Source organism: Scophthalmus maximus, chromosome 7 (assembly GCF_022379125.1).
Source record: "Scophthalmus maximus strain ysfricsl-2021 chromosome 7, ASM2237912v1, whole genome shotgun sequence".
NCBI lineage: Eukaryota > Metazoa > Chordata > Actinopteri > Pleuronectiformes > Scophthalmidae > Scophthalmus > Scophthalmus maximus.
In genome coordinates, this window is record NC_061521.1 from 8,686,040 (window position 1) to 8,825,000 (window position 138,961).

At 44.1% G+C, this 138,961-nt stretch overlaps 10 protein-coding genes and 2 non-coding genes across 24 annotated transcripts in view; 9 read left to right on the top strand and 3 right to left on the bottom strand.

Annotated features, from left to right (window-relative positions):
• ptpn9a (protein tyrosine phosphatase non-receptor type 9a) overlaps positions 1 to 7,849 on the top strand; it is a 23,431-nt gene extending 15,582 nt beyond the window's left edge. For both annotated transcript variants that reach the window (XM_035642527.2, XM_035642528.2), the window contains 9 exons: positions 305 to 410; positions 1,141 to 1,251; positions 1,710 to 2,026; positions 2,425 to 2,512; positions 2,809 to 2,878; positions 3,030 to 3,108; positions 3,240 to 3,390; positions 4,236 to 4,443; positions 5,341 to 7,849. In XM_035642527.2, the coding sequence (XP_035498420.1) occupies positions 305 to 410; positions 1,141 to 1,251; positions 1,710 to 2,026; positions 2,425 to 2,512; positions 2,809 to 2,878; positions 3,030 to 3,108; positions 3,240 to 3,390; positions 4,236 to 4,443; positions 5,341 to 5,531 (1,321 nt within the window). In that variant the 3' untranslated portion in view covers positions 5,532 to 7,849. The remainder of the gene's footprint in view (positions 1 to 304; positions 411 to 1,140; positions 1,252 to 1,709; positions 2,027 to 2,424; positions 2,513 to 2,808; positions 2,879 to 3,029; positions 3,109 to 3,239; positions 3,391 to 4,235; positions 4,444 to 5,340) is intronic.
• Positions 7,850 to 10,286: 2,437 nt separating this feature from the next.
• On the top strand, positions 10,287 to 28,218 carry sin3aa (SIN3 transcription regulator family member Aa). 5 transcript variants are annotated; one of them, XM_035642544.2, is made up of 21 exons: positions 10,287 to 10,376; positions 15,700 to 15,916; positions 16,241 to 16,426; positions 17,178 to 17,284; positions 17,664 to 17,958; positions 18,120 to 18,368; positions 18,542 to 18,694; positions 18,795 to 18,950; positions 19,080 to 19,169; positions 19,526 to 19,644; positions 19,735 to 19,945; positions 20,329 to 20,445; positions 20,720 to 20,958; positions 21,236 to 21,419; positions 21,619 to 22,198; positions 22,521 to 22,690; positions 22,792 to 22,965; positions 24,040 to 24,132; positions 24,747 to 24,841; positions 25,084 to 25,276; positions 26,264 to 28,218. In XM_035642544.2, the coding sequence occupies exons 2-21, from the start codon at positions 15,731 to 15,733 to the stop codon at positions 26,492 to 26,494; spliced, it is 3,828 nt and encodes a 1,275-aa protein (XP_035498437.2). In that variant the 5' UTR covers positions 10,287 to 10,376; positions 15,700 to 15,730; the 3' UTR covers positions 26,495 to 28,218. The 5 variants fall into 5 exon arrangements, 4 of the variants coding, with proteins under 4 accessions (XP_035498437.2, XP_035498438.2, XP_035498439.2 ...); XM_035642545.2 differs by lacking the exon at positions 10,287 to 10,376 and adding an exon at positions 10,418 to 10,436; XR_004794833.2 differs by lacking the exon at positions 10,287 to 10,376 and adding an exon at positions 13,546 to 13,726 and having other exon boundaries at positions 25,047 to 25,276; positions 26,264 to 26,400.
• An 8,601-nt stretch (positions 28,219 to 36,819) lies between these two features.
• Positions 36,820 to 49,647, bottom strand: crabp1a (cellular retinoic acid binding protein 1a). Its single transcript, XM_035642548.2, has 4 exons — positions 49,280 to 49,647; positions 45,950 to 46,128; positions 40,016 to 40,129; positions 36,820 to 37,178 (listed from the first exon to the last, which is right to left on the bottom strand). Exons 1-4 carry the CDS (start codon positions 49,347 to 49,349, stop codon positions 37,128 to 37,130), a joined length of 414 nt encoding a protein of 137 aa, XP_035498441.1. The 5' UTR covers positions 49,350 to 49,647; the 3' UTR covers positions 36,820 to 37,127.
• Positions 49,648 to 52,789: 3,142 nt separating this feature from the next.
• On the top strand, positions 52,790 to 59,066 carry wdr61 (WD repeat domain 61). Its single transcript, XM_035642850.2, has 11 exons — positions 52,790 to 52,902; positions 53,258 to 53,308; positions 53,426 to 53,453; positions 53,861 to 53,966; positions 54,652 to 54,824; positions 55,930 to 56,078; positions 56,317 to 56,410; positions 56,972 to 57,065; positions 57,289 to 57,381; positions 57,868 to 57,946; positions 58,850 to 59,066. Exons 2-11 carry the CDS (start codon positions 53,297 to 53,299, stop codon positions 58,937 to 58,939), a joined length of 918 nt encoding a protein of 305 aa, XP_035498743.2. The 5' UTR covers positions 52,790 to 52,902; positions 53,258 to 53,296; the 3' UTR covers positions 58,940 to 59,066.
• A 533-nt stretch (positions 59,067 to 59,599) lies between these two features.
• slc25a44a (solute carrier family 25 member 44a) lies at positions 59,600 to 65,135 on the bottom strand. Of its 3 annotated transcripts, XM_035642847.2 has the most exons (5): positions 64,998 to 65,135; positions 64,756 to 64,893; positions 62,588 to 63,295; positions 62,351 to 62,478; positions 59,600 to 61,026 (listed from the first exon to the last, which is right to left on the bottom strand). In XM_035642847.2, exons 3-5 carry the CDS (start codon positions 63,219 to 63,221, stop codon positions 60,835 to 60,837), a joined length of 954 nt encoding a protein of 317 aa, XP_035498740.1. In that variant the 5' UTR covers positions 63,222 to 63,295; positions 64,756 to 64,893; positions 64,998 to 65,135; the 3' UTR covers positions 59,600 to 60,834. The 3 variants fall into 3 exon arrangements, with proteins under 3 accessions (XP_035498740.1, XP_035498741.1, XP_035498742.1); XM_035642848.2 differs by having other exon boundaries at positions 64,756 to 65,103; XM_035642849.2 differs by lacking the exons at positions 64,756 to 64,893; positions 64,998 to 65,135 and adding an exon at positions 64,452 to 64,640.
• Positions 65,136 to 66,507: 1,372 nt separating this feature from the next.
• ireb2 (iron-responsive element binding protein 2) lies at positions 66,508 to 80,126 on the top strand. 2 transcript variants are annotated; one of them, XM_035642838.2, is made up of 21 exons: positions 66,508 to 66,628; positions 68,562 to 68,648; positions 68,913 to 69,078; positions 69,323 to 69,460; positions 69,575 to 69,817; positions 70,235 to 70,304; positions 70,449 to 70,632; positions 70,885 to 71,024; positions 71,136 to 71,307; positions 71,474 to 71,574; positions 71,788 to 72,064; positions 72,292 to 72,427; positions 72,649 to 72,733; positions 72,840 to 72,996; positions 73,951 to 74,075; positions 74,156 to 74,260; positions 74,384 to 74,526; positions 75,419 to 75,566; positions 75,832 to 75,954; positions 76,217 to 76,402; positions 76,580 to 80,126. In XM_035642838.2, exons 1-21 carry the CDS (start codon positions 66,604 to 66,606, stop codon positions 76,688 to 76,690), a joined length of 2,922 nt encoding a protein of 973 aa, XP_035498731.2. In that variant the 5' UTR covers positions 66,508 to 66,603; the 3' UTR covers positions 76,691 to 80,126. The 2 variants fall into 2 exon arrangements, with proteins under 2 accessions (XP_035498731.2, XP_035498730.2); XM_035642837.2 differs by lacking the exon at positions 66,508 to 66,628 and adding an exon at positions 67,428 to 67,488.
• Positions 79,444 to 91,645, bottom strand: LOC118315509 (sorting nexin-1). 2 transcript variants are annotated; one of them, XM_035642839.2, is made up of 15 exons: positions 91,516 to 91,645; positions 88,275 to 89,250; positions 87,123 to 87,259; positions 86,947 to 87,022; positions 86,635 to 86,678; positions 86,077 to 86,218; positions 85,899 to 85,977; positions 85,682 to 85,757; positions 85,322 to 85,435; positions 84,530 to 84,623; positions 84,120 to 84,325; positions 83,470 to 83,613; positions 82,624 to 82,704; positions 82,439 to 82,510; positions 79,444 to 81,844 (listed from the first exon to the last, which is right to left on the bottom strand). In XM_035642839.2, the coding sequence occupies exons 1-15, from the start codon at positions 91,642 to 91,644 to the stop codon at positions 81,794 to 81,796; spliced, it is 2,421 nt and encodes an 806-aa protein (XP_035498732.1). In that variant the 5' UTR covers position 91,645; the 3' UTR covers positions 79,444 to 81,793. The 2 variants fall into 2 exon arrangements, with proteins under 2 accessions (XP_035498732.1, XP_035498733.1); XM_035642840.2 differs by lacking the exon at positions 91,516 to 91,645 and adding an exon at positions 91,209 to 91,337.
• Positions 91,534 to 100,277, top strand: sv2 (synaptic vesicle glycoprotein 2). 4 transcript variants are annotated; one of them, XM_035642841.2, is made up of 14 exons: positions 91,537 to 91,675; positions 92,095 to 92,197; positions 93,416 to 93,514; positions 94,019 to 94,180; positions 94,759 to 94,921; positions 95,552 to 95,673; positions 96,030 to 96,193; positions 96,280 to 96,360; positions 96,589 to 96,687; positions 97,202 to 97,290; positions 97,595 to 97,722; positions 98,676 to 98,771; positions 99,020 to 99,179; positions 99,779 to 100,277. In XM_035642841.2, the coding sequence occupies exons 2-14, from the start codon at positions 92,098 to 92,100 to the stop codon at positions 99,960 to 99,962; spliced, it is 1,647 nt and encodes a 548-aa protein (XP_035498734.2). In that variant the 5' UTR covers positions 91,537 to 91,675; positions 92,095 to 92,097; the 3' UTR covers positions 99,963 to 100,277. The 4 variants fall into 4 exon arrangements, with proteins under 4 accessions (XP_035498738.2, XP_035498734.2, XP_035498736.2 ...); XM_035642843.2 differs by lacking the exon at positions 91,537 to 91,675 and adding an exon at positions 91,767 to 91,910; XM_035642845.2 differs by lacking the exon at positions 92,095 to 92,197 and having other exon boundaries at positions 91,534 to 91,675.
• Positions 100,278 to 100,966: 689 nt separating this feature from the next.
• trnam-cau lies at positions 100,967 to 101,038 on the top strand. The gene has a single exon. It is a non-coding gene; the product is annotated as a tRNA-Met (tRNA).
• A 566-nt stretch (positions 101,039 to 101,604) lies between these two features.
• On the top strand, positions 101,605 to 101,676 carry trnam-cau. The gene has a single exon. It is a non-coding gene; the product is annotated as a tRNA-Met (tRNA).
• Positions 101,677 to 103,762: 2,086 nt separating this feature from the next.
• Positions 103,763 to 106,954, top strand: ifitm5 (interferon induced transmembrane protein 5). The gene is made up of 2 exons (XM_035643600.2): positions 103,763 to 104,102; positions 105,632 to 106,954. Exons 1-2 carry the CDS (start codon positions 103,896 to 103,898, stop codon positions 105,851 to 105,853), a joined length of 429 nt encoding a protein of 142 aa, XP_035499493.1. The 5' UTR covers positions 103,763 to 103,895; the 3' UTR covers positions 105,854 to 106,954.
• Positions 106,955 to 111,974: 5,020 nt separating this feature from the next.
• LOC118315535 (uncharacterized oxidoreductase YjmC) lies at positions 111,975 to 120,859 on the top strand. The gene is made up of 11 exons (XM_035642889.2): positions 111,975 to 112,200; positions 115,918 to 116,066; positions 116,178 to 116,366; positions 116,777 to 116,838; positions 117,835 to 117,888; positions 118,020 to 118,118; positions 118,265 to 118,400; positions 118,582 to 118,700; positions 119,275 to 119,370; positions 119,472 to 119,582; positions 120,075 to 120,859. Exons 1-11 carry the CDS (start codon positions 112,193 to 112,195, stop codon positions 120,141 to 120,143), a joined length of 1,092 nt encoding a protein of 363 aa, XP_035498782.1. The 5' UTR covers positions 111,975 to 112,192; the 3' UTR covers positions 120,144 to 120,859.
• The last annotated feature ends 18,102 nt before the right edge of the window (positions 120,860 to 138,961 follow it).

The following is a 138,961-nucleotide window of genomic DNA, read 5'->3' on the forward strand; positions in this document are numbered from 1 at the left end:
AGAAGAAATCAACAAATATCTCTTCCTGTTTTCTTAACATTTAAACTAGAAATTTTTTCAAACCGCCCCAGCAGTTGATTCGCAAGTAGGTTGGTTTCCCTTAGAGGAATCACAAACATGGAATAATAAGTTGAACTATTAAAAGACAGATTGCATTGTCCTCCATGTCAATTATTATGTATTTGAAGCCGTCAGTTTGCACTTGCACCCGCAGGAGTCAGTTGTTACCTGCGACCACTGACCTGTGTGATATACATATCATAAACATAAACATAAACACCTGAGTTTCTGGTTCTTTCCGCAGCTTTGAGACGCAGAGGAATGGCCTGGTGTTCATCTACGACATGGCAGGCTCCAACTACACAAACTTTGAGCTGGACCTGAGCAAGAAGATCCTCAACTTGCTCAAGGTTAGAAAAATGTGTACATGTGAAGTGTTTGTGCACAAGTACAGTCAATAAATAACAATGGAAAAGCACCACCCTGAGTTATGTCCTTGATCCTGGGAAGCAGCGGGTTGTTTGTGTTTTTTTATCTTAGAGAAATGTAATTGTAATCCATAGGGAAGAACAAATGTCTCACCGAATGAAGTGACGAGCGGAAGAATTGTTGAATCCATGCACAGTATGGCTGTTTAATAATCCGAGTGGTGCTTATTTTGGCATTTACCTGCAGCTCAGCGGTTTATGCTTTAAGGATCAGGTGGTATGTCATCTGAGGTCGACCACAGACACTCGAGTGGCCGCAGCAGCGGCAGTGGCATGTGTTCTGTGGCCACATATTGATCTAAAAATTGACTGGGGCAGTTGATACGTCCTCAAGGGGGATTTATTTTATGTGCAGACAGAGTACCACAATATAAAGTGGAGACGTAATGTGACATAATTATGTATGTTTGGATTGTCGCCAAGATATGCCTGTCCTCAACAAATGATTAACTGAGAAGGAGGGGGCGGCTCTGTGACTTATTGTCCAAACACTGTTTTGATAATGGAATAGCTTTTCTATTTTATCTCAGACACACAGAACTGGCAAATGAAGGTCTTTAAAAAAAAATAAGAATACAAATAAATCCTGTTGAATCTCTGATATAAATTGTAGTTGTTTAAAAAACATGTTATGCTGTTGTCTCTCCACCAGGGGGCGTTCCCTGCCAGGCTGAAGAAGGTGTTGATCGTCGGGGCCCCTGTTTGGTTCCGAGTGCCCTACAATCTGCTCAGCCTGCTCCTCAAGGAGAAACTCAGGGAGAGGGTAAACGGACGAGCTCTTTGTTCATCTTCTCACACAGCTGAGCTCACACATCGGCTCTTCGGCTCCGTGTTTATAATGACACTTTAAAAAAAGAAATTCTGTTTGGTGGCAGTGATTGTTGACAGTGATCATTGATCATTGAGCACTAATCAACCCTGCTGCCTCAAACATCCCCGGGGCGTTGAGGCTGGAGTCCCTGGAATCGATCAAACCTATAACATTACTGTCTCTGAAGAATTCAATTTGCCACCTGATGGACCACCATAAATTCACTTTCAGAATTATTTATGAAATCACGAATAACAAATAAACAGTTCACACTTTCATCTGTTTAGAGTGCTGTTTAAAAAACAGGATTCTATGGATCCACTACCTGTAACCATGCAAGCTTATTCCCAATAAATCTGTAGTTTATAAATCTATCTTTGCTGTCAATCCCCGTCTCATCTGACTTCCAGGTCCAGATGGTGAAGATGGCCGAGCTGCGCCAACACCTCCCCAGGGACTGCCTCCCGCAGCACCTCGGGGGCCTGCTGCCTCTGGACGCGTACAGCTGGAACCAGCAGCTGCTGGCGGGCCAGAACGGCCGAGTGGACCCCGTGGACGAGCTGGTGGCCATCCCCCTGGAGGACACGTCCATCCACACCCCCGGACCGGAGTCCATGCGGCCGCAGGAGCTGCTGACGCACCTCGGCAGGCTGCAGCGCACGGGCATCCATCTGGAGTACGAGGAGCTGCGCAAAGAACCGCCGGCCGGGACCTTCCACTGTGCACAGTGAGTTCAGAGTGGCACACGCAGGCTGGGGGTTCACATTTGGAGCTCTGCATTTTCATTCCAGAGGTGGGATTACTCATAAAAATGAAATAAAATGGGCACGTGACTTTTCATGCAAGCAAACGGTTAGATCGTGACCCCATAAATTCCCACATTACTTTTTTCACTTTCCACGAGGGAGGTTGTTTACATTACTAATGTGTCTCATGAACTGCACCCATCACTGTCTCTATTACTTCAAAATGTATTCAAATCTTCAAAGTAGCCTACAGTATTTTCAGTGTAGTTATCTAAACAAAAATAGCTGTGTACTTAGGGAATCAGGGTTTTCAATTTGAAGGGTCGTCACCGTTTTTTCCGTCTAGTAAATCATTTTTTTGTGCGTTGATGGTCCACAGAGCAGCCTACAATCAGGAGAGGAATCGCTACGGAGACGTGCTGTGCCTCGATCAGACAAGAGTGCGTTTGAAACCCAGAAGGAACGAGGTTGGTGCTCTTCTAAAGTCTGCGCATTACCAGTGTCCCAAAGAAACGGACCAGTTGCATTTATGTTCACTTGGCTGCCGACATGCTGCCACACTGGACTAACACCAGCTCTTTGTCGTACAGTACATTGATTGCGTTGCATTTACTCTGAAAAAAAAAGAATTGAACTCTCCTGCAGCCCCATGTATGACAACTGAGCCATACAATCTCGTTTAGATCATAGTTACTTCTTTTTTCTTTCTTTTTTTGGAAGGATTCCCTCCATCCCTGGGTTCATTTTAATGTTGTTCTTACAGAGATCGGACTACATCAATGCAAGCTACATGGACGGCTACAAACAGAAGAATGCATACATTGGTACTCAGGGTATGTCAAGTGTCACATATTTTTACTTCATGATACACATTAGGCTGCTGTTCCACGCCGTCAGAGGGACAATCCCCTTTACACTCAGTCACTGAGTGAATTGTTTTATTAAGCCTTTTCAATTCGCTTGAAATCTCCCGTTGCTGTGCAGGACCACTGGAAAAGACCTACGGCGATTTCTGGAGAGTGGTGTGGGAACAGAACGTGTTCGTCATCGTCATGACAACCAGGTAATATGAGTTGATCTTTGAAGCCCGCCGACGGTTCCCCCGCGCTTGATTGTTGAGTCATAAAAGATTAGCTGAGAACCCGCGAAGCTTCTTTTTTTTTTCATCACACGCGTCCCGTCCCTGTGCGGCAGGACAGACGAGGGCAGTCGGAGGAAGTGTGGACAGTACTGGCCACTGGAGGAAGGGGGGCAAGAGGTGTACGGCCACATGGCCGTGGTGAACCAGAGGGTGGACCACCACACCCACTACAACCACACGACCCTTGAACTGCACAACACTGAGGTAAAAACCAGCATAGTAGCAATAAAAAATATATTTTTCAGTGGAAATTCTGGCCAATAATTTGCAATGGTGAGATTAATTTCCCTCCCTTTATCTGGGACAGATGGAAGAAGGCTGAGCAGTGTAGCACAGACATCCCTCTTCTCCCCAAACTATTTCCGAAGCTGTTTTTCAGACATGGAAGTGTCTGGAAAATTGCGTGTGGACATTTCCCAGAGTTTGCCTTTCGCTTAAGACGAATGCAGCAGGACATTGTCAGAGTCCGACGCATTCACACCAACAGGGAAATCTCCGGAACATTCTGTGGCGTCTGGGTAGAGCAAGCAGGAGGCGCGGCCGCTCACCCGCTCGGGACTCTTCCAGAGATTTTCCTGCTGTGTTCCCACATGGCCTCACTCTGGATATTTTCCATGAATCTCACTAGGGGGCTGGGAGGAAAAGTTGCGTCAAGTGTCCGGAGCAACGTTTGTGGACACTTGCAGCCCCTCAGCAAAATTTCAGGACTAATGTCCAGACTTCATTGAAAGTCTGACAGCAGATTTAGACATGTGCAGTCACTGCTCCGGGCCAAGTCATCAAAAGGCACAAATAGTCATTTTCCATTTTCTGTCTGTGCACAAATTTAACACATTAGATAAAATGTGTATAGAAGTAAAATGTAACGGTGTTGGTTGGCCCCAGCTAAATTCATATTAACCAACATGAGACATCATCTTACTCTTGTGAGAAAGCAAGAAAGCCTATTCCCTAAGATGTCTTATTGTTCTTTTTAATGTTTCAATTGAGCCAAGTTTAAAGCATATAACTGTAAAAATACATTTTTTAAATTTTTTGTATCCATTCAGACATGTGAACAGAGACAAGTCAGTCATTTCCAGTACCTCAGCTGGCCTGACTACGGCGTTCCCACCTCAGCTGTGACGCTCATCGACTTCCTTGCAGCCGTGAAGAGACAACAGAGGAAAATGGTGAAGGCCTTGGGACTTCAGTGGACAGGCCACCCGCTGGGACCCCCGATGGTGGTCCACTGCAGTGCAGGGATTGGGAGAACAGGTGAGACCCGAAAGCTCGATGCCTGGTTCCACACCTGCTATTCACGTGTGTCCCGAGAGATCTGATCACAAGTTGACAGAGCTAAGTACGTGATTTCTCAAACACATGCGTCAATTATGTCATTGCTTTTAGTCTGATGACAAACGTGGGTCCGGTGTATCAATGTGAGAGAGAGGCGGCGAGAGCGGAGCCAGAAGGTGCTGAGTGAATCAAGGTGTAAAAAGGCCTTCGGTTCATTATGAAATCGTAGCTGGTCAGAGGACGTCTTCCATGTGGCCCAGGATGCATTTGCGTTCCCCAAAAAAAATGTGGCCACATGCGTCCCTGGCCACCTCCGAATGTGGTCTGTGTTGTTGTGATTGACTGAGGCAGCTGTTGTCCCGGGAACCTCATGCAAATAAATCAAGCAGCCACTTGGCAAAACCAGGATGAAATCTGTTTTCAAAAGAATTCTTTTGTCTTTTTGTGTGTCTCTAGCTGAAACGAATGTAGTCTGCAGCGATACAAAGGTTATGAAATAACTCCTGCTCTCAAGGAGGTTGTGTCACACTGACCGCTGGTTCTGTTATTTCAGGCTGCAACGGGAACACTTCTGTATAATGCGGTGCAGGTCAACTCCCTCCTCCGAAATGATCATCGAGTTGAATAAACACCTTTCTGAAAGCGGGTTCAGTGTAAACTGAAAATAATAACCTTCATGAAGTTAGGATTGTTGTATTAGAGTGTACCTAATACAGTGGTTAAGTGTATTGGCGGAGAACACCGAGTGGAAGAGATCTTAAAACCTTCGGCCAAATTTGTAACAAAAAACCTCAACTTGCCTCTACGTGTATTTTTTCTTTTAAAAGTGTTCATAATCCATTATCAATAATTCCATTTTGATGCTGTTGTTGGCAGGTACCTTCTGTGCCCTGGACATCTGTCTGTCCCAGCTTCAGGACGTAGGCTCGCTCAATGTGTGCCAGGCGGTGCGGCGCATGCGAACACAGAGAGCCTTCAGCATTCAGACCCCGGACCAGTACTACTTCTGCTACAATGCCATTCTGGAGCACGCCCAGAGACAGGGCCTGCTCCCCGCCAACCAGTGAGCTTCAGCCCCGACCTCCCAGACCAATCCGTGAGCCGCGAGAGATTCCCGCGGTCAGTCTGTCAACCCCCGCGCCGTGTTGTGTGACCAATTAGTGAGTCCGGGAAAGGGGCCGTCGTCCGAAACTAGGCCATTCCTCATTGGCAGACCAAGGCGGGACGGCGACAATAGAAGGCCCGAGTGCTGACATCATGATGTTTCAACGTGATGACATTCTGGCTGCCAACAATGTGACGTTTAGTTTTGTTTTTGCTGAACATATATCGGAAAATGTGCGGCAGGGTGAACACACTGCTCCAGTGTCACGCAGTTATGTGGTCTGTGGTCAGGGACATGCGCATCGGCCTTTTGAGTATTTATTTGCAACTTTAATAATGTAATGGTAGTTTCAGATTAGCACACCCCCCAAAATAAAAACGCCAATCGTTACCCCCTTATCCCAGATCGGGTCAAACTCCTCTGAAGTTTGTTTACGACCGCAAAACAATGAATTGGACTTTAAATTTCAGTCAAATCCGCCTCAAAGGCTGAAGTGAACGTGGCCGTGGTACTTTTCTCTTAACAGCTGCTGGAGAAAAGTCGTTTGTTGTTGTTTTTTTGTGGCGAAACGAATTCCCCATGAGTACTAAGACCGAGGTGAGAAATCATTTTTCAAAACGGCTAAAGCGGAGCTACTCTGGGTCCCACGTTGCTCTTTATGTTCAAATTGTAATTGTGATTGGAATGCAAGTTATTGACCCAATGTTAATTTTGCGGTGAAATGATCCTCTGCACAAGCACGGCGTTTTGATTCCAAACAGAGCGCTGACTCGCCACTGTCCAGCAACAACAATAGGGTATTTTTTTGCGCCTCCTGTGTCCGATTTTGGATGCGTTTTTTTTTTTTTAGCACATGGTTGCGTGGATGGTACGCGCTAGTTCTGCGTCGCCTCAGGGGCGACGCGCCGAACGCGAAAGGAGGTGAAAAGTGCTCGACTTGTTGGCGAAAACACCGTTTAATCAAAAGTTCTTTTGCTGAGAAGTTGTCTCTTCGAGGTTGTATGCTGCCCTCCTCTTTTCCCAGTGAATGGCCGTTAACTCATCCCGCCCGCGATCACTCACTGAACTACTGTCCGTGTGAATCCCTCTGTAGTTTTTCTTTTTCTCCCTCCCCCCTTTGTTACGTATCCACTGAAGGCCTCCGTCTCGGCCTAAAGTGTCGAGATCTCCTGACTCGCAGTACAGACAGTGACCAGCGTCCGTGCTTCGCCTTTTCTCACTAGCAGTGCCACCATGATGTAGTGATTGTGTGGGAATGTATTGCTTCGCCGCACCCACACGTGCACACACGTACACACTGGTTCGGAGCAGTCCATGCTGCAGTGACTAAGCCACTGAAGCGTACATCTGTGTAAGACATCAGTCAAGACCTCATGAGTAGTGCAATACTTCTTCTTCTTTTTTCTTCTTTTCTTTTTTTTTTACAAACAAATCATGTCTTAGCACTTTCAAAATAATGATTCCCAATGTGCTCCGAGATAAGTCCTTACAGGGAGAGGATGGTATGACACAACTCTATGGTAATTCTGTAGGTCTACAGGTGATGCTGGGATAACTTGATCATTATTTGTTCAATTTAGTAGCGCTTCAATATGAACCATTCCGTGGACATATGAGCTTTACTGAGACAAATCAAGAGGCTTTTACAGGGAAACCAGAAATGAATGATAGAATAGCTGAATCAAAACAAAAACAAAAAAAGCACAAATCTGTGCCTACACCATATAAAGTCCTTCTTGGGAACTTGAGAGTCCTAAATGTTGTCTGATGTATGTCTTCAACGTTTGTCGTCACTGTAACCTCGACAGGCTGTGGCTGTAATCCGTGCTTTCATCTGGTCCCTGTGTCTTGCCACTATTATAGAGTACAAGTGCCGAGTGCGTCTGTGTGTGTGTATGTGTGCGTGCTTGTGTGTGTGTGTGTGTGTGCGCGCGCGCGTCATATGTTGCATTATGTTGTTGCCGGGTGAAAAAAAAATTGTTTCTTTGCTACAGAATTCATATTGAATTTGCTTGTAGTGAAGCATTTTTTCAAGTCTGCCATCCTTATGCACTCTGATTTTAGAATATTTTTTTTTTCCTTTCAGCGATGGAGGCAAAATGTGCCCTGTTTTATTTTTCTATTGTATTCAACAGCGGTTTTCATACAATTACCCAGGATTATACAGTTATCTACATTAATTTTATATTTGTTCTGTTATAACCTATTACTTTATCATTTGTATTACTATTGAATCGAGCTATACTGTATTAAATAAAAACCATGTCAATGTGGACATTTTAGGTTGTGCTTGTTGATTTTTTTGGCATAGCCACTTAGCATATTTTGTAGAGCTGCCCTGCAGTCTTACAGGAAATGTAATGTTTCACTGTCTGTGCCTGCTGGTTGTGTGATAATGTGAAGTGATGATGTACTCAAAGCGTGCACACAGTTTTTTAAAGTTTGTCATTTCACTCGAGATAGAGCATACAACCAGTCAATCAAATAAATGAGCGTTGAAACACAACAAACTTTGCTTCCATACACATCAGGCAGGATCACTAATCTGTCTGGAAATGGTGGATCTCATGTTATGGCCTCAGCAGTCAAACAAAACCCAACTGAGTTCAGTTCAATAGAGCCAGCCATCTGTAACCTGTATTCATATTAACACAACAGTACTGGTCGATGTGTCATCAGATTTCCTAAACACTTAAACATTTTTAATGGGGGCCTTGGAAGTCCAGTATCCATGAACAATAGATTTAAACCTACACTGAATCTACTCATCACAATGATTGCCATCAACAACCGAGTGAGCGGCGTAAGCAGCAGCCCCGGAAAGTGTCAACTGTGATCTGAAACCCATGCGACCATAATCTACGCTCGGAGCCGAGTTCTGCAGCATGTGGGCATTTCTATGTCAACAATGCTTATTTGGGGGGGTGTGGTGTGACGTCCTCGGGGGCAAATTGGTGCTCTCGGTGTACTGCAGCAGTGAAGCTCACCGAGATGCAAGACTTCACTGCGACCGATTACACCTTCCTCAGTCCAATTCAAAGTGCGACTGAGTCAATGTTGTGGTCCTTGGGTTCTTCTTGCAAATGCTTTTATTCATTGTTGTCTTTATTACTCGGCGTCTCCCATTTGTCCCCGTGGAACACCCTTAAAGGATCATTGTGGCCAATTTCTAATACATCAGAGGTTGTCGTTGTGTTTTCCCGCCCCACATGCCTGCATTTATGTTTCACTGCATCTCCGGCTCTAAATCCTCCGACCGATGATGCGGTTCACAGCGTGAGCGTAGGACAATTTGAGATCCGAGACCTATGATCATCCGCTTTGCCACTTCTTTTACGAGTTTCTACAATGTGAGGATTGTGCTCAAAATGTGTTAGTAGAACTGCAAAAGAGGTCGACGCCCAAAAACCCACAGGGTGAAAAGGTTCCCTCGCAGAATTTGGCGCTGTGTGAATGCTCAAGAAGGTGGGAAAGTGAGGTGTTCGGGCGTCGAAAAGAGCCGCAGCGGCTCCACAAAGACTCAGAGTCCTGAGGCTCTCGGGGTTCTTGGTGAAATTGTCTCTCTTTTTTAAAACTTTTAATTGAAGCGCTGAACATTCATCAGCTTTTCATTGTCTTATGGCCTAAGGAAACCAAACGATGATCTAAATTGAATCTCATCAAGCTCAGTTTAAATAGACGATTTCTCAAATGAGGCCTTTGGGTGCGAAAGCTTTAATATGAGCACCTGAGATAAACCGTAAATAGCTACATAGGAATTATTGTTCCAGACGATTTTTTCAATTTAAAGTATTACAGGTTATGGAGGTCACGCAAGCGCTTTCAGTGTGTTGATTAATAAAAGAAGCTATAACAAAGCCTATTGTCACAGTCATGAGGGTTAAGATTATATCTCAAGAAATCTAGAATGTCTCCGACATAATGTCTCTTGAAACACGCATTATTTCTGCTGTAGCTGGAATGAAGAGGTTATTATTTACACATAAAGTTAAGACTAAAGTTAGATAGATAGATGAATAGATTGCCTTTATTGATCGCAAACTGGGAAATTCCGGTGTTAAACTGAGAAAAGAAAACATCCTCCTATTTTATTTTTTTTTAGATGACACCATTATTTGTATTGTATGTGGAGCTGAATGGATGAAGAGCAACATTCCCTCAGAGGTCTCAGACTTCACCCTGTGGCCCCGGGGAAAATACAACACAACAGACATTGTTGGAGTAAAAGTTACTTAGGTAAAAGTAAATTATGTAAATACAGAGGTAAGTTGGTTTAATTGCTTGGTCAACAAACAGGGGGGAAAAAATCCTCTCCCTTCAGGTTAAAGAAAAAGTCCACACTGCTCGAATGCAGAGATTTTCCTCTGGTCTTTTAATAAAGCACATTGAATTAAAAAGTATTTTGAAAGACAGCTCGGCCTAACGAATGATCAAAAATGTTAAAAAAAAAAAAAAAAAAAGACTCGGCAATTTCATCAAAACATTGAAATGATCGTTGATGACGAACGGTACCCTCCTAAATGTGATGGGCAGCAGGGGTACACACGGACCAAGTGCTCCACGATCCCTGACCTGCTCTGTGCAGATGTTGAGCACAGATGTCGAGCACAGATGTTGGCCCGCGGCCGCTGGGTTCTGGTCGCCGGAGCCGGGGGGTGTCCCGCTGCTTGCCGCCTCGCTTTTTTTAGCGGGTGATATTCAAAATAAAGTGACGTGGTTTGTACTATGCGCCAATGCCGACGGAGGGGGGCGTCTCCAACTATTTTGTTACAAACACGAATCCGGAGTAAGGAGTCTTTTTCCCTGGGTATGTAACAGCCGCTTAAAAAAACGACATCGTCTTTTCCAGCATCGCCCGCGTTAACAGGTGAACGGTGTTCGTGGCGGGGGGGGGGGGGGGCCGGGGGGGGGGGCGTTCGCGGCTTTTGTGCCCCGAAACGGAGCGACCGAGGCTTCTTCCAATGCTCGTAAACAGAACAGCAGGAGAAAAAAAAAAACACAAGGTGGGAGAGAGATGGTGAAAAAAAGAAAGAAAAAGAGATGACGCGCGGGTCGTCGTGTCGTCCCGGGGGCCGAGGGGACGATCGGGGGGACCCCGCGGGGTGGAAGTCGTGTGCGGGGCCGCGCGAGCGCGTAGCGCCGATCTGCGAATAGATCGTGGGGGGGGGGGGGGGGGGGGGTGAGGGGGTTGTTGTGGTGATGCAGGTTAGACATTTTACTCCCGACTGCTGAAGTAAACAAAGAATGTGATTTGTTGGACGCGCGCTTCGCCCCGTCTCGCGGGGAGAGGGAGGTGGAAGAGGGGGGAAGCGGGGCCGCCGCGGCTGCGTTGGTTCGTGTTTTGGGAACGCGGCGAATGGCGTGGCTCCGATGTTTCCACTCGGCGACGCCGCGGTTCCCGTTTCGTTTGACTTTGGCATTGTTCCGTGAGGGCAACCCGATCGGCTCCTGCCGCCAAGAAAAGACAGAAAGAACAGGCAGCGCCGGCCGCCCAGGGCCCGCGTCCACCTGCGCCAACGCGAAGCGTCAGTTGATGCGTTTTTGTGTGTGCGCGCGTGTGTGTGTGTGTGTGTTTGCGCCCCGCGGACCCTTTTGTTTGGAGAGTGCACCCTGCGAGTGCACGGCGCTGGTTGACCCTCCTCACCGTGAGGCTGGGTGGGTGGGGACATCTCCACAGCCCGCAGTGCGAGGTGTTGCATGCTTTTGCACAAAACTTGAAATAACGACTTGTTACGCAGCTGAGAATCGATCTTGTTTTGCGCGTTCAGGGGATTCAGCAGCAGCAGGCGTGTTTGTGATCAAATGCTGGTGTCGGTGCGGAGCACGTATTTTGTAAATATATACGCAATTACGGGGGGGGGGGGCGGGGAACCAGTCGGGATAGTGGAGCTGTGTGTGTGTGTGTGTGTGTGTGTGTTTGTTTGTGTGTCGCTGCTGCTGAGCTCTGCCCGTGCTGTTAGAAGGAATCCCGGGCTGGTGTTGCAGCTCCGCCTGTCGTGGGCGAGGCTTCATTTCGGAAGGTCCACCTTTAAGGGATTTGTAAGGACGGTTCTGTGCAGCGATTGGCTACTGCGTCCACAGAGAGGGAGGCGGGAGACGAGCGCAAAGGCAGGCATCCCGCCCACAAGGTCACGTGTTGCCCAGCTCCAGGAAGTGGCTGCGCAATGATTGATGGATGGATGGATGGAGCCACAACAACAAACAACACAAGGACACAGATGAGAAATAGAATTAGTGAAATGTACACATCATTTTCAAAAAACACATGAAACTTAAATCGTAACTAGAAACTGAACAAAAATTTACCACAAACACATTCAAACTAAATATGTCCAATGATAGGTCATAGTAGTTTGCAATAGTCTAGCTGATACTGTGTATTATGGATGAAACTAACAATCATTTTCACTATCAATGAATCAACATATCAGAAAACCGTGAAAGATATTAAGGGACAAATTTCACAGTGTCGCCCACCATACTAACATTGAAAAGCAAAGTTTGGGCACCCCTTGGCAAATGTTTGCTTAAACTTAACCCTTGCATACAACAACAAAAAATTGCATACACTTTCCAGACTATTATTATTTTGCTTAATTAAACTAAGTAAAGAGGAACTCTCTCTCCCTGCAGATCACTTCCATCTTCTGAAATAGTTTTAGGTTGTCTTGCACACAGAATGTTTAAGATCTTCCCACAAAAATGTTTTTAGTTTGGACCATATTGTTTGAGTTAAAGAAAACAAGTCAATCAAAAACATCCTTGCCCAAAACACTGAAAGAAAAATGTAAGAAATTATGAGCAATTTTAGATCAGAGCATATTTGAGGTCATTTTGCAGAACATACATCTGTCACAGTTTTTGAGGTCATCATCAGACCTCGGGCATAAGACAAAGGTGGAAACTCATCTTACTCTGGTCGTACACAGAGAAACGAATACTACATTTCTCTATTTTTTTAATTAAAAGACATATAGGCACATATATTTCACTGGAGCAAATGGTAACCTAGAGTTGCAACACACTTTATAAACAAAATAGGATTAGAATGCTATCACTGATTGACTGGTGAGGTCCCTTAATATAGGGAGTAATGTTAAGTTATTAAACTTTTCTAATGCTGCTGAAGGTTAAAGCGCATGTTTATTGACAGTCAGCTGGATGACGGATCCCAAGAGTTTTGGGATGAACTAATTTGATACAAATTTGCTTTCATAGAAATGGCAAGAATCTTGATATAATGAATTTTGACGAGAACACAGGTGATGGGGTATTAATAACATAATAAGAGTATTTCCACTAATAACAAAAGATAGTCTTTTAAAAAAACATCTGAGACATTCCGTTACGGGGACAATGTGTAGGAATTTGGCAACTGTCAAATTCAAACTCCAAACAGGAGTCAGCGGAAAGTTGGGGTTTCCACCTGTACAGTAAGAAGCAAGGACATATCTTTGGTAGAATACTTGCATTACTGCCTTCATAAGAGTCAAAAGGAGACAGATTTTATAGGAATTTAAATTGCTAATGAAAGTCTGTTGGCAATGAGCTTTTGGAATTTTTACTAAAAAAAAAGACATTCAATTTCTTCATCCCATCTTTAGAGTACTGGTTGGGCTCTGGGGTTAATTGGGGGAAATAAGGAAAGTGGCTTGTAGCCTATGACGGGGGTCCGTTGGGGCCCCCCTCGGAGATGAATCCGCCTCTACGCCTCTGATCCTATACACGTACAGTGCATAACAACCGGGACTGTGCTCACCGGTGGTATCGTCGCGCTCCAAGTCAAAATGGGCGTGTTTGGTGACTGTACGGTAAAGCCATGATTGACAGCACAGATGCACAACCTGGACCCTTCGCCCCGCCCCACCGTGGACCCTCTGAACGAACGGACCAATAGCGCCTCTCCGGGGAGGGGCCTAGGCAGGGAAACCACGCCCCCGTTGGTAACCGAGCGGAGATTGTTTTCCTCTCGGGGAGATTTCCACTCTGCAGCCCCCAGATCCAATTGTTTACTTTCTATCACTGATCGAATTTGCTTTTCACTTGTCCGTCCGCGTTGGTGTCTTTTCCATCTCGAGGCGTAGCGGTCGACCCATGCATAACGGACTACCACAGCACCATCGGTGAACTTCGGCTCGCTGTTTTTTAGGAGAGGGGGTGAGTTCAGCTGAATTCATTCAGTAAGCTAGCGCGGCTAGCTGCCTACCTGCCATTAGCAGACGTGTAGAGTGAAGCACACGGGGGATCGACGTTTTCCCTCGCCTGCTCCCTGCGAGAGCCGACGCGAGCGATCGAATAAACCGAGAGCCGATTCTTGCCACAGACGCTCCAGCAGCAGCTAACCACGTCGCTAAAAACTTAGCTGCATGTGCTTCCACGCTAGCCCCCCGGACGGTGCTCGGTGTCGGGCTGCCCATGTTGTTTACATTAGCTAGTAGCTAACTGGCAGCTCGCAACCGCTGTCGATAAAACGATTTCCAGGCGAAGTTGTCACAACACGCCCTTAAAAGGCGTCCGGTCCGGGCAGTCGGCGACGTTTCGCGCGCACCCGCTGGGAACCGAGTGCAAATTGCTGCACTCGCGTGCCACGCTCTAAATGGCGGGCGTGTGGGGGGGGGGGGGGAGGCGTCGCTCTGTAACTCGAGGTCGGTGCTTCTGTCGCTAGGCCGTAAAGGGGATGGTCGGCTAACGGCTGTTAGCATGTAGCACACATACACACACACACACAGTCGCGTTTGCCCGTACGTGCCGCAACGCTACAACACCGAGCGGCGGTGATGCGTCTATAAATACCGCCGTCTCTGGACGCGGCCGCGAAGAGCCAGAAATTGTGTCGGGCGAACGAGCTCCGCTGTGCGAATGCCCGAGCGTCACTTTGCCCCCACGGACACGAGTTCCGCGCACACCGTGTCACTTTTTTTTTCTTCGCTATTGAGGGTTTCTGAAATGTGCGGTATCCTCCCCCCCCCCCCCCGTTTTCTCCCTCGCTCGGTTTTTATAAATGTTTTTATTTTACTCAAAGGCATTGTGTCGGTGTGAGGAGCAGTTGTTGCCGTGTCTCGAGGAAGTTGTGAACGGCGGCGTGACGTCTCCCACGCTCCCGCAGCACCTGTTTGTTGCACCGCTGACGTCCCGCGGCCCGCGTTTCATTGGCCACGCGGGCCCTCGCGACGCGTTCACGTGTCGCGTTCACCCGGGACGGGATTTCAAATGCAACCAGTCGCTCACTGCAAACCTGCAAAATAAAAGTTTGTGGAGTGCAGTAGAAGCACGTTGGGATTATTAGTAAACTATTTCCATTGCTTTTACTTACACCAGAAACTACAACGACTACTACAGCTCCTCAAATGATGTCAACGATGTAATCGTGAAAATATTTCATGATTTGATCAGGGCCCGGTTTTTGTACTAACCAATGAGTCTCGATTTAATAACACTGAACATTTAACAATGAGAACAATTATAGTCATGATTTTAGATGAGAATGAGCATTTCATTGTTGATGTGATTGACACATCTCTCACAAAGATTCGGACTGTTAACAAACCAATGGAATCAAAGAATTAGGCATTTCATTTTACATTAATATTCAAATTTCTAATTTTAACAATAATACATATTATATGATTAATTGCAGAAATTTGCTAAAAAAACCATTTTCATGTTATTACAATCATTTAAAAGTCTCTTCCATGTCTGTTGGGAAGAACCTCGATTAGAGCGGTCGTCGGAATTAAAAAGTTGGAATGACAGGCAACTTGCACTGGAGGACAATTGTCCTTAATCCAACGACCCAAATGTTGTTCTTATTAATGTCTTTAAACTGATATATAAAACAGAGGAAAGTGATTTATTGATATCATCAAATCCATTAATTACCCCTTAGTTATTTGTGCTGATAAAAAGCATTTGGTGTTTCATTTGATCTGAGGTCAGACACTATCTAACAGTTTTCTTCCTCCGCCAAACAGCAGAAGTTGATTGCTGGCACTGTATAAAAAAATATATTGCCTAATGTTCCTCAGCAAATTATTGAATGAATTCAAGACAGAGTTAATGGATTCGTGATTAACATACCAGAGGTCTGCCTGTGTGAAATAGTGTCCATATGCTGCTCTTTCCTTTCCCAGGTCTCTCAGCGCTCGTGACTATGAGTTCATAATGAAGCGGCGACTGGAGGATCAGGAAACGGTTTTTGCATCCCAGCAGCGGCGCCTTGCTGGCAACGCGGAGGCTTTCCAGCATCGTGTCCTGGCCCCGGCTCCGGCCCCGGCTGTGTATGAGGCGGTGTCTGACAACATGCAGCCCACAGCAGGTGTCCAGTACTCCGTCCCCCAGGGATACCAGGTATACTCTGTTTGCCAAGGGTGGATTCATATTTAGTGTATGCTGTTTTCGAGTTAGACCAAGGTCAAATGTGGCAATCGTAATTTACTTGTTACCCATAACATTGAATGTCATTCAAACCCCTGTTAGTCTGCGGTGCATGTCAGTCAGTTGTCTGTTTTTTGTTTTGTTTTTACTGTCAGCTCCTTTTATAAAGATAAATTGCTTTACATTTACTATATGTGGCAATGATTAATCTTCATCATGACAAGTACCAGCCATCAGACGTCATTCAGCCACGGTTTACTATTCACCTTTAAAAAAAAATGACTTCTGCTTTCCCAGGTTCCCACCGTTGCCCAGAACAGTGGTGGGCATGGGCACACCCCGAGCCCAGCCGTCCATGGGGGGTCCCACCACCACAACAACCCGGCAGTCCAATCCCATGGGCCCTCAGTGATGTCAGGACACGGCCACACAGCTGCTCCTCAGGCCTCAGCACAGGGCCAGCAGCAGTTTCAGAGGCTCAAGGTTAGTTTGCCGCTTTCATTTGAGCAGTTAACCCACATCCTGTGGAAAACCTGAAAATTGTGTAAGATGTAACAAGCTTTAATAAGTTGTTGAAAATAACTATATACATTGCTAGAGGTTTTGGGGGAAAAGTATTAAATTAAACATTGAACGTTTAGTGGGTTGGTTGTTGTTTGAGCACATTTTCTGTCAAATTATATGGTCGGGCGACTCCCATCACAAAAAAATAAAAGTATGCTAGCCATCCTAGCATCTAGCCATGCATATGAGTTGTCTTTGCAGGGAAGCATTTAGTATATTGGTATGGTGGATTAGAGAACTTGCAACTAACGGGAACCATTGTCTCCTCCTTCTTGTAGTAAGATCAGTGACACAAACACTGTTGAATACAGACACATTTCCAATAGTACTCGGTTGAGTAACTGTAGTAGCTACACACCCTACTTCAAATATTTTACAAATGCCAACCTGTCTGAGCACTTGAGAGCAGTAATGCAAAAATCTGTCTGCCCTCAGCCACTCCAGTTTTTCTTCGGCGTCGATCGCTTTTTTTCGAGTCTGTAACCCTTCCTCTGAAAGGAGAGGTTTTTTTATCGGGAACATCAGAAACTTTTCTTGGGTGCTAAGGTTTTTCCACTACATTTGGTGTATAATATAAGAATTGGGGCACTGCTTTAAAAATTAACGTGAAAGAAAAAGAGATTGACACAGATGAAGATAACTCTGCCTTCTCTCTCTCTTGCTCTCTCAGGTGGAAGATGCTTTGTCTTACTTGGACCAAGTGAAACTGCAGTTTGGCAATCAGCCTCAGGTCTACAACGACTTCTTGGATATAATGAAAGAGTTCAAGTCCCAAAGGTGAGGACACTGTTTTATTTTACAGGGAGATAGTGTGAGTCACTAGGCTGCACACACAGCGTTTAGACACTCTCTTTATACGTTTGGCCTCAAATCCCATTCATCTGGTAAGATGCAGTGTTCTCTCACCAGAACAATTGTATCTTCCTCTTTTTCCACTCCTAGATCTTCTAGGTGGAAAAAAGTATTTCATTTTTGCCTCCATCAAAATTTTCACAGTCCTCATTTGCTGAGAATGACCAGTTTGTCAAGTCTGCCCCACCTGGACGGTTCAAATAGACATTTGTTCAACAAAAAAAAAAACCTCAATTTAAATGGGTGTAAGCTGAATTCCCTCACACCCCATTTACATTAATTCTGTCTGTTCCTCTGTTTCTAGTATTGACACTCCAGGGGTCATCAGTAGAGTATCACAGCTGTTCAAAGGTCATCCCGACCTCATCATGGGCTTCAACACCTTCCTGCCACCGGGCTACAAGATCGAGGTCCAGACCAATGATTTGGTGAACGTGACGACGCCCGGTCAGATCCACCACATCACGCCACATGGCATTTCAGTCCAGAACATCCCGTTAACAGGGGCAGCTACCCAACACCAACCACAGCTCCCGTCTGCGGCGACCACCACCGCCCCGCCCCTTCTAACGCAGCCTACCCCTGCCAAGATGAGCAAGGTGAGTACCGAAGGCAGAGTGAACACCAGCCAATTTGTAAAGACAGAAAATGCTGTTATTTTTCTCTCAAAAGAGAATTGGTGGAACTGGTTCAAGTAAAAAAAAAAAAAAGACAGAAGGATTTTGTGGTACAGCATCTGATGAAATCTTCCATTTTCTAGCCTGTCCAGCCCCAGGCCTTGACACCGAGCAGCCAGAGCAGTCCGTCCATCCCTGCGTACACCTCTCCCCGCTCCCCGCCCATGCAGCTCCTCCCACCACTCAGTGGGACCCCCACCGGTCCACCCATGCAGAACAACCAGCCCGTGGAGTTCAACCACGCCATCAACTACGTCAACAAGATCAAGAACCGCTTCCAGGGTCAGCCTGACATCTACAAAGCCTTCCTGGAGATCCTCCACACGTACCAGGTCAGTGGCTCCAACTGAAAACCCCCACCACCTGGATACTTTTACGTTCCTTATAAAATAATTTTCCCAAATGAAAATGGTCAGTCAAAACACAATGTAAGTACGGTTTTGAAGTTAGAGTGAGGGCACTGTAACCTCTCGCATTACTGACATCTGGTGCTGATCCATTACAGAAGGAGCAGCGTAATGCAAAGGAGGCCGGAGGCAATTACACACCGGCTCTGACGGAGCAGGAGGTGTACGCTCAGGTGGCCCGACTCTTCAAGAACCAGGAGGACCTTCTCTCAGAGTTTGGGCAATTTCTACCTGACGCCAACAGCTCAGTGGTGAGGACCCTTTATGAATCATGGCAGCAGTCACAGTCCTGTTGTATGTGTCCAGATATCTGTGTGCCCCAGTCTTACCAGTGCTGTGTATTCTCCCCAGCTGTTGAATAAGACCACAGCTGAGAAGGCCGAGTCTGTACGGAACGACCACGGCGGTACCGCCAAAAAGCTGCAGCTCAACAACAAGCAGAGGCCCAATCAGAACGGCTGCCAGATTCGTCGGCATCCAACTCCGGGGGCCACACCACCTGTCAAGGTACACACCAGGACTCTCACATACTGCCTCCTTTTTTCCTTTTTCTTGCCGTTTAATGTCTGCCTTTGTTCAATCATTTCATAAATATTCTACCTATGTCCTTCCATTGCCGTTTTGGTGATGCTACAGAAGAAGCCCAAGTTACTGAATTTGAAGGATTCCTCAGCCGGAGAAGCCAGCAAGCACGGAGTCGGCACAGAATCTCTGTTCTTTGAGAAGGTGAGTTGGTAATGTGCCTTTTTTTAGCTTAAATACAGTTTTGATCAATTGGAAATTCAGCTTAAAAAAATTACTTAGATTTCCTCTCAATAATCCGATAATCCCCATCAACTTCAGACAGTAACGTTGCTTTTAGTATTTGATATTGTCTTCCTTTGAAATACAATTCAGTATATTTCTTTACACTGAAATAAACAAGTCCAAACTTCAAGTAATATTCTGCTGTCTAAATTAAAGTGTGTAACTTTATTTAATGATTTATTTTTTTAAATAAAATGGAAATATGACGGGCAGACTCTGTGCGAGTATGAGTATGTATGATGCTGACATAAACCGTTTTTTGTTCCCCATCACAGGTGCGCAAAGCCTTGCGGAGCGCAGAGGCTTACGACAACTTCCTGCGATGTCTGGTCATCTTCAACCAGGAGGTGATCTCCAGGGCTGAACTGGTGCAGCTAGTGCTGCCCTTTTTAGGGTGAGTTGTGGCACTTAGCCCTTCAGATAAGGGTCTTTCCATAGCATAAGGAGTGTATATCATTTCACACGGGACTTTTCTGTCACACAGAAAATTCCCCGAGCTGTTCAACTGGTTTAAAAACTTCCTGGGTTATCGGGAAATGGCTCACATCGAGACGTACCCCAAGGAACGGGCCACCGAGGGCATCGCCATGGAGATCGATTATGCCTCCTGCAAGAGACTCGGCTCCAGTTACAGAGCTCTGCCCAAAAGCTACCAGCAGCCCAAATGCACCGGCAGAACTCCACTTTGTAAAGAGGTGAGAGGGGGTCATGAATGACATCATTAGAGTTAGTGTTTGATCGTAGTTCTTGCTATAAATCTTATGACAAACTCAATTATCACTTTTGTTAATTAACTTTCAAGAACAACACACTAATACGAAGTACATTCAAGTTTAGAAATTGCAATGCTGAGAGTTTGTTGGCAGCAATGTGAAGGGGAAAAAAATACATGAGTACATCAAACAGAAAAACTAGAAATTCAATACTTTCAAAGCTTGTTACAACATTAAGCAGAGGTGTTATGATATGAAAATAGTCCTTAAATCTAATGTGACAGTCAACATCTTATTCTCTTTGGGATCGTTTTAGTTAAAATGTGAAGCCTTAAGTTTACGGTGTTTGTCTCTGCTGTGTCCAGGTCTTAAATGACACCTGGGTGTCCTTCCCCTCCTGGTCTGAGGACTCCACGTTCGTCAGCTCCAAGAAGACTCAGTACGAGGAGCATATCTACAGATGTGAGGATGAGCGCTTCGAGGTGAGCAGGAACATTAAATATTTGTAGCCCTATGTTGATGTGGTATTGATGTCCCGCAATTTGAAAAAAAAAGAGAGGAATTGAGTCCAATTTCAAATTTAATTTTCCTTTTCTCAGGATTTCTTTATTTCGCATCTTTGTCCTTAAAACATCCCAAAACAGAATTGACTAGAGAGAAATTACTCCGTGGCAAACTATAGAATATATATATTTTCTGGCCATTCATACACAACAAAGAAACATAAAAACCTTTTCTGTTTTTTTCTGCTGACAGTTGGACGTAGTACTGGAGACCAACGTGGCCACCATCAGAGTCCTGGAGACGGTGCAGCGGAAGTTGTCCCGCATGTCCGCCGAGGAGCAGGCGAAGTTCCGTTTGGACAACACACTGGGCGGGTCCTCGGAGGTGGTGCACCGGAAGGCCATCCAGAGGATATACGGAGACAAGGCACCCGACGTCATCGACGGCCTGAAGAAAAACCCTGCGGTTTCTGTCCCCATCGTGTTAAAGAGGTGGGTGTGGAGGGATTTCTCTGTGACTCACAAACTCTCTGTTCAAACAGTGCAGTAAACATGTGCACATCAGCTGAGGCACATCTTAATAAACACTAATGCACACAGGAGAGGAAAAGGCAATATGATGTGTGAGTGGTGGATATAACAATGGCTCCTGAGAGTTAATGTGTGCTTTCATCCACTACAATGTTTGCACCTTGTTGCGATGATGTAAAGTCACTCAGTGGCATAAGTGTTTGTACGTTACTTGACTTTGTCCTCTGCTTTTAATCAGGTTAAAGACAAAGGAGGAAGAGTGGCGGGAAGCCCAGCGAGGCTTCAACAAGATATGGAGGGATCAGAACGAGAAGTATTACCTCAAGTCCCTCGACCACCAAGGCATCAACTTCAAACAAAACGACACCAAAGTGCTTCGATCCAAGTCCTTGCTGAACGAAATCGAAAGCATCTACGATGAGGTAAGAGACAAAAGACAAGCAGCACGACCACAATATACGGATTACCAAGGTTGTGTTTTTCTTCACTTAGCCATTGTTACAATGTCATGTTTTTATGTCACATTAACATCCTTAGGAACCAGTTCTCATTGATATCAGCATCAAAACAAAATATTTTTTTCTGTGCCTCCGAAATGCTGAATAATTTATTTATCTGCAGCGCCAGGAGCAGGCCTCAGAGGAAAACGCCACCCCGCCCACAGGTCCCCAAATGACGCTGGCCTACGAGGACAGTCAGATCCTGGAGGACGCAGCGGCGCTCATCATCCACCACGTCAAGCGGCAGGCGGGTATTCAGAAGGAGGACAAATACAAGATCAAGCAGATCATCTACCACTTCATCCCCGACATGCTGTTCTCTCAGCGGGGCGAGCTCTCCGACGTAGAGGAGGAGGAGGAGGAGGAGGAGGAGATGGACCTGGAGGAGGGGGCGTCCAAAAAGCACAACGGCGTCCCCGGAGTCGCGAGACCCTCCAAGTCCAAGCTGCTGTTCAGCAACACAGCGGCGCAGAAGCTGCGCGGCTGCGACGACGCCTACAACCTCTTCTACGTCAACAACAACTGGTACATCTTCCTGCGACTGCACCAGACGCTGTGCTCGCGCCTGCTGAGGCTGTACGGGCAGGCGGAGCGTCAGATCGTGGAGGAGGTCCGAGAACGGGACTGGGAGAAGGAGGTTCTGGAACTCAAAAAGGAGAAGAACGACAACCCGGCGGTCCAGCTGAGACTGAAGGAGCCCAGTGAGTAACAACACACAGACCACCGTTCATTTGTGTTTCGCTTCAAACTCGACCGTCTCCCTAAACGTTTATGGCCACATTACTCTCTTCATTCATAGAGAAAAACTTTTTTCAAAGTTTTTTTTTTGACTTATTGCCATCAATGAACAGTGAAAGAGAAGAAGATCAATGAGTAAAACAGTCATTAACTGTATTGGATATTGAAAAAGAGAAATCTCTTGGACTAGAATATCAAATTGTTGCCAAAGCTGATTGGTTTGAAAAGTCGCCACTCATTTAGATTTGCTTATTAATCTTGATTTTTGATGATATTGCTCTCCAGTGGACGTCGAGGTGGAGGATTACTACTCGGCCTTCTTAGAAATGGTTAGAAATCTGCTGGACGGAAACATGGAGGCTTCTCAGTATGAGGACTCACTGAGGGAAATGTTCACCATCCACGCCTACATCGCCTTCACCATGGACAAGCTCATCCAAAGCATCGTCCGGCAGGTAAGAGTCTTGTTTGTTCTCGCAGCTGCCGCAGATTCCCGAGAGCCGTCACGTTTATTGCCCTCCAGTCGAAAAGACACCAATGTTTACTCTCCGAACAGCTCCAACACATCGTGAGTGACGAGATCTGCATCCAAGTTACGGACCTCTACCTGGCGGAGAGCGCCGACGGGGCCAGCGGAGGCACCGCGTCCACCCAGTCCTCGAGGAGCTCCGCGGAGGCCATGTACCAGAGGAAAGCCGAGCAGACCATGTCTGACGAGAACTGCTTCAAGGTAAATGCACCAGTCATTGGAAAACTGGGGGGATGTTGCCATATGATTATGGGAGATGACACATTGTGCCGAAGTAAAAGAAAAAAGGAAAGGATTTCATTTAAGAAGTGCTCAAAATGACGAATTTTCAGTCCGATAATAATGACCGATATGAGCCTTTCACAGACATATTGGTATCAGCATTCATGTGTGCAGATATGCTGCAATATGAAAACTTTTATTTTACAGAAGAAATAATATTGCAGAAAAGGTTTGCATTTATGCTTACATTTTATGTGTTTGTGTTTTCTTTTTATTTAAAATTAAGTTCATGTTTAAGTATAAAATATCAATCCTTAATTAAATTTCTCATAACGGTGTGATAGCATCTTTGGCATTTTTTAGATATATATTTATATATCAGCATCAGATATTTTTACTCCCTAATATCAGTTTTGGTCCTCAAAAGATCCATATCGGTCAGGCTCTACTCAAGTAGAACTTTATTATTACTCAGGTGATTTCTCATAGATAAATTCTGTTCTCATATGTGTTCACCAGCAATAAATCTCCTCCACGGTTTCACAAATGAAAAGTTGTGAATTAAATAGTGTTTAAAAGGTTAACAAATTAGTAGGCCTTGTAAAAGGAGATCTACAAATTAACAATTTTTTAAGGTAGTATACCTGGTATATAATGTTATGGAAATATGATATTTTTAAATTAAGTTACATGAATTTTAATGCCACCTTTTGTCATTATCTGACAGATAGAGAGGCAGACAGGAAACATGGGGGGTGACACGCAACAAAGGTTTAAGTGATTAAGTGGCATGTGCTGTGGTACCAAAGTGCTCTTACATGTTTTATTTTTATTATTACCGTTTCCCTTATTAAATTGAAATTAGAGCAGCATGAGTAACAGAAGTAGAATCAAAAGGGGAACTGGCTGATCTACAGCAAGGATCCTGGATTCCAGCCCAAAGTGCTGCAGCTGCCTGGTTTGCGCTCAAGCTCTTTAAAAGACATCCTGGATTTCACACACTGAACTCATTTCACCCTCACACTTGCTGTGTCTCTCGGCCGCTTTCCCCAGGTGATGTTTTTGAGAAACAAGGGGCCGGTGCAGCTCACAGTGGAGCTGCTGGACACGGAGGAGGAGAACTCGGACGAGCCCATGGAGGCTGAGGTAAAAAAAAAAACAACAATAAAAAGAAAACTGAGATCAAGATTTTTTTTAACCAAATACAGTCTTTGTGATGCCAGTAACCTGCCAAAAACATGTACCTCCAAACCCAGCAGTAACAACTTCACCAATTTGGTAGTGATTGCTCTGGTGGCAAGTACAAACCCTGTTCGTCGGAATCTGAAGTGTCATATTTGGTGCAAGTGGGCGTGGCCTATCACATCACCCCAACTGAACTCACTTGCGACATTCACATTGCGCACTCAAGAGTTTTTGTTAACGTCACGGCAAAGGGGGGGAAGATACGGTTGAACTATTTAAATGCTGCAGGCTTTGTGATAATGAAACTAGTATGTGATAGATGTCAAACTTTTTTTAACCAGCCGTAGCGACTTTAGAACCTGCTCGTCGCCACATGCGGCTTCAATCTTTATCTGTATTTCCTTGGCAACGACGTTGACTCGGCCAAATTGAGAGTCACCTCTCTGCTCTCGACGTTTTCACAAATAAACAACAGGACGCGGCAACAGCCCCGAATGATCTGCTCTTTCAAGTTTTGTGGGCGCCGGGGAAGATTTGTCATCTCCTGACCCGTCTTGTTTGTTCCTCATGTGCAGCGTTGGTCTGATTACGTCGGACGTTACTTAAACCCAGATTCCACCACGCCGGAGTTGAGGGAGCACCTCGCTCAGAAGCCAGTTTTTCTTCCCAGGTAAGTTGTCACATCAGGTTATTTGACAGATTTGCAAAAAATTACTCTAATAATGTTAATGATCAGAAATTAATGGTTTTCATAATGCACTATTCAAAGTACTTTGTTGCATGCGCTGTCTGACACATCTCTTTGAAAGTGGAGTCCGCTGATTAAATTAACTCTAATCGATTTGTTCTGACACATTCCTGCTGGATCTCATTAGTCACTCTCATTACGCTCGTCTCGGTGCTCATAACCAGGAATCTGAGACGGATCAGAAAGTACCAGAAGGGCCGAGAGCAGCTGGACAAGGAGGCCTGCGAGGGCGGCAAGAAATCCCTGGAAAAAGAGAAAATGGAGTGCATGTTCAAGCTCAACTCTTATAAAATGGTCTACGTCTTCAAGTCCGAGGATTACATGTACCGACGCACCGCCCTGCTGCGAGCTCACCAGGTAATGATACCATTTACTGACTGCTTCATGTATTTCTCCCTTACTCACTGTTTGGGCTGTTTGTTTCTTACACTGACATTTGTGTTTGTGGCTTGGACTTAAACGCTATGAAGCTTTTAATTAAAATTCTCAGCTAAGAATAGATTTTGGCTATAAAAAAATTTTGAAGAGCGTTTAAAACGAAACTTCAAATGGCAAATCACAGCTCTCGCTGACAACGGACATTGTAATCCCACGCAGTGATTATTTATGAATCGTGCATAAAACTGCCATTTGGTAGATTATAATGTTAAATCCAGTATTGGAATTTAACAGTTCAGCACACATAAATCCCCCTTTTTTAAAAGCAAAGCACAACTTTGCTGATTAAATAGAAATGATTGAGTTCTGACTCAGAGTTACTTCCTTACATTTACAGTTATCGTAGTAGTACATCACAGTTAAATTTCACCACATTAAAACATGCAACAACAATAAGGATTCAATATGTAAATGACTAAACTAAAAAACAGTAATATGCTGCAACTGACTTATCAGCTCACAGAGAGCAAAACGCTTCCCCCCTCTTTGGTTGCGCTAGTGCTCCACAGTCAGAAATAGCGACTGCGAGTGATGAAAAGATTTGTCGCCGTAAACAGAGAATAGCTGATTCATGAGTGAGCGCAGGCCGCCCGTCCGACTGACTTACAGACAGGCCTCGGCCACTCTTGGCAGATGGATATCGGGTACAGTGGTTTAAAAAGAGAGGTTGGGAGACACTGTGCCTATAACCGTATATCAATGCTGAGTTGACAGAACGTCCAGTCACCAGTCGGGGGAGCTGTAAGGCAGAAAGCTCCTGATGCGCTCACTCATGATTCGGTGTTTCTCAGTTCAGCTTGAGGATGCTACGCCTAAATGATTCCTTCCTAAGTGTTTGACAAGTGCACTGTTGTAATAATCCTCCGACCAGCCGGCTTCATAACAAAATGTCTTGTTTCTCCTCAGTCACACGAGAGGGTGAGCACGCGGCTGCACAAACGCTTCCAGGCCTGGGTGGAGGTGTGGGCCAAGGAGCACGTCACCCGCGACATGAACGCCGACACCAACAAGTGGCTGATGGGCGAGGGGCGCGAAGGCTTCCTGCCCTGCACCACCACCCGCCAGCCTGAGATCGTACACTACGTGAACATCAACAAGTACCGCGTCAAATACGGCACGGCCGGCAAGGCGCCGTAGCCTGAGGAGACGCGGGAGAGAGAGACTGATCCCTGGAAGAGTTTTTGGTCTGAGGTCAAACAGGTCAGGAGTAGAGGTGGGGACGAGGGCCTAGTCATGTGTTTTTAAGGCGGACACGGGGGCACAATTAAGCTAGCTGCCGTGTGTGTGTGTTGCACCCGGGGCGGCAGGATTACTGATTTTACCAGCGTTTTTAGCTGGGCCCATTTTTTCCACAGGGCCTTTGGTGCCAAAAGCTTAGGAATTGTCGTGTTCCGGTCACAGACCTGAGCTCCCACCAGCACTCAGAGCCACGTCTCACAGTAAAGTCGCCCGGGCCTTTTTTTTTTTCGGGGCCGGGGCTGAGCGACACAAGCGGCGAGCCTGAGAGAGACAGACTGGTGCTTTTTGTACTTTATCACGCCTGAGCTTAAGAGTTTTAGCTTTTGACCGACCGTTTTGGTCCGAAGCCATCAGAGTGAGAGCGCCCATCGAATCCAATCACACGGGGATTTCTTTACGATAGTGTGATTCTACAGTATCCACGGAAAGAAAACAATATGGTGGACAAGTGCACTTATTTAGGAATAGGGAAATGTTGTTTCAAATAGTTCTGTTCCCCAGATGGAAGGTTTTGGAGGAAGCTCAAGGAAGTGTGAGGAGGGATCTGGTTCAGGCATTCCTGCGTTACGGCCAAATCACAATTATGTACCTATCACCAGACGGAAAGAGGTGCACATCTCCTTTTCCAAAACACACGGCAGCATTATTAGAAACTGTGCCTGAGCCCCAAACAGTATTGTCGGGTCAACATCCAAATGCACTGTTGCAATTAATGTAAAAAGAAAAGAGAAAGGAAAAAAAACCCAGCCTCACAGCACTGTTTGGTCTCAGACTGTAAAATTGTATAGCTTGTGAATGTCAGATACTGACATGTATTCCAGTGTATGTGTTGTGTATATATATTATATATAGTTCTATTAACACAATTGATCCTCGCCGCCCTGGAAGTCAACCTTTTTAAAAATGCCCTCTGCTAACACACCAGCTTGTACACACACACACATACACAAACGCAGACACACACACACACACACACTTCTCATTCTCGGAGGACTGTCCACATGCCGCTCACATTGTAAATACACTGTACATAGTCTCAGACTTTTTATGACAAATCTGTGTTGTTGTGCTAGTAATACTTTCCAAGGTTACTGTGGACTTTGGTGATAAATGGCTAAAGTTAGTATGTATATGAAAAAGACAAATGCAAGACCATTTATTACAGTTTTTACCAAAGGGAGTTGATTATATTATAGCTGTTCCCCCCCTTTGTGTGTTCCTTTATGTCTTTTCTTTTTTAATTTCTGTAGTAAAAAAATGTGGAAAAGTAGAAATGTATCCAGGTCTTTTGGTTTTTATATATGAAAAATGACTCTCTTTTTTTTTTTCTTTCCTCTTCTGAATGTGACATTTGGTTGGTAAAAATCACTGCCCCCCCTTTTTTTTGACAACTGACACCGTCCGTGGTGATGGTGAGACTCATTTCAAAGTTCAGTCTCAACGGACTCGGCAACCGTCTCGCCCTGTGATGCACGCTTCCCTGCCTGGATAGATTTCTGCTGCAAACATCACCCAACACCATATTTTTGATAATGGAAGAAGTCACACGAGCATGTCTTTAGTCCCTTTATTTAGACATTTATTTAAAGTAATAATAAAAACGACATTTGTAGCCTAACGGAGCCCGTTGTGGAGTTGTTGAGTGATTTGTTGTTTTTCTCACACTTTCATGTAGGAAAGCAGAAGGAGAATCTGTTTCTGTTCATCAAATACTCAAGTTTCTTTTGGTCAACACAATATTTCTACACAATTTAGGCTTTGATTCTCATGTGGGAACAAATCAAATATAGAACATTCGACTGATCATAAGAGTGTCAGTGCAGTCTGTGAAATTGTAGCAAACCGTGACTCCCACAGGAAAAGTTTGTAACCAACATCACCAGTACCAGTGTATCACTGACGGCTCCAAAGTGGACTGTGAATATAAACAGTGTGCTGAGTGTTTGATTTTGTGAAATCTTGCTCCTTTCTACGTCGTCTGCAGTTCTTGAACAGCACTGGTACAAGCAGTGAGAACAATGAGGTCAGTTTCTTTAAAAAGTCTAAAATTTAATTTACAGATGCCTTTTTTTAAATCGATGTGCGTATCGTCATTATTTTAATAATTATTATATGCATTATCACAAAAATGCAATGAAATAAGAAAGTAACAACATAAATAATTCTAGGCCATAATGTCACTACTGCTTTCCGTGAAATGGGTATTAAATAGTTTTAACTAGTCTCTTGAGGCACAGGATAAACAAAGAAAATATTAAATATTCATCAGCACGTGGTGTTAAATACAGATGTGGTCTTTAATGAATGTCTCCTACTGTACATGCTCTCTTTTCCAATCCTGCAGGGGGCGCCCTCGCACTGTCCACCAACACAAACACCTCGCATCCTCCACAGGCAGAATCACTGAGTGGAGACACAGATGGACTTTTAACTTCATGGCCTTTGTTCAAGTTTACGTCTGATCCTTCCACTGTCGTCTTGGCTGGATTTGATCTGGTCCCCTCCCTCTGTGATTGTTGGACTCATCACCTTCACCTGTGAAACTCTTGATGCCTATTTGTAATTCCATCATGAAGTTTACATAGTTTTCTTTATTCAAGTGTTCAGCGTGTGAACATCTCCAAAGGTGATTTTCGAATGGCTTATGTTGTCCAACCGACTGTCCAAAACCCACAAGGATCCGGTTCACAGTGACATTAACATGGAAAAGCAGCAAAAACACACATTTAAAAGGCGTGAACCAGCGTTTGTGTGGCGTTTTTTGCTCCATAACCAACAAATCAATTGACTTGAGCAATGGTTTCAACACAAACTGAGTTCTGCATGACTAACTGGTATAAAATGACAGTTTTGTGTGTCATCAGGTCTGCAGATTGGACGGCTGCCCAATGAACTCCCAAATAGCGACCGTGTAAGACTTTGAAATTACTAATGCAAAGTAATGCAAAATTGTGAACACGTGCATATTACCACGGGCTCAAAAACTGGGCTAACGCACACTGGTGGCTTTAATCGTTGTCAGCCAATGTGGTTATTACCGTCTTTTTTTTATTTTTACCATACTTGTTTCTTTTAGAAGTTAATTATTGGTATGTGAGTGGAAAAGGCTGAAAGACGGACGATTCCTGTCAGCTCTGGCGTGAGCTCCGGACGATCGACAGGCGACTGCTCGGTGACGCAGGGGGCGAATTCAACTGCAGACAGACTCCGGCAAAGGCCCCCAGTGGCTGGGTCCACTGCTGCAAGGTGAGGTCAGGAGAAGCGGGACAGAACAGCCCCCCCCCCCCCCCCCCCCCCCCCCAACACACCCTTTTTACTGTACCTGCACCTTTCAGATCCTCAAACAAAACACATCCACTGAAAAGACAGGCACCCTTTACCCACTTGGCTGCATCCGTGTGCCGGGGGGCCCTGACGAGGAGTGAGGCCGACACATGCCAGCAGAGCTCCCCAATGCGTCCCACTGCCAGCGCTCATAATGAGTTCCTCAAAGGCAGCACCGGCTAAGGGCCCCCCCCCCCCCCCCACATAAAAAAAAAAGCTCTTCTGCGTGATTACTTGCTTGGAGTACACACTCCTGAACCCTCATCAGCTTTCGACTCCCCAATTTCAGGCGCTTCCGCAACTTCTGACTCAGAGCGCAGAGCTTTTGTCCCGACCACAGTGCCGGTATTGTCTCCTGGAGCTCGGAGGCCTTTGACACTCACAACGCAGAGCAATTAACCGACTGAGAGTGACCTCACAGATTTTGGTTCTTTATTCATGGACGTAAGCAGGTGGTGTGGTGTGGTGTGGTGCGGGGGGGGGTTTCTCGCAGTGTTTGCTGTATTTCCAAATTCCACCGGCACTTGCACTCTTTTGACGAACCACCGTGCCTTTGGAGGACAAAACACATGAACACTTGTCCTGGGCCTCTCGGTGAAGTAGACCGTTTTGGCAAACCATGACGAGACGTCAACAGTAAATGGGCGATGGGCAGGCTGTCACCCGGGCCTGCACAAGACGTCAGTAGCACTGCTGAATGGGGACAGATAATCCAAAGCCTTTTGGAAAGTACTTTTAAAAAAAAAGGGTTGTCGGTTTGGACAAGAAGCGCGAGTCAGGGCAGCTATGAATAATTCAAAGCCCTCGTTGGCTTTTTCTTAAACAAACCAATCCATCTCCGAGCGTCCTGGGTGATTCCCACCCACTGCATCCAGAGGCAGTGTTTGTTTGAATGGTTTGTTTCGTACGCGGCAACATGTGCACGGCCCGGGTGCACCGTCGGCTTCACAGGCCGATTCGTCTTGCTGATGAGAAAAGTTCCCCTCCGCAGGCTCCCCTCTCGCCCATGAACGGATTAGTGAAGTCTGGCACTCTTACATAACCGCTGCGAGCTCCTGCGCTGAATAGTTGATTTTTCTACACGCAACGTCGACGGGCAAGAGAGAAGAAGAAAAAAAGAATCTCTCCACCAGCCACTTTACAGCAGACATGTTGAACACGTGGAGGTCACTCCTCCTTACCTTGTCATGTCCTCTTGTGTATTTTCATCTTTACGAAGCTACAGGCCGAACGCTGCACAAAAATTCAGAAGCGCACACAACAGCTGATATTGGCCTTTTCCAGAGGTTGTGGCCATGCCAGGTCGCTCGGTCCCCCGCTCACGGACATGTCTCGGCAACTATTGGACGGGTTGTCATGAAATTTTGCTCAGACTCATCGATCCCACGGAGGCGAATCCTGTCTTTGGTGACCTCTCGAAATGTGCCACAAGCAGGTCAAGTTTTCACCTATCCAGTGAAATATTTCAACCTCCACCAGATGTGTTGCCACGAATCTTTTTCGGCAGACTTTCATCATTCCCGGAGAGACGTACAATGTCCTGGTGCCTTTGGTCTTTTCCTCAAGCGCTGCCGGCGAGTTTCGCATTTGCTTCTCTTCAGTGACGTGTTGCAAACCGGTACGGAATCTGGTACACTGTCATGTCTGCTTGACGGAAAAAATGTTCCATCTTTAGGGATCGCTTCTTACTAACACCCTCGTCAGATCGGATGTTCAAATAAGTCCAATACTTGTGCTTAATGACCAAATGAATGACTTCATTTTTCTTTCTATCAACCCAAGATTTGGTTTTCATTAGTAGTTTAAAACTGATCTACAAAGCCTCAGTAGATGATTGATTTGCCGTCAAGCCATTAGTTGCAACTTTTAAACCTTTTACTTATAAATGCTCTGTTTTGTCCCACAAAGTCCACCGCCATCTATGTCCGCGACCAGTGGTCTGTTGTATGATTCAGACATGAAGGTGATGGGGTCATTTTTAAATTAGCGTCAACTTTGTTTTTCTTCTCACACGATGAACTCATTGTCCACCGATGGAACATGTGTTTTGAAACACACTCAAACATCAAATCTGGTGACTCGTGGTGGGATTTATTAACATTTATTGAGGCTCTGGCCCAAAACGTGAGTAAAGTTTGAGGTTCAAGTAAGTCCGAAGCATGTCATGGGGCTGATGGCACCGAGCCCATTCAGAGCAAATTCACGTGTTGAGGTTGACAAAATGTATCAGTAAACAACTGTGTCCCTGCGAAGACGGGACATGAAAAAACGCTGGTATATTCTTGTCTTACACTTACAAGATAAGCATATTATTTAGGTGCCAAAAAGTACATCGTCTTCATGTTTGTTCCTGTTTTTGTCTTCTTCTCCTCTTCTCTGAGCAGATATTCGTGCAGTTGCAACGGCCCGAGTGCTCTCAATATTGTATGTGTGTGTGCGCCCTGCCCAAAAAGCCATTTCTTGAGGCTTAAGCGTGACTAAATATATCACAAGATGAAAGTCATTGGGGACGTCAGAGGCACAAAGCACGCTGGGTAATTTAATGTGACAGCAACTCTCCGCACCCCCACCCCCACCCCCACCCCTCACCTCTCAGACACAAACACACACACACACACACACTTGGCTGCACTTGACCTTTTCCGTCCTCCCTTGGTGTTCATCTCCAGTATACTGTGTGTGTGTGTGTGTGTGTGTGTGTGTGTGTGTGTGTGTGTGTGTGTGTTGGTGTGCTGCAGGTTGGTCAGCACCATCTGCCAGGGTTAAATACAAGAGCAATGATTTGAGTTTTCTGTCATTTTTCAATCCCTGGATTGTAACTGTAGCAGCATCGTGACGGGCCACAGTCAGTACTTTTGGGAACTGCAATGACTGCCGCTAGTAGGAGCCGTGTGGAGTTGGAAGGAAATATAGAACAAATATAGAACAAAAAAATAATAAACATTTTAGTTTAGTAGTTTGTTTTTGGAACAAATGTACTCCCCCATACACCAACCCCTGCTGTTTTTACTCATTTGTGCAAAGCAACTCAACTCAACTCTTATTACCATGCAATGTACTTTTTCAGTAGTTTTTGCCATTTTTGCACTTTCAGTATAAAACTCTTCATCGTACCTTCTTCTCCTCTGTGTCCAGAGTGGTGTTGACAACTTCCTCAGGAGCTCTGAGGGAAAGTACCTGCGTCCTTACCGGGGTCTTTACAACAGTGACCCAAAAAAATGGTACCACCTGGAACCACTAGGGGCCCAAAAGTGGTCTCCCGCCTCTTTAAAAAGTCTTGTCATCTTGTTGTTTCTTACCTTGCCTGACTTCTTTTCCGCAGTACCAGGTCACAGCACTTAATGTAGCAATTATGTTCTTGTCATTAACTATGTGAATGTGACCAAATCAAAAGCAATGGTGCTTAGCCTGCTTCAAAATGGGAATCTCCTTCCAGGAAGCACTCATCAGGGTAAAGTGCCGTTGTACAGAAAACCCACTGGGCCCTTTTCAGCAGCATCCCAAACTCCAAAACCACTCGGACTCAGGGAGGAATTGAACTGGGACACCAAGTGGAAAGAGGAGGCCTTGATTTTTTTCTTCTTTTTCTTTAGGAAGCCAAATGGTCCTCCACTGTACTCACAGAGGCTCCCCTGTTTGGTGCCCAGAAGAGAGCAGCAAGACAGGCGGAGGGGCCCCCTTCTGCACAAAACGGAGCAAAAACACAACAATCCCTTCATTCAGCCGTTTGGACCTGCCATCTGAACAGCAGCTCGTCATTAAATTAACATCACAGCGGGCGTCCGCCCTGGCCCTTGCTTCCCAGAGCATTCTGGTGCACTGAGGAGGAAACTCATCCTTTCAGGAGATACCAGGTCAAAAAGCAGGGGTGGGTATGGACTTGTCCCAGCAGCCTCGGTGTTGAGAAATGGAAACGGCCGCCGAGCCACAGTGGCAAGTCCTCGCGAGGCACGGCGCTGAAAGGACAACCTTTTAATCCTTGGCAGCCGTGAAGGACAGAGACAGATTTGCTTTTTGTTTTTGATGTTGTGCCACTTTCTCGCCATATCCAGCCCATGGGGAGGACTCGGGTCCGTGCCAAGGCCTCTGACCACTGGGGAGACTACAGCACATTCAGTTACACTGAGGCTCAATGGTTCTCCAATAGAAAGATTTGTATGGCAGCCGTGCTCAGGCCTGGTTCATGCAGCTCAAACAGTGAATCAGCTCCTGATCATCGCTAAAATAGATCACAGCCACTTTACCTTTTTCATAGATTCAGTTATCCAATTGAAAGTGTGTGGAAAGTGTATGCGTGTGGGTGTGCGTGTGTGTAAATGGGTTTATTTATTTGGGTTGATCAATTCTTTTTTCCTCATTATTTTGACGTTTAAAAAAAAACAGTTAAATACCTGTAGATGATTTGTTTTGTATGCCTATGTTGTCAGTTATTTGTACTACTATACTACTATATTATAAATATTACTACCCTATGAATTATACTTCGGGTCTCCATTTACATTTCATGGAAAAGATTGGGTCAAAAAACCCAATGTAACATTCCAAATATTAATTTAAATATGATGAATAATTGTGGGACCTTCATAGAAATATTTGCTTTGTCATTTAGAGTGAACATTTCCTCCATCCATCCATCCATCCATCCATCCATCCATCCATCTATCTGCCAGTACAGGTCAGAACTTTGTCTTTCAGCAGATCACAACCTTTTCCCCAGCTCGTCCTGAGGGAATCTCTCACACGTTCAGGTCAGCTGGGTCTACACATCCTTCACGCCCAGAACACCTTCAGAATAAAGCACACGTGGTTCATCTTTTCCGGCTGCTTGAATCACTTCTCGCTGGCTTATACACAGTGCAGACACTCACCATGCAAATGAAAAACAAAACCTGCGCTTGAACACACTCCGACTGTCAGAGACTAAAATAATCTGTGCAAGTTGTTGGCAGCAATCTTTAGGTGAGTTTTTTTTTTGGATTCAAGATAAAGCATCAAGTTCCCAAGATAACTGAATTATTGTTATTAATTACTAAATTCCTTTGCGGTGTGATTGTCACCCAGTCACCCCATGTCACAACTAGCAAACTGATCTAGTGCACATGATAAATCACTGAGTGCCCAGTGATGCAACAGTGCAGTTTCCCCTTGGAGCTGGAAGCTCTTCAGACCTCGAACTGCATTTCGATGTTTTTGTCCAAGAGTATCACAAAAGCTGCACCCACAGCCACTCCGTATTCCTAGTGCACCTCCACCAAGAAAACCTGGGAGAAAGTGGTCCAGGATTTTCGCAGTACTAAAAAGCATGTTGATGATGGACTGTAGTAGTCACATGGCACATTTGACTTGTTACTGTCATCTGTCAAAAATGATTTAAAAAGGCTCTGATAAAGAAAATGAAGAAAAGTGCATCACCAATCAGAACTTTCCGTCAGAATTGATATATTGTGCTATTACTCAAAAATTAGGGAAACAGATTGCTGATGGAGAGACCTGGGTCTAAAATGTGTTTTTTCTCATATAACTTTTGAATTAGTCTTCAGGGCCACCCTACAGTATTAGAATCCCACATTCCTAACAGTGATCCAGGTATAATAACGTCAACACCACATATATCACATGTTTTAACACTGTCTCCAAATTAACGTTCGCACCTGCAGTTCTCTGGATTCTCTCTGTAACGTCGTCCGTCTCGTCCCTATCCGATCACTTTGTTGGTAAAACAAGGAGCGGCGTAGACCGCCGGGCGATCCGGTTAGAAAGGCCAGTGAAGCAAAAGAGGTCAGATAGACGGAGTGACCACAACGCTGCTCTGTCTGTTCGTCGCAGCAACGCTGTCTCCACATGACAGGCCCCCGAGGGCGAGGCACAGAGAGACAACTTCCCAAATTTCCCCATCCCTTCGAATTACCAAATACATTGTACCCCCCCCCAAAAAATGACGAGTGCGTAAAGTGTGTAAATGAGTGTGTTTTTCTGTGAATTTAATACTCATTTGCTGAGAATGAAAGCTCTTATGTGGCAATGGAAACGACGGAGCCCTGCTTGGAAAGCCTTCGACGGCATTTGCTCCAGTCTGTCAATTCCTAAACCGTCGGCCCACTTTGTCTTCGATGCTGTTGCAGACACAAAGACGTGTCTCTCGGGAGTGTCTGGGCAGGATGCAGAGCAAAGTGACGAGCAGCAGCAGGGGGCAGGGAGGCTGGAACATGGCAGGGCGTGGGGTTTTCAACCAGAGGCTCCTCCACAGGGGGAGGTGAAGGGTTTATGCAAAGTGTATCAGTGGTCATCATAAATAGAGAGTTCATCAAAATTTGATAAGGCAAAAGAAGTTGTTTTTTTTAAATAATACAATAAAAATATGAAATATAATCTGCAAACATTCTTATTTTTAACTAGATGCTTGCCAACTATTTCACCTGCTTACAGCCAAATTCATTATTGACTATTTTGTTCTCAAAGCCAGAAACCTGTGAAGACCCCAGCCAGTGTAGCAGGGCCGGCACAGGAAGTTTTTGGGGCTAAAACCAGCTGTGAGGAGCAGCATCACTATCATCTGACATCGGACGTCTCGCCATGGAGAAGGAGCTCCGGCCATCACATTGGAGCGGCTCGCGTTGCATACTGCACGTGTTCACTAATTCAGTTTTGACTCTCGGGGGACGTTACAAAAACAGAAATGGCCCCTGACTTAAAGAATAAATCCATAGTAGACATTCGGAAAATTATGACTGCACCTGTTTCCATAGGTTGAGAGGTTCGCTGAGAGTCTGTTCAACCTCTAGCCACACCGCATCACAGGTGGGCGTGGTCAGGTGTGATCTGTTGTGAGGACCACATGGATCACTGGATGTACACATAGGTATGTCCATAAATGCAAATTATCAAGAAAGAGGCTCTGATACTCTTTATTACATTTTTTTTTATTGTTTCCTGTCATTGAACATGAACACTCTATCAATGCAACTGATGACTATATCCTACGCAAAACAGCTGACACCAGGGCTGCTGATATTGACACTGTGAACACAACACTCACTACAAACAACCAGGTTACTGAGACGTTGCTATTGTACATTGAAGACGGAGGCCTAGAGATTACACGGGAGACGTTGCCAATGTGTTAGCATGAGAGAGCGTGGTTGGGTTTAAACGGGTTGCTGTCCCGCTGGGTTTTTCGGGCCTTTGTCCCGATGAAGGGTGCGGAGCTTCATTCCCGGGCGTAGATCCTTGTGCACACTACGTCATCTGCCCCAAAAGTCTGGAGGAAACAAATAAAGACATTTTTGCACTTTAGACATGGGTGATCAGTCACTTCAATGAGATTCACAGTTTAAAAGCAGTTTCCTGTTCAGCTTTAACGAACTCGACCACCGTGACCACCTCACACTGTGATTGGCCTCCAATTCAGACATGTACAACCAAGTATCAATGCCTTTGATTAGAGACCCTCCCTTTTTATACTACTTATAATTCCTTTTGCATTAGGTATAAACACTTTAAATGTGGAAAATCATGTTATATGAACTAGTTAGTTTCAAGCAAGGTTGTTGGTCATGACAGTATTACCATACTGTTTGCAATATAAGGGAGGCAACTTTTGTGGGCTTGCTTAAATTGTAAAAAAAAAAGAAAAAAGCTGGGTTTGAGTTCACAGTGAAGACTACTCGGTCTTAAAGTGAATCAAGCAATGATGTGTACCACCACATCACGGACAAAATGATGTGCTGTCAGTCTAAGCCACACTGCAAACTGGATGATGAAACCCAAAGAAAGTCATAGTTTCTTTATGCATCACAGACTTGAAAGCGAGTCGTCCGATGTGCTGTCGCTTTGTGATTTTGTTTCGGCCTGATGTGGCTGCAGAAAATCCACATGACACTGCCCGTATGACTAAGCCAATTAATCGGCTCATGCAAATGTATGGAGATGTGGCCCACTTACAGTGTGAACTGCCACAGACACTCAGACCATTACTTTATGATCAATAGACCCTTGAATCTCTGTGTCTGGGTTGATGTTGATTTTTTGCAATTAATAAGTTTCCAGATTCAGATTTCAGTCGCTTGTCCCAAAGCAAAGAGGTTGTCAAAGATGACTCATGTCTCTTTTTTCTCTTTAAATTCTCTAGGATATTAATGATAAAGTATTTATTTATTTAATCAGCGTCAAGTTCTGGAGTTCAATAAGAATGCAAGGTAACAATCATGTGGGTTTTTTTTTTTATCTATGCTATGAAACTGCACTAATAATGTTCTCAAAATTATGCCAATGTATTAGGTTGATTTTTAAGTTTGAACATATGGCAGATTAGTTAATGAGATGATATGCAATAGCTCAAATTACACGTGGATTTTGACCAAAAACGATTGCATGTGTTGCAGTGTAGAAGAGCAGGAATGACATTTTCTGCGGAACAGTCTCAGTCCTGTTCTAAATTTGAGAGAGCACTCATCGCGAGGTGCAGACTATTTTGAGTTGCACAGCTCCTCTCCAGTCAGCCGAGCTTCATTTAAAATTAAAATGTTTGGGGTTTTGTACCGGCTTATATTGGAAGGGTCCAAAGATAGAAGAAAAGCTTTGCTGGCTGTTGGTTTTTGTGTGTGCATTTTGTTAATTTTGATAAACCTGGACAGCCAAGCCTGCTCATACTGTATCTAAGGGTGTGTGTCGTTTTTAAGGTGCAAGTTGTCGACGTTTCGAGCCAAAAGACGGTAATCTCTAAAAAATGACTTCCTCCTTTCTTGCCAAATTATTGCAAGTAGTTAGCGCCTCCCATCTCTTCCAGTGTAGTCACATTGGAGGGGGAAGGACTGCTCCACAGCCAAAATAAAAAAAACTGTTTGAATGCAACTGTGGACATTTAAGTATTGTAATAAGTCAGACATGTGCCTCTAAGTCTACATTTCGCCCACTTGGTTCAACCATATTTCACTCGTGGTGTCCGCCATCACTGACGCTGCCAAAGCTGTCGTGGCCCCGAAACTAGGGCAGCTGTCTCGGGCGGAGGCTGAGCAGATTCACCTGTTAGTGTTGCCATGGCAGCAAATCCCGGCTGCGTGCACCGAGAGTCAATCTAAAGCCAGCAATCGACAGCATCTGTGAAATACGACATGTCGTGGATGGGCGTGACTCTGCGCAGCTTTGTCGTTGATGAATAAATTCAGGGCTGGGAGCTGGCAGGCGAAATGTGGCCCGTCCGAGGGTCAGACGACGGTGCGACGGCAGGGAGGAGCGAGGTGCCCTTGCCCTACTCCGACGATCCATCCATCCATTGGAGCGCGAATGCTTCAGCTCCTCCAGGGCGGCCGGGCCAAAGTGTCACCACCAGACCGTCAGGCACCGTGGCCCGTTCTGCCTCTTTCTCCCCCAAAGCACACCGGGGGGAAAAAAGATTTGCCCCGTGTTCCGCCTTCTTCTCGGCGATGGGGACGTGACTAAAGCCCCTTCTGGTCTGCAATACTCTGCCAACTTCCTGTGATTAATCTTTTCAGAATTCTAAACCTTTTTATATTGTCGTTTAAAGCTTTTGCCGGTCGGATATTCATCCCACAGGCACTCGAGGAAAATCAAGGCAGAGCGTGGGAGCGCTGAACGTTGAGAGAGTCCCTGAGAACTGTTCATCTGCTCCGTTGGTCTTGGACCGCTCCCCCATTGCACGTGGTTCGAGGGGCTTTAGACCCATTGACTCCTGCCTAGATTAATCTGGCTAAATACAGGGGGTATTACTGCGATGTCAGCATAGCAGCTCCCCTTGTTCTCCTTTCACGTCTCTCTGCGGGGCGGATGGAAGTTGGGCTCCTTGGGAAACGGCCTCTCCCGTTTCCTTTACGGACGAATCTCCGGGGTGACTCCGTTCACGAACCATTTCTCCGACACCAGCTGCCCGACGCTGAGCCTCCGCGAGAACAAGCCACACCACAGACAAACCGTGCAGATTACTGGTGACCCATCACGTCGCACTCTCCCTGTCACTCTTCGTCGAGCAGAGTGTTCTTTGAGAGAACTTCAGAGCTCTGGTCTTTGTAAAGACTTTTTTTTCTGTTTTCTGTTCCATGCAGGAGGCTTCCCGTAAGACAAGCACCGCTGTGCGCTCACCAGTGTCAGCTCGTCTCCGTTCAGCTCTCGGGTCCAGAATGTCTTCGGGCCGTGGCCATCCACCAGGGTCTGCTGACAGTGGATCTTGTTTTCCGACTCCCAGGTAGCGAGGCTCTGCGGAGGGGGAGAGGAGACACAACAAGGTGGGAGGGTCAGACGCAGCGGCGCGGGTCAAGGTAAAACACACAATTATCATATATATCACAATTTGATATGTTATATCTTCTTCTGTGCCAAATTGTTGAATGAAAATAGCTAAGTCGGGCTAACCATGACTGCAGGTTTTCTTATCAAAGTCTTAAGTCTCAGCCTAGTCCTTAATTGTTCTAATCCATGTTGCTACTGTGATTCTCCCACACTGAAATGTGTTGGTTTTACCTCTCAAAGCCAATATCATCTCAAAGCTCGAGAGCTTATCCGGCCTGGGGCGGATTAAAGCTGCCATTTCCTCATCCAACTCAAGCACAATACTGACAAAATAAAAACCTCGCAGGGCCCTTTTGTGGGAACAGATGGTTTTTTTTTCTCCCATTAGTTTCTCGGACATGGCAGCGTATTTGCTGTGCGGCTCAAAGACAATTTGTTTGATCATTTGCAACAGTTCGTATTTGAAAGAGCATCGCTGTTGAGTTTTTGAATGAAGCAGCGGCCTTGGGTCCTCGGAGGCTAATGTTCATCACCATATCAAAGGTGAGGCGAGCCATGAGGGAGCCCTGCAGGCTGCCGTCTGCAGACTTTGCCAAGAGGAACAACAGCAGGGCTTTTTCTACGGCTTTTTCTAAAACTCACCAGACTTCTTCTTCTTCCTCTTTCTCTAATAAAGCCAGAACCCCGAGAGTCAATTAGGGGGGGGGGGGGGGCATTTCATTTCCTCCTTGGTTTAAAGTTTTTATGTTGGATTTTAAAACCTTTCTTGATAGAGCCCGAAATAACACTCATTTCATCTCCCTTTTGGAGTCATCTCTTCCCAAATAGCTCTCTCCCTCCCTCTCTCTCTCTCTCTCTTCGCAGTATAGTCCTTCGTAAAGACGGGTGACGAAGTAACAAGCAATACACAGTGTCTTAGTCTCACACATCCGTCCAAAAGGTCTGGTGTTCATCTGGGTTGAGATGCAGTGATGAAGGCCATAGCATATCATACCTGCCATATTCATACTCATCAAACGGTTGCCATCCGGTTTCTCTCATCTTCAGGGCTTTCCTTGAATTCATCATCCGACTGTACATGCATATGCCAGTGTACACCTTAACACTTGCCCATGCGTTCAGGTGAGAAAATATTGCATTACCCCCAAAGACATTTTTTTTATTTTTCAAAAGGATTTTTCACCTTAATTCCACCTCTACCCATCAGAACGGGCACATAATCGCTTCATTATGACTTCCACTCGGCACTGAGGCCCGTCTGGGCTCTGTGTCTCTGTCGCCTCTGCGTCTGACAGGAGATACCTTATCACGTTCCCCTCCCGGCGAAGTGAGAAGAGGCTGTGTGATCCCGCTGCACTCGCGGATTAGCTGGAGCTTTTTATCCGGGTGGCAGCGTTAATCAGCCCTCTGCTTTTCGACCGGGCACAGATCAGCGTGTAATCCCCTTTAACCACGGGGGCAGCTGGCCTCAGCCAGAACCCACTTAGCCTGCCCACTGCTCCACCTTTTTAGAGTCACACCCAACACACCCCCACCCCCAACCCACCGGCATATGTGGGCACTGCCTCCTGCAGATTTTTAGCTCCAGTCTTGCATATGCAATACAGATTAGTCAAAGACTGTTCAGGGGTTTACAGCCCGATGAAACTCGTCCGCCATCTTGCAAACATGCGCAATTTGGAAAATTGCTGAAAGCCAGCAATCTTTTTTTCCATTTCAAACTCAACGTGTTGGAGTGCAAAGTCAAAGCAATGCAAGACATGTCACCATCTTAAATACTCTCTGACCACATTTTATTAAAAAACAAAACCGGGCGAACGCTGCGATGCCGCAGAAGCCCGAACCCAAACAAATGTACGTGGCAAATTTGGGACGTCAACCCGAACTTGTCGGCCTCGTAACAGATTAGCGTCAAGTGGCAGGAAAAGACAGCCACACCGGGAGCCGTCGGTCCCTGCCCAGTGCTCAGCGTGCTCCAGGGCACAAACAGGAGGAGCCACCCTGTCTCCTGGGATCCGAAATGGGTCACGTCTTCTCCCCCTGACTGCACCGTGGAGTTCAAACCAAAAAAACTAAAGGTAGAGACAGAAATCAACATGTCAGATTTTAGCTGTTGGCTGATGTTTCAACAGCTACAATTTTTTATAAGCCTCATGTGAATATGTGCAATGTTTCATGAAAAAAAAGATGTCATATAGACAAAGATTAAATGTCCACATTATGAGGCTGCCGGCTGCGTGCCCGCAATTACAACTTTTTCCCCCCATTCCCTGCAATATTTCTTCTCCACAAGCATGAATATCACGGCTTGCGGTTGCCCAGGAATGTTCCTGGACAGTAAAGTTTCAGTGATACGTATATTTCAGGGTAAAGAGGAAGAGACTCTCCAGCCCTTTTCAGAAGAAAGAAAGACAATTGACAATTGGAGAACACAACGCATGCTGTTTTGTCCAAGATGGTTTTCGGAGAATGTTTTTGTGGTCAAAGCAGAGAAAGATGCAGTGCTTTGCTCAGGGATTCTTCGCCAGGGCAGCTGATTGGTTTTCCTTCAGCAGTGACCTCTGTATTCATTTTTATGTCCTGGAGATCCTCAAGTAGTTTTAGTAGTATAGTTGTCATTTTCAGGCATTAATAAATAGAGGGTTTCATAATAAAGCAAACACTTGTTGTCCCAAACTGGAAACTGTGAAAAAACGTAAAGATTCAGTGAGTTTATGCGCAAAGTTCATTGAGTTTATTGTGTCTGGAAATATCAGACCATACCGGGCGGTAAAAAGACTTTTCTAAAAATGCTTCATCCCTCCAGTGTTAAATGGATGTTGTAGTGCTTCTAGTGACAGGTTTTATGAATTGCAATAAATCCACGAACTAAAAATGGAGAACCGCATTTATGAAAAGCCTTGAGTCTCAAAGAAAAAAAATACTTTTTCATTAAACCTTGCAGATGTAGAAATTCACATGAAAGCTAATTTAAAAAAAACATGAGGATGATCTTATGAACAGTTTTTGTCGGAGCTTTCCTTTGAAAGAAGCAGTGCTTTCAAAACATATGAACAATCTAAATGTATCCTGCAGCAGTTAGTGAAGCCTGACAAGTTCTACTGCGACTGTCAGCACCTCCCCACCCCGCATCTGTTATGGAACACTCTGCAACAGACACTGCAGCCTGGTCTCTATATGAAAAGTGTTCACATACAGAGGGATGTACTGTACACACTGTAGTGCAGCGCCGCGGAGGGAAGGGAGGAAAACGAATCAATAACACATCACATGTTGAAGACTCCTCAATCGCCTAAGACTGACGGTTTCTGACAAACACCCACATTTTCAGCAGCTGTGAAATATTTTGAAGGTATATAATAAGATACAAGATACAATTCTGACAAAGAATCTTCCTGTGAGGATTTGGGTCAACTACTAAGTCTGTAATGTGTTGCAATCCTGCCTCCAACTGAATTTCTGTTTAGATAGTTGAACCCATGCCTAACATGTAATATACTTGTACAAAATATCTATAGTTTCTCTGCATGTTCTGTATTATATAACATCAATTAGGGAGGAGCAACTTATCACTGGTCCCCCCCCCCCCCCCCATGTGTCTGTTTATGTGAGCGGACAACTCTCGGTTGTTTCCCCGCTGTGTCCTCTGAACCATCAGTGCAGATTCTCATTTTCCACAGTGAATCAGTGGCAGTGTGTTTTTCCACCATGACTTCTAAATTCTTCGACGTTGGAGCGATTGACTCCCCTCATTGTTTTGGCGCCACGAAAATTGCTGGGTGAATTGCCCACTGAATCCAATTACCAAAATCAATGGCACATCACATGGAAACGTTTGAGTCGCGAATGATTAACCTTAACGTTTCCCCCCAAAATAAAAGAAGTCCAGAAGTTAATGTATGCATCTGGTTGTTCACGGGGACGTGGGAAATCCCCCTCAGGGCCCGGAGAGGTTCAGAGAAAATCTCTTGTCATCCCAACTCAAGCTGCCCTTGATCCGGCTGCACAGGCGGGAGCGTGATACCAACGATGAGACTACGTGGAGGTGTTCATTTTTTCTTTGAACCACTCAACAAAAGCACGGAGAGAGCTCCCAAAACATGTAATACACACACACACACACACACACACACACACACACAAAGAATACCGGGAGAATCTAAATGCACTTTGATGAACTTCTCTATGTATCGGCGTTCACACCAACAGGAACATCTCCGGAACATTCAGGCGAGGGACTGGCACCTACTGTCGATAGGAGCGCCCACTTGCTCGCCTTGAATCTTCTGGAGAATTTTACTAAGGGGGTCTGACACGAAACTTTCCGGGAAAATTTCGGGAACATTTTGCGCTCTCACACGCAGCCCTTCCGGAAGAGACCCGGAAAATGTCAGGACTTGTCAGTGCGTGCCTGAAAGCAAGTGTGGTCTATATTTCCTTCCATGTCGGCAGCGTCTCTACACAGGACACTTACACGTTACTTATTATAGACCCTTGTTTGTTTTTAGCATAGCTGTGAAGAAGCTTCTGTCTAATTCCCACCGGCAGTGACCATAGCAACCATGGCTCCAGCGGAGGCCCCTCAGAGATGGAACACAGTGTCCGATGGATGAGACCCCCAAGGTCTCAAGAACATTTAGTTACATTAAGTCTTCTCTTAGTAGGACAGAGGTGGGAGGATTTACAACCTGAGTTCATGTTTAGGATAAGGGAATCATTTTCACATGGACAGTGTAAAGTTGATATGGTTCAATGAAGAATAACCTTATTAGGATCTGTAAGAGTCATGTGAGTCTGTTGCTACGTGAGTCTATTTGTGTGTACATACGCCCTGCCTGTAGGACAGGCCTTCAGAACTGAGTGGCGTTACACTTGTTCACTTATGAACCTTCACTGCACAACGACAACATCCCTTTACATCAATGTTAACCCCAACCCTAATCCTGACTTTAATCAAAAGATATCTTATATTATCTTATCATATCATATCTTCATAATAAGTGAAGTTTTAACAGGAGGAGACCATGAAATGCATTATTTACTATGGATAGAATACATTTCATAAAGGGTTAAAGATAAAAAAAAATCTCAATAACATTAAACACACCATATCTGTGGTTTTGGCATGGTTTCGCCAATTTCGACAAATCCAATATGCTTGAAATGACAGGTAACAATTTTGGAAACAGCACTGTTTGTCTTTGTTTTTCCTTTCCATGCTGAGCAGCCGATCGTTTCCATTTATTTTGTGCACAATATCGAAATCAAATTTGCATATTAAGTCCCAGGTTTGATTCTGGCCGGAGACTTTTATTCCATGTCATACAACTGCCACTTTTAAATTAAAACAACAACAATGCAGACAAAGTTGGTGCAACTCTGCTGTTTCTTGTGAACTTAAAAATTAAACCATTCCCGCTGGAACTACAAGAAAAACACACCGATCGATTGGTTTATTTTGTGTCTTAGTCAAGCCGTGAGGCATGGAAAATAATGGAAACTTCAAAATACGTTTGAAATCACATCTTTGTGACAGGCCACAGGTATACACCAACCAGCCACAACGTTAAGACCTGTTACCTGTGTGGTGTTAAAACTGTATAGGATGCATTCAAAATCGTCAGCAAAACTATTAGTACGCATGATTTATTGCTAAAGATCTAAAACTTGCCCCTTCAAGCTGTGGGTTTAACCGCGATGCTGGCCTAGAGTTCATACAATCTGTGGAGTACGAGTGTGCCGTGTTTTGAAATATCAGATTTTGCCAATATTTTCGAATCACTCTACCTTGCACTTTCGCCCGTCCACCGTCTCCTCGTTGAACTCTTCCCCTATGTGGAAGTTGATCTCGGTGGTGCGCACACTGGTGGACGTTTTGATGTAGAACTGCTCGCCGTCCTGACGGATCTCCACCAGAGGGTTGGAGGCTGCCGCCACGGCCACCTTCCTCAGCATGGCGTTCACCCCTGAGCAGGTACAACGCAAGAGGGGGGGAAAAAACAAGGGTCATTCATTTCATTAATCGAGTTATTAAAGGGTCATCATATTATATCATTGGGGATTTTTTATTATGGCTGTCGATCATTACTCATGACTCAGTAATTACAACTTGCTGACTTCTCTGGCACTTCTTAAAAAACTCGGTTTGCAGTAAAAAAATGAGCCAAGCGTGCATAATTCTTATTGTAGTAATTAGAGTAATGTGTATTGTGATATTTAATCTCTTTATGAAAGAATTGTTTCATGGTTGCTCTAGCTTATAAGCTAATGCACCATAATTACAGGAGTGCCGGAGGCCATTGTTTTTGCTTCTCGTTGGTCACAGACAAAGCTCGACAAGAGTCACAGATATATTTCATTTCCCATCAAATCAGGACAGCTGGAACACACTCATTTTCAAAATTTGCACCGAAACAATCGCACGTTGTTGCGTCTATTTAACCCTACGTTCCCCTCGACCCCGCCCAGATTCAGACCTCTCCGGGCCCCTCGGTCAGACTCGACCTTGGATATAAAAGCACATACTGGCGACATGTCTCCTCGTATTGGTGTATGTGTGTCAGCGTGTGTGTTCGAACATGGACACCCACCAGCATGAGTCTGAACCAAGAATGACAACAATTTTGACGTTTCGAAAAAAACCCTCAACTATTTCTCAAAAACTGGGCAAAATCTGTGGAATGTAGGCTGCGAGGTCCCGGTGAACGATTATCCAGTCGTGTCTGGAGGGAAAGAGCAAGAGCCTCAGACGATGTCAGGGCAGATCAGCGCTGGCCCTCCTTTTGTCTCGTGGCTGTGAGAGCGGCGATGTGGCACGGCACAAGCTTGTTGCAACACTTTGCCCTGTGTGACTCTACAAGGCCATCTGGCTGTACGTGCTGCCAAAGGTCCCGGAGCTCATTATTTCATTGCCCTCTCCGAACAAAAGTCAAATATCTAAAGAGCCTACAACTTTGCAAACAAGTATTTCGTGTTGGAAAGTTGTATAGGATTTCTCAAACGAAGAAATAACCGAAAACACTGTGGACTTGTGAGGTCAACGCCCAGGAATAAAAAAACAAAAAAATTGGTTAAACAGCTCAATGCTCAACTCCACCCATGATCTGACAGATCGCACCATGTTTTTTTTTGTTATGGTATTAAAAATGTATGAGCATCGGGGAGCCAAGCAGTCTGCACTCATTTCTACAGAAAATGGCATTTTCCCTTAAATTTAATCCGAGGGCAATTTTGGGATTATTGTTATAAATTTTAGATTATAACTATTGCAGACAGCCAAAAGAACGTGTAGGAAAAAAAGTACATAGTCTTACAGAATCCTGGAGAAAGGATACTTTTTTAACACTAGTCTTTATATCTTCTTCAAAAATTCATACTCAAGTCGACTATATCGCATTTGCATTTCTCGACTACAGTCCCCGTCAACTCAGGCAACTCTTACAAAGTCCACAGGCTGGCTCAGCACTGAACTTGTACATGAGATGCAGAGCATTTCTTTAACAGTCTTTGAACCAAACGAAGGGCTCATCCGCCTGCTCTCAGTCAGCCAACTGTGTGAGTCTGATCCGTTCACTCCGCGTGCCCCTCTGCCCCGTCTGCACCCTGGATGTACAACAATCCCCTCCCGCAGTCTGGAGGCCCTGCGAGTCAACCGATGATGAGGAGGATGTTGATGGACAGCGGCGGCCCCGCAGCAGTGGCATCCACATTAGTTCCCCGTCGCAGCTCTCAATCGACCGAGCCGCCTTATGTAAGAGCGGATGAGTGATCTGCTCGGGCAGATGTGGTTCTTTTAATGTGTTCGTGAAGGGACGAGGTGCTAAACGGCCGGTTGACCTTATGAAACCTGCACTACAACAAACCGTCTGAGGGGTGTTCCAATTATTTGTGTTGTCAGCAAATAGAGCTTTTAGAATGGCTTTCAAAATGAATTGGATTGTTGGATTGCCTTTAGGGGTTTTCTGGTTCGTTTTCTTTCTTCTTCTTCTGGTATTAAACTGAAGAATAAAGGATAAGGTTGCTATTTACCTCAAATAAGGGCGAATGCTACACTTGCTGTGGACTATTTTCAGCTGAGAAATAATTCATATTCCTTTGGTATTTACAATAGCAGGACGTCATATTTGGGGTCGATTCAAATTAAAGCGCCGGATCACCACAAGTGATGAAATAACATCAGGATGGCTTAATGGAATCAAATTCAGTCTTTGAATTCTTAGGTAAGATCAGTTCATTGTTGCTCTTTTCGTGAGGCTTGTTGGTAATAAGACAAATTGTAGAATTTCACCAACCACATATACATTTAAGTAAGAAATGGCAAAGCGCACAAAGGCAGCTACAGGTTTTTAAAGAGAGACTGCCACATGCGGCAACATTTGCACTCTGATCCCCAGGAAATATCACGTCGATATATGTCAATTTTTTTTTTCCCACTTTACTCGACCAGTGTGTGCTAAAATAGAAAACCATCCATGCGTGTCAACACTTGGTGGAGAGTTGCTGAGATTCCTCAATTATTCTTAAGACCCCCCCCCCCCCCCCCAGCCTTTTCGCTGTGCCCTCCCTGCTTCTGCAGCTCCGGCCCGGTGAAACGCTGCAACACAATTGAATGACCCAGTTAAACTGTTCCAAATCCAAGCCATCGCAAACATCAGCTAAGAGCAAGACGGGTGAGGAAGAATGAAAAAAAAAGAAGACAGGGCGCAAGAGAACGACACTGGGCTCCAGAGACCTCCCCTGGCATTGCTAATGCATGCCCTACTTCAATGCTTAACATGAATAATGTTGTGCCCCCCCCCCCTTCCCCTTCCTCCCTTCATGTAACAATACCGCGTCTGTTTAGGCTGGAATTAAGCGTCCAGTGTTTCACGTCTCCTGTAAAGCCGAGGCGTCTCCCTCCGGCAGCATCTCCCCGAGAATCTCTGCCTCCTTTTTCCCAGGCAGCTTCTCCGAAACAATAAGGCGTTGTTGGCAGTCAGGCATGCCATTCCCAAGGAGCGAGAAAACATTTTTTTTTCTCGTCATGGACATGATGGATAGGCGACCTCATGCGGGGATGTCGTCCTGGCTGTGGAGGGGAGGGAGGAGAGGGAGAAAAGGAGACAGCGGAGGGCTTACCCAGGGCTTTGAGAAGTTCATCAAAATGCTCACTCTTCTTCATCTTCCAGGTGCCGGCAAAGTTAGGCATGTCTGCTGTGGCTGAGTGCGAGGTGCTGCAGAAGGAATGAACCTGTTCCACGCTCTGGTGTCTCCCTGCCTCTCTGTCTCTCTTTGACTCTTTCTCACCCTCCGTCCCTGTGCTCCTGTCTCCTCTGCTCTGGGCTCAGCCTCTCGTTCAGTGTCACACCCCGAGGGTTTCTCTGGGTTCCTCTTATTTATCTGTCTATTCAGGCACACACAGACGGGCGCTCACACACACACACACACACACACACACACACACTTGGTCCATGTGTCTCACTGTGCTTGGCTGCGGTCTTGTCTTAAGCTCCTGTAGTGTTTTTAATGGGAGTCAGAGGAAGGTCCCTCCCCCTGGAAGCTTCGTCCCGTTAATACAGTAGAGCAGGACTGACGTAACTGCTCCCTCTGGGAATCAAGACGGCTGAATTACTTCCCTTCCAAAGTGCATTCATGGATTCAATTTGTCAACAATTCGATTATGAAACCTTTTTTTGACTCATCATTATCACACACAAAAAAAGAAGGAGCTTGGGTCACAGGTTTTATTATTTTACTTAGTTAGAAATAGTTGTATTTCATTCAAAAAGTTTGGTAAACTTTGAAAACTTTCTTTCCTGAATACTCTTTAAAGCAAATCAAACTAAGATATGAAATATTAAACTTGTGAATTTTCTCTTTTTTCTCTCTCTTTTCTCTAATTTTTTTTCTCGTAAATTGTCCGAAACCCCACCTTGAACCACAAGCGTGGGTCAAGGAGATGGTTTATTAACAATTCATGATTCATCTATGTAATGTTTCGTGGTTTGTTACTTTCAGATTTACCCCTTTAAACGATTGTGAGAAGAAGTCCACAATAATAACACAACTTAAAGACCATAGGAATATGACATGTGCTGTATGCAGTCGTGCATCATCACCCTGTAATAACTTTTAACATTTTAATCCATCCATCGGAATTGAAATATTTCCAGTTTCAATTCTAAAGGAGGTTTTGGGATCAAATGTAGTTTCCAACTGAGAGAAATAAAATGACTCTGACATCTCTGTTTAATACAGTCTACTTATTTTTTGGGGATTAGTCATTTTTATTTCCATTGAGACAGTTTTCCAGGACTAAATCTCATGATCAGGCTAGACTGATAATTTAAAAAACCCAAATGGAGGAAAATGGGTTTTACATCAGGAGCTGACACTTTTTAAGACTGCTTGCAGTAAATTTCCATGTTTTTTTTCCTCCAACGTAAAAGACAGAGCAGAGTAACAGAGGCACTGAGCAGATGTTGAGTTCAGCTGACATCTGAACATCAGAGAATCAGAAAGGTTAGTTCATCCTGACCAACGCTTTGATTGTCATCTGCTTTTTCCTATGAGAAATTTACTTTCAATAAATTGGCAAGTCATTTGCTCTGAATAAAAAAGAAGCATTACTAGCTTTGTCTCTGTCATGAGGCAAGAAAAGATAAATAGATTGCCATATCAAAGATAATGTCCACAGAAATCCTGCCCTCCTTATCCTGCCCGCATTATGCTGCAGCTAATACAATACCAAAACATTGGGTTCATTTAATACCCATCATTATTATTTCCCTGAAAACATGAATGAATCACTTGGCTGAAAATAGCAGCATAAGTATAATTTCTGCCTGCAGGACCAACAAAAGGGATCGTACAAGTACCTCGGGGAAAAAGAAAAAAAAATCTCTGTCAAGGCTGAAGGAATGATTCCACATTTCAGACATTATACTCAAAATATAGTACAGTGCTGCTGTGTTTAATCTATAGGACCCCCTGTTTAGCATTTATGAACAGTACACAGACATTTGGAGAATGGTCTATAACACAATATAATGTTTTTGTAACCAGATATATATGGACATTTTAAGTGTTTATTAATGTACAATGTGTCACTTAACTTCTGTTTTTATTATATCGTCATTCATTTACACATGAACATCTATAGTGCCCACAGGAGGAGTGGTAGTGGTTGATAAGTGCATGAATAAACACTCACATCAAAATGCTTTATAATCAGTATTGAAATGTTAACTGCTCTTGAGTGATAAATGATAAATGGACTTAAAGTCACACAATTAAAATAAAAAGCCATCTGAAGCATCTGAGGACATTTCTATTTAGTATACATGGAAGATCTTACAAAAATAAAAAGCAACTTAAATCTTTTATGTTTGTAACCCAGCTACAGATGCTTCAAGGGAAAAATGTTAACGATATACATTGATAAACACGTTCATATGTCCTTCCAACTATTTGTAGCTACACTGAAGTTTGTTTGTATTAAGGTTTTAACTGCGTATTGATTGTTGTTATCTTCGTGCATTTGCGTCGTTATTGGCCAGAAGATTTGTATTGAACTGGAAGTCACTTCATTGACTTTACCCACAAGTTTTATCCCAGTCTGGGTCCTATGATCCAATATTTTCCTACAATGCTTTCAACAGTAAATGAGGGATTTTTTCTTAAATAAGTCTATTTCACTTTTGACTTTTTTCAACAATAGTCATATTTATTGAACAAACTTCAATGGAGTCTAGAGAATGGATTAATTTGGGTTTTTACTGCTATGTTAAGTGCTTTAAAAAAATATATATCTGGGAGAGGTTTTGAGTTTTTGGAACAGAAATGATCATATTCAAATGGATTGATATATATATATATATATCAGCTGCAGGATGTCTTTGGTTTTAGATTCATTTAGGGTCTTTTTAGAAAATCAGAGCAGATGATCTCTCTCACAGACTGAAACCTGTACTGTTCTAAATAAGTCATCTCTCATCTTCTTCACTCAGATCCCGAGCTGTCTGTGAAGAGATTCATGATGTACCTTCTCTATGACGCAAATGTCCATTTCAGCTTCACCTCAGGAGTCAGTTATATCACCCCGGCTGTGTTTTCTTGCCTCTTCTTGGAATAATACTCTTGATACTTTACCATGACAACCGTTTTTGAATGTGCAGACCTCAGACTGCTGCTACAGAAACTGTCAAAATATAAGCACTTTTTTTCTGCTTAGTATTCAGTCTCCCTCTGTGCACCATAGGGGTTTTACTGTAAGCCACTATTTTTGAGTCAAAACAGGCAGAGGGAGCTCCTGTATTCAAATATTTATCAGATTCTGGCCCCTTTGGAATAGGCACTGCCACCTGTGTTTCTAGGATCTATTCTCAACACACTAATGCCCCAAGAGTGTGTGCAAAAAAAAAGATGATAGGATGAATTTAATGTTTCTGAACATAACTAGGATTTCATTGTTACACTAAACAATTGGAAGGTTTGAATGGTATCAGTAAAACACTAATCTCACTCTTTTACTATGGTCATGAATAAGTTATATTATCATTATTAACATAATAATTATCATTATTATGTTGTACTGCCACGTTCCGCTGCTAGCGACAGTGCTCTTCATGAGTCATTCGCCTACCGATTTGAAACAAGCGAAGAAGACAACCGGAAGTGATGTCGGATGTTGTCATGGCGTCACACATGTAATTCAGCGAGCTCCAGGAATTTGACAAAACGCATTAATAGGAGATTGGAAGGTACGTGGGATATTTTTTCGAATCAGAGTAAACGGGTTTCGTAACAGCAGCACAGTTCGGCCGGTGAACGGAAGCGAGAGTCTGGCGTTAAAGCGGCGAACGTCACTTTGTTGCGGGCCGGCTGCAGCGCTGCTAGTCGGAGCTAGCTGCCGTTAGCCGCCGTGTTCCCGTCTGATTCTAAATGAAAGGTGCAGTCGAGATAACATCTCACTGTCTACTTTTCGAGCCCCAGCAGCTTCAAATGTGTCTTGTTGTGTTGGCTGCCTCGATAACAATGGCCTTTAAAAGAAATAATAGTTGTTATTTAGCCTGCGCTTGCTCTGTAACTAAAAACACTAGCTCATGTTGTTTACAGGTTGAACTTAGTTGACTGCCTCTCTTGGACCAAAAAACAATGAGCACTCAAGTAAGCAACACGTTGACCTCTCACACATTCATTCGTCTCTTCTGTCCACACCTTGGTTTTGCCTCCTGAGTGATACTGCATTCAGATATTAACTGTAAACATGCGCTCTGGTTTCAGTACAGCATCCTGTTCAAGCAGGAGCATGGTGAGTACCAGTGCAGAAGAAAGGAAAACACAAAATATGATTTCACTATGTAACCGTGCTAATTTCCCTGCTTATTAAGAATACTGCAGATTCCTAGAAGACCATGTCATTCAGAAATTATATCCATTTCACTAATTCACAAATGGGACCAATAACGTTGATACAATTCAAATAATACATTAATGGCCCATTATTAAATAATTTTGTCTCCAGTAGTAACAATGGCTTTGGAGGTGAGAACCACAGTCAGGGACGGGAAGTCAGAAATTGTTCAGTCACACTAATGATTCTAAGTAAAGTCAGACTTATCCTTTAAAAACTTTCCCCCTTCAACCCCTGGTTTCTGTTATGAAATATCACGTGTACTCTCGAGGACTGAGTGTTAACCTGCGTTTGTGTCGTCTCAGCACACGACGATGCCATCTGGACGGCGGCGTGGGGGAAAAGTGAGGCAGACGGGTCCGAAACCATCATCACTGGCTCACTAGATGATATGGTGAAGGTCTGGAAATGGTGAGTTTGTGTGTGTTGTTTTTCAGGTCTGCTTCTCAGGACTGAAAATACCGCAGTGACTCTTATATAGTTATAACTAGTGTAACTATTTAGACTCTTATAGTTGTCGTATATATGTCCCTTATATAGTTGATATTTTGTCATTCTTTTCTTGTGTCATTTTGTATTTGTCTGCTTTCCTCATTGAATTTGTTATTTTCTTTTGAAGAAAAATCTCTATCAAAATTTTCACAAGTTGCAAAAAACAACAGTAAGAGTAACAAAACAAAAAACAGTATGACATATAAGGTACAAAATGCCAAATGGAAAAAATATGCATATTTAAAAAGAAAGGCAGTATAAAAGATAGAGCTTTTTAGTCATTGTTAACACAAATAAAATAACAGAACCTCCCTAGTGTGCAGCGCATGTAACAAGTTAAAGAAGAAATGAAACCACATATAGACATTGATCAAAAAGAAAAAAAAATCAGACTGTCACATATAGTGCAAAATATAAAAATTATTAGACTTGTGGTGCAGTCAACTCCTTCGGACATAACACTTTCATTTCATCTTGATTTTGTGCAGGCAGTTGTTCACACGTCATTACATTTAGCTCTTAAAGTATAACCACAGTTCTGTTATTGTCCGTAAGACGTCCCATTTATGTTTGAAGTAATCTCTGTGCTTCGCCTTCAATGCAGGTCGGACGAGAAGCTGGAGCTGCAGTGGACTCTGGAGGGACACCAGCTGGGTGTGGTGTCCGTGGACATCAGTCACAACGGAGCCATCGCTGCCTCCAGCTCCCTCGACGCTCACATCCGTCTCTGGGACCTGGAGTCTGGGAAACAGATCAAGTCCATGGACGCCGGACCGGGTAAGACTGTGACTCAGAGGATCACTTGTGTGTATTTGTTATCGAGTAATCAGTGTCGAGAGAGATCGTGTGTCCCTCAGCTTCATATCTGACAGATGACTGACCTGAGAGGAAAATAATATTTTGATTAGATGTATGTTACTTGTAGTTATCATGGAACTATTGATTTATTCAACTGATGACTGACTGTATTCCGACCTAAAGTCAGAATGTATTTTTGTTTAATGAAGGATAAGTGGAAGACCAGTTAAAGTATTTTATGACATTTCATGCTAAGAAAAGGTGTATTAATCATAATTGTCAAACATTAAATTCCAAAAATAATCATATGGTGAAGCCTAATTTTACACTCTTGGTTAGATTTCATTACGGATATAATTTTGTTTTTAATGAGACTTACCAGTAGCTATTTTTCTGACACATAGAGAATTTCCTTTGTAGACTTTTCTTTATCCTCATAAATTCATATTGTTCATCAAGAGTTATTATAGTCTCACTGTGTTCATCATTTATCATTTACCACTGAAATAAAATCACCACTTTAGGAAATTGTCGGACAGTTAAGTATGAAAAACAAACCTGCAGGGGACGAAAGCTGCTCTGGATGCTCAGCATGCAAGTCTCATTTTTTTATTCTCACCTCTCAAGAACGCCACGCCCAGAAATGTGTGGTGTGTGTGTTTCGTTGTTAATCTTGAGCTGAGTTGTTCTCCGTCTAAATGCCATGTCACCTTCCATCAGTGATGCTCCATCTCACCCAGGGGTTGGCAGGGGTCGGTGGATTACCGTCTTTTTTGCTCCCTATAATTGAACATACTGTACTTTGGTGTGTTTGGTTCTTCCGACATGAGATCTGTTAACATAAAACCATCTTTTGGATTTACATTATAATACTTGGCTTAACTAACAGCTGACAGAGCAGACAGTAGGATTTGTGTCATATTCAGGGGCAAGACAAGTGAACTGTTAATAACCCTGAGGCACGGTACTGTGGTTCACATGTAGTTATGCACATTCAAAAATAAATTATAACTGGGGAAACAAAGCATTAATTATTATTAGTGTGAGTTAAATCCTCCCTTTGTCTTTCTGCCTTCCTCTTCAGTTGACGCGTGGTCAGTTGCCTTCTCCCCAGACTCCAAATACATCTCCACAGGAAGCCATCATGGCAAGGTCAACATCTTTGGTGTGGAAAGTGGCAAGAAGGAATACTCTCTGGACACTCGAGGGAAATTCATCCTGAGTATAGCTTATGTAAGGAACAAAAATTATCATTCTGCTCTGGTGGGTTTCTTCTCAGGCTCAGGGTCTCTAAAGCACTCCAATGAGACCTCACTGCTTGACTTTAGAATAACTCATCTTTATTTTAGTTTCTTCTCTTACACAAACACACACACACACATCCAATGATTTGTTTCTAATGTCTCCACATTCGAAAATGTAAAAGTATATTCCATAATTTAATCGGTTTTCCATCTGGTTTTCTCCTCAGAGCCCGGATGGAAAATATTTGGCCAGCGGCGCCATCGATGGAATCATCAACATCTTTGACATCGCTACCGGAAAGCTACTCCACACACTGGAAGGTAGATTCAGTTATTATGTTAAGACAAAACATACTATGTCGGACATTCAATTATTAATACAGACTTTAAAGGATCAGTGTGTTGGATTTAGTGGCATCACACTTGTAGGATAAGCTACAATGGCCTTTAGGTAACATAAAGAAGCATGAAAGACTCTCCCTAGAGCCAGTGTTTAGTTTGTTTGGTCTGGGCTACTGTACAAACATCGAAATTAAGAATTTCAAGGTAAAGAAAACAATGACTCTTGGTTTCAGACGATTGTTCACTACTGCTGAATATATCATTACCTAATATTGTCACAATAGATCCCCGCAAATACTACACACGTCCTTTAAGGATATTTGCCATAAACATACCCACATGAACAAGTTGTAAATTTAACAGCCTCCCACTGCTGCATATTTGAAATAATCTCAGTAAAGATGTACCATACATATATATACTCATATATTATATTACATCAATGGTACGTCTTTGAAAGCAGCAGGGGCAGAGATCAGCCACACGTGAAGACTCTGTAAGGAATCTAAGACTCTCGTCTCCTCTCTCTCCCCCTCCCAGGTCACGCCATGCCCATCAGGTCCCTCACCTTCTCCCCCGACTCCCAGCTCTTGGTCACAGCCTCGGACGACGGCTACATAAAGATATACGACGTGTGAGTTCACATGGCAGCATGTTTTTTTTACTCTTTGCAACTTTATTCATCCTCAAAAGACGTTTTTTGCTCATTGGGCACAGTAAAATAAAATAAATAAGGTCAGCAAAGTCAAAAATTGAAAAAAGATGGAGATAGTTACAAGCATAGAAATAAACAGAATGAAAGGAAAAGAAAGGAACATTTGGTTTGCTCTTACAAATTTGCTGGTATTGTTTTGCAGGCAACATGCCAACCTGGCTGGCACACTGAGTGGACATGGATCGTGGGTTCTTAATGTTGCGTTCTCCCCAGATGACACACACTTTGTTTCAAGGTAAACTGGCACCTTTTTAGCTTCAAACTTTCTGAAAACACAGTTTAGTTTAAGGGAAGTTGAAACACTGAGTTATGTTTAAATCACCATGCTCCACACATCAAAAGGAAGTCAGCGTAATTTCTGCCGCAAAACAATGAATTTAGTGAAGCTGAATTACATTAGCTGTAGACAGGCGTTGGCACCTGAATGCAAAGGTGTGACAATACTCACTATGTCATTGAAAATGCGATATGATGTAATGACCAGGAGAATCAAATCCTCCCTCGTCTGTATGTGAACTTCAATCAGATAGCGTGGTAAGTGTTTTCCTCTGTCTGGCCTCCCGTGCTGTCCCTCCCATTGTGGGAAGGCGGATATCAGCTGCCGAATGTTTTTCAGACAAAATTTCCAGTTCACAGTGCCAGGATGAACTGAGCAGGTCAGCCAGCCGACACAAGGAGACCAACTGTAAAAAATGTAAACTGTCCTCTCTCTGCCCTTCAGCTCGTCTGACAAGAGTGTCAAGGTTTGGGACGCCAGCACCAGAGCGTGCATCAACACCTTCTTCGACCATCAAGATCAGGTGACTCCTCTTCTCCGAGTGTGTTACTATTAAATTCTAAGTGAGAAAACCCATTCGCTGGAGGTGCTGATGTGTTGGGGGAAATCAATGGCGGCCACTGACACGGACTGGCCCCTCGCATAACCCCTCTCTGATGTTCCAGCTCAGGCAAAACCAATAACCCCAGCTATCATTAGATCTCTGATGCCTGTGGGGATTTCAAATCCTTCTCCAACAAAGCCCTCTGACTGAAATGTCTCCTCGGAGAGGAGATCAGAGGGCGGTTTGAGTCTGCCATATTGTTTTTGTGTCAAATCAGTGTGACTGCAAAGCCAGAGAATCTGTTGGGACCATTTTCAGCCAGTTAACTGTTCTAGCTTTGCTTTGTTCGTCTGTTTGGATAATTTTTTCAGACACCGTCTGCTTTGTTCTTAGCTCTGCGCTCTGCTCAGTTTCTGATCAAATGAAATTTGTTGCATTTACAGATATTTTTTAAAAAAACCTCAAAGGATAGCATCCACGGCTTTTTCTTTATGCAGGTGTTTGCTTCAGCTGACTTTGTTTCAGCTATTACTTTTGATGCAGACGGACAAAGTAGAAATAGAGAATTTTGTATAACTTGTATAAATGTATACTAAATGTAAAAAATAATGTCAGGCGATTGATAGGCTTTGTTTTCTGTACATGAAAACATCACTTCGGACTCAGAGCAATCTAAACCTGTCTTTTTGTTATTGTCCTCCATAGTGTGTTGGTTTATATGACAGGCAATAACGATGCATAATAGAAAACTTGGTAGGGTGTCATGGTGAATCGATTCGAGTTAAGCAACATGTTTTGAGTAAAGGATGTAGAAGCCTGTATGTGATGTGTACCAGTGCATGGTTATTGAAAATCTTCTCTCTCTGCTCCTGTCGTCTTCAGGTGTGGAGCGTCAAGTACAACAGCACCGGCTCCAAAATCATCTCGGCTGGAGACGACCGGGCCATCCACATCTACGACTGTCCAATGTGATGAGGGACAACTCGGATCTTGGAGTTTGAAGTAGCTCAGGGGAGGGAGGGAGAGGGACAAACTGTAAATGTCATGGATTATTTTGCACTGGCCCACTACGGTCAAATAAAAGGGTTGTTTTTGTTAACGTCTGTTTCATTTCTTTAAGTCATATCGTTAAATCGCTCAAAAAAGGCGTTATTAGTCAGTGATACAATGTGCTAAGAGAGCTTTGCAAAGCATACAATTGTAAATTGAATATTGGTTTGGTTTGGAGCCATGAATCAGACAGGGATGAATTAAGGGGATCTAATGGCAGAAATGGAATATGATGACGGTATAATCACCTGAAACTAAAAGTCATTACCTTAGAATGGTCTCTTTATCTACACATGCTGCAGGTCCTCGTAAAAAGAAAAAGCCCCAAAACTTTAATTTAATCAGATTTTGCCTTTGATTCTAATGTTAGATGCTCAGGTACATCAGTAGTTGAAATTGTTTTCCTGCTCACATGTAACTTTCTCCAAATGTAAAGTCCAAGCAGAGTTTCTGTGGCAGTGCTCAGAAGATGAAGTTTGATCTACAGCGCCACCCAGTGGTCCAGCAGCTGTACTGCAGCCTCACAATATGGTGACGCTGCTCTGTGGCATCAGGCACATGTACAACACACAGGATTCAGCAGTGATTCAGAATCCTTTATTATCCTCAATCAAATGTTCTGTGTTTAAACCCCATCAAACAAATAATTATTGGATATTTGCAGGTAGCTGGTGAATACAGGCTTTTCAATTCCTCGATGCGAGAGATGGTCTATTTCATTGGCTGTTCAGAAATGGCGGAGGAAGTGTTGAGTTTGCTAACACAATAAACTTTGGGTTTTGTTAAAGAAAGGGCACAGTGTTGAACCACGTTGAGTTTCTGGCAGTAACAGTTAAATGGCTGCATTCATGTGTTTCTCCAATTTTATTTTCCTCAGATTCATGGAGACAGGTGAAACCTGAAGGCAACTTCGGCTGACTTCACAAACAACAAAACTGCACAGACGAGTCTGGTTTCAATAAGACCTCTATAGATAAAGACATTATATGTGAACAAGTATTGTATTTTAAAGATACTTTATGTAGCTCAAGTCTCAAACTTTGATTATGAACTCATTTCTTTTGTATACTTAACTGAATTGCTGTAATTAAATAATGACACCTCCATTTAGGCCTAAACAGGAGAGATTCTCAACAGACCAGCACAATTGTTTCTTTATATCTGGCCATTCTCTGCTTTCTTGTGCTCAATGGGGCAGAAATTAGGCTTTTGTGTCTCTATTTGTGTATTTTGGCACATTGAAAACTCAGACTGGCCTCACTAAACATGCTCCTTAATCATATCCTGTAATTAACTGCCATGATGCTCGACTTTAAAAATCAAATTCACCTGGAGAGTATGCTGATGTGTTCATGTGCTTAGGCTGCGTGAGTGCACAGTAAAATAGAATTTCTTAATCTCTTGGCACATATGAAGAGATCATAACTAAATTTATTTACAAACCCCCCCCCCCCCCCACAGTGGTTCTGTGTTGTTAAGAAATATGCATACGAGGAGCATTGAATTGAGTTTTCTACTCTCCTTTTTTTTCTTTTAAATGGCACATTTAGTTTTAACCCATTTCATAATATTTTGGCAAAAAGGAAGAAGAAAAAAGGTTAGACAAATGGAAAACAGAACAGCGATAACATGAGTGCACCTGAAGACAAAACATCGCCACTCACACTCATTATAATAATCATAAATTCATTTAAAGTCTGAAAGGCTCGTAGCAGCTGCCCGCAGTGGACCATTTACCCCACAAATGGAGACAGTTCTGGGTCATTATCCCCTAAGGTGGCGCCTGCTGCAGGTCTATTCCGTCCCCGTGTGGCCTTTCACCAGTGTCTGGACTCAACCAGCTCAGATCGCAGGCTCAGTCTCTTCAGAGTCTCGTACCCCACCACGATGAGCACCGACGTGGGCAGGGAGGAGATGATGCGGGCCGACAGCCCCTTGGTCATCGCCCAGACGCCCTCCTCTGCCAGCAGCTGCTTGAACGTCTCGATGACAGATGATCGTCCCTCCACCTTCAATGAACATGTAAGTGTTATATCAATTATTTGCAAAAGAAAAAAAGGAGAGAGAGATTGAAAGTATCATTCTTGACCTTGGAAACTAAATATCACCAGAGAGGTTTGGCAGCTGCTGTTTTAGCGGTCAAGACTTTTTCTGTGTCGGTTCTTAAGGCATCATGGATGAAAATTCTTTAAAGAGCAGAGAAGAACTAAAACTTTGAACATATATAATTCCTTAATAACTGGGCCAACTTCATCTGCTGGGGAACATCTGTTCTACAATCAAAAGCGCTTGGATATTGTGTAGAAAGGCTGATAGGCAACATCTTTCAACTTAAGTTAAGCAAAGTTCTGCTATATAGTCTTTGTTCTAAATGTAGAACATAATGTATAGGAGTTTAAGCATGTCAAGAAAGGGAAACTACGAAATGCTGCAATCAGGCTGAGAAACCACTGAGTGATATTGTGTAAGTGCAGCGACGGGGGAAAAGGAGCTGACTCCTGCTGTATCCTGTGTTGAGAAATCCCTGCGTGGAGCGACACATTCTGTGGAAACATCAACACAAGGTGCCAGCTCAACAGAAACTTGAACAGGTTTAAGTGGATTAATGCAGTCAAGTCAAAAGGAACGAGCGCCGAAGCATTCAGCACTTTAGGAACTGTACGGCTACAATCCTTAAGACAAGTATACTGGAGCGATGACGACATCAGATGTTCATTAACACCAGAACAAAACTGAATGAGTCAAAGTCACCTCAGGAGTCGGTGGGCAGTCGGAAGAAAATCAAGGACTACATGCTCATGCCCAAAGACCACCCTCAAACAAAGACGGGTTAGTATGATCTGCCTGTTCCCAATATAATGTCACCAGTTAGCACTTGACTGGAAGTCCATATTTGGGTGACATGATAACAATCACAACAACTGTGTAAACTCCATCTGCTTGAAGTAGGCCAAGAGATATATGGCTCAAGCTTTGTCAAGCAAGTGGAACAAACCTTCGGGAGCCTTCCTTGTGCAAAACATTCAACATCCACCAATCTAAGTTTGGTTTGAGCCTTTCTTAATGTACATTGGGTAAATTTCATGTAATTTAAGCGCACGTAGAAACTAAACTTCCCCCACTGACATAGTGACCTAATAAAATCCAAACAATTCCACTTTAAAAGATTTTGTTTTGTAAAATAATTTGTCATCTAATGGCAGCCACTTAAGAAAACGTAAGAGAACAAGATGTATTTTTACAAAAAAAAAAAGACAATATGTTTTCGTTTCCCATCTAAATCTTATGATTTCAGCTTTCATGTGGTGCAAAGTGGCAGCCTCCAGTGTTTACCTGAACTCTTGCTCGAACAACATCCATGGGGTTGGTGATGGTGGAGGCGGTGGCCGCAGCCATTGGTCCTGCCATAGCCTGCAGAATCAGGTGGGGACACTCACTCGGTGCCAACAAGGACAGCTGCTCTGGGAATGTGAAAGACACGAAAGCAGTGTAAGGCCAAAATATGTTGTTGTTTTTATATGTTTTAGTTTTATTATATTAGACCTGGGGTATATTTCTGTTTCTATTTACCTGCATAAAAGTGATAAAAAGGCCACCACAGTGCGCTGTTGGGGATGTACGTGAGCAGCGATGCCACATAGCCTCTGTAAAATCCCCTGAATCCGTCGGCTGCAAATATTTGCACCGTAATGTCACGCGACTGCCCGAAGGTCAGTCTGCGCTTGGTTGTGGCGAGCATCACTTTGGGTTTGGCCTTGAAGCGGGTCAGGTGCTCCCCCTGTCCTTGCATCATCAGTTGCTGAGACACCACGTCTATGGGCACAGTGATGGTCTGGGCCACTAGGGACGCCGCCCCACCCGCCACCACCGACTTCACTGTGTTGCTGGGCGTGTGCTGGGACACGTATTTGCGCACCAGCTCATAGGTGGTGATATAGGCCTGTCCTGAGATTAGGGTGAACGTGTTAACCATGAACCCGCGGTAGAGGCCATGCACGCCCTCTGCCCGCAGGATCTTGCAGAAAGCGTCAAAGGTGCCGGAGTAGAGGGCCTTCCCCTTCTGCACCTGGAGACGGGTTCGTATGAGGCTGGCCGGGTAGACCGTGGCCCGGGTGGTCAGGGTCATGAACACACCCAGGGAGTAAAACTTCCTCTTGTCCAGGTCCTCCCATTCGATAATCTGGATCTTCCCTTTCTGCAGCATGGTGCCGGATAGCGCAGCGCTGCACCCCTAGAGCCACGTGTCTGCAGTCATCAACCCTCCAACTGCCATCACACCTGTAACCACAAACATTCAACTTATTCAAGATACAAAAGAGTTAATGGGTTCACCCACAAAGTCATGTATTCATTCATTCAGAATTTGGACCTCAGATGGCTTTAGGGAAACATCAAAGGAAGAGATCAGAGATGAAACAGTTAGTCAATGAATAAATTAACCATAATTTTATAGACAATCAATTAACGCTCCAAAAACCAAAGATGTTCAATTTAAAACCTTCTTAAAATGGAAAAAAGCAGCAGATCTTTGCATTTAAGAAACTGCAAAAAAAGCTTTTATTGGTTTCTTGGTTTTAAAAATTGTTGAAAATGTATAGTCTGTCGATCAATAATCCATACAAACATACGTAAATCAATAATTTTAGATCAATTGTAAATCAGACAGAGGACCTGGTAATGGCCAGAAATGATCTCATATCTGACACTGTTGTGTGTTTACAATTCGAAGAATTACTCCAGGAAAACCTCGCCTGAAGGTGGAAATGTCATTGTCTGAGGTTGTGTGGCAAAGGAAACGTCTGGTAGAGGGAAGAAACCCAATGGTAAAAATGAAATTGAAAAGAGGCCGACCCCTACAAGTGACCCGAAGCAGACGTCAAAGATCCATCACGAACTACTTCGAGAAACACTCTCAGCTCAGGGAAAGGCCCCGACAGTCTTGAGCGTCACTGAAAAATCTGTGCGTGCGTGCGTGTGCGCGCGCGCGCGGCAGCCCAACAATATCTGAGAACTTGAGGTGATCTGCAGAAAGAGTGAGTGCAACGTTCAAAGTCAAGTAAATGAAGTCTATGAACTGTATACGGACCTTTAGCAAGGGTGCACAAACCTCTTTCTTTCTTTCTTTTTTTTACACACATATCAAAATAACTGTTCAGTGTTTTTGTTTTTTTCTTGTACGGTTCATGAAGTAGAAGGTGTCTGGCTGCGGACGGGCAACAACTAACATGTGCACAGGGCAGGGCAGGGCAGGAAGCCCTGCAGCATGTGACGCTCCAGTCCCCGCAGCCTGACGGGACTCTTCCCGAGTATGAGAGCAGAAGAGACCCGCGTGAACACAGGGCCGACATGCTGCTGCTGCTGCTGCTGCTGCTGCTGTGGCGCAGACAGACGTCGTGATCGCGCGGGCGCAGACAAAGAGACGTTAGAAACGTACTGAGCGTTCTCCTGTGCAGCAGGCGTCTGAGCGGCGAAGGCCACGGCGACCCGACAGAAACACAAACACCTGGTTCGACCTTGTAGTCAGGGTGTCAACGGCACCGCTCGGTCGTTTAAAAAAACAAAAACACAATCACGTCCCGCTGCAGTTCGATGAAGCACAAAGCAGGAAACACGTGCAGTGTCCGTGCGTGCGCTCACGCTGCCCGGTGGTTGGTTGGTTAGCCAGCTAGCGATCGACTCTGCGGTGAGAGACGTAAACAAACCAGGGCCTTGGCGCGAGCACCGTCGGTTGAGCTCACCTGGCGGGGGGCGTGTAGCTGGGGTTCGCCTCCCCCCGGTGTCGCGCTCGTGAAGCGGGGCTGCTGTGTTGAGGTCAGGCGGCCTGCTCTGCCACAGGGCGGGTCATGTCTTCCGTCCATTGCTGCTGCGAACCAACGCTGTCAAGGGGGTAAAGGTCACGGGGTGGTGTTTGACCGTGGAGGATTTTCATTATCACCACTATAAACGTGAACTATTTTTGTTTTAAAGAAGTCATATTTACAGTTTCCCCTCGCAGGTAACGTCTGTAACGTCTGCGTTACTCACTCGAAGCGCAGTTTGTGTAACTTGGCGGTGCATTCATGGCCCGACGCAAACGTAGGAAATTCAACGAAACATGTTCAACCAATGAGCGAGCAGAACGTCCAATGGCTTCTCGTATGATACCTGCTGCAGCAACGGTGGAAGAAAGTGCTGTGATGTAAAAGTAGCAAAACCTCAATGCGATCATTGTGCCTATGAATGAATTCTGATGTATAATCATATAACGGACGATGATGAGCAATAATGGGCGATACATCCTGTGCTTTGATCATTTGAAACACCTTGTACCTGCTTAAAACTACATTACAGAGAATCACACACATTCATTAAATGTTTATAGATTGTTTATGAAGTGTGTAGGCATAAAGTAAAGTGTTACCATTTTGTTATTATGACTGAAAATGTTCTCACTTCCCTTTACATTGTATCTACATGTTTATAAGCTTCATTGGCCACATTACAGCATTTCGTAATATCTGACCAAGGGCACTTGAACGCTGCACAAACATAGCTGGAGGTTCCTTGAAGGTAGCACCAGTGTAGTCACATGATCTGCACTGTCATGTGGGACATTTACAGCAATTTTATCGTCACAGCAATATAAATAACAGATGAATAATGTGATGTTTACTAATAGGTTTTGAATGATGACGAGACTAAATGGATCTTATGAGTTAGATTAATACGGAGGCTACTTTCAATCTTTTAAGTGCTAAATAGGTTCTTGATCCAAATTTACACTGACATAATAGCAGAGTTGGAGGAACCCACCAATTCCAATGTTTTCACAATGTTCTATTTACTAAATACAACTGTGAAAAGTTAAAGGCTTGAATTCAAAATCCTACTCATGTAAAGGGTCAGAAGTATTATCAATAAAATTTACTTAAAGCATCCAAAGTAAAAATGCTCATTATGCAGTAAAACGACTCTGATACTGACTGTTTTATATGATCAGGCTACATGATATGGGACTTTACCAGATTGTTAATACTGATGTCAAAACTGGGAGGCAGCATTTCATTGTTTTGGTCATTCGTTTTTAACTCTTTTAATTATGGCTGCCTAGTTTAGTCCAATGGCACACAAACTAAACTGTTCTGTAATTCAATATTTTGATAGCAATACTTTTGAACTTTTGATTGTGGAATGCATTCAAAGCCCTAATTCGAGGATCGACCATCTTAAAGAGCTGGGGCGTTGTGTGATCCTGGGAGCTGGGTCGTTTCGTTGTAATTAAAAAAGAGTAAAATGAACAATAATTCCCTCTCAGTGAATGTATAATGCAGCTATAGTTGAGGGACCATTGATAAAAAAAAGCATCCTCATAAATAGATGCATTGTACCACTTGGCAACAAATCAATTCCCATCTGCAAATGACCTGCTGTTTTAATTGTTTCTATTCTAATAGGTTTTTTTTTATTTCAATAGTTGTTTTTATTGTTCTTATTTCACTGGCAAGGCCTCGGGTGGGCGTGGCTTTAGACCTCTGCTCTCTGATTGGCCGGCTCGGCGCGTCGCTGTGCAGTGGTGAGGACGGGTCGTGTTGATTTCAGAAGTCATCATGGCGCTCACTTCCCCGGTCGAAGGTAAAGAGGAGTCTCCTGCTAACCGTAACTCGCGCGGTGACAGCTGTCACCTTTATCAGACAGTCACCCGACAAGAAAGACTCCCGCCTCCCGTCGAGGGGCTGTCGCGCTCCTTTTAGCTCACGATACGCGAGGTGCTCTGGCATCAAAGTGATCGAGGGGGTAGATGCTAACATTAGCGCGCTTCGTTAGCCGAGCGCTCCACCACTAACCGAGCGCTGCTAATTCAACCCCGCTCCGCGCGCTACACGCGTCTCCACTCGTGCCCGTGAAATGACGCAAGATCCCTCAAGGCTCCCCTCTCACTGCGCGTTAAATGACGTTGTTTGTGCCTCATCTCGTCGTTCAGCCCGGAGCACGATCGGTAGCGAGAGCGTGTTTCGCGATAAGGAGCAGCGTTAGCATCTCGAGCCTTAGCCGCTCTTCACCGCCGGGTCTCACGCAGGGACGAGCGCACGCACGCACGCACGCAGGTGTCCACGCACAGCGCCGTCTCCGTCACATGATGCGAAGGGCTTAACGAGACACCACTGTGCTGTGCGGCGTGTCTGTGTCCACACATGACAGCGTAGCGTTGAGTCAGTCCCTTGTAATCCTGTCTCATGATGCGAATCGAACACCCGTCACTTGAAACGGGCTCATCGCCTCCTCACATCTCACCGGTGATCGGCCCCTGGCCCAGTTGCTTGGTGTTTCAAGTAGCACTGTATCCTGTTTCCCATTCTGTGTGCTTTGTATCAGGGAGCGGCTCTTTATTTGTGTATTTTGTTATTTAAAAAAAAAAACAAAAAAACCAACCCACTAGCTGGGTCTTATGGAACGGCTGCAGTGGAAGTTGAGGTTTGGATGTTGTGTAAAAAGTAAGTACACATTGCAGTGACCTGCGAGCCAAAAGAGGCCGAATTGGACTGAAAATGTGGCACTTGGCATTGTAGAATTCATGAGCTTTTTAAAATTTTACATCAGAATTTTTTTAAATTATAAGTGTACCAGTGAATCTGCCATATGTAGCATGTGTTTTTAATCCAATTTCTTGCTCTTCTATCTGCAATGGACACACACATACACACACACACACACACACACACACACACACACACACACTGTCCTTATCAGTAGATAACTATAGTACAATATTAATATTAATTTTGTTTGTTTGTTCTTTGTACAGCATTCAGCTTAGTTGCCTCTGTGATCATGCTCTTCCTGCTGTGCCCCACCACTAGTGACATGGTTAAGAGGAAATACCGCTGATGAGGAAGACAGTGTGTTGTTTGCATTATCACATTTGTGTAAATTTGATTCGATAAGATAATCCATTATTCGCTCCACAACGGGGACAACTGCCCCCGTGAAAACCTGCTCGGTGACATTTCTCTTCCAGGTTAATCTGAGGGCCTTTACCTCGACTGACAGGGTTGCAGGAGTGTTCTCGAGGACAATCCTCGTTTTTGTATTTTCACATGTAGGATTTGAGAAATCAAAAACTGCACAGCACGCTTCATATTGAAGACATTATTCTGAGCCTAGTCCAGTGTTTTCTCCGCCGTTTCTGCCTCATAACAATCACAAAAGCCAGTAACCCGAGAGCCAGAGTAGCAGCATGGTGTCTTGTTGAGAGACCAGTGAGTAAAGCCAAGACGCAAACGATTACAATGTCCATAGGGCTCATTGTTTGCATATTTTTTTGTAATTCATTTTTTTACATCAAGTCAAGAAGTCCAGAACTTCACCAACCTGAAACAGCTACAACCTGAATCATCTAACATCCAGCCTTTGGTCAATAAACTACCATCTTTGAGTCTGCACTGTCCTGATATCCCTGATCTGCCTTGTTTTAAGGAGATCCCTGCTGGCGGGTTATATCTAGAAATTTCCTGGTGTCTGTAACACAAAGGTTTCATTTTCTATATGTTTGTTTTTGTCTCTGCAGAGCACCCATATAGACATCTTATCGACAGCCTGGAAGATGGCAGGATCAAGTTCTTCAATCCACAGAAGTTAAAAGATCCAAGATATGGTGAGTTTTAAGTAATTTATTTTACTGCAATCTGCAAGATGCCGTGTTTTTAATAGCAGTATTGAGCACGTGTAGGCATGTAAAAGGTTTCAAAGAGCATTTGTAAATATGCCTGTTGATGAAATAACCTTTAGGAGTTCACACCCAATTTGACAGTCATGTGCAAAGGAACGGGAACTTTTAATAAACAATAACATTTGACTACATGCTGCTTTGCGAAGGGAACTCAAACATCCCCACCTGTATTTTATTTCCTCTTCGCAGACAAGCTGCCTCTGTCCATCCGTGTCTTACTGGAGGCGGCAATTCGTAACTGTGATGGCTTCTACACAAAAGAAGAAGACGTTCAGAACCTCTTGGACTGGCAGCAGCAGCAGAACAAAGCCGAGGTGCCATTCTCTCCTGCACGAGTCCTGCTCCAGGACTTCACGTGAGTTTTTACAGGGTTTAAATTAACACCAGTTCTCTATGCTATATAACATATCCGAGAAGCAAATTAGGCATCAGGCAAAAAAGCGACTTACAGTAAGTGTATTCAACCATGAACATATTACCCCAAAAGTGCAAGAATCAAGAGAGTACATGAACATGTATCAAACATTTTTCAAATCTTCATAGTTTTCCTTTGTACTGAAGGTGGGTTTAATTCTTTTTCGTCTTCTTTCCTTTGACAGGGGCATTCCTGCCATGGTGGACCTTGCAGCCATGAGGGATGCTGTTGCCAAACATGGCGGGGACCCCAGTCTGGTCAACCCTAAATGCCCCACAGACCTCATTGTGGACCACTCATTACAGATTGATTATAGTAAATGGTGTGTTTGCATTTGTATGATCCCGTTATACATTTAGTGAGTTCACTAACCCTTAACCCAGCAAGGAAACTGATCTGCTTTATCAATCTTTCTTTTTTAAATTTCTGTCCACAGTGCCATACAGAACGCTCCAAACCCCGGTGGAGGCGACGGCCCAAACCAGAGCCAGGGTCCCTCTCGATCCGCCCCCTCCAGGCCTCTATCCAGAGGAGGCTCACAGTGCGGAGGCCAGCGGGGCACATGTGGTAAAACTGCCTGCAGTGACCCTCCAGCCTCCCATGGTCGACCTCCAGCCTCCGTCCAGCAGATCGAGAACACGCCGCTCCTCTGTCCTTTCCACATGAAGCCTGTGTCTGAGTAAGTTGTGGAGAACTGAGGGACTGTCGTTGTTTCGAGAGTGAATTAATGTAAATGACAGTGAAAGGACCAAATAGACCTTAACTGTTTTACTTTACTCTGTGAAGGCATGTTAAATGTTAGGAGAGCCATGTTTGTTTAATTTTGTTTGGTCATTAATTAGACTTTAACTCATTAATTAAAGCTTTGATCATTTTAAGTCAGAGAAAACGATTTAATTAGATGGCAGCATTGGAAATTTAGTCTTAGTTAGGGTTAACCCCTAACCCATTTCTTACTTCTAAACACTCTTACTTCTAAATCAGTGTCACAATTGTGTTTTAGCTCTTTCAAAACAGGGCACATCACTCAACATTTTCCTGCTGATTGACACTGTCGCCCTTTAACATGTTAACTGTCGATTTCTTTTGTCTGCAGCACTGACACGTCTCTGAAGAATCAGGAAATGGAACTGATCAGAAACAAAGAGAGGCTTCAATTTTTTAAGGTAGCACAAAAAGCAAAACTGTATCTACATGGTCATGTTAGACAGTCAGACGGAGAGAAATGTCTTTGTCTGTTGTTGTATTTTACCAAACTGCACAAAGTGAAATGTTTTCTTAATGTTGCCTTTTGTCTTCCTGCCAAATAGTGGTGCTCTAAAGCATTCAAGAATGTGAACGTGGTTCCTCCGGACGTTGGCGCCGTCCACCAGGTGAACCTGGAGTATCTGTCCAAAGTGATCCAGGTCAGGGATGGTCTCATCTACCCCGACAGCGTGGTGGGAACCGACTCTCACACCACCATGATCAACGGCCTGGGCGTCCTGGGCTGGGGTAAAGCATTTTCAAACCTTTTAAGTTCTTTACAGTCGTTGTTGGCCAGTCAAGCTACTCAAAAATTATAATTTATAACCGTATTTGATAGTTGACATTAAGAGGATTAAAGTAACGGGTAAAGGGAAAGCAGAACTCATCCTAAGGGGGAATTTACTATCTAAATGAATGTGAAGGAGCTGTTATGCTAAGCTGTTAGTTGTCTGTTTATTCACTCTACAATTTGAATATATTTCTGTTTTCCTCCTGCAGGTGTTGGGGGAATTGAGTCGGAGGCCGTGATGCTGGGCCAGCCGGTATCTTTGACTCTTCCTCAGGTGGTGGGCTGTAAACTGGTGGGCTCCATCAACCCCCTCACCACCTCCATAGACGTCGTCCTCGGCATCACAAAGGTAATGGTGCTCTGCCGCCCCGTAAATGAACCTGCAAAACTACACCTACCTCTAAAATGTACACACATGATGTCTGTGGTGTGTAATGTTCTTTATGCTTTGATTTTCCAGCACTTGCGGCAAGCTGGGATCGCTGGAAAGTTCGTGGAGTTCTTTGGACCCGGTGTCTCCCAGCTGTCAGCCCCTGACCGAACCACCATCGCTAACATGTGCCCAGAGTACAGTGCTACCGTCAGCTTCTTCCCCGTCGACCAAGTCACACTCCAGCACTTTAAAAAGACAAGTGAGTTACATAACAGAAACTCACACTTCCTCCACAGAGTTCTTTTTAGGTTAGATCTTAGTGAAATAGATCAAAGGTTTTGCCTTAATTTACCAGTTTTTTAGATGATACCACCAACAGATTATCACTGGATTCAGGAAGCAACCTGCTATATGTTTCTTTTCAGACTTTACGCAGGAAAAACTTGAATTGATGGAAGATTACATGAAGGCTGTGAAACTTTTCCGAAGCTTCGAAGACCCCTCAGAAGACCCCCAGTATTCTGAGGTAAGTTCATACACCTGAATCTGAGCTGAACTGCCTGACAACGGATGAAATATTATGTCTGAGGAAATGTATGTATTTTCCCTTTGACGGATTTATAATCCCACTTATCATAATAAAGATGATTGGAAATGCTTCACCGTGGCCACATTTGCAGAAGCAGAGGGTCTGAATTGTGTTACAAAGTGAATTAAAAAGTCTTGTTTCTTTGCGCAGGTGATTGAAATCAACCTGAGCTCCATGGTGCCCTATGTGAGCGGACCCAAAAGGCCTCAGGATAGAGTGACAGTCAGCAGCATGAAACAAGACTTTCAGAGTTGTCTTGATGAGAAGGTGTGTTTCAAAGGCTTCCACATCGCCAAGGAGAAGCAGGAGACCCGCGTCCCTTTCCTGCACTGTGGTCAAGAGTACCAGCTGGCCCACGGCTCGGTGGTCATCGCTGCCGTCATCAGCTGCACCAACAACTGCAACCCGTCTGTCATGCTGACTGCAGGTGAAGGACTTGAGTCCAAAAAATGAGGCTATGGTCTGGTTCTCTCTGAAAACTTTCCCTCCTGTAATCTGTATATCAGTCACAGTGTGAGTTGATCGTTAGATCCTAACTGAACTGAATGTAAGAATGACATTTTTGGTGCTCACAACTTCTGTATGTTTCTAGGTACTACATGCAAGTTTGCATAACAGAGCGGTGTGTTTGATTCTTCGTCTCGTCTTCTTTAGGTCTACTGGCCAAAAAGGCAGTGGAGGCGGGGCTTGTTGTCAAGCCTTACATCCGGACCAGCCTGGCCCCTGGAAGTGGCATGGTCACGCACTACCTCAGTACCAGCGGAGTCCTGCCTTACTTAAGCCAACTGGGGTAAGAGTGTGTTCATCGTGACAACACACACACACACACACACACACACACACACGCGCACGCTCACACACGCTCACACACGCTCAGCTTGGGTATTAACATGTTAGCACATGTAAACTATCAGGAGTCATAATTATGGTTTAGTGTGGGAAAATGTTGTCACAGACAGACACACAGGGGGACTGACCTCCTTCACTCAATGTTGTGTTTTTACGTGACAGGTTTGAGGTGATCGGTTACGGTTGTGCCACCTGTGTGGGAAACACAGCACCATTACCAGAAGCTGTCGTAGATGCAATCAAACAGGTACGGTTTTCATAATCCCTTGATCCTGCTTTGTATTTAGATATCAACATAAAAATTATTTATAATTGACAAGAAGTCGAATCCTGACAATGTGCTTTGTTTTTAGGGGGACCTGGTGGCGTGCGGGGTGTTATCTGGCAACAGGCACTTTGAAGGCCGCCTGTGTGACTGCGTGCGGGCCAACTATTTGGCCTCCCCTCCCCTGGTGGTGGCCTACGCCATCGCAGGCACTGTGGGAATCGACTTTGAGAAAGAGCCTTTAGGTAAAGACGACACACGTCAGGAGCTGCCTTAAAGCTGCTGCTGCTCTAAAGCCTGAGGTTCACTTGGGGATATGAGGAATTTGGCTGATTACAGTGAGTGAGCGTGTAATGACTGAGTGTCTTGTACAGACTTGTGTCAGCCAAAGAACAGGCCAGGAAAAGAACAGTGCAGGTTTGTTTATGCGGGTAGTTTGAGGTCTGAACTACTGAGCTCATGATCAGTTTCCTAGTTAATTATATATGTCTTACAGCAGAATAAACATAAGTGAAAGGATGAAAAGTGTTCTGATTGATACAGTAACTTATTAGTCTTTGTTTGCAACTCCTGCGTGACGTTTTCACGCCTGAAAATCTGAACCAAAGTTCATGTCTCTTGGTTTCACATTGCAATTTGCATTGGTTTAACAAAAGAATTTTGCACGACAAACATACGTGCTGTTGTCACCACGTACATTAGCTGCGTCTACCGATACTTGATTCCTATATATATCTATGTTCTAGACTGGTAAACGTCTGACATTGGCGTGTCGTCATTTTAGCGGGTTGTTGTCTTTCAGTTTGAAAAGAGAGAATAAATGAACCGGTTCATTTAGTTTATTTCGTTGCCTTCAGGTTCAGTACCTGACACTAGTTTGAATGTGCCAAATATACTTCCTCAACATTCAAACATTATATGGTCGGAGGCAAGGACTGGTTTTTGGTTCTCTTCCACTTCATTTTCTTCTGCTATTTAATGCTGTCTCAACTGGTCCAAGGAACAGTTCACACCTGTTATTGTGTTAGTCAGAATGTCAAGACCAATCAAGGGGGATGTGAAAGTGGCTGTAGACCACAATATTTACTGTAACTCAAATATGAAGCAGGTTAGACACAACGAAGAAAGAAAAGAAAGCTATTTCATAGTGATTCTTTTTTTTGGTGCTAACATCATCGGACTTCCTGTTGCTGATGCAGGGCTCACATCGAACGGGAAGGAGGTGTATCTCCGTGATATCTGGCCGTCCAGGGAGGAGATCCAGCAGACCGAGGAGGACACAGTCATCTCCTCCATTTTCAAGGATCTCAGGGAGAGGCTGGAGGTGAGGAGTCACTCTGCTCTTTAACTGATGTCACAGTCAAGTGAATTAACATTCACCAGTGTTTTTGTGCTATTTTCCAGAAAGGGAACACATTTTGGAACAACATCGAATGTCCGGATTCTGCACTTTTCCCCTGGGATCACAAGTCCACATACATCCGCTCACCGTGTTTTTTCAGCAAGTTGGTAAGTGTCCGTGAGCCACGGGAGGTTGATCTCGTTTCCTTTGTTGAAGTAACGTTGCTTTTTGTTACCGTTACAACAGTAGTTCAGTCAGTAAGCTCCTCGTCTGCTTGTCTTTCCTCTCAGAATAAAGAGGTTCCCGCGCCTCACTCGATAGAGGGCGCTCATGCCTTACTGTTCCTGGGGGACAAAGTGACCACAGATCACATCTCACCGGCGGGCAGCATCGCCAGGGTCAGCGCGGCTGCCAAGTACCTGCTGAGCAAACGGTCAGTTTCCCTGTCTGACACGAGGAACGACCAGATCTACCAACACGGCTAGTGCAGCTCAATGATGAATAATCAATAATCAGATTTTCTTTGCTGACAAGTTGTCCTAAAAGTTTAGATTTACAACCACTGTGTTTTGTTTCAATCTGCACATGTTACAACAGTTCTGATTTGTCAGGTGGGGAGAGTCATGATAAGATTTGGGACGTACAGATGGGTTAGAAAAAACTTGCCTCTGATTGGCCAGAGGACATGCATTATTTGCGTCTGCATTATGTATGGCTGTAACTAACGATTCTTTTTCATAATCGATTCATAGATTAGTTTTGTTCCATAAAAAATCATAAAATGGTGAAACATGTTGATATTGTTTCCCAAAACTCCAACATGATGTTTTGTTTTGTCCACACACCAAAGATATTCAGTTTACTGTCATAGAGGAGCAAAGAAACCGGAAAATATTCACATGCTTTAGTAATCGATTACTAATCGATTAATCGATTAACTGTTGCAGCTCTAGCATTATGTATATCCTGCATCCTGTCCTTAGTACTGAGGTTTTGCTATTAAAACTTAATTAAATGGTTGTTATGTTTGTCATAAAAACATTATTTTTTTTCATATCATTTCATGACAAATACCAAACAACTAAATCAGGACAAAATTATGACCAACTCACATTGGAAAATAGAAATCGAAAAAAACAAAACAGAACAGATATAACGAACACAAACAAAGCTGACAGTTCCAGTTCACGCCAACTTAATCAATCAATCAACATATATTTGTATTTCCAATTTTCATCCTGGTGATCTCAATGTCACACTGTTTGCTGTTTTTTCATCTCATGGTTCACATGTATTTACATTTCACTTTGAATATTTCCCCTCAGTCTGACGCCGCGGGAGTTCAACTCCTACGGTGCGCGGCGAGGAAACGATGCAGTGATGACCAGAGGCACATTTGCCAGCATCAAGCTGCAAAATCGATTCATTGGCAAGTCAGGCCCCAAGACTTTGCACATTCCCTCGGGCCAGACGGTAGGTAGACGCGTCGCAGAACCTGCACATGCATTTGTTCGGGATAAATACAGTGTGTCTCAGTTCTTCTTGCTTGGCCAGTACGAGCGCCGTTCCTGCACAAAGCTGGCTGTCACAGCGGTCGAACTTTGACCTTTGAGCTGTTGCACCGTGTTTATCTTGCACTGTCGCCAGCTTCAGGTTCGGCCCGGACTAGCCAGCTTGTTGTATTGGCAAAGTCAGACCCGTTGCTGATAACTTGTCGTCTTCCTGTCCGCCTGATCAGCTGGATGTGTTCGAGGCAGCTGACCGCTACCAGAGAGACGGCGTTCCCCTCATCATCCTGGCCGGCAAAGACTACGGCTCTGGAAACTCCCGGGACTGGGTCGCCAAAGGACCATACCTGATGGTAAACCACAAAAAACACAGTGCACTGACCAGACAGTGCAATGAACAGCCAGTTACAGCTGTTGTTTTACTCCCTGTCACCTGTTAGTTAATGTACCTCCACTCAGTAAGTTCAGTTATTTATATTTTATTCCATTTTCAAGAACTTGACAGAATAAGATATAGAAAAAGCAGCAGATTATCTTGAACATATTCAGGGAGCTTTCAGTCTTTCCAAACCCTCGCTTGCGTCAGCAACTCATCTGCTTCTCTGCGGACGACAGGGGGTCCGTGCGGTCATCGCCGAGAGCTTCGAGACGTTGCACAAGAACCAGCTGGTTGGGATGGGCATCATGCCGCTCCAGTTCCTGCCTGGCCAGAACGCCGACTCGTTGGAGCTCAGCGGGAAGGAGAGGTTCACCGTCACCCTGCCCGAGAGCCTGAGTCCGAGGCAGCAGCTCACTGTCAAGGTAAGCAGCTCGGCGTCCCGGACAATGGTCGAGGCACAACTGTTGCAAAACGTCATAGTTTTATCTTGTGTGTAACTTGCCGTTCATAATCTGGATGGATGGATAATGGGAAAACACTGTAAAGCAACGGGGTCCCGACTGCACCACGGTAAAGGGTTTATTTGTGTTTTCTTGCAGACAAGCCAAGGGAAGTCCTTCCTCGTCACCGCGCTGTTCGACACTGAGACGGACGTCATCTTTTTCCAGCACGGGGGGCTCCTTCGATACGTTGCTCGGACTTTACTCTGAAGCCGCGGCCCGGCCTCTTGCCCGCCGGGCGTGCACCAGGCTCACGAACTGAAGTCCTCATTATTTCACCAGCCGGTCTTCAGCATTGATGGAATCCGGCTCGTCGGAGAGACATTGAGACTGGGTGGGTCCGTCTGTTTGAACCGGACTCGTCTCCAAACCATCGCAGTCGGTAGATGACCGTTTCAGCTGCCTCTCCATCACTACGCTTGACGACAGCCTTGTTTCTCCGCACATGGCCGTCAAACCGAGCGCAGGAAGAAGTGCTGACTTGCACTCAATAAAGAGATTGTACCCTCGACGATCTTTGAACATTTTTTCTTTAGTTGTTGGAGACTGCAGAGTACCGAGGGGACATTTCTTTCGACATTAGAGCCAAGAAGAAATGAATCCTGTCTGCTTCTTTCGTCATTCATTCAAAAACAAAACCAATCCTGCCTGGAGAGGCTGAGATGGTGCTAGGTACTATGGCATGGTTACGTTTTTAGAATGTAATACAGCCGGAAAAGGGCAAACTGATGTCAGCTGTCCATATTTATAATCTGGGCCAAACAATCCTAGTAAATTTAAGTTCTGTCAATATTACGTTAAGCAAACCTTTTTGCAAAAAAGTACAGTTGCTTCCTAATACTCAATTATTATCATGTGTAAACAAGAGAAACTCTTCTTCTTGCTCTTACTTGTGTCACTAAGCTCCCTGCAATCGACGCGGCTCCTGCTACAACCGACAGTCGTCTGCGTCGCATTAAAGGTAAATGATAAAAGCTTTTCTGTATAAATGATCTGTTCACACCGGTGCACACGGGGTCCTGGGCTTCTAAAGGTTTGATTCATTGTTTATTTAGAGCAAAGAGTACATGTTTAGAACACAGTTTCAACAAAGTGCAACATTGTAAAAAATGTTATATCGTTAACTGGTGCTGAGGTGAAAGGCTGAAAGGTTATCGTGATGCTGACAATGTCGATACTGACACTCTTCATTTTTGATGTAACGTTTGTAGGCCTGGTCGAAACCAGCAGATGATTTTCACATATTAACGTTTGTTTACAGGTCTTTGGCGAAAACTGTGGCATGTGAGGGGAAATAAGCCGTTTGTCTTTGTAGTCGGATGAATCTCAGTCACTTGAGGCAGCGTCAGTCGGGTCAGAAGACAACTGTGTCTGTCGGTGTGGAGATGGAGAGACGTCGGCTCACCAGCCTCCTCGAGGCTTTTAGAGAGCGTGACCATGTGCTGGCTGTGTTCGTGAGAAGCACTTCATTAACTCTTACATTATCTCTGTAACACATTGAACCGTCGACTGCCTGAAACTTGCAAAAAACAATGTCTTGTTTTTTTGTTTTTTTGTATCATTTAAGAGTGAGCAACTTTTGCCTAACTGCCAAAATCGAGGTGAAGCAAGTAGCGCGCCGACATGTGATGATGCCGTCTGTTGTCTGGGTACCACGAGTGTAAAGATTTTTTAGTTTCTACACTGCGTTTTATGTATATTTATATATTATAGGTCATTATGTAAAGTTGGTCTTAGTTTGAGCAGGTTGTCCCATGTCAGTCAGAAGAAACGTGTGATGGCATAATGGAACTACGCTGTGGACCGGAGTATTCAGCGTGAGAGCGTATGTGTGGCGTTGTCTTGTGTAGCAGTTAGCTGGTCCATTGCTGCTTCTCATTGTCTCAGTTACAGGAGGCAAAGTGTCTCTCTCTGCACATGCTGACGTCAAATCCCATTGTGAATAGTTTTTAAATAAATTTTAAAGCAAAGCTAGTACTTCACTGATCTTACACATCAAGGTTTACCGATCGTGGGCATTGCTACTCGGTCTGTGAAAGTAAGTATTATAAAATACTTACTCTGGTGGAGCTTCATCAAGTCATGAACACAACACGCAACATCATGGCGGGTTGTTAAGCAGGGACTCTGTAAGATGTGGGTGTTTTGAGTTGAGTTGTTACAAGATGTAGGATCCAGTGTTTCTGCAACTTGCACCAACTACACATCAGTGAATCCACGCAGGTTCAATGTGAAGCGTTTTGGTCAGTTCATCAAGTCAAAGATGAGTGAACCAGGTATAATCAGTTGGAATATGAGCTGCTTTTAGCCAATATCCCTTTCCTTTACCCACTTGAATTTAGTTTTGAACCGAGATATGAGCTGAGGACGACTCTACATTTTAATCCTGATCAATGCTCTCTGGTGGACAATCTGAAATGAAATTAGCCCTCTTGCACTTTATTGTTGGTCATCGGCCAACAACAAGGTCAGATACTCTTTTGCTTATATAGTTACTACTTGGATTGCAATTTTACATTTGTTGAGGCTTATTCATGACCTTTATTAACCTCTCAGTGACCAGCAGTAACTACTTAACAGTAAGAGCAGTGTGTAGTCCTGTTTTAGACTGTCTGTGTGTCTGTATTAGGTTTTCAGATCTGGTATTTATACACAAACAATTCATGTACATGTCATTATATAATGGTTTGTTTTTGCCAGGTACTGGTTTGGATTCATTCACATCAAGTAGCTGCAGATTCAGATTGTCAAGGGGACGAGGTTCAGCCACTATCAGACCAGTTACGTGTAATTATAATCTATTGCCACATGTGGAAGGCAAATAGAGACAAATAGAAACACAATCTACATCGATTGGTTGTTGGATTTTGTCACCCCCATTCAAAAGTTAGTGTCAGCGGCTCTAGATTACTTAAGTACCTAATGTGATAGACGTGGAGAAAATAAGACACCAAAGTCTGAAGTTCTTACTGAAATCTCCCAAGTGTAAATAGTGCAACTTTTATTGATTTTGTTTTAAAAGATTTTTTTTTTTCTGACAGTGCACGTTTCTGACATCGCTCTGCACATTGGACAAGTGATGACAAAAAGAGTACAAGGACACAATTGTCAATGACGTGCCATCCTAATCTAGCAACAGTTATAAACAAGCATGTATCTTACTGTCAAACGAAAACAAAAGAAAATGACGATGCAAAGAAATGTCTGCAAGTTTAGTGACAACAGATGATCAAACGGTTGCGCCAGAGTGTCAGTGTGCGGTGCGCAGATGTGAAATTAAAGCTGTAATCATAGGATGGCAGCCCCCCCACATTCAGCTGCGTTGCGGGGTTAGTTACGGTATGATGTCAAAACAAGTTGTCAAACTGATGTCATAGTGAACCTAATGCTCTTTGACCAGTTTGTTTAGTACGTAACGTTAATCTCACGGTGTCTTCAGACTGGCTTTTTAAAAAGGACAGCTCCAGTGACTGTTGCCAATTTAACACAAGTCCCACACTGTACTGTTTCAGTCATTCAAAGAAAAAAGTTATAATAATTCAAGCCAAAATACCAAATGTTTGCCGGTGACACTACTCAAAAGTGCAGATTTGATTCTTATTTTGTTTTTGTTTTACATCCCTGTAAAATTAAAAGGTATCTTGTGGATTTTTTTTTTTTTGTATACATTCACCGTTCCTCACCAAAACACACCATGTTTCCTCGAGAACCTTTTTAGTTTTTGCAAGAAAAACTAAACCGCTTAGATCTGTGGTGGCTAGCTAAGTCTACACCCTGGCCTTTGTTGGCACATCGCTGACAGGACTGTGCGTCATGTAACTTGTGTTAAGACACTAATAAACACACAAACTTCAGTAACTGCTCCATAATCCTGCTACTTGTCAAAAACTCCACAGGACACCTTTAAATATCTTTGGGTTGTGGACTGATGCTGATGAAACCATGGCACCTTGGGCTCTGGGATACTTGTGCATTTGTTTTATGATCTTTATATTTATAAAGTAAAACAATTCAAAATATAATCAACAAAAAGTAATTCAAAATGAAAATTAGTTGTAGCCCCGGTGGTCTAGGACATGCCCTCCGACCTCCCAGACATTTAATTCTATACATTTCATTATGGCACACTGCTGTAATTAGTCAGACTTGAAATGGCTTATCCATACAATGAGAGCATGTCTGCATGTATTTATTTTTGCACAAAGACAGTCATCATTGCTTGGTAATGCCTGTGTACAGTATTACCGCACAGCGATGATGCAGCTTTGCCTCAGACGTCGTGACGTTCACTGTGAGGATCGGCTGCTTCAAGTCTCTGCGGGTTGATTTGCAGGTAGTGAATCCACAGGCCGACGAGAGGGTAGAAAGAAGAAAGAAAAAGAACTACAAGCAAGAATGAAGAGGAAGAAGAAGAAAAAACATTATTCGTAGTAAACGCAGTTAAATGTGAAAACCCCAGCGTTGTCGCGCGTGTCATTTTAGCTGAGGGGAAATAACTACAACTTTCTCCCGAACCGGATTTAATTGTGGCGTCTGGAGACGAAACACCATGTAGACTTAAAAAGGCACAGTCATGTGTAGTTTGAAGAGAACATTTTTTTGTACAATGATTTAAATCAAATCTAAAACATTACACCTGCAAGCTTCACTTACAGTACGATGCGACCCCTCGACCACAGCTGTAGAGTTTGATAATCTAATGCCTCTTTACCCTTCACATCCGCATAAACGCTATCTTAAATCTGAAAGAAAAGAAAAGTACTTTATCCACCTGGTGGAAGTGCTCATATATATATATATATATATATATATATATTTTAATCTGTTATTTTATCCCTTTAAATCATTTGAGTTTCTTGGCCACTTTCGTCAACTGGGTCCCCAGAGATGTGTGATGCGAGAGCAGCCGCGCTGTAAACGATGAACCGCTGCTGACGCGAGGGAGCTCCCGATCACACGACGGAGAAAAATCCTGAGAGCGACGGGCTCGGTTCATTTCCCTTCTTGTGGAAATCACTGGAATCGTTCATCTACACTTCCCCCTCCCCTCGTATCTCCATATCTTTGTATATGCAAACTACTCTTTTTATCTACTAAGAAAATATTTGTGAAAGGTTAAATGAAAAATATACAATTATTAATACAATAGAATACAGAGCTAATGTGTTAAAGGTGATTAAAAAAAAACAGCTCGATTGTATCTCCCTTTACAATGCACTCATTTTTCCTTGGTTTTAAAGGCAGAAGAGGTAAAGTGTATAAGAAGAAGGCAGCCCGTCCCGTCCCGTCGTCCAAAAGGCCGGTGCTCGAGGATTAGGCGATTGCTTTTGCTTCCGGTAAGAAAGCCTCCCAATACTTTATCAGCTTGAGAGAGAAAGGAAAAAAAAGAGAGTCAGTCAGGTTCATTCGTAAATGACTAGCAAGAGGTGGTAAATATTTAGGATGTACAATGTTTTCAGTCTTTCCCCTAGGTTTACTGGTTTTGGGGGGGGATTAGGGTTAGGGCTCGTTAGGGTTAGGTTTCACAAATCACATTAGGTTTCATCCACAATCTTTAATATAGGAATGAGAAATAAGGTGTATAAGGAAAGTGACCTTAAGTGACTTCTGCTTGGCATTATATGTAAAATAAAATTTAAAAAAAAGGGTTACCAATTCAACGGCAGGGGAAATGGTTTTTAGCCATTTTAAAGTCGGATATGAAGCAAGAATACCAAACATCCATTAGATCCATTTTCTCACATTAATATTAGCTGTTTTTCTGTTTTAAACTGCTGGTCGGACCAAACAAGCCATTTAAATATATAAACCTTTAGGATGTTGGAACTTGAGGAGCTTTATTCGCCATATTTGACGTGTGCCATTTTTATTAAATGTTTTTTAAAATAACGTACAGACAGATGATCTAATAATGACAATAACCGTTCTAAGCAATCCATTGTCTTCAGAAGCACTCACCTGTTGTTGAGACTGAAGCAGACACTCCATGTATTTGATTATCTGTCTTTTGAAATTCTTGGCTTTTTCTTTCTGCAAGATGTTACAAAAAACAAAAAAAACAAAGGTGTTGCTCAGTTACGACAAACACTTTCAGCCGCCCAGCGTCATCCAGAGCATTAAAAAAAAAGGATAAACACCAGTACCTCAAAGCGAACGACTTCCTTGCGTACAGTGGCGGAAACTCTGTCAAAGTCTCTCTCGTACTGTGTCACTTTGGCCTCCCACTGTTTTCAGGGAGAGAAGAAGAGTTTAAAGTCCCAATTTATGCCACCGTTGCTTGTTCGCCAGACGCACTACATTGTTGTATTTCACCCTGACTTCTGTCAGAGAACACAGCTCTGGAAGTGTGTGGCAAACAAAATGCAGACAGACCAAGAGATGCAAGGTCCATTTCCTCTTTTAGTGACCACAAGGAAAGTTCTGCTTCATCCTCTCGTCAAAGTTGTAAACACTGACACATGGTCTGACACAAGGGGGGGGGGGGGGGGGGGGGGGGGGGCTCTGGGTAAGCCAGATGGCCAGTATACCACTGTGTATACAAACTTGCCAGACTTTTTAGGACTTTGATATCATTTTATCCAATTAGGGCATTTGTGGTTAAATTTGTCACAAATTTTGAGTTATAAACAAATGTGAGGTCTGCATGACCTTGACCTTTGGCCAACAGGGTGTTTTTGTAAGTTACCAATTTGTATTTTGGTCATTGACTGCGTGTTTACCTTTCAATACATTTCAAGGTTTCATACAGCCACCACGCTCAAGGCGCCACAGCTCCCTCTGCTTACTTTTTTCACCTACACTGATGGGAAATCTTTCGTAGCCACAGAGTACTTTACTCACTGTATTTTCGTATAATAACTGTGACTACAGGAATGAGTGAGGCCCTTCAAAGTGGCTCCTTTATTACTCAAACGTTGTTCCCTGATCTTGACTAGACTACATTATTATTAGAGCTTTTAGCAGCTTGTTGATCTTGGACTGTGTCCTACCTCGGCGATCTCCTCTTTGGCCAGCTGCAGTTTGTCGGGCTTGTTGGCCCACAGCAGTTTGGCCTCCGTCTCCCTCTTCTTCTGCAGCATGGCCTGAGCATCCTGCCAACGCTGCCACGACTTCATCCGGTGATCAAACGACCCCTGCAGGTCGTAGACACACACACACTGGATCACTTCATGTTTACATTTGGCCATTTACTCTGTAGCCATTTCAGACTCCTTTTCAGAGCAACTTTTGAAATAAATGTCGTCTTTATTTGACGTCTTATGTTGAATGGGTTGAGGTTAATTATTCATCTTTCGAATTAATCTTGAGGGAAGGGATGACTGAAAAGGCTGCATGGCCAACATGAGAGACGCTCTCATCCTGTGCCTTTGTACAGTATTGTGTGAATCAATCAGCTGCTCCACGCTTGTGTGCTTCAGTTCTTCACTTAAATCATTTTAGAGTCACTTCATCTAAACAAAGTACAATTTTCCACACCAGGATTCAGCATAACTCTACATATCTCACTTGGTCTTAATCACTTAATATCTTTGAATACTTAAAGCACACCACTTTATCATTGTGGATGTTTGTTTTTTTATTAAACTATTTGGAAATAAATAAGCTTCAACTAGTTTGATGTCAAAAATGTCCTCAGTACCCTCACGGCTCCAAGCAGGCGGATGAAATCCGCGATGAGTTCTGCGAAGCGGAACGTGTCATTTGCAGCCTGGTCCTGGTGCAACTGCTCCATCTTATCCTCCACCTCTGCCAGCTGAGAGAGAGCTCTGGACAGAGCCGTGTTGTCCTCTGCACTGCCCAGCATGGCTGTGCTCTTGGCGAAGCTCGCCGTGTTTAGGGACAGCTCTGGATGGGAAGAGCCAACCAAAATTGTCAATCAAATTTCACAAGTCACCATGGGGCAGCAGTAAAAGTGACAGAAATTTCGAGATGATCTGGTTTGTCCGTTTGGGTTCAAGGAAAACTAGCCCTGAATAAGTCAATAACTATCACTACAATAGTTAATATAATAGGTAATGCAGTATCTGTTACCGGTTGGAGACAACTAACCTTTTCTGTGGACGACCAGGGATTCGACCAGAGTGTGGAGCTTCCTGAACTGCTGGTCTGCAGACTCCACCTCCTGCAGTTTCTCCTCAAACCACTGCAGCAAAACATAGTGTGAGTACAAGTCTAAAACTCCACTTTTAACAATGGCTCCACCGCACTTCAATGTCTCAATCAGTATAATACCTTTGACCTTACAGCCCAATCACTCAGGATGGATCACGGGACTCGCGAGATAATGAAAACACGCACCGTCACAAAAGATGATATATATGAAAGTTTTTTTTAGAAATTACATCTGTGTGAACAGAACTTTTAAGACTTTTCCATACTTTCTTGGTTTGGTGAAATATGCTAATGAGAATCTAACCCAGTCCAAACACTTCTCCACACTTTCTCCTGATCCAGCATGACAGCAAATTATGACTTTCTTAGAATTTCTGCCTAGTGAGAAGAGTGTTAATCGTAAAACATGCTGGAAATCCAGTGGCCGTTAAAGTCACAGCTCAGTTACTGCTTAATTCAGTTAGCCAATTGTTAGCTTTCACCATGGCCAACAAGTGAACGTGGGTCAGTTGACAAAGTAATGCGTCTGCCAGTTGACCCACTCAGTTAAGCAGATCATAAACACCCTGCCATTACGAAAGCAACTGAAAACACTTTTTTTTCTGGCTCTGTGCAAATTCTCTTTGGGTAAACAGCTCTGCGCCGCTTTTGACTAAAACTGCTACATGAGTTACTCAGCAACAGAAATGGCTGTAAACAGCAGGAGTGAGTGTTTACAGCTGAACTCACCACATCGGACTCATTCATCTTGATGGTCATTTTACTGACGGCGTCTGTTGCTTTGTTAATCATTTTCAGGAAGCCGGCGCCGCTCAGAGCCTGGGTGCTCACTGCTCTGGGCAGCTGAAGACAGAGACAGACACACAGAGCAGTGATAATGGAGTCAAGACTGCACTTATGATATACAGTACACTACAACGTGAGATATCCATGAGAGTCACGAATAAGTAAATGATTGAGGAATGATACATCCCTCTTTGAAACCTTTGACTAGGGCGAGTCAAAGGTTTGGGCAAGAAACTAAACAAATGTTTGTCTTCTAAAAAAGGCACAAAGCCCAGAATCTCTTCCAACTCAGTGTCAGCTCACCTCCTCTCTCTCCAGGAACTCTCTGACATCTGGATCTTGGAGAAGCGATGGGTGATTGACCACCCTCTGGAGATACCTGTTGAAGGGGAAAAATGTGAAGAAGAAAAAAATCACTTTCCTGCTTGTAGATGCAAAGAAACACAATGAAGCCTTCATTTTTGTTAAGATTTTGTCGAGATTTGTTCATCAGATTTGTGAGGCGTTACTTTTCTCTTACCTCTCCAAAGCACCTCTTCGTCTCTCAACAAAGTCTGCAGACGAGGAATCTTCCTTTCCCACCTTCACCTTGGTCATACCTGTGCAAGACAACATCCATTTTCACAGCTGATCAGATTTATTCTTGTAGCTTATGAGGGATTGAGAGAAAAAGGAAGTGTTTAGTCAAGTCAGTCTACCTAGTATGCTCTTCTCTGGTGGTGGAGGCACGATGAATCCATTTGGTCCATGTTTTTCAGAAAGCTTCTCGTAGAGGCCGAGGAAGTCGCTGAAGCGTCGCCTCACGGTAAATGTTTTGTTGCGGAACATAGACAGTGTGGTCTGAAAGACAGAATTCTCCTTACTTCATCTACCACTGTTGGTCATCAAAAATGCATCTACTAAACAAAACAACGGTCATTTTTGGCACCTGATCAGTTTGAAATATTGCCTGAGAGCAGCCACAGTGAGAAAAGGGGCTCTGTCAGTTCACGTTAGTTCAAAGAATTATGAAATAAAAGTCCAGGTATTGTCCGACGCCAAATCAACGAGGACTGAAATATTCGAGATCGTCACTTTAAACCCGGGGAATCACTTCTCTATAACTCTGATGTAATCTTTTGTCTTTTCAGAGCAGTGCATGGGCGTTTCTCTTACAATACGCTTACCAGTTACCACACATTTGATGTGTAACTGTAGTAACTTCCTCTGGATTAAAGATGGTCAACTTCACATGCAGTGACGCTGACAGTTTTTACCTGTGTGGATACTTTGTAGGCCATGTAAGCATTCATCCCGTCACCTGGGAAAAAAAGAACAGACATTCACTGAATTGGTGCAAAAAAGGGACACAAACTGATAAAAAATACATACAAATATTACTCAAGGAAAGATGCATGTGGTTTTAATTAACCACACTTTATCACTCGTCTCACCTTTTTTAACCGAGCACCTCAGAATAACCTTTGCTTGATGTTTAGAGCTCAAACCAATTTGTACATTTATTGCAATGAATTAGATAAACTGAATACATTATTACGTTAAAAACAAATACCAATAATAAACCTCACCTATTTTTTCAGGGTCCTTGACAGAGACGTAGATGTCAAACTGGTCTTCCTGCTCCTCATCTTCCTCTTCTTCCAGCTGAAGCAAAAGATTGAACAGGAGGTGAACATATTCTTTCTTTACTTTGTTACAGTCACAGTGGGAATTTCGCTCGGGCAATAGATATCTGGGTATGTACCTCATCAAGGGCAGCAGACTGTGGCTTGGCCAGGCTGGCAGCGGCTGACAGTGAGGGGGCGGACGCAGATGGTTTGTCCGTCACCTCTTTCTTCCTCTCGCTCTGCGGACTGTCCAGAGAAAGTTCCACTGTGGCTTCTGGTAGAGCGGAAAAGAAAGGAAGGAAACCAGATGTGGGTCATCCCATGCTATATGGAAATGTATCCAGATGCCCTTTACTTATCTGACATCCTAGACTGTCCTGGCCCTGTTATAAATCAACCTTTAGGTAACTATTGACAACGACTGTTCACATTTACCTGCAGTCAAAACTGGCAACAGATTCTGAATGTGAACAGTTGTGTTCTACTTTAACATTGGACAAAAATACCCACAGAGAAGGCATTTGTTTATGCAATCACTATTACTATTACTATTATTAAGGCAAAAAAGTGGTAGAATCAGCTATTTTTCCCCCTCAAAATTCCTGTTTTTGTGAGTGCTAATACCGCTCTTTTTGAATATAATTCAAAACAAACGGAATGCAACAGTTTTATCCAAGACAAGTGCAGATATCTGTTGTGCACACGCGGCTTTGACTTCAAAACAGACAAAAACATTTTAAGGAAATGCAAAAAACCACAAACAAAACCAAGATTAAAACTGACCACAAATGATTTCAGAACACTCACAAAGGGACACGAAATGACTACACGTGTGAACACGTGTGCAAAGTCACCCTAAATATTCATAGTCACCACAAAGAGAAGTCAGCCACAAAGAGACAACAAAAACAACAATAACAACCAACGAGAGATGCAAAACAACTCCAGAGAGACACAAAAGGACACAAACTGACTGCAACTAGACACCAAACAACTGCCAACAATGGACCCTATTGTAAGTTTGATGGGGTGGTGATGGTGTGATTACTGACTCTTAATCTGTCCATATAGTCTCACATTCTGTTTGTGAACACTCCTTTTGTCACGACTGCTCCCAACAGGACACTAGATTCTGATAACGGTTTGTTTTAGAGCCCGACCGACATATCGGCGCAGAAAAGAAAGTGTATTTATTAATATAACTCCTGTGCTTTTCCTATTGTTACATGTCAAAGTGTCTTCTGTGCAAAAAAAGGTGCCTGTGTAAAAAAAAAAAACAGTGGACCCACCAGCAAAGATATCCGTCTCCTCTTCAGAGTGGACTCCGTTGGTCTTGGAGTTGACGGTGCTGGCGACAGCGACGCTGGGCGCCGTGGCGACGGCTTCTTCGGTGAAGATGTCAGCGGGCTCTGCAGGATTGCTCTCTTGCAGAGGCCCAGCTATGTTGATATCGTCACTAGCTGCAGCAGCAGCTTTGACTGGGACCGATTTGTCCTTCCGCTCCGTATTGATGGTTTTCTTTGAGGTGGCACCCAGCGGCTCATCGAACAGATCCTCGTCGGCTTCGCCAAAGAGGCTTTTCTGAGGCTGCTTGGCGGATTTAGTCTGCCGTGGTTCCGCAAAAATGTCGCTTCCGTCATCGTCATTGAACAAGTCGATTGTTGCCATGCTGGGTTTTTGGGCACCGGTGGCGGGTGGAGCATCACCGAGGAAATCATCACCAAGGAGATCATCACCGAGGAAGTCAACCAGAGGGTCAGCAATTTCCTCAATGCCAGGTGGCTGTTGTACGTCAGTGGATGATGAATCAACGCTTATGTCAATAACTGGAACGGTGAAAGTTTCTTTTACTTCCTGTTCCCCTTCGCCAAGGCCCAGGTCTGTAACACTGCCCGTCACTTCACTTTTATCTGATGCTGCTTCAGCAGTAACATCCACTACCACCACTTCCTCTTGCTGTGCCTCAGTTTCACTTCCCAATATGTCAACAAAGTCATCCGAGGGTTCATCAAAAGAGATCACGGCCGTGTCTTCTTCTGCAGCTGCGACTTTGTCGGTGGCAGCTTCAGTTATGTTGTTTGTTAGGTCGACAAAATCATCCAAGGGCTCACTGACCACCTCACTTGCCGATTCGTTTTTGGTTTGGCTGCTGACGGGCTCGATTAAGGGATTGTTCATGATGTCAGTGGGAGGCTTCATTAAGACATCACTGGGTTGACTGGCAGCTGGCGGTGCGGTGTCCATTTCAGCCAGTGGAGGGTTGCTCTGGAGATGGGGGGAAAAGGTGTAGAGTATTGAACAGAGCTGATTGTTTTTTGGTTAATACTCAAGACATTTCGGAAAACAGAACAAAACGAAAAGCTCCAAATTATGTCTTCCAATACATGTTCAATTTTCATCATGTTAAACATCCTTTTTTAAATTTAAGAAATTGGCAGCACTCAATGTGTGGCATTTTAAACAGGTAAATTACAATTATGATTAACTGATAGTCAAAAACGAGTAATCATGAGGTTCTGTGCTGAGTCTCCACATGATACTTATGTATGCTCCAAAGCAAACGAACAAGAATTTTTGTTTTACCCAAACATTATAGACTTTTTTAAGAGAGTAGTTTGTGATGCAGTTAAACTGTATTTTGTGTGCGTGTAATATGTTGTCTTCTCAACTCTAAAACAAGAAAACACTCGGGTAGATGCAACTAATTGTTCTGTAAACATCTTGTTGTTGGTTTTGGATGCACCTGCCATTTACTCAGCAATGACACTGAGTGTTACCAGGTAAATAGATACAGGGCATCATCAAACTAGAATTACTGCCTCCGCCACACAGTGAGGTAGCAGGGAATATGATCACAATCTCCCGTTCCGCTCACAAACAAAGTTGTGGGAAACTCCCTCCGAGCCTTCCTTATAAATCCCATTCAAAAATTGTGAGGTTACAGTGACATTGACTTGTGTCATTTGACCATTGAAATCAAACTAGTTTCATATTTGAGTGCAGGTGAAATCTGAATCTGTTTGAAACCAAATCTGAAGAAATTCCCTCATGCTGTTCCGGAGATATCACGTACATGTCCGTGGGACGAACGAACAACCCCGAAACATGACGCCTCTGGCTACAGCCGTCACCAGCGCAGAGGCGATAAGAAAAGTTAAATCAAATGATCAAGTGTACAATTAAAGACCAGAGTGAACCACAATGAAGTGATTGACATGACCCTTCAGTTTGAAAGTCCTCTCTGAATCTGCCGACAACTAGTGTGTGGTCCATTTCCACTACTTCAGCAACAGGCCCTGTTACATGTAAAATGCAATGTGCTGACTAAGGTTTTCCCGTGCAGCAGTGAGTCCAGCTCTCAAAAAAAAAAAAAATCAAAGACAGCAACTTTCCAATCTGTCCTCTGAACCTTGACTGGGGGAAAACATCCTAGTTCTGACCATGTGACCGCAGCCGACTCACATGACAGGAGGCTGCCCGAGCCAGCCTTTACTGTCGTCCCCATTCAGAAAGGAATGTGAATTTTAACTCACCGACAAACACAAAAATCACACAGATCGCTACGGTTGGTTCACTCCACCTTCTATGTGCATGGCCCAGAAGTCTGCACACCAAAAATGAGGAGGACTTTGGTTTTTAGCAATGTCAAAGTTTCTGCACAGACGAAGTCGACTAATCAATAATCGCCTTTTGTTCAACCGACAAACTAAAAAATCCCCAAACATTAAATCTACAGTGAAACCAGGAGGAGCATGGGATCCTCGCGTTCGAGAGCCATGAACAAATAAGTGTTTCACAGCTGTACTGTGGACAGTAGTTGATGCCGCGTGTAGGGCTGCAACTAATAATGAATTCATAATTAATCAATTGGTTTTTTTCGCGCAAAAAAGTCCAAATCCCCCAAATGTTGTATGGTTTCGATAGTGTTTTTCTTGAGACACGTCGAGGACTGTTGTCACTATCCGTTTTTGATCGACTGTCTTGCCGATTAAAAAAAACAACAACTAGAAAAATAGTGAAATTGTCTGTTCACTATTATCATTTACTAGAATATCATTTACTAGAAACAAAGATAGACACAGAACAAAAATATTAATTTTGACTCTGTGTATAAAATGACTGTTCCCTTATCATATTCTGATATAGACTAAAAGATAAACTCGCGGCTCCACAAATGACTGAAACAGTTATCAATTAAGAAAATGTAAATAGCTGTTGATTACCTGATCGACTAATCGACCAATCGACCAATCGGAGTCGAGGTCTGAGCAAATCACAACCAGGCACTGGCTCTCGGAACAACTAAGAGCACGACGTGGGTCACAGTCCTACTATGAGTGGCGAGAGTCTGCCCCCCCCCCCCCAGGTCTTTCTATTCGGTAGGAAGAAAAAAAAAAAAGCAAAGTTGTTCGGTCCCGAAGTCGACACGAACTCGCCCACGGTGCCTCGCTAGCCTCCTGAGCTAACTCCCCGCGGCGCTCCGTGACGGTTGGCCGCGCGAGAGGCCGCGCAGGGCCCACTGGGACGTACCGCGCTCGGGAACATGTCCTCGCCGTCGTCCTCGTCGCTGTCTCGGCCTCCGACCTCTTCGGAGTCCAGCGCGTCCTGGTCCTCGGCGTCGGGGAACGGCGGAGGGCTGCGCTCCGAGCTCGTCGCCATCTTCGATCTTGATTAGGAAACACAAGGGGAGGTAACGTCAACCGCTCTCTCCCTCTCTCTCCCTCTCTCACACACACACACACACACACACGGGGACAGGAGCACCGAGGCCGGAGTTTACCTCGAGACCGACTCGCGGACAAAACTAGAGCAGGCTGCAAACCGGAGGCTCGGGACGTGCCAACCCCGCCGCTGTCTTCTCACTTCCTGGTCCTCCTCCTCCTCCTCCTCGTCCTCCCGCTGCTGCTGCTGCAGCCTGTTGGCAGGTTAGCGTCGGTCGGTGCTAGCTAGCTAGCTAGCCGGGTCGGGTCGGGGCGGTCATGGGACAGACGAGGCGGTGAACGTGGACCAGGACTCGGGGGCTCCGGGTCAAGTCTGCTCATCTGCACACAGCTCCGTGCCCATATTAAGCGACTTCCGACTTTTTTTCTTTTTTTTTGTTTTGTTAAGGGGATGTCTCGTCACACGCGTAGCGGCGATGCGGAAGCGCGGCGGCCGCTTCTTGTCACCGGAGGTCACCTGGAGCCGAGCGAGGTGGACTCAGACGGAGAAGGTAACGGCCGCGGTGGAGCTCCATCACTTCCGCATTAGCCGGCGCCGTCAGACGCGTTGAGATGCTTCACCGTCGTGTCAAACCACACGCCCTGGTCGTGCCTGGCACACTGTCCATCGTTTACTCAAGTGTTGATCATAACGACAGTTTTCAGGACTTGTACTTACCCCCCATGTCAGTTCATAACATGTAACAACTAACCGATTCGTTTTGATCAACGGGAAATCAATTGGTTACTATTCTCAGAACTGAATAATCATTGAAATCCTTTTTAATAAAAACAAAAACAAATGTAATACTGTTAATAATATTTATTCAAGTAGCACCGTTAAAAAAACCCATTATAAAGTGATTCACACATAAGGACAAATAAAAAAACTGACTAACGCAACAAATAAAATACTACATCATCATTTCAAATCAAACACAATTGGTGAAATAAAAAAACATGAAACAATCAAAGCAATGGGAACAGTTATAAAGAAAGACATGGAAGAAAACATCAAAGTCATAGATGAAAAAAACTATGTAAACGGGGGAGAACTCTCAGGGCCTCATCAGAAGATGAAGTCACTAAAGGTCACACCAGGGGCTTCTAAAATGTTTGGCCCTCTTAAGTCCCTTGGAGCCCACTGCGACGTTTTCATTTGAATAGTTGATCAAATCACATGAAGGTCAATTCATCTAGAATTTCACAACAAAGATAAGAAAAGAAGCACGGAAAATTATTCTGAGTTTTGTAGAAGAACCTTCTTTTTCTTTTTTTAATCTTTCCTCCTAATAATCATCTGACCAAAGGTTTATCTTGTGACCCTTTGGACCAGACTAAGCTGCCCGACCAGCTTCACCTTGTCCAAATACTCCTATGACAAATAAGATAAACTGAAATAAGATGAATGAAATAATAGAATGAAAAAGCAATTACTGTGCAGCTACTGTGCAGTGCAAGATACCAAATAAATAGTCCCACGTCCCTGGCAGGATTGGACCAACTTCTTTCACGTGTTCAAGTAGTTGAGGGTTTTTGTGCATCTCCAAAAGAACTCATCAGCCAGTTCTCCTCAACCATTGCCCATTAATCTTTCATTTGATCCATATTTTGTTTGTAGCTTGATATGCAGCAACAAAGTAAAGGTCTAAAGCTCCTGTTGAGTCTGTCACGTCTCTTGTACCTTGTGCTTGCATTTCACCTGATCTGTTTGTTTTTCGCTGCTTCAGGTGAAATCATTTTTGACAGGAGCACGTCAGACATGGCGCGGGACGCCGGGGGGAGTGCACAGAGAAGATTAACATACGAGGAAGCAATGGAGGAAGCAGGTAAACTAACAATTAACAAGTGTCTGTACGTTTTGTCATGGTGTTGAACGTTCCAAGCAAAATAAAATGTGAGGTGTGAAAGAGTCAACACAGTGTATTGTTGGATCTCACTGTACCTGGAGGAGAAGGAGCATTTGACACTTGGGCCTGTAGAAATCTATTGGTCCAAGCTATTTTATATACATCTTAAGAGAAATACAAGAGTTTGATCCTGTCATGAGCAATGAAAATGCAACATATTTATAAAATAATTTGGTTACATTATTGTGAGAGACCTCAGTTTCTGGCACACTAGATTTAACCATATATTTTATCTTGTACATCGAGACATATTTATTCAGCAATATCAATGCAGTTTAATGTTACTTTTTACTTTGGTGTGTAATACTAAGGGGTCAGTTATGGGCGGGGCCGCCTGACTATATTGTTGGTGATTTTATGCAAAATAAAGTATGGCTTCAAAGACTGAAAAGGAGAACTTCTCTCTTCTGTTTTCGCTCCCAGGTTTTGGTTTGTTTCACTGGCTGCTGTTGGTGGTTTGTGGTTGGGCCAACGCCAGTGATGCTGTGGAGGTCCTTTGTGTGTCTTTTCTCCTGCCAACGGCTCGCTGTGATCTGCTGCTGACCTCTTCAGACATGGGCCTGCTCACTGCCAGCATTTTCCTAGGTGAGTCACAATCTTTCAATGAACGGGTTGTCATACCTGAGCTGGTGCAGTTCACCTGTGGTTACTGAAACAGAAAAACCCAGGGCACCAGTGGACAGAGGCATCGCTCTCATACAAATACTCATACATACATAAAGTTTTCTCAATGACATTAAAATGTATGAAAGACTTGGATACTAGGTAAAAAGGCAGTTAGACACACAAATATTAATTTTAAAAGTGTTTCAAAATCTCAATTTAACTATCCAATCTTCTTGTAAAATTATAGAATAATACAATTTTGAGATATATTGTAATAATAAATTATGATTTATCATTATTCATATTACGTAATACTCATTGCAAACACACCAGATGCCTGTTTTTATGACCTTAATCATAAGGTCATAAATGTCATAACGGTAAAAAAAAAAATCCCCACACAAGAAAAGAAGAATGATCATTAAAATGAATACTAATACTTCATGAAATTTCAGAAAAGATGCTCATTGAAAAAACACAGAAAACAACCTCATTTTGAAAACAAAATATTTTATCACTGTGTTGTCATACTATTATTCTTAATTCCCCTCTTCTAGGAATGATGGTGGGTGGCTACGTGTGGGGATACCTGGCCGACCAGCGGGGGCGTTGCAGGATCCTGGTTGTATCCCTGACAGTGAATGGGGTGTTCGGAGGTCTGGCCAGCGCGGCTCCATGGTTCTGGCTCCTCCTGCTGCTGCGCTTCATCAGTGGCATCGGGTGAGTGCATGACTTGCATTTTGTTTTACATGTTTTAAGATGCATGGTGCCTATTTTAATCCATCCTGGATCCAACAGTACAGCTCATTTTAATCCTTGACTGAAAGACATTTTGGAAAACAAGAATACAGAAGTGGTTTAAATCTCTGTGCGGGAATTACAGTAGGGCTGTGAGAAATGATTATTTTCATTATGAATTAGTCTGATGACCGTTTTCTCAAATGATAATTTAATCTATAAAACACCCTGTGTACTTTACTTCATATTTACCACAAATGTCTTGTTTACTCAACCAGCAAGACCGTACGTGACAAAGATAAGCAGGCAACAAATCCTCATAATTAAGAACCTTAAACCAGACAATGTTTGGTTTCTTCACCTCAAAAGTGATTCAAATCATGAATTGATTATCAAAATAGATGCTGATTAATTATCTGCGATTAAATTAATTGACTTAAGGATGAATGCACAAGTCAAAAAATATATATATATTTGCAGACAGGGAACATTGGACCAACCCATGGAACTTTTTCAAATGCCAGAATGTTCAGTTGCCCAGTTTGGGAAAAACTAATTGGATTTCAAAAAATTAACTTCAAGGACAAATGTTGATTTTCTGCCCCTCTGTAGGGTCGGCGGGTCAATCCCTGTCATCTTCTCGTACTTCTCAGAGTTCATGCCCCGGCTGCGCAGAGGTACGATGATCAGCGCTCTGGCCACCTTCTGGATGGCAGGAAACATCCTGGCTGCAGGTGAGAGGAAATGGTGTTTGTGTGTTATCTCGCCACAAGTCACATGTTGATATTAAATGTGAATTATTTATCACATCATGTTGTTGAGACAAACAGAAATTCTGTCCAAATAAGTATTAAAGGAATCCTGTCATGAAGCATCAGCAAATCACCAAATCATGTTCTAATATTTTTTAATTAGTTTCTAATATTGATTAACTAATATATTGATATTGTACTGACAATTCACAATATAACATCTCATGATTTCAACCAAGATCTAACAGGAATTATTAACTCGTAAGGGGACTTACATATTCTGGGATCTGCCCCATTCTCCTACAGTACAGTGACTGTATGTGTGTTTTTGTCCGCAGGTCTGGCCTGGCTGGTGATTCCCAGAACCTGGGCACATTTTTCTCTTGGCAGTCTAGACTTCCAGAGCTGGAGACTGTTTGTGGTGCTCTGCTCCATTCCCAGCCTCACCTCAGCCCTCCTCTTCAGACTGCTCATGCCCGAAAGCCCCAAGTTCCTCATGGAGGTATTCAAAGACTAGACGAGTGCTCGTGTCAGCAGGATCCTCTCTGTCCCGAGGTGTCTTTGATATTTTCACCCTGTCTTTTCCAGGCTGGTCGGGAGAAGGAAGCCATCCATGTTTTCAGATTGATGTTTGAGTTGAACATGAGGGGGAAAGGAAAATCGTTCCCGGTATGATATGGACACTGTTCCTTTATGTCATTGTTTGGTGTACAAATTTAACAGGGTTTGTCTAAATTGAAGAACGACACAACTGACATCATGTTAAAAGGTCAAATGATTTGATTTACGAAAACGGTACAAAGGGAGAGGGTCCTCTAAACACCAACTTTATTACTTCGATAATGCTGTATACCGCTGTGTGTGTGTAATGACTCGTATCTCATTCTTCTTTTGCAGGAATTTGGTTTGCACACAAGCTCCAAGGGAAGAGGAGAACTGGAGGAGACCAAAACTTTGGGTTCGTGTCGAGAGCGACTTGCCAATATTTTAAAAAAGGTAACGTCACACAAAGCCATGTCTAAAAAACCAAAGAGATGATTAAAAGTTCGTCTGAGTCACACAACACCCGCAGAGGTTAACTGGAGACTTATCTTGTTTGACCAGGACAACATGTTTATTCGTGACGCCTGAAGCAGCAGGGCTGGGTTAACATTCTGTGGGGCCCCGTGGGCAGCAGTTAAGCACTGGGCCTCATTAACACGCTGTTCCCAACCCTCCTGAGTGTGTGAGAGTACAGAGTGTATCGTTTCTCTGTGCTGTTATATAAACGTTCTTCAGGTTAACTAAAGATCCTGTCCGGCTCTTGTAGTTAACTTAAGTTCTGCATAATCTAACAAGTTTGCATTTAAGTTAGTACCACAGACCAATTGTCACTGCCATTCGGCTTTTGGGGCTTTATTGTTATTCCTTTTAATAACACGGTTATTTCCTTTTTTTAGTGCTGATAAATGATTTCCTTTCTATTTCTCATTTTGTCATTTTGAATGAATTTCTATGGTTTATCTCGCAGGGCCTGGTGCCCATTAAACAAATGTTTAATGGTTCCCTCAAAGCCAGGAGCATCCCTCTGCTCATCATCTTCTACTGCATCTCCTTCAGGTGAGGAATACCTCCTTTCTGTGTCTGCGTACAAACACAGCAGCGTCTGTGGTGAAGCGAAGCAAGTTCAACACTGCTAATGTGATACATCTACGGTATTCAAATGGCAGTGAGAGAAAACTGTTGGAAATTTTTTTTATCATCAGTCACCAGAAATCATTTGACCATACCAAAAGATAGTGAACCGTTGTAAGATTATTATTGGGTTATTGGGACACAGTTTGTGTTGTGTTAATATTGCAGCCCTAGTGTGAGATGAATCTATTAATTGAACTATCAAACAAATTCATTCTAATGTCTGTAGTTACTACGGGCTGTGGATGTGGTTCCCGGAGCTGTTTGAGAGAGTCGAGGACGGCGGTTCGCCCTGTGCCAACGTGTCCCTCCTGTCTCCTCTTCACAATCAAAGTTGCTACCCGGTCAAGACAGCAGGTGACTTTCTGGGATAACAAAGAATTAATGCAGATTTCACTGCCGTCAGCTCTCCTTTGTCCTCCAGTCAGTGAGCAGAGAACTGAAGATAGAGCTGAAATTTAAAGCTCATCCGCTGAAAACGACGAGGTGTAGTTTGAGTGAGAATAAAATAAATAATGGTTAAATTATCTTTGCCATGCACCTGACTCGTCTTATGAATTTTCTTTTCATAGAGTAATTATCTAAAACTGTTTTAAAGTGTATAAACTGTAGTACTAATATCATTGCAGTATCAGTGTAATACATGTCAAGTGTGCAGCTCAGTTAGAGTAGGGACTTTAAAATGCCCTTAGGTTTGAATGTGTTCTGTCTACATACATCTTAAGACCTGTCTCTGTCATGCCTCATTTAAAGAATGTGTATCATACTTTTAATTTTCAAAACGTTTCCTGCAAAGAACTTTATAATTTGATTATAAGTACAGTGTGTAACCTAGTGATCAACCTACACTACAGACAAGAATACGCAAATATATATATATATATATATATATAAATATATAAATAAAGCACTAGAGGGTTGCTCAGAGAGTACATACCATGCCTTGTTAAAGAAAGATTTTGAAAACATTCAATTTATCCGCTCCACTCCATATTTAAAGGGCTTCTTCAGTGGGTCATGCCCCACACCTCCACAAGATTTCATGGAAATTGTTTCAGTAGTAATGCATTTAGTTAACCTTCTGACAAACAAATAACAATACAAATGACAATGAAAACAACACCTCTTTGCTGGAGGCAATAAATTGGGATATTTATTTGTCATTTTACACTGAACTTTTCTTTCCTTTTTTATATATTATTGGTACCAAATGTCATGCTTAATTTTGGAAGGAACATTATTGACCCATAATGTTAAATGTTACCACTTGTTTGGTGGACTTTTCTCTTTATTTCCTCCTCACCTTACAGTGTATATGGAGGGCTTCATCATCGCTGTATCAAACCTGCCTGGCAACATCTTCACCATCCTGATGATGGAAAGCACCGGAGGAAAGTCACTACTGTGTGAGTCTATTGCTCATAAAATTGTATATTTCCTTGTTTAATTTGGGAGTTGTGTTGTGATGTGGTGAAGTGAATTTTTACACTCGCTCTCACGTTTAGTTTCAGATTTGAACACTGATCGTTTTTTTGACCTTCAGGTCAATGAAGTCACACTGCAAAGGGCAGCTTAGAAACCGTTACACCATGAACAAATCTGAGAGGAGAAGGTGAAGTGATCTTCATTCTCTCCCTCTTTGCTGTGTCTCCAGGCTGCAGCCTGGTGGTGTCTAGCCTCAGTGTCTTCCTCATCTATATGGTCCAAACCAAAACCCAGAGTCTGATCCTCTCCTGCATCTTCAGCTGCGTGTCCGTGATCGCCTGGAACGCCCTGGACGTGGTGGGAACAGAGCTCTACCCGACACATCTACGGTACCTTGTCTTGAAACTCAAACTTAGAATAAAATCTTCTTTGCAAACATTGGTGGGTTAGGGTTTGGGTGTTGTTGGGTAAAAGTGTATGTACACATCTTTCAATGAAAACTGCTGGGCATTTATTCATTTTTCTGTTAATTTAGAATTAAATTTATTATATGATGGGATTTTGGGGGGTTTACCCACCAAGAGGCCTCAAAATTGATGCTGTTTTTTCCTGTTAAATACTGTGTACTTTCACCTCCTCACTGTCCTCAGGCCTCCAGAAATCTATATTAGAAACAACTGAGCCCCCCCCAAAACTCTAAGAACCATTGTCACAGTTCACATTGGAGAACACTGTTAAATGTTCTTTAAGTTTCAGCCACATTTGATACTTCTACTGAGAACTACTGAAAGGATTTTACTGGTATTTTGGTAATTTTGTCTGTGATCTTTTATGTTTTATTTACTTCTTTTTTTAAACAATAGATTCCAAATAAATCAACATTCATTTTTACAGATTTTTACAAAATGTGGGGTAATGCTGACATGAAAGTAGGTTAATAAAGCGCATATTGTCACGTCGTCATCTACTGTGTCTTTCTTCCTCTCAGGTCCTCTGCTCTCGGGTTCTTCGCCGGCATAGGCCGAGTGGCAGCGATCATGGGTAACGTAGTCTTTGGAAAGTTGGTGGACACGAACTGTGCCGTGCCGGTGCTGCTGGTCTCTGCTCTGCTGCTGACCGGAGGACTGGTGGCTCTGAAGCTCCCACAAAGCAGGCAGACGGAGCTCACCTGATCGCTGACATTTCATATGGAGGAATTATTATCCGCTTTTGTCCATAATGAAGGAGAGATGATCTGTCCGCTGTGCCTTCCGTCACTTCGCTGTGCCTTTTATGGTGCCTCATATAGAATGCAATCAAAAAGCAGTAGCAGGCTCTCTTCACCTCTCTGGAAAGTGAGTAAGAAGAAAGAGAAAGGCGGCTGCACTACAATTTCCACGGTGGACACGTGAGACTGAAAATCCTGAAAAATATCTTCTAAAAGTCGCTTTGGACAAAAGCGTCAGCCAAATGAATGTAACAATAAAAATAAAAAAAATGTACCTGAATATTTTCGTCACCTTTAATTGAAAAGATTCTCGGAAGGATGTTTCAGGCTTTAATGTGGTTCGTTGATGATTTGGTTTTCCCAAGGGTTTAGGTTTATTAGATAAAGATGTGTCGGAAATATTTATTTTTTAAAAGAACACCGCAAATTCTACAGATAAACTTTTGAGCATAATCTGTTATACTGGGCCTTTGTTAATCAGACTCGCTGAACTGCTTATTGATTGTCATTCTTTTCCAGCTCTGGAATTTTTCTGCACAAAGTGGACCAAAATACTCAGTGGTAAACAAAAGGACCAGAGCTGGTACAAATGAGCAAATGTCTACATGAGCCTGTGTGGCCACATTTTTTTCTTATCAGCTCATATTCCCAACAGTGATTCAGTGAAGGTCTCAAATCACTTTGTCACCAATGAAGCTCATAAATAAACGGTACCATTTACCTCAGCGGTGTCTCGGTGTCACATCACCTGTATATGTGCTACCATACAGCTCTGATTTGACTTTCTCAGATCCTTTGAGTTTAAGTACAAATACACCAGCATAAAAACACTTCACAACAAGCCAAATTCCTACATTCAGAAACACTGTTCAGTCACCGAAGTCGAATGGAAAGTAGAGGAAGACAGACGAAGCAAAACGAAGCAGTGACACGGTTTAAGTAGGCTGACGTGCTTCTCTCACCGTCACCAGCAGAGTGGCGCAGCGGAAGCGTGCTGGGCCCATAACCCAGAGGTCGATGGATCGAAACCATCCTCTGCTATTTTGCGTTGTCCGGTCTTTTTCTCCCCCTATAGCCTCTTACTTGTTTAACCTCAATATACATTCCAACTGATATATTTTCCAAAGCAACAATTTGTAGTATTTCCATTTTCTGGGTGGGGTAGTGCGATCACCTTTTACTGCTGTGCAGTGTTACTGCTTATGTCTTTTGGTTCATAAACCTTCGTGTTATTGGTCATCGGTGTTTTAGGCCTTTTGTTTCAGACGGGTCCCCGTGTCTCTCACGAACGCCCAGCACCGAGGAAAGGCTGACTGACGAGGGCCCGCGGCTCCTCGTGTGGTCCGCAGCAGCTCCTCGTCTGGTGCCGCTGTAACATGTGCGGAAGAAGCGTCGACGTGACGAAGTGGCCGATGCGGCGTCTGTTCTCCGTGTCCGTGCGCTCGTACTGTGGACCATATTGAAAAGGTGGACCGCCGTGTCGTTGCGAGCGCCATCGCGATCTTGAGCAGACCGTAAACTACTCGAAACTCCAAAAAAAATTAAAAATCACCCACTCAGCCTGCGACACATTTAATAACGCCCAAATCCACTCGGAGTTCCCGCCGAGCAGAGTGGCGCAGCGGAAGCGTGCTGGGCCCATAACCCAGAGGTCGATGGATCGAAACCATCCTCTGCTATTTTTGTCGGTCTCTCACCTTTTCGGCCATTTATGTTCGTTACCAGTTTATTATTATTATTATTTAGTTGTGGACGTATAAAACTACAGTAAGCTACACTATGCGCACTTCTTCACGATTTTGTAGTATTTTCATTTACTGCACTAATTTGGCTGAAAGCCTCCGTCAAGTCATTGTGATGTCTCCTCAGCTGTCGTGTCCCTTCTTCGTGGGTCATCCGAGGCAGTGTTTTATCGTAACATATTTTTCTTTTGTTTGATTTATCAGTTTGAGCTCAGATTAAGAAAAAAAAACTTAATTCTAGAGATTTAAACATAATTTATTGTATTAATTTATTGTAAATAGTGTGAATTTAATTTAATTTAATTTAATTTAATCTTATTTTATTCTATTCTATTCTATTCTATTTTAATTGTATTCTATATTATCTTTCTAATTCTGTGTATTGACTGCTACATGCACCTTAATAACACCAAAAAAAAATCCTAGTATGTAACCTGTTACCTACCTGGCAATAAAACAGATTCTGATTCTGATTCTGATACAATGAAGTACCTTGTCAAACAAGCATTCAAAGAAAAACAAAAGTTGCAGTCTTGGTCACAATTTTTTAAACCAAGATCTACTGTCAATAGATAGGTCGGAGTGTTTTTTTTTCGTTGGCCTCAAAAATAAATAATGCAAATCATGTTACAGAGTGCTTGACAGAACTGAACACCTATTCACTATTTATTTAAGTCCTCTGATAGTTGCTGGGATGAAGTTCCACAGTGCAGCTCTAAAGGAGAAAGGCACACTGATTGAAAACACTTTTTTCTAGGTGGGATACTGCCATTACCTTTTACTACACCTCTTGTGATGTTAAAAGATAAACTATTTATTTGAAGAAAGAAAAAGTCATTAACATTTTATTTTACTATACTTCCAAAATCCCAAAAACTTCTGTGGTGATGTTGAGAACTTTTTATCCGTCTACTGACCAAAAATGCCAGTTACTTTCCATCCAGATACCCGTCATTCATGATTTTAGACAGCAGAGGGCGTTGTTTCACAATTCAACATTAGGAAATTTCAAATTGAACAGTGCCAGTGGTCATTTTAAACTCAACACGATCATTCGGTTATCTCTTGCATTGTGTTTTTTAAACGTGAATGTATTTTTTGCTGCCACAACTGTGAGATCCACGTCCTCTGGGTATCAAAATCCAGCACAGACGTTCCCGAACTGAACTGCGAAAACTCCTAATTGGCCGAAAATTTTAAATCCTTCAAAGCTTTATGTCAACAGTAATGTATAAGGCTTAGAATATTAAACTAGGGAGGGAGTTTGGCATCTAAGTCAATCCCCACAGCACTGACTGAGGGAATCTGCAAGAATATGAATAATGCAGGCACATGAACACATCTGCAGCGGCCATCAGCCGCAGATGTGTTTGTATTGGAAACTCCCAATTGAATAGTGGTATGAATGTTAATCGCTTTAAAGTACAAGAGGCTACTGAGTGCTCTGTGAAAAGAGAGAGGTGAACCAGATGGAATTTTAATCCTTGTCGTCGAGCATCGGACCCCAAGATGATGTCTTCACCCCCAAAGATACATTCCAGTTTGTACCCCAATAATCAGAAAATTCACAGGTTATTTTTTCGAAGTAGGCCGGATGACACTCTGCAAGAACTTTTGCGAGCGGTCGTGGACATTGTGGCGTTGTCAGATGTTGTATGAATTTGTTGTACCTTGTTGAACCTTTTGCACCCGTTCAGGTCCCTCCGAGGGAACATAAGACTCATCCCGGACGACATTTCAGATGAACTCCTCCCGAACACCGCCGAGGCTTTTGAACAGCACACCCCGGCCCCCACTGGCCCCTGCTACCACCTGACCCTCACCGCCAGGACCTCTAATGAAGTTGAGGTGAACTGTACTTTGCTGGTCTCTCTCATACTGCTTTTCTGTCTCTCCGTATCTCTATTTCGGTCTCTCTCTCTAAGGCCTCGCCACATAATGACAGACCTACTGTATATTAAAGGACCCTGCCCAATGCGTCCTCACCCGGTCACCTCCCTCTCCTTGGGCCTTTATAAGACTCACGCACAGGGGGGGGTGGGGGACACGAATTTCCAACGAGGGACTGTACACAAGCATCCGGAGGACCAGCTACTGTAGTTTGCGAAGCAATCTTTTGTCACCCGCCGCTGGGAGACCCCCGATCAAACATAGCCATGGACAACCATTCGTACAACTTCCCTTCCGACTGCACCCCACTCACCAACTGCAAGTCTGCCCGCAAACCGGCTGGGTCCACCGTGGTGAACATGGGCAACACTGGCAAGAATCCTCCGCGGGACTATCTGGTCTGGTCGCTGTGCAACACCTTGTACGTCAACTTCTGCTGCCTGGGATTCATGGCTCTCGTCTACTCCATCAAGGTGAGCTCTCGTTCTCTCGTATTTTGGACTTTTGTGGAAAAAAAATTATAAGGAAATTCAAGGTTGGACCATAATTGTTATGTTATTATAACTTCCAAGAAATTAAAAAACGGCCAAAAGACAGACGATAAAAAGAGTGTGCACAGTTTGAATTAGCAAGCAATCATTGGAGGACACCCTCCCTGGTTGGGATTTAACAATGCATGCTCCAAGCCATTGTTCCCCGAGTGAACAAAGGCTATGAAATATTGTTAACATTGTTACATTAACTGCTTTAAAATCAGTGTCAAGCCCTCATCATCGATCGTATCAGATTGAATCAGTTTGATCAAATGAATGTACTGACGATATTGTTTTATTTTTAAGGGATGAGTCATTTTGAACACTCCAAAGGGTAGAAATACTAAGTTGAACTATTTTGAATTTCGTAAATCGTATGCGATACAACATTAGATCTTAACAGTCCCACTTTGATGCGACCTAATATGCAACAAGAAGATCCCTGTGATGATTTTTAAAAAAGCATTCTGTAATGCAAGCTTGGGAGTGATAGACTAAAGAAGGCTTTTAACACAACTGGCACGGGGGCAAACGCCACGTTGGGAAATGAAGCGCGGACGGATTTCTGATCCAACAACAAGCGGGACATGAGAAAGTCAAGAAAAAAACCAGCCTGGCAGACTTTAGAGTGCCAGACGTGTGCAACAGGTAGAGTGAGGCCATAAAGGGGGTCATGTAGCATTGGCTGCACCATGTAAATACTCAATCAGGAAAAGCAATATATTCCAGACTGTGTAGAGACGTTTTATTGTCCCCGGTCAGAGTTGGAGTGCTTTTGAACCACAGGAATGGGGCCGTGCAGAAACAGGAACGAGACTAACCCAAACAGAAACTTTTCCCACTTGAAACTCGGCCAGGAGATCCTCGAAAAAGGCCACGCGCCAAGCGAGATTGGGCAAGCTAACTGTGAGACTATACCTGAATGAAAAAGGGTTCCTGAGAAATGCACCGCAAAAGGGTGTGTGTGTGTGTGTGTGTGTATACTTTATTTAACAATTTTATTTCTGTCTGCATGGGGCGCAGCTCTGAATCACAGGCTTATGCTTTGGCTCAACACTCAAATTAAAGACGGGGACCGGCTGCTTGTCTGGGGAGTTCCAAACGGTGTAATTGGCATCTTCCTAATGGGCAAGTACACATGGGAAATTAGAGAGTGCTGGGGAAAGATTCAGCCTGGCCTGTTTCTAAAATACATAAATACACTTAAAGGCAGCTCAAGGATTTGCACAGCCTGGAATCTGCACTGGGACTTGTGGGACAAATGAACAAAAGACCAAAACCTGTTCTTCAAGTGCATTTCGACACTATAATTATTACTCACATAACTCTGTGTGTGTGTGTGTGTGTGTGTGCGCGTGCGTCTGTGCGTGCGTGCGTGCGTGCGTGCGTGCGTGCGTGCGTGCGTGTGTGTGTGTGTGTGTGTGTGTGTGTGTGTGTGTGTGTGTGTGTGTGTGTGTGGGTGTGCGCAGGCCCGGGACCAGAAGACTCAGGGGAACCTGCAGCTGGCCCAGGAGTGCTCAGACAAGGCCAAGTGGTACAACATCCTGGCAGGCGGCTGGAACCTGCTGATCCCGCTGCTGGCCGTCGTCCTGCTCGTCCTCCTGCTCGTCCACCTGGGCTCGTCCCAGGGCTCGTTCGACTTCCTCGGAGACGACGGCCTCAAAAACTTCATGAAACTCTTCAGCTGGTAGATTGAAGGGGGGTGTGGTGAGAGAGAAAAGGGGAAAAGAACAACAACCCACACACATCGGTCTCCAAGTCAACCCGATCACACTCACCATCAGGGTCAGGGCATTTGATTAGGTTCAGCACGTGAGGTCTGACATGATGATTTTAGTCAGGCCAAAGCCAAGTGATACATGTCCAGGTGCTCCTTCTTCATCAAAGCCTGTCTTGGGCTTTCTTAAAATCTGATCTGCATTTAAATAATCCTAATTGTATAAGGAAAGACAATATTTGGGTTGTGTGTAACAAGAATATTCTCCTAGGGATGCACCAATACTGATGTTTGTATCAAATATACTGTATATACGGTATCAATATAAAAGTAAAAAGCGAAATTTGACCGGCCATATAAAAAAAAAAGACAATGAATAAAACATAACACCTAAGGGCCGGTGTTTTAAAAAAAAAAAGAAGAGTTTACCACTCGTGGTTTGGCATTTCTCATCATTTGTATTTTGATGGGAAATAAACATCAGTATCTTTGCATCCCTAATTATGATGTCAGTATTAAAGAGTGTTTTACCTGCCAGTCCCCCAGAAATGGTCAGTCGAGATATGAAGTTCGCGAGAGATTTGCAGACGCCTGAAAACAGAAAGTAAGGGACTAAATGGAGAACGAGAGAGAGCAAGAGTTGAATCCAGGCGGGGAGATTGAGCGAGCGGCCACTCTGGGTCAGTTTTGTTGTTATTTATTGTATTTATGACGGATTGGAAATTCGCGATGACAGCCGAAGTTCCCTCTAGTCAGCATAGAGAGGAGAGAGAGAGAGAGAGAGCAGAGAGATCAGAGGACTGTGGAGCTGAGATCTGAATGCCGCCGATGATGAGAAGCCACTTTACGAAGGACGATCAACATTCACCTCTCATTGATAGTCCTGTTTTTTTTTGTCTTTCGTCCATTTTTAAAATTGTATTCCTGTTACAGCATAGGCTACATATTTGATGTCATTATTATTATTCATGTATCTTATTAGTACTTTTGGTTTCACATCATCTCCTCACCGACTTTCTTGTGAGTGGGCTAAATAAAACAAATTCTGTTAACTCAGTATTGGGAGAAAAAACAACCTTCATTTTCTTCTTCACATTGCACTTTTATCAAAGGTCTACCAGCAATGTTCAGGTCTCGTTCAGGCTCAGCTTCTCCTCTAAAGGCCAATGAACACGGGGATGAAGGGCCCTTGCGGTTCTGCTGCAGCACCTACACCCAGCTTTAGAGTGATCGTTGTCAGGTTTTGACTCTGGGGCGGTGTCTGCGTGAAACAGGCGAGGCGCGGTTGTTTTCATCCCAGCTGTGGGCCTGCTGCCGGGCCAGCTATAAACAGAACGTAGCATTTTAGGGAGCACTGTACGTGCCGCCCAGCTGTGAGGCAGGGGCCGCCCGTGCAGGCAGAACCACTACAGAGGAGTTGACAGCCTGCGGCTGGGCGGGTTGGCTCGCTCCCACTCAACCTGCGCTCCGTCTGAGGAACTATCACAAATTGGGCGGCGTGGATTTGGCTTGAGCAACTGTCATTTTTCGTAAGCCGTCGGCGAGCTGGCCACTGACCCGGAAATCTGTTTTTCATCATTCACCGACCCTCAGTTAGTCCTTTGGGGTCGTCATTAGGTCGGCCTCAAAAATCACAGGATCATTTGGCAAGGCATCAGATTTTATTTTCCTATGGGTGCATTCAACATGAATTGTCAATAGGTTTAAAACAGAGCGTCCAAAAGGTCCAGCCCAAAATGTTCTTCCCTGCCAACGATGTTTTTGAGTGCTGTGCCAACACCGTTGTGCCCTCGAGGACTTTGTACAGACCATGAACATGTCTATATGCATATATAGACACATATATGTCGTAGCTGTGACATCTCATACTGTATGTTGTGATTAAGTCAGGTACATGTCTTGCATATATGAAATGTGGAATAAACCCCACTTGAGACGCTCCCTCGTCTTGGATGACTTGGGTGTCCCGCTCCTCCTGACCTGCCACCCTCCGTCCTCCCATCATATTAGCAGCCTCTCCCTTTGCTCGCAACTTTATTTATACGCACCCAAATCACAGCCTGGAGCTTCCAACCTTCTATTTTCCCGCTGCGGTGAGGGGGAATTGCTTACAGATGTCTTGGAGCCGTGGAGAATTACAGGCCAGCACTGCAGAGGGAGCTCTTTCTGGGAGCATTGGGTAAGACGCGCTGGAGGAGGGACACATACAAGAAACATTTTTTTACTAACATGAAGTCGTCCCGTCCCCCCGTCCCCCCCAACACACACACACAAACACACACACACACACACACTTGTTCAGTAGGTAGTAACAATTGAACTGGGTACTGTGCAACATGTGTATGATGGATATAACATAAGCATTCCAACTTATAGGGAAACGTCAACCTTCATCTGCCACCACCTGCCTGCGAAGGTATAGCCACTCCGAGGTGACACCTAAAATATCCTAAGTATTTCATGGCATTCTTGCCTGAATTGTGACACATGCATAACAGGTATACACAGACTCACACATGAATTTGCATAGAGATGTGTAGACGAAAATGTGCGCACACGCACACACACACACACACACACACACACACACGCCTGCTCACACAAACAGAAAAACTTGAGATTCATGCGCAAACATTTACACTCAACTGATTTTGAAGCCTTTGTTTGCTGCTGTTAATTATAGTGGATCATTTATGAAACCCAGATCATTTATAACAGTTAGCTCATACCTTTCATGTCCATTTCTAACAGGTAACTGCACTCTTATGTGATCTAACCATCCCCCGACTGTACATTAGAAATGTCCATTTTCTTGTGTCTAAGCTATCCAACTCTGGCTCTTGGGGACATTTCACCATCGACGTGTTTCCAAGCAGCAGCCGGGGGTTAATTCTGTCCCTCCGGACATTTTAGGCTTGGAGTCACCCGGCTGTTCAACAGAGGAACACATTGTCTCCACTTGTTTTTCATGAGATGCGTGTTGTACAGTGTACAAGCTGCAGGAAAAGTAGCCGACTGGAGACACACAATATGACTGCATGTGCAGAGCGTCGCAGCAAACCACCGATTATGGTCTATCATGTCCACATACAGTCCACCACAACAGCAAGATTTCCCAAACACACAGCTCCCAAATCATCCATATTTGATTATGGGGTCTATGACATAGGAGAGCAGAGGCTCTTGAGCAACATGACTTATTCTTATCGCTGGTAAACAGTAGAGCAGATAAACCGGTTTCCATGCACTTTGCTCTCATCGCATTCTCCTTGTTTCAAAGGCGAGATAAGTTGAAGTTAGCCATTGTCGAAAAACCCTGAACTAAATGTCAACGCTCCCACTACACACAAGAATCTCCACTTCCAAATCACAGCTGTTAATTTCCCTTTTCTTTGAGGATAAGATAAGTTTTTTTTCCAGAGCTTTATTGGCCTGGTTAAATGAGGTTAAAGTTCAAACTGTTTCATAACCAGCTAACGTGTTTTAGCCTGCGGAGAAAATGGGGCTGAAGTATTTCGTCATCATCATCCTCATCATCGCTTTTCTGTCTGTCTCTAAATGCCAGAGTGAAGCATGAACTCAGTTGTATTCACTGCCAGATCAGAGAAATGTCGGTGCCACGTTTCCTTGCACATGGCGGCCAACATCTGAGATCCATCATGTTTGTACCGTTGAGTTCCTACCGTGTTGACAGTGGCAACACGAAACAAGTGTGTGTGTGTGTGTGTGTGTGTGTGTGTGTGTGCAGAAGAACAGGTTATATGCAGTTTATTGAATGTCTATACTATCTGTTCCATGCACCCGAGTGAGGTAGCAGTGCCTTGCCATCATCTGTACACAAAGTACTGCGATACACTTAATGTGAAACAGATGATCTTATTGTATCTGTCATAGAACTGCATCACTAGAGGGAGCAATGGTGAATATCATTGGAATTCCCCCCCCCCACTGATCTTCGTCCTCTCATCTTGTGTCTTATGTAACAACACCCTTGTTTTAAAGCAAGCCACATGTTTCCATTTTATTTTTTACAAGCACTTGTGACTTTGCTCGTCAGTAACACACTGTATAACCGACTGAATACGTGGGGTCCCCTCCATATTGTATGCAACATATATGCATGTGCTGAGCAGGATCATTAATTACTATGGGCAATTACAAAGACTATAAGTATAATTTATAAAAGACAGAGATCCTTATGTGCACAAAGTCTGTCCAGAGCACAGTCTCTTCTTTTGTTCATTTTTTTCTAGCTCCATGGTTTTCAAAATTTTGAGTTGTGCTTCAGGAAGGGAACATGTTTTTGCTGTTGAATTTATTTGCCAAGCTTGGGACAAAAGGCAGGACATTTTTTTTAATTGTATGATAATCCGGCAACTATGCTTTGGCGTCTTGTTAACCATAGACTGTGTGTATGGTTGGATCTGGTCACCAGGTCTGGAAAGTGTAGCTAGTGCGGAATTGTGCATTGAATTCTCTGGGATGACCAGCAGAAAAGAAGTCTTACTCTGTAGAAGTCTATGAGAAAATGATTCTAGTAAACACACTCCTGAGGAGTTTATGGTCTCAACCCTGTAGTTTCATGTTTTCTTCAACAGCGTGATGTTCATGTAGTAAAGTATGGTCCCATTCAGAATAAAATAGACATATGGTATGCATTGGGGCGTGGATAACGTGTGACTGACAACGAGTACTGTCCAATTGGCGTGGATGCCTAATCTTGCCTAATGCTTCACGTACGACTTTTAAACTGCCATTTCATTGCGTTTCTTAAATGCACCATGTCACTGCCACATGCATTCAGCGAGAGCAGTTATCCAAAAATATTTACCAAATATGGTTCAGAAAAAAACCAAGATGGCGCAGGGCAAAAATGCAAAATTCAACACTTTCTTAATGGCACTTCGCAAACCAATGGGTGACATTACAGTGGGTTGCCAATTGGTTGGGCATTGAAAATTATGTATGTATGATATATGTATTTATGTGTGTGTGTGTTTGAAAAACATGTTGATAAATCTAATACCGGAATAAATAATATTTAGTGATCTGATTAACCTGTTGGTGACCTATGGAAGGAATCGTCAAGTGAAGGGATGCACGTGAAAGGGGCCTCGCACAGCGCAGGCAGGCAATGTCAAACAGCAACAACATGCAGTTTACATAACTTCTACACATTGGACCTATGTGGTGGATTCACAGAGCAGCCCTCCCCCTCTTCCTCCTCCCCTGGGCCTCTCCCCCTCTTCCTCCTCCTGCAGCCTCCTTTTCCTCCTCCTCCTCCTCCTCCTCTTCCTCCTCTTCCTCCCTCCCTCCCTCCCTTTCTTCCTCCTCCTCCTCCCCCAGACCTCTCCTCTTCCTCCCTCCCTCCCTCCCTTTCTTCCTCCTCCTCCTCCCCCAGACCTCTCCTCTTCCTCCCTCCCTCCCTCCCTTTCTTCCTCCTCCTCCTCTCCCTCCTTCCCTCCCTCCCTTTCTTCCTCCTCCTCCTCCCCCGGGGCCCCCCCCCCCCCCCCCCCCTCCCTCCCTCCCTCCGTCCTCCCCTTCCTCCCCCTCCCTCCTCCTCCTCCCTCCTCCCCCGGACCTCTCCTCCTCCTCCTCCTCCCCCTCCCTCCCTCTCCCCCCCCCCCCCCCCCTCCTCCTCCTCCTCCTCCTCCCTCTCCCTCCCCCCCCCCCTCCCTCTCTTCCTCCTCCTCCTCCTCCCCCTCCCTCCCTCTCCCCCCCCCCCTCCTCCTCCTCCTCCTCCTCCCTCTCCCTCCCCCCCCCGCCCCCTCCCCCCTCCTCCTCCCCCTCCCTCCCTCCCCCCCCCCCTCCTCCTCCTCCCCCTCCCTCCTTCTCTCCCTCTCCCCCCCCCGCCCCCTCCCCCCTCCTCCTCCCCCTCCCTCTCCCTCTCCCCCCCCCCCCGCCCCCTCCCCCCTCCTCCTCCCCCTCCCTCCCTCTCTTCCCCCCCCCTCCTCCTCCCTCTCCCTCTCCCCCCCCCCCCCGCCCCCTCCCCCCTCCTCCTCCCCCTCCCTCTCCCTCCCCCCCCCCCCCCCCCCCCCCGCCCCCTCCCCCCTCCTCCTCCCCCTCCCTCCCTCTCTTCACCCCCCCCTCCTCCAACACGCCCACTCGGATAGGGGACCGTCAACAGTCAGGATACCTGGTGAACTTGGCAGCGCTGGGCGTTTCCAAACGTCTCTGGGTTCGGCCAAAAAAAAAACACAAGTGGGTGGAGTCGCGGTGGATCATCGCCGGCCTCCACACGGGCCACAAGCTGCTCGCAACCCGAGAAGGACGCGCCGTCGACCCTCAAGGAAGCACGAAGGACGATATCACCATGAGCAGGTAGAGACCCCTCCGGATGAATGAGCAGCTCTGACTGGGGCCAGAGACTGGCACCTGAAACTGAAACCTGTGCCAGATGATATGAGGCAAACTTTGCACTTTGCTTTCAGTATTGCCCCAAGGCCTGATGTGTCCTTGAGTGTTTGCACCTTGTTCTTCTTTTCTTTCTTGTTTGTGCTTCTCCTCCACCACCCACAGGCTCATTGGTGGTGGCGTTGCTCTTGATTCTGTTGAACGTAAATTGAAAAAGTCCATAAGAGTCGACTTGTCAACGGTGGACGGTCTGTGGTTTGTCTGCAGTGAGTGTTGGGGAGGGGAAGTGAGAGGAAATTGAAAAGGATTCAACTGATACTGTGCATCTCTGCAGCCCTTCTAGAGCAGGATCTGTTTACAGACTCTGCCTTTGTGCACACTGCCGCATCCTGCAGGACCGACTGTCCCTGGCTGTCATGTGCACACGGGTGTTGTCTGACACGCTTATTTTAACCTCCACAGACCAGTGGAAACAGTGGAACTGTTGTTTGTGTGCACATCTACGAACGAGAGTTACTGCAAGGCCTTCACCGGAGCAGAGGGATGCAGATATTTATACAGCTGTCTTTGAGTTCACCGACTCCCTCCGCCACTCGCCATCACATCTCGGATCTATTCGATTTCACTTTAGTCCGGCAGAATCATCAATGGCTGCTGGTACGCAGGGAGTCGTGTGAACGAGAGATATTCTGAAGGAATGTGCACATTTCAGCGTAAATGTCGACCTGGTGGACCTCATAGCATTTGCTGGCAAGGTCAAACGGGAGCTTTGACCTTCTGCTGAAAATACAAGACCTTATTAGAGGAGTGCAACACTTAAACAAAGACACGCTTATAGTCGCCGAGAAAAGAGAAGGTTGAGCCCACGTTCACATCTGTTAGAAGAAAAGGGCCATGCCATTCTGTTCTGTTCTTCAAGTGCTTCTGAGTTATGAGACGCTGTTCTGCTGCACACAGTTGTGTGCCATCTACTTGGTAGATGTACGTTGCTCTCGCCATCCTTGGATGCCAAGTGCGTGTGGATCAGTGAGTAGCTGTCATATGATGCCCCGGTTTGAATGATCATTTCTACTCTTTTTTTAATTTTTTAATTTTTTTAATTTCTTTTTATAGGAATTTTTCGGATGACATATAAGCAAAATGTAAAAGTCGACACCCAAAACCCAACCAAAACATACACACATGCATACCCACACACACACACTCACACACACACACACACACACACACACACACACACACGGGGGGGGAGGTTCATTTCTACTCTTGATAAAAGTTAAATTAACAACGATGCCAGGCGCGAAGGCACACATTCTCCTGTGATTTGGTACACGCACACTCCTGTGATCCGGTACACACACATCTGAGTTAGCCAAGTTCTGTCCAAGTGTTGAAAACATCTGCCCACCTCATTTCTTACCCCGGACCTGTCACTGAGGCAACCAGTGCGGCCTCCGGGATGTGACATGTCTATGCCAAGCAACAGAAGAATTTAGTTTATTTATTATAATTAAACTGATCAAGAGGTGCTAGTGGGGTGGCTTTTGTTTACCCCGGGGTAACCGTCTGTTTGCTTTAGCCTCATATTTACTGCACACACATGTGACTCGTGTCCATCCCCTCTGAGCAAAAAAAGAAAGAAAGAAGGAAGTAAGCATATTTCTCTGCTTTGTTGTTTGTTTTTGATCAATGTTCAACTGCAACTTGTGTGTTGTAAGACAGTGGGGGCTCTCTTAGATTATGTAAGGCCCTTCAGGCCACAGTTGTGTCAGATTCCTGGGATGAAAGTAATGCCTCACTTTTTGTCTGTCTTTGCTCACAGTTCAAGTTCGGCGGGGGAGGACGTGTAGTCGTACACAGTGTTCTTCTTGAGCCCTCGCTCGTGCCAGATCTCGATTTACGCACGTTTCCTCATGAATAAAGGCCGGAGAAACAAGTTTCACATTGTCCTCTCGGGCAAAATCTAAAAGGGAGGCTGGACCTCAACGCTGGAAAAAAAGTTGAAACCGAGTGTCTGTTTTTTTGATTCAGATATGCTGCTTTCAGCACAGTTAGATACGATATAAGAAACTAGAAACAGCCAGTAAGTTTTGATAAATGTATCTAATAGTTTGGGCAGTGCCTTTTAATTAGAGACAACCTGCAGAAAGGGATGCACCATGATCGACACAAGCTCAATTCCGAGGTGCAGAACTTTCTGTGTCATGCATCACTCGTTGGTTTCGACTCGTGAAGGGGGTTGTACAGAAAACTGTTATTTTGGAGAGGAAGTGAGAGGCCAGAGGCCTGCTCTGCTGCCTATGGCTGGATTCAATTATGGTGCATTCCTAAAGTTAGGACACAAGAACCCCCCCCCCCCCCCCGCAACCACCAAATACCACAAAGCACAACGGAGGAAACATGGGGGCAATAAAGCAGAATGGAGGAGGAAGGAAGGAAGCAGAGCTTCACATACTCCACAGTTAGGGAACACAGATGTGTTTTGCACCGTCAGTGTTGAGTAAGCGTGTGTTTTTTTTCTTTTTATCTGGGTGTCATTAGTTGTTTCATCACTGTGAGATGTTACATTTAATTACCAAGTATGCTTGAAGAACATTTTCCAGTCGTTTATCCTGTGGCTGAGGAATATTTTTGTAGACACGGGACTTAAGTGTCTGAACATTTATTGTAATTGATTCAAAAACATAACTTAACGCGCTCATTCAGAGATTACTCGATCATGGATCAGATGTTGCCATGTTGTGATCTGCACTCTGTCACACGCACACACGGCTTCTTCCACACTGTCTGACGTACTTTAATATTCACTTCTTAAATTCGTGACACTATGCACAGCTTGAAGAGAGCAACAATTCTTTTCCAAAACATCTGGAACATGAAGTCCTGCCAACTGTCACAGTCACCCAGCTTATCGTGGTTTTGCAAAGTCAACACAAAGGTTGCGGTGAAGTTGACAATCGTCAAACCTTTAGGATGTTTCCGCTGAGCTCTATTTGCACGACCAGTTTAATGCAACGCCTGTGGACTTTTAATGTTTGACCGACGTCACCTACTGTATGTGTTAGTGCAGTCGGTGTGGCCAGGACGGACTTCAAACTCATTCGCATGGCACTGTCCCCTCTGGCAAACACAAAAAAAGGGCGTTGGGCAACGTGGTTGGGCAACTTTGCAGTTCTCTGGTTTGCCCTTTAGTCCAGATGTCAGAGGCCATCAGCCCCAAAACTACTGTGTGGACTGAATTGATTTTTTCTTTTTTTTTTGGTCTGGTTCCAAGTTGAACATTTATTACAATGGTGATGTAATCCCCTGGAGACTCGGCTCTCGGTACATTCCTCAAGCATATGTTTTTCCATAGGTACTAGTGTGTCCAGCTTCAAGACGTGTTTGATGGTTTCCAGATGTAAAGAAGAACCCCTATAGTGACCCTGACATACCCTGACGATAGTTCCGCATGTTATCCAGCCTGTATAGGCCAACCCGACACAAGATGTGGATTTCTGCTCAGTCAATATCTTTCCAGTTGCATGAGCAGAATGATCATTGACCCAAGCTCGCTATCAGAGTGCCCCAGCCAAGAATGCTCTTCCTGTTCCGATTGACTCGTCCTCATCAAGCGTTTCCATCTGGGATTTCTGCCGTTTACTTTTCATGAAGTGTCGCTCATTCTAAATGTCCTCTCTGCAGATGTCTGATTAGCCACTTGGAGGTGCAGGGCTTCATCGAGAGGTGCATGACGGCCGTGGGCACCAAGCCGCACCATGCTCGCAGCTTGGCCGAGGTGCTGGTGGAAGGAGACCACAGAGGCCACTACAGCCACGGACTCAACAGGATGGGTCAGTGGCCCGTCGTTGCGTCTGCTTTTGTTTGATTTGAAGGGGGAAGTGGGTAAAAGGTGTAAAATATGGGTGCGGTCTGTGTTAACTGTTGCTGTACTTTTTTGACAGACATGTATGTGAAGGACATTCAGACCGGAATCTGTGCCAAGGACGGCGAGCCGGTGGTGGAGAAGGAGAGTGTAGCCACAGCGCTGGTGGACGGGAAGAACCTCCTGGGCCCTGTGGTGGGAAACTTCTGCATGAACCTGGCCATGAAGAAGGCCAAAGAGGTCGGCATCGGCTGGGTGGTGGCACATGGTGAGTCCCCTTTTTATTTTTGATGGCTTCTTGATATGGTTGCTTTTTTACTCTTTGTTGAAAAAAAAAAAAAATTTAGAAGGCCACAACTTGCCAAACTACTGACATTGTTTGTTGCATTTTCATTAGCCAATGTTTATTGAGCCGACGGTTCAAAGGAACTATTTTCCCTTCGCAGCGTTTGGCTCTTAACAGTTAACCCGAAGTTTCTGTAACTGTAGTTAAGCGGGTTGACTGCAGAAAGCACTCAGCGAGTTGGACTTTTAAATTTCAGAAATAAAACCCTCTCGAGTTAATCAAAGGCCAAATTCTATCTTGGACTATGATGGGTAAAGTGGTGAAGACATTTTGATTCAACAATTAAATACAGTTGAAAACCCTTAAACGTTAATGGTACTTTTCATTCTTAGGTTCCAATCACTACGGTATTGCGGGATACTATGCAATGCAAGCTCTGAAGGAAAACATGATTGTGAGTGAAACCTTTTTTCTGCCTGTTGACCTATTTCAAGTATTTACACTGTTGCTGTTGGAGGACAGAAGAGTTCCCAGTCATCTTGGGATTTCCCGGGAATTTTCATTTCACATGCAAAGACCCCATCGATAAAGATACGGATCGGAAGGATTTGTCTCCCAGTGGAGGTGGAGGTGGACTCAAAATGATGTTGAGGGTTGGAGGGACGGAGGGATGGAATCGGGGTCATGGATGGAAGGATGACGTGGAAGTCGATGGGCCGGTGTCAGCCGGCGGCAGGAAGACTGTAGAGAGTTGAGACTAAATGCCGTCTTTTGTTAAGCTCTGTAGATAGGGGACGAGATGCACTTGGTCGCTTCCCATGTTGTTTGGATTGTTGTGGGTGTAGGTCACAGCACAGGGCTCGGGAAAACAAGCGGCTGAGATGTTTAGTGGGGGGGGGGGGTGCTCCCTTCATGGAAGCAGTGCAGGCAGCCTGGACGTGGAAGGAATGCCCTAGCTGATAGCACGGGGGATATTTTCGGTCTCTGTGTGTGAGACCACTTCACCTGGTCCTGGGACTAACACAAGGGGTCTTTGGTGTAGGATTTGGTTCAGCTTTACAGAGACACTTGACAAAGAAGTGAATTCTGGTGCTTTGTCTGTTTTCAGCGGGGAACTCCTGTTTTATCGTCGAGGCGTGCGCTTCCTCCCAGTCGGGTGTAGGTCGTGTGGAAACTTGAGTGAATGGGGAGAGGAGTGAATGAGGTGTTTTTAAAAAAAAAAAGAAGAAAAAAAATGCTTTTGTTTGTGAAAACTGGGCGAGGTCTAGGTGTGATCTTTGTTCCCGAGTCTAGTTCCAAAACTTTCCAGCTTTCAGCTTTTTCCGCATAGAGGACAGCGGTTGTTCCAACAAATATGTCTTTTGTGTCTTATATGCTATTACTCATGACAAATATGAGGGAATGTGCTGTATTCATTGTCTGTTTTCTAATTTTGATCTGACCACCACAGGGCATGTCCTTCACCAACACATCCCCACTGGTGGTTCCTACACGCGGCAAAGAGGTAAATGTGCTACGTGTCGATCTTGTGGCACCCTGTCAGTTGAGCATGTATTTACCACAGAGTACATAATGTGTATTATTATAAAAAAAGTTCTTTTTTCTATCCGTACATCGGGATCCTGCTGTTTGTAGTGCACTTTGGGCACCAACCCCATCAGCGTGGCGGCTCCGTCCAAAGACGGGGACAGTTTCGTTCTGGACATGGCCACATCAGCAGTAGCACTCGGAAAGGTGACGTCGGGTTGATCATCGTTGGCCTTCAGGGCTGCTTTACATACAGCGCACGACTTCCTCGTCGCCGGGAGGGGGGGGGCGGAGTGTGTGCTTCCGCGAAGTCTTTTTTTCTTTCTCGTTACCTTAATGTGTGTCGTGCGCAGGTGGAGCTCCACGAGAGGCGCGGAGACACCATACCCGAGGGCTGGGGCTGTGACGCTCAGGGGACGCTGACGACGGACCCCAAGAGGGTCCTGAACGGAGGAGGGCTGGTGCCCATCGGCGGCAGTGAAGCCACAGGTCAGGAACCAGGGACTACAGCTGTTGGCATTCAACTCGGGCAGCCGGACGTCCTGTCCTCCGTGTTTCACACGCGGTTACCATGTCACTGAAATATGATGTTGATGATGTCGTACACTCACATTTGAGACTTTCTGCTCACATTCATGAGTATTTTTGACAAGTGGCGTGTTTCTTTCAGGAGGGTACAAAGGCTACGGACTGGGAATGATGGTGGAGATGTTCTGCGGCATCTTGGCCGGTGCAAAGTACAGCAAAAATATCCGCACGTGGAAAGTGACAGACCGCGTTGCCGACCTGGTAATTTATTAATTTGGTGTTTTTTTAAATTTTATTTTGCCTACGCTGTTGTTTTAAACACACCGACTACGTAGTAGATGTTTGTGACATGACATGCTCAAGTTAAGCCTCCTTGTCCTCTTGTCTAATTGTCTGTGAAGTAGGGTGAGAATTACTTACCTGAAACACATAAATGCCAACTTATTTTTTTATTTTTTACAATGTAGACATGTTATGTTCCTGAGCAGTTACCCCAAACAAACATTCGCCTGCCTCTGCCTAATTTCAAGTTTTTTTATTTACCAATGATAAAATGTATTTCTTGAGTAGACACATTAGAGGGAGATTGTTTGACAACATGATGATGATTGGCTGACAGGGAATGAAGTTCGTAAAATGATGATTCCTCTGTTATCGACGGCAAAGGGGTCAACCACGACGAGGAGAATTCTGTCCAGAGTCAAGTTTTACCAGCGGAAACACAGTGTTTCACAGTTCCCCTGTCATCTGAAGAGAAACCAATGAGTCTGACGCTGACCGCGCTATGACCCATTTATAGTGTTGTCATTGTCATTTTCCTCTCTGTGTTTTTCAGGGCCAGTGTTTTGTGGCGATCAACCCAGACAACTTTGCTGCCGGTTTCAACGACAGGATGTCCGAGCTGCTGACCATCCAGAGGGGGCTGGAACCTGTGAGTACATCCTGGTGTTGCTCCGCAGCACATTACGGGGAAAATAATGTGTAGAAGAAGCAGGGTTGACTCGCTTTGAGCTTCTTCTCTTGTTGTCGTAGGCTGACGCCGAGAAACCGGTCTTGGCCGCTGGAGACCCGGAGAGGATGAATATAAAGAAGTGTGAAGAGTTGGGTGGGATTCCGTACCACATCAATGTTGTCAACTACATGGTAAGACTTCGCAAAGTGACGATAAACCGTCCGGCACATGAACCCCTGTAGACAGTGTGGATTATTAAGCCGTTTTTTTAAGACATGAACGCAGCAGGGGATTGTCAGAGTCCGACGCGCTCACGACAGCAGGATCATTTGCGGAACATTCAGGGGGGGGCTGGTGGCCGGGTGCAGGACGCAGTGCTGGCGGGATGTGTGGAGCGACGTTTGCGCTCTCACATACAGCCGCTCCGCAAAAGTTCAGTGCATGTCTGAAAGCGGCCGCTTCAGAGTTTCAATGAGTGTTTATTCTGAGCTAAGGTAAATGGCTACTAGCTCCAGCAGCGTATTTACAGTACAGGAGTGACGATGGTATCAAACCTTTCATCTAACTCTCTGCAAGAAAAGCAAATGAGCATATTTCCCAAAATGCCCAACTAATGCTTTAAGGGAATAAAAAAAAAATAACCTTGAGGACTGAGCTAACCTGACTCCATGTTATGTCTGCAGAATGAATGTGGGAAGAGAGTTGGTGTCAGCCCACTGCTGCCGTGTGACAAGCTCCTCCCCGACCAGTGAATCAGTCCGGTCGGGATTCTCAGCGTTGGAAATCCTGCACTTCGCTCACCTTCACACTGAGTCGCTTGGGATCACAGCTTAATATTCATTCAATATGCATGTCAATAATCGTATTTCATTCCGTTCAACCACACTTGCCTGGTATTTGCAAAATTTAAAAAAAAGTTGGCAAAAGTACTAAAACAATGTTTTAGTACTTTTAACTGTTAAAGAAAAAATCAAATGTTGAAGGGACATTTTGGAAACATGTTTTTATTTTTTTATGTTTGCAGATGCTTAATCTGCAGACATCAAAAATCAAAACTTAAACGTGTCTTCAAGATGCCGTATCTCGGAAGCTCTTTCATCACAGATCTGACAGATGGACGGCAGGATGTGGATGATTTAAGAGACTGAGTGGCAGTGATATAGAAAGATCCTTTATTTTGTTATGAACTCGACAGTTGGCTCATTCCCTATTACTAAGCCATAATTCATTATTTCTTTTGGTGACAACTGTGACTGCAATTTTTAACTGTACAATAATGCAAAAAATATGATGCAAATCTTTGTTGTTGTAATGCTTGAAAGCCTTTTTAAATGGACTATGGGGACCATGTTTTGTACACTTGCACAAAGCGCAGATTTTTCTTTTAACTTCAATGGTCATCATAAAACAGCATTCAGTTGTGCCTTATTGAAAAAAAGCCATAGAAAAGTCAAACTTGTATTTCTAAGCCTTAATGTATTACTGTTTTTTGTCCGTCATCTAATCTACTGGATATCTACAAAAGAGCATGTACGCATAACAACCACCAGATGGCGACGTGAGCTACACATTTTTTTTTATAAAACTGCGCATGGTCAGTTCAACAGAGACTCAGACCCTGAGTTATTGGCGGATATATTATTATTTTCTTATCGGGTACATGTACAGTTTCTGATAACAAGTGCACCCTCTGCTGGAGAGCCACAAAACTGCTTTTGGCGAGTGTTGGCGACAATGTAAGTGACATCGTTTTTAAGACTTTTTTTTCTAAGCCAACACGAGGCAAGCATAGTCCAAGAAATTTAATCTGAAGTGTAAATTGATATAAGAAAGTAGAAATAAGACAAGAAAGTTCACCAACAGTAGAAGCTGACCTTAATGAGAATGGAGCTGGACTGTTGCATGTATGAAATGTGTTTATACAATATACCACTTAAAATATGAGTTTACAATGAGCTCATTTTTTAAGGAGTATATGATTTCTAACTAGTTCATATTGTAATAGTTGACGTTTGGCATAGTAGTTTGTTATAGGTTAAAATACTTAAATTCCATGCCATCTTTATTTAGTTTACTGATTGATTTCATATCATGGTTAAAGTGTATATTTAAATCAACCGTTTGTTTTTATTAAAAAAAAAAGAATCTGATCATTGCGACGCAGTTGTTCTTTAATGTTTTCATGTTGAAATTCTTTATTCAGTTTGTGGATGAGAAGTTTTCTTTACCACTAGAGGGAGACAAAGTCTGAGCAAACTCCTCGGAGCGTTAATGCCAGGTAAATGCACATGAGAGCCATTTGTTCTGTGATGGAGGAACTGGAAACATTGTGTAACAGTCTGCGTTTATCTCCAAACGGCACAGAACGAGCCTGAGCTGGAGGAGAGCGTTCGCCGATAGGTCACATTATTTAGTAGACATGAATTTCCTTAATGGGTCCCAAAGTGCTGGAATCCTGCTGATTGTTAGAATCAAATCTTAAAATGTATTTCTGCAGCTGTAACCCGAGGGTGCACAAGAGTGCTGCTGGCTGCAGAAGATAAAAGTATAGATGAAATAAACGAGATATACGTTCATAGATTAGAGATGGTGACCTCGGTCAGAACCCCGGCAGCCTCAAGTTCTGGGTGATTTGCTGTTGCAAGGGCAAAACTTTGACACTATATCGTCATTGTAAAAATATTTTTAATGACTACATTTCAACATGTAGCAAATGTAAAATAAGGCTGTCAGTCCATTTGCATCTGAGATTTAAGTCTTTGCAGCTGCACCACATGACCACAGTCGTGCTCACTGAGAAATGCCAGTCACACATGACAAATGACTATCTGCGGAACAGAGTTTTGCAGAGTAAGTGGCGACACGAGAGTCGTCCCACTGTCCACCGAGTCGCAGTGTTGGGACGGTGAATAGATCGTGACTCTGAGCTGGGGATGGAGTCACAACGTGTAATATAAGAGATCACATTCTGTCCTCACATTGTCGACGGACTGATCATCGAGATCCAGTCAGGAGTGGACGGACAGAAACGCAGGGGTTTGTTGAAGGAGATCTGTACGTAAACAGGTTACTGTGTTGACTTACTAGATTTTAATTTGTCTCCGTTTCTGCAACAGAATGTTTTCCTGTTTTCCTGTTTTCCTCATATCAGTGTTGACAAACTCAGGTTCCCCCGAGCTTTCTGACACTGGGCCCAGTTTACATATTTCATTTTGATGTTTATCTCTCTTTTTTAAGTGTTACTTCCCATGGAACTGGTAACTTGTTGGCAGTGATGCTGGTATGTGAGCAGACGTTAACACACCAAAGCATCATGAGATCTGTTTTTATTCCACAGTGACCCCTGACGAAGGCACGTGGATGTACATGAGAACAAAAAGTCAAACGGATAGGAAATAAGGTCGGTAAGGCTCAATTCAATTCAACTCAATTTTATTTGTATAGCGCCATATCACAACATACATTGTCTCAAGGCACTTTACATAAGGAGGTCAATATTACAATATTACAGGGAAAAGCCAACAAATCCCACAATGAGCAGGCTCTTGGTAGAATCAAGGAGAATGGTCATTCAAACCGGGACACACAGATGAGGAATCAAACAGGCTGTTGAATATCTTAAAGTCTTCAATGCTATAAAAATCTGATATATTTTTCAAAATGAATAGAGTTTGGATTAATCCTGCAGAACTGCTTCGTTGTACTGTTTCTCTCATCATCAAAATTGAGAGAAACTTGGAAATTTAAAGTACTCATCATCTTGGTTTCACTTCCAAATACATTAAGTACACTTGGAATATTGTCATGGAAATGTGTGATTTCTCTAGTTTGAAATTATTGGATTATTACTCCTCTTCCTTAACTTAGACGTTGTAGTTCTGTGCACAGACTGGGATCCTGTTGTTGTTTTGACAGTCTGATATGTTTGTGAAGAGCTGAATATAATGTATGGCTCTGTTTCTGTGTACATGCCCCTATTCATCATCATGTATTTGCTGTACGTGTGTCAAAGCCAGTCGGGCTAGTCTTCTCCTGTTTGGATCAATTTACACTTTGAACAGCTCATTCTGACAATGGTTGAAGGAAAGGCCTCTCCCCGAGCCACAAGGGAGACCGGGCAGTGACAGATGCCCGGATCAGGGCCCTAATCTCCCATGCCAAAAGTCCTGGCACAGGGCCTCGGACCCTGGATGTCTCGTTAACACTTGGCCGGCCGCAGACAAAAGAGGAGAAATCAACAAATCAATGGGCTTTCAGCCCAACTGGGGAAGGGGAAAGGTGGCGGAGGAGGGGGGTTAAGTGAGTGCCGGGCTGTGCTGTGCTGGGCTGTGCTGGGCTGGGCTGGGCTGGGCTGGGCCAGGTCTGCGAGTGGGTACGAGGGAGCTGCACTGAGCTTTGCTGAGGGGGAAGGTAGCTGTGCTGCGGGCGGAGGGCTCCGCCGTGTCCGGGGATTAAGGGGCCGATTCAAACACTCGTTATAGGGGGCAGACACGGAGGTGTGTGTGCATGGATGGATGATGGATGGTGGGGGTCTAATCTACCCTGGCCCTGGCCTGGTGCCCTTGTGCGGATTAAGCGGGGCCCCAAACGGCCCCCGAGAGCAGGGCCGCTGGCTGGGATTAAGCAGATTCTAACAGGTGTTTTCTTTTATTGTGCTGAGGGGGGATCTGTCCATCACTCGCTGAACGAGCAAATCATGAAGTGACCGGCTTTTACCGAGGGGGCCACTGATGCCAAAAGGGCACGGCGCATGCATGCGTTGTGTGGTGCTTGTTCCCGGACGTGTGTGTGCAACTGGATTCGGCTGGCTGCCCGGGGATGAGTGCGCGCTGGTGTATTTGTCAAGCAGCAGGGTCAGGAAATGAAGCCGAGTGAGGGGGAGAAGGACAAAGTTTGAACTAAACCGGTGCTAAACGGTGTGATTGCTCACACAAACAAACAGACTTTTAAGAAAGTGTGTTTGTAACTCGGCAGGGATCCACGGTGGAGGAGATTAGTGCTGCCGCTGCTGCAGGAGAGAGGCACTTTCACACTGTAGGAGGATCAGATCAGAAGAGCTTAGAAGTCACAGCTCGTCCCTGACCACTTCAGCTGAGAATTAGGAATACACACACCCACACACACACACACACACGCACACACACACACACACACACACACACCCATACGACTGGGAGTGGCACACAGCTCTGCAGATTTGAAAGGTTTACATTTGTTATTCCAGGAGAGAATGTTTTACTGAAGAAAAGTGCTCACAGAGAATCGATACAGTAGTTCAAATATATTTTCTTTCTGTTTTGACACCATGTAGACACCATATGGTGTTCAAACACAGTACTACCTGACGTGGAGCCCCTCAAGTCCCGAGAGGTGATATTTTTGTCATGCTCATAAGATAATACTTGTGGAAACAAGTTATTGTAATATGTGCACCGGATCAAACATAACTTGTTCCCGCGAGACGATTATCGCTTGGTTACAAGATTAAAAAAAAAAAAAATCACGTTTCATATCCGCGTCAGTAAAAATTTGACGACATCTTTAAATAGAATAAAAACACCAGGCAAGAATGTTGATTGCATTGAGTGAGATAATTCCAATATAAAAACTTCACATTGGTTGTATAGAAAAAAAAATGGACTTGTGCTTTCCGTTAACGCTGCTAATCGACACTGGTGAGGGACAAGGTGAATTTCGTGTGTAATGAAAAAAACAGGAGGGCGGAGAGATGCAGAGATGAGGAGGAGACTTCCGATCGCTCTGCTGCTCTCCTGCTGGGTCTTTAATGAAGTGGAGCCACTTCCTGGTTTGCTCCTTCGACCTGTTGTCCCTACAAAGCCAAATTATTAAAATATTTTTGATTCCTGCTCTGGCCACCATACCTCCAAATGGGCGAGCGGACACGTAGATAATAAAAAAAAGCAAAGCATTTGTTCTCTCCAACTGCTCGGGAATGCAAAAGGTCGCCCCGTCTGCCGCCTCCCTTCCTGGTCGTTGTGCCATGAGGGTGCTGGGGACTGAATCCTGACAATAATCCATAAATACTGCATGTGGTTGAAACATCTCGGCCTTTTTTATGAAGTGTTTTGACTCGTAACACTAACTGAAAAAGAAAAACACCAAATGCATGCTCATGTTCATATATATAAATACATATCTTTAATATGTACTCTCTTCAAAAGGAGGGGACGTTAGTGCGACAACAGTCTCAGATTACAAGTTATGAAGTTATCCCTAACATCTTTATTATTTCATTTCCCAAGGCTATGTATTAAGTGTCAAAATAGGAGCTGTTGTATTCTTTTTTTCATACAGATGTATTTCAACATGTAGTAAATGTAAAGGGAGGGAGGGAGATGAACACATTCTTGAAGAAATTCATTCTTGAAAAGACTTTTAAAGGACAATTCAATTCGATTCATTACCATGGCAACATCATGTTGCAGTTATACAGTCTCGTGTGCTGTTTGTCACAAAATCATAGGAAAACTCTGAGATCTTGATTTGCACGACGTCATGGTTACGGATGCCGTGTTAGCTGTGAAGACACAGAGGGAGAGAGGGGTGCTCGCCATGCAAGTAGAAGATTATCAGCCCACACACCAGAAACAGACCAGTCACAGGACGTCCTGGTGTCGTGTGTCCCCATCAGACCTCAAGACGGGGCTCAGGTTGTGCAGACAACAGTACAGAATGAGCTCTGATCAGAGGATGCTCCTCATTTTCCACCTTCAAACAACAAGTGGCATCTTCTCTACCGAGACGGCAGCATCTGCTGTTCGGCCTTACTCTTCTATCACAAACGTGAAACCGTCACAGGACTGTTTTAGTGTGAATGGGGGAGTGACGGGGGTCTTGTCAGTCTCATGTCCTCGTGCGAACCAGTCGTGGTTCACGTGTCGCCGCTTTGGTCAAACGGAACAGCCAGCGAAGAGCAAATAAAAAGTCAGGCAGGAAGATGACATCCAACGCCCCTCCCTTCATTATTTGGATCGGCCTTGTGTTGGCGAGTGGATTTCATTTTCCCCTTGTGTGGTCTGCACACCTGCGGATATCCTCCAGCTTCTGTCTCTGACACCCACATGACAACAGACAGCTGAGGTGTGGGATCTCCCTGGTCCGCGTGGACGTCCTGACGACGCTCAAACATTTGTCCCGGTGTGTTTTCCACTCGGGCGAACCCCGAGTCCACATCCTCCTTTTTTTCCTGTCATCAACTGATTCTTTGCACTTCTCTTTTTTTCTTTTCTCATGTTTCTTGAACTGTATTTAAACTTCAGGAAGCTGTATTCTACTTTTGTATATATCCCGTTGTTGTATTGCATGCAGCATTCATCACTGTCTCATCAGGACATCCATTTTGAGACATTAGCCTAATTTCACTCAGTAAACCAGACCATCGTCGTTGCCCTCGCTGTCGTCATCGCGCTGCGATGCCAATCCTTTTAAACTCGTCTTTCAACGGCTTACATAGATTCGAGTGATACGCCAGAGTCAAGGGAAAACTGCGGAAAAAAAGACGGATAAACAGCGGCACTGATGCGAAACGTCCTAAATTCCACAAACTCTGCAGTATCCAAAGTGACACAACGGTAGTGGATCAACGGGTGTCAGGGTTTCACTCTTTGACTGTGTAGTTTTCATAGGCACACGTAGGCGATGCCTATACGTTTGAGTCTCATGCAGTCAGAGCTTCTGCTCGCCCGGATTTCACCTCTCAGACAAAAAACAGGACACTAGAGTTTGAGAGTTTGCTTAAATTGATTTCACAGACATGTGACTATATCCATAAAACCATGACGTAGATCTGCTGTGTCCGGGAGCAAACGACACCTGCAAGTCCTCGTCGATAATATTCCCTAGATCAATCCGAAAGCTGGACACAGGTCACAGTCTCATCTACACTTTGATATGTCAACCACGAGACAAGTGGCCTCGCAGCTCCTCTTTTGCGTTTGCAGCATTTGCTCGTTTTTTCCCGGTGTAAATCCTCTCACGCCTGTCGTACGAGTCCTCACAGGCCCGCTGTCATATACTGGCAGATTTCAACCCTGCCAATGGCTCCACTGACGCTTCCTGTGAACAGTCGGCTCCTGTAGGGCGGTGAAGATTTTGTCACTTTGCCGACTTGCGCACAATCCCACGGCCAGGTGTGTGTGTGTGTGTGTGTGTGTGTGTGTGTGTGTGTGTGTGTGTGTGTGTGTGTGTGTGTGTGTGTGGGGGGGGGGGGGGGTGTGAGACAGGAGCGTCGCAGAGCACCACAGTGCCGCGACTTCACGCTGCACACTGCCTGATCTCCTTGACGCCGGTCGACAGGATCCTGCTGTGTCCTGTTATGAGGTGACAGGTATGACGCGAGGCGACAAACAGTCATGATCTGATGTCTTTGACTCCAATTATTTCTCAATTATCTCTCAGCAGCGGCCTTGTCACAGACCAGTAGAGAGGAGAGGAGAAGGTAATACATCAATTGCACTCGCCCTGAATGTATCAAATCAGATGCGACGACACTTTTGTCCTTCAAGCCACAAACGATGAGAAAATGAGGATTGTGTTTTGAGCCCTGTAACATTTGGCACCTGGCAGCATTATTTCATGAGAGAATGATAGTTTATGAAGACAAATTGCCAACGTGAGACAATTATATAACGTTTGTAATGCTGCAAGCAGAACCATAGAGGAGTAAAAGTTTATCTAGATACTGATGAAAAGTGCCCACAGTGGCAGCATCCAAAAATAAAGCACCACTGGGATTAATACACCGCTGGGATTGGGATTTCAAGGATGCTCCTCGACTGTAGGAAATCTAAATCAGTGCACGTGTTACAAAAATATCTGTCAGGGGACCGCGACTAATTTTAAACATAAACTTCAGTGCGTGTCGTGTGTTGAATGTCGAATGTTAACTGCACATACATGTGGAGAGACCGTGAGCAGCTGCAAAGCCTATTTGTGTCTCTCTTTACATTTAGCCTTGTTTGTCTCTTTTATTCTCAGTGTTCATCCTCAGATCAAGTGCCACAAAAATAAAAATCTACTTGCAATATATCGTGGTTATATCAGGGCTTTTATTGTGAAGTCTGCAAAAGCAGTATTCTCTTCATCGTGCAAGATTAGAGAAGAAGAAAAAAGTTCATAACTTCAAAGCATGAAAAAAGCTTTTGATCACAGACACTGGACCAAACAAAGAGTCACATTTCCGCCCCTTCCTGGTAAATGACAGCCATTTTCCTCCTTTTTCCCCCTCAGGGCTCTGCAGACCTCCCTTACCCCCAGATAAAGGTGTTACACGTGCCATTGTGGTTTCGGTTCATTTCTTCCCTCTGGGCAAAAGAAGCGCCTTCATCTACAGTAGAGAGGATTAGTGTCTGGGTCCAGGCAGGACACCCACCCCTAACCGCAGTCACATAGAGGCAACCCCCCAACACACAGGATGCTCTGCCCTCCATTAGGCGGCGCAGCTGCCGCCCGGTTTGCAGGCCGTAGCCAGGAGTCAGGGAGCTGCTGATGTGTGACAACAATAACAGGTGACAGGTGATGGAGGGAGGGAGGGACGGGGATGGCCGGTCACCTTTCTCCGCGGTCAGTCACTCGGTGTTGGTTTAGGGGCTCCCGGGCCGGTGCCCTGGGCCTCTGTGATGGATGGGTACAGCTGAGATGGTCCCAGTCTGATCTAATGAAGGTTGTGTGTGTGTGTGTGTGTGTGTGTATGTGTGTGTGTGTGTGTGTGTGGGGGGGGGGGGGGCACAGCCTGACCCCGTGGACAGCCTGACCTCTGACATTCGTTTATGGATTCTGGGACAATGATTCACTTTGCCGCACAGTTTAATGTATAAATGAGGGAAGAGAAATTTGATTTGCATTACACGTGCGTGTCGTTATCAATGTGCTCATTTACCTGAAAGAATTCAAATAGACTCGGTCGGTGAGCAGTGAAGGTTTATCGTCGTCCCATGAAGGTCCAACTGCTTTTTCCGAGGCGGAATGGGGTCGAAACACAGATTTTTAAATTCGAGCATAACAAGTTAGTCATAACCTTTTTAACGTCCTTCTGTCCCTCTCAATGACATGATCTAATTAGATGATGAATTTGATTAAAACTAGATTCCCATGATGAGCAGAGATGGAAAGCAAATACTGTACATTTACTCCAAAAATCTTAACTTCTACTTTTAAGCACTTGTACCTATATTTTGGAACTGTCATTTTTCGTTTGTTTTACTATTTCACGTCAGATAACTCAAGCTGGGAGAGTGTTTGACTGATGATGAGATGAGAAGTTGCCGTCTGATATAATTCAATTACGTGGGAATTCCCATTTCCAGTCACGAAATGGACTCGGAGGCGCTGGGAAGAAAAATGAAATTAAACTGTAATTTGAATCTGTAATTCTATTACGCTAAATTAAACTGTAACTTCATTTGGTGTCAGCTGGAGGAATGGCCATGTTAACAGCTGTGACCCCCAGTGTCCCACTAGTGGCATGTTGCCGTGTTGCTGCCAGCTCCCAGCCCATCAACACACTTCCCATCCATTACCCATCTGCCTCTGTAGGTTTGATTTTAGGAGTGTGTGTGTGTGTGTGTGTGTGTGTGTGTGTGTGTGTGTGAGTGTGTCTGTGTGTGTTAAGTCTATCTATCTAGGAAATAGAGTTGTTTATTGTACTTACTAATAATCATAACTGTTATGTAGATCTATGTAGTGTAAATCCAGTGGAGTTTTACCATCTCTAACTTATGTCAAGTTGTTGCATCTTTTTTTAGGAGAACGTTAACTGAATAAAAATACTGATTAAAAAAAAGGATGTTGACAGTACATTTGTGTATTGACTGTAGGTATTCCTTTCAGGCTGCAGACAGATTGCACAACTTTTACCAGCGAGGAAACTTAAGAACCAAGAGAAACATCAACGTTTTTATTCCCTCCTGGACAATGTTTGCTGGACGGTAAGCAAGAGAAAAAATTGTTTAGAAAGCCTTAAGCATAGACTGTATGTAAAGATGAATGACATGGCAACTCCCCAAAAGGGTGAAGTCAAATCTTCTTGATCGCCCCCTGGTGGCTCGCTGCAGCACTGGTCATGTTCGTGGATGGGACATGGGCCCAAGATGGTTTCTGTCATTTTATGTAGCTCTTATCCCCAATGATGTTTGTTCAAGGATCTGTTTTTTACGGTCAGTTTGGTTTTAACGAGTTATTTGATGCTATAAACTACGTCGTGATTGACAGCGGAGACTGACTCGTGGTTGGTGGTAATGTGTGTATCAGCCGGACCTCCATACCGAGGCTCCAAATCCACGATCACTGCTGCGCAGACTCTGCCTCCAAATGACATCACCAGCGCAAGATGGCAGCAGCCGTATCCAAGGTAATTTGGCTTCATTTTCTTTTTTTACAGTGGGAAAAGGTGGAAACGTGTCATCCATCTTTATGTACAGTCATTGGACTGTTTAAGAAAAGACAAAATAACCTACAAAGAATCTATATGAGGCGGCAAATGACATTTCATTGTGCCACTTTTCACATGGTCATTTTACCTCATTTCCACTTATATTTTTGGGGGTCCCAGGTTTGCATATTATTTGATCACTGATAATGATAAAAGAGTTTCAAACTCCATATATTAATTTTTTGACAGTGATCAGGGAGGCAATGGCAGCAGAGTTTCCTTGCATCTTTCTCTTGTGGTTATTCGGATCGGGAGTGAGACCCAGTTTATTTGCAGTATACTCAGGCCTTTGATCCAGTGATTTGTTTCCATATAAGTTCCATACCCTTGCGTGTTTGTTGTTGGCGATCCAGTGGCCGGAGGTCAAGGAGGAGACATTGTGCATTTCCAGGCATGTTTTGTCTGGGATAGTTTCAGTCTGGAGAGGGGAGAGGAGGGGGCTGGTGGTGTTTAGAGAGTGTCAGCTGGTCCATACAGTGGGACTGCGCTGCACCACCTCCACTCCTTCCTCAGCCAACCAGCGCCGTGAGGAAGTCCCTGCTCTGTTTGGTGTGATCATCAGGACAGCTGGTGCCTGGGCAGCTGCACGGCTGCGGGGTGGCTGGGAAAGAGCCCGTCCCAGGCAAACCCAGGAGGGACTTCTGCATCTACTCAGCTGTCGGCCCGCCCACCCCCACCTCCCTTCCTCCGTGTCCCCCCTCCAGACCCCCATACTCCATCAGCTGAGAGCAGCAGGGGAGACAGCTGGCCAGTGCTGCCAAGGAGAGAGGAGAGTGTGTGTGTGTGTGTGTGTGTGTCTGTGTGTCTTATTGAGTGGGGGTATAGGCAGAAGCAGAAATGACATCACTGCTAAGGTGATGCATTTAAACACATGCACTGTTTTGATCCTGTTCATTGGCTGCAGTGCTGCGGTGTCAGGCGTCTAATGCCTTTATTTTGACTCACGTGATGAAGTTGGGAACTCTCTATATTTTCTTGTTGTCAACAAAATCTGTGACAAAATTACCCCCCAAAAATGTAAATGAATTATAGAGATAAGTAAAGGAACAGCCAGACATGAAGATTGATTTGATATTTTCTCCTGTTTGGAGTTGCTGAATAACTGCAGTGCCCAGCTATCTTATAAGAAATTGTCAAACATTGGAAAAAGCCCTGAATATATTCTCAAAGGATTTCATCTGTTGGAACATTTGATTATCGCAGACAAGCTGGGAAAGTACCAGAGTACGAAGAGAGGGACAAACATAATTGGTGTTTGCCTTTTGCCGTTTGCCGTCCTTTTTCATTACATATAAATGAGTAAACAACATTTGCTTTATCCAGTAACGGTGTTTCAGTAAAGGTATTTTAACTTCACCACTGTCAAAGCTTCGCCCGTGTCTTCTCTGCAGCTTCAGGAGAATATTTCACTGTCAACGGGTCGACCTATTTGACTTGTACAAACAGACTGTTGAAAATCGAATATTATATCATATTGAATAATATTAAAATGTTAAAAGAGTGCCTGTAGAAAGACCCATAAAACCGAATTCCTTCAGTATTCCGCTCAACATGTGGACCGACTCTTTGTCCTCCAACCTCGATGACCATATACTGTTTGTCGCTACTTTCTGAAACGACCAAAAGAAGCACCGCGATGGCAGCAGGAGAATCATGGTCACAATAATAAAGCACACGCTTAAGCTTGTATTGAACGTCACTGTTTGGTTCGGTTTAGCTACAAGAACAACAATTTTAGGTTCAGGGAAAGATCACGGATGTGGTTCTGCTGCCTTTGTTCAGGTCACAGGGCCGTTGTCGTCATGGCTGCGATGATAACCACAGGGTTAAGGCTGTGGAACAGTCATGGATAAGAGAAACAGTGATGATTATTGTTGCAAACAGGACACAAACAGCGGTGTCCCGTGTCGAAGCGCTGCGTCCTGTGTCCAGGACATGAATCAACACTGGCCGACTATAATCATCAGACATTGTGGTGGATGGACTGCGGTGGGGGTGGGGGTGGGGGTGGGGTCGAGGCTGTGTTGTTGTGTGGGTTGTGTTGGGGGATGGGGGAGTCTGGGGGAGTTTAAATGAGAAGAAGTGGAGAGGGTGGAGGGGGGGTTGTACTAGAAAGCAGAGTTCCTTTGTCCTCAGAAGGTCCGGCCATACAGGGTCAGGAGCGAAACTCGTTTAGAGAGAGAGAGAGAGAGGCAAAGAGAGGGCGAGAGGTGGATGTCACCTTAAGCTCAGTCGCCTTGTGGTAATTGTAAAAATCAACATTAGGAAGAAAAAAAAAACCGAAGAATTTGTTTTTCGATTGAATGTCAGGATATGAATTTTTAAGAGGTAATTTGGCACGAAATCCGCTGCGATTTAGATTTACTTGGAAATGACACAGATACCAAAGAGTTTTTGATTTAGGTGAACCGATATTTTGTTGGATAAAGTGATCATCAATAATTTGGAAAAGTGATTAATTGTTTGAGTCCCCTTTTCAAGCAAAAATATATAACATTACCAAGCACCAGCTTCTTAAGAGGGGGTATTTGAGGGTTTCCTCTGGTATATCACGTTTCAAAATGAATATCTTTGGATTTTAGACCATTGGTCCGACACAACAAGCAATTTGAACTTTGTTCCCGGGGACCGGTGGGTGTGTTTGGCAGTTTTCTGACATTTAAAATGACAAAATGTTCAATCGATGAGAAAGATTAAGAATATAATCTGCAGAAATCCATTTTGAAAACAACTGTGAGTTGCAGCCGTGATCAATAAAATAATCAATGGCTTTTTTTGTTCTAAAGAAACAATGACATAATGATCTTTAGTCATAAGTCTTTTTAAGTGATGGACCCTCAAGGTTTAACTTCACTGTATCCTCGGGGTTAAAACATGAAACCTTTGCTCTGGGGGGGAGAGTTGAACAGGGAGGGGGGGGGGGGGGGGGGGGGAGTGGAGGATGGGGGCTATACATATCCATCTGTCTGGGAAATAAAGCGAGATCAGTTCATCTCCACTGTCATCCAGCTACGGTTTCATCTAAGTGGCCACAGAGCCCATCTGCTCCGAGCAGGAAAGGTCGCTGGTGAGCATTGATCCCTTATTGATTCCATGAATTGTTTAATGACAACCAAGGTCAATTAATTAACCGTTCGCTGGGTGTTTTAATTGCCCAGGGCTAATTTAAGCCCGCTGATTAATTCTGGGTCCCTGATGCTGGAAATGGACCTCACTGTCAATGGTGGGATTAGGAGCACAACAATGGATGACAGATGACTGACAGAGCACTGAGTGGCTTTGGAAAGCTGTGCTGATGTTTGCATTGTAGATTTTAATGAGCACATTGTGTTAATGGTCCCCGAAGATGAACTCACCATATTGCTGTAATTTATTCCAGACTGCCGCGGGAGCATATTTGCACAATTTCTTGTTATTTTTGTGAGGTCAATCTCGTCAAAGGACAAAGAGCGCGAAGCTGCGAGCTTTAATATAAGATGTGAGACTGAAAGTATTCCATCAAAAATCCCAAACTCCATTAGGCAAAAGTTGAATAGATAGAATAGAAAATCCCTTTTATTTTCATGGATTTAGCCATTGTTGCCATTGGTTATGGTACCAATTTACTCACCAAACGAAAGGCCGTGATCACACACGGTGGTGCGCCACAGCAAAATGTGTTGGTGCATGCAAGAAACACGATGAAAACATTCAACCACAGATTCATACGTCATGTCTGGGGACCCCAGGTTTGCGTGTGTGTCGGAGATGTTTCATATATAAAGGATGTTTACAGTTTCCAAGGTTATTTCACCTTTTGCCCGGTTTCATTTAAAATCCGTCTCATCATCTGAGGGGTTAGTGATTTGGGCCCCATTCCACTTGCTTTTCAAAACCCCCAAAATGGATGTTACGTGTTGCGAATGGAAAACACTCTGAAGCTCATCTTCATTCCCACCACCCGACACCCCACGCGCCTCACCCTGTGTCAGGTGTCGGTCTGTTCCTGTCGGTGGCTGATTAATCCCAGTGTTTGGTGATGTTGGTGTCACTTTAGTGTTTGTTATCAATACGGGGCTCTGCCATCGGCCTGCGAGAAAGTTCCCGTGTCTGTGTGAGTGTGTGTGTGTGTGTGTGTGTGTGTGTGTGTGTGTTTTCTGTCGGCCATCCCGAGATGGAAACAGTGCGATGTGAGCGTTGGACTTAAATTACTTTTCATCTTGAGTTGGAGCTAAGGCCTTATCAGTGTTTCATGTGTCTCATTAGAGAGGGATTCTGTAAACTGCATCTGATCGGGAAACATTTCAGCACGCCCCATTTCACGCTAGTTAAAACTATATCCCATTAGGGTCATTTTGTTTCTACTCTTGGTAATACGTGGGTGGTTTTTATTTCCTTTCCATAGCAGATTTCTTGTTTTTTTTCCACTTAAACGTGGCCCCCAGGAGAGAGCGGTGTGTAATGTTTTGGATTTTATTGCTTTACTTGGTTTGACAACTGAATCATTTCTTCACCGTGTCGGGAGAGACTCATTGTTTACAAGAAAAGTGGCGAGTAACAGTTTTTAAAAGGTTTTAACTGTAATCTGCCAGATTTCCTTTTTCAAAACTGAAGTACCACTAACGAAAACCCATTAAATAATCCAAACAATGTAACCTGGTTTGACCTCCGAACCAGAGGTCAATATTGTGAGATTTATTGGACAATTTTTTTAACGCACTGTAAAATTGACTATGTTTATGATTTAACAGTTAACTATTTATATTTCTGCTTGCATGACAAAAAGAATGTCATTGTAAAAACATATTTTCGTATGAATTTAAATGTAGCCACACAAACACTTTGTTTGCACAATTAACATGCAGTAAAAATATCTCATCTCAGCATTCAGTCTTCTCATTGGGAGCAATAAAGCTCACAAATATACACACACTTATGTTTGTGTGAGTCAATAGAAAGATACAATTTCTTTTTGGGGGTATTTCGATTTCATTTTTTCCACCAGTCGCGGTCATGTATCACTCTCGCCAGCAGGGGGCGATGTTAACCCGCTGGAGGCTCTGCTGAGACACAACATGCATTTTAATTGTGACTATTGTCTACATCTAGTTTTCAAGATCAACATTCGTGCCATTTTATATTTGTTGAGCCTCGTGGCAACAGAAACATGAAGATATTTTAATAATAAAACCCGTGTTTTGTGACCACCTGCATTGAAACACAATGATAAGTGATAACAAAAAAAAAAGTGACAAAAAATCAAACAACTGCCGGCTTACGTTGCTGCTGTGTGGAAGCACTTCACCTTGTCAGTGATGAATCGCGACCGTACGCCAGTGATCACAGGCGTGTGTGTTTCTCATGGCAACATGAAAAAGCGCAGGTTCTAACTCCCAAACCAAGGCTTCATTCAAGTGTTTGGTGATACCAGTGTTTCTAAATCATTTCACTACTTGGCCCCGTCTGTGTCAACATGTGTGAGCAGGCGACACACGTGTAATTAAGCACACGCATGGGCCAACCCCAGTCTGGCAACCCACCACAGGTCAGCCACACCCTTGTTGGAGAGAACTGCCTCTTTGTTTGGGTGTGTATGTCTGTGCTTGCGAGTGTCTGACTGAGGGTGTGTGTGTGTGTGTGTGTGTGTGTGTGTGTGTGTGTGTGCCTGCATGGATTTTGTGTGGATAGTATCAGTGAAAGGCCACTCTGTGTAAAGTGGTGACTGTGCTCTTTTGGTAGCACGTTTCATACTGATGTAAAGGTAATAGGGTTCATTTCCTGAGGTGTGTGTGTGTGTGTGTGTGTGTGTGTGTGTGTGTGTGTGTGTGTGTGCTTTTGTAAAATAATACGTTGGTCCATCTTCTCTTCGCCGCGCTGTTCGAGGGCTTGAACTTGCTTTTATTTTACCATTAGGTTAGAATTGTATTTGGGTTAAAGTGAGGGTTAGGATTACTAGACAAGTAGCAGTTGTGATGTTCATGATCCGAATGAATTTAAGATATATAATTTTCCGCTACATTATGTTGCTACAGTGACCTGACTGGGTCTTTCACAGAAAATAACTGCAGAAATCATGAGCCCAAACCAAATAATCAAATGAACAGTTACAGTTACTAATCAATTCACAGATATGTAATCTTCCCATGGCTCTTCCATGAAATATTTGTTGGAGGTTTCCTGGAAAGACTTTGTAATATGGTACTAACCATAGGGTACAAATTAATTTCCTTGAAAGAACTGTTCCTTATAAACCAAAGTAAATATTATTTTATTGATTCATCCTCCAACGGATGACACATTCTTCCTCAAGACAAAGTTCACATGTTTGTTTGACCGGCTCAACCACTGTGCCATTACCTAAAGACCTTGAGATTACAGAGACAATCAATCAGAATACATTCATTCCCTTAACCAAAGGGGAAACGTCTCTATTTCCCACTTAATAAAAAATTGCCAAAATCATTATTATTGTTTCTCTTTCTGAGCTGAGGTAGTGTTGAAAATCACGGGACAATACTGGGGACAGTTTCCTTGTGCGTTACAGATTCCAGAAGAGGACAGTAGAGGTCCAGTTCTATCCCGTGTTGATGAGCGGAGCTTGTGGAGAAACACTCACTATCTCTCTCTCTCTCTCTCTCTCTCTCTCTCTCTCTCTGTGTGAGTGTGTGTATATGTGTGTGTGTTTGAGAGTGTTAGAGAGACACTGAGAGGGAGGGAGAGAGAGAGAAATCTTTTCAATCACTCACTCAGTGCTGTATCTTTGCTTGAGTGTACATGCAACCCAGGGACGTCACGAGGGCAGCATCGACTTTTAGTAAAGTGTAGCCCACCTGAGGTCAAACTAACAAACAAAGGAACAAATTCTGAATTGCAAAATGCCTCGAAAAATGTGGAATATTGTTGAGGAAATGTACGAATGTTTGTACGTATGTGTGTGTGTGTGTGTGTGTGTGTGTGTGTGTGCGCCAGATACAGATTCCTGGAAGATTGCTGCTTCACAGATCTGTGCACTTTCTTGTTAACAAGCAGAAGGTCAAATGCTTCCTCATATGCTGTCACAGCTGCACTCATGGCACCGCGACTTATGTGTGTGTGTGTGTGTGTCTGTGTGTGCGTGTGTAGGTGTGTGTGTGTGTGTGTGTTTGTGTGTGTGTGTTTGTGTGTGTGCGTATTTGTGTGTGCGACAAGAAGAAAGAGTGAAAAGAGACAAACGCAGAGAGTGAATAAAAGCGGACAGTAAAAGTCGGCCCGAGGCAGCCATTATTTAAGGGATGATGAATGTGTCAGGGTTCCAGGGGGCGTGGCCAGGTGGTTACTGAGGCGACCCGAGGCCCATAATGATAACCTGTGGACTTGAAGGACATTTTACTTGTGAACAAGCATTTCACACATGTCACTTTACTAGATACACACACACACACACACACACACACACACACACACACGCACACGCACACAGATGTCCATGGGATGTGACCTCTTTGACCTCACGCTCACAAACCACACCTGTTAGCAGGACCTTGAGCGTTGAGGGCATGATCTCAACACAGATGACTTTCTGACAAACCTCTGCGTCTGGATCACAGTTGGCCTCATAATGAACTTATTTCAAACTATAAGCGGGTCTTTAAAAAAAAAGTGGTTTGATATGCAGAATTTTCTAAAGCGTTCACCAACATTTAATGAGCTGAGCAGAGCTTTTTAGATTGTTATTCTGCCCACTACTTTCACTTCCTCCGAAAGTAGTTGCTTATAATAGTGCATGACCTTTGTAACAGAGTCCAGCGAATTAAATCATCAATAATAAAATAACATTGTAATTGTAATCATGATGACATTACTGGAAAAATGTTACCATTTTCTGACCTTTATGGTTGAGATGTGATTTGATTTAGAAACAAATGTGAGGGTAAGCAGTCAGGGACCAATCATGAGTACAGTTCAATTTATTCTTATTAATTGTCTGTGTAATCTCTAAGTCTTTGGCTGAGCTGAACATTCTAACATGTGCACTTCGTCTTGAGGAAGGAATACCATTTAGCCTATTTCAAATAGTTGGCAATGGAATTTTTGATAAGCATCTGATATGTCTGGCCTAATTCATAACAAACGCCATGGTAAAAGACTCCTTAATTGGGAATT

Excerpts from the sequence above, each read along its gene's own strand:
- sin3aa (XM_035642544.2), top strand. The coding sequence starts at position 15,731 with ATGAAGCGGCGACTGGAGGATCAGGAAACGGTTTTTGCATCCCAGCAG. Across the intron at positions 21,420-21,618 it reads TCGAAAGCATCTACGATGAG|CGCCAGGAGCAGGCCTCAGA; the intron begins GTAAGAGACAAA and ends ATTTATCTGCAG. Across the intron at positions 24,842-25,083 it reads AAGCCAGTTTTTCTTCCCAG|GAATCTGAGACGGATCAGAA; the intron begins GTAAGTTGTCAC and ends GCTCATAACCAG.
- crabp1a (XM_035642548.2), bottom strand. The coding sequence starts at position 49,349 with ATGCCTAACTTTGCCGGCACCTGGAAGATGAAGAAGAGTGAGCATTTT. Across the intron at positions 46,129-49,279 it reads TGAACTTCTCAAAGCCCTGG|GGGTGAACGCCATGCTGAGG; the intron begins GTAAGCCCTCCG and ends GTACCTGCTCAG. Across the intron at positions 37,179-40,015 it reads ACGGAGACGAGCTGACACTG|ACTTTTGGGGCAGATGACGT; the intron begins GTGAGCGCACAG and ends TGTTTCCTCCAG.
- wdr61 (XM_035642850.2), top strand. Across the intron at positions 53,454-53,860 it reads CCTGTTCAAGCAGGAGCATG|CACACGACGATGCCATCTGG; the intron begins GTGAGTACCAGT and ends GTGTCGTCTCAG. Across the intron at positions 53,967-54,651 it reads ATGGTGAAGGTCTGGAAATG|GTCGGACGAGAAGCTGGAGC; the intron begins GTGAGTTTGTGT and ends CCTTCAATGCAG.
- slc25a44a (XM_035642847.2), bottom strand. The coding sequence starts at position 63,221 with ATGCTGCAGAAAGGGAAGATCCAGATTATCGAATGGGAGGACCTGGAC. Across the intron at positions 62,479-62,587 it reads TTTTTATCACTTTTATGCAG|AGCAGCTGTCCTTGTTGGCA; the intron begins GTAAATAGAAAC and ends TCACATTCCCAG. Across the intron at positions 61,027-62,350 it reads TTGTTCGAGCAAGAGTTCAG|GTGGAGGGACGATCATCTGT; the intron begins GTAAACACTGGA and ends TGTTCATTGAAG.
- ireb2 (XM_035642837.2), top strand. The coding sequence starts at position 67,443 with ATGGAACGGCTGCAGTGGAAGTTGAGGTTTGGATGTTGTGTAAAAA. Across the intron at positions 69,818-70,234 it reads CACATGAAGCCTGTGTCTGA|CACTGACACGTCTCTGAAGA; the intron begins GTAAGTTGTGGA and ends TTTTGTCTGCAG. Across the intron at positions 70,633-70,884 it reads CCTGGGCGTCCTGGGCTGGG|GTGTTGGGGGAATTGAGTCG; the intron begins GTAAAGCATTTT and ends TTCCTCCTGCAG.
- LOC118315509 (XM_035642839.2), bottom strand. The coding sequence starts at position 91,644 with ATGGCGACGAGCTCGGAGCGCAGCCCTCCGCCGTTCCCCGACGCCGAG. Across the intron at positions 86,679-86,946 it reads CAAGGACCCTGAAAAAATAG|GTGACGGGATGAATGCTTAC; the intron begins GTGAGGTTTATT and ends TTTTTTTCCCAG. Across the intron at positions 82,705-83,469 it reads CCAAAGAGGAGATCGCCGAG|TGGGAGGCCAAAGTGACACA; the intron begins GTAGGACACAGT and ends CCCTGAAAACAG.
- sv2 (XM_035642841.2), top strand. The coding sequence starts at position 92,098 with ATGTCTCGTCACACGCGTAGCGGCGATGCGGAAGCGCGGCGGCCGCTT. Across the intron at positions 92,198-93,415 it reads GGTGGACTCAGACGGAGAAG|GTGAAATCATTTTTGACAGG; the intron begins GTAACGGCCGCG and ends TCGCTGCTTCAG. Across the intron at positions 98,772-99,019 it reads CGGAGGAAAGTCACTACTGT|GCTGCAGCCTGGTGGTGTCT; the intron begins GTGAGTCTATTG and ends CTGTGTCTCCAG.
- ifitm5 (XM_035643600.2), top strand. The coding sequence starts at position 103,896 with ATGGACAACCATTCGTACAACTTCCCTTCCGACTGCACCCCACTCACC. Across the intron at positions 104,103-105,631 it reads CTCTCGTCTACTCCATCAAG|GCCCGGGACCAGAAGACTCA; the intron begins GTGAGCTCTCGT and ends GGGTGTGCGCAG.
- LOC118315535 (XM_035642889.2), top strand. Across the intron at positions 117,889-118,019 it reads TTCCTACACGCGGCAAAGAG|TGCACTTTGGGCACCAACCC; the intron begins GTAAATGTGCTA and ends TGCTGTTTGTAG. Across the intron at positions 119,583-120,074 it reads TCAATGTTGTCAACTACATG|AATGAATGTGGGAAGAGAGT; the intron begins GTAAGACTTCGC and ends TTATGTCTGCAG.